Source organism: Leucoraja erinacea, chromosome 1 (genome assembly GCF_028641065.1).
Source record: "Leucoraja erinacea ecotype New England chromosome 1, Leri_hhj_1, whole genome shotgun sequence".
NCBI lineage: Eukaryota > Metazoa > Chordata > Chondrichthyes > Rajiformes > Rajidae > Leucoraja > Leucoraja erinaceus.
In genome coordinates, this window is record NC_073377.1 from 23,946,597 (window position 1) to 24,067,010 (window position 120,414).

At 43.5% G+C, this 120,414-nt stretch overlaps 1 protein-coding gene across 6 annotated transcripts; it reads left to right on the top strand.

Moving 5' to 3' along the window:
• Positions 1 to 19,801: 19,801 nt before the first annotated feature.
• On the top strand, positions 19,802 to 113,305 carry st8sia3 (ST8 alpha-N-acetyl-neuraminide alpha-2,8-sialyltransferase 3). Of its 6 annotated transcripts, XM_055664028.1 has the most exons (6): positions 19,802 to 19,920; positions 20,771 to 20,853; positions 92,707 to 92,937; positions 102,985 to 103,107; positions 103,618 to 104,175; positions 111,718 to 113,305. In XM_055664028.1, exons 2-6 carry the CDS (start codon positions 20,789 to 20,791, stop codon positions 112,001 to 112,003), a joined length of 1,263 nt encoding a protein of 420 aa, XP_055520003.1. In that variant the 5' UTR covers positions 19,802 to 19,920; positions 20,771 to 20,788; the 3' UTR covers positions 112,004 to 113,305. The 6 variants fall into 6 exon arrangements, with proteins under 6 accessions (XP_055520003.1, XP_055520392.1, XP_055520253.1 ...); XM_055664417.1 differs by lacking the exons at positions 19,802 to 19,920; positions 20,771 to 20,853 and adding an exon at positions 20,979 to 21,155; XM_055664278.1 differs by lacking the exons at positions 19,802 to 19,920; positions 20,771 to 20,853 and adding an exon at positions 31,492 to 31,641.
• Positions 113,306 to 120,414: the final 7,109 nt, after the last annotated feature.

Sequence of the window (120,414 nt, forward strand, 5' to 3'; positions counted from 1 at the left end):
TGATCATATTGAATGGCGGTGCAGGCTCGAAGGGCCGAATGGCCTACTCCTGCACCTAATTTCTATTTTTCTATGCTGATAGCCAAATATGTCTTTGGACACACCATTGCCAAATTGTGTTGACCAACTTGTCGCATGATACCGATTTTATGCCGCCCATATGGTTAATGTAGGCCACCACCGTAGTATTATCTATTTGTAACCGTACATGCAAGTGATGCATATCCCTTTAAAACCATAAAAGTCACCCAACATCTCTAGATAATTAATGCCCAGTGTAAGTGGTAACGATGACTCTGGGTTAGTCCATCTACTACTTGTGCTGGATATAGAGTTAGTTGCTCCCCAGCCTTGACCACTGGCATCTGTTTGGATAACTAACGTAGGGTTAGTGGTGATAATAGGGCTGAAACTATGCCAAATGTTTTTTTGCCCACCACTGTAGTTCTGATATTGCTTCAGTGGGTAACTTTATGACATGATCACAATGACCTGTATGTCGTTTTGGTGCCTGTACCTTTGCTCTTTGTAAGTTTTGACAGTGCAAAGGTCCGAATCATTAAATTGTTGCATAATTGTGCCAATTCAACTGTTTTGACTCTCGGCAATGTTACAGTCACATAGACTGAATTAATTGTGAAGCCCAAGCAGTCCATGATTGTGAATGGCTTCAACTTAGATTTATCTGGATGTAAGACAATCCCAGGGTTTCGAATAACTGTTTGGTAGCTAATACAGCTAACATAGTCAATTCCATGGTCTTGCCTATTATTTAAGATATCATCAAGATATGCCATGACAATATGTTTTTGTCTTCTGAATATTGCCAGAGCTGGTTTTAGTATCTTGGTGAATAATCTTGGGCTGATGTGAACCCATTGGGTAATGCTTTAAACTGCCATAGCTGCCCCATCCAGGTAAATTTCAGGTATCTGCGATGATCCTTGTGAATGGTACTAAATAGTAAACATCTTTAAGATCAATGCTTACCATGAAGTATCCTTTGGAAATTAGTTGTTTGGCAGTAACAACCGTTTCCATTTTGAAATGTATATACTTAACAAACATATTTAGTGAAGTTAAGTCAATGATGATGCGACATCCACCATATTTTTTGGGTTTAGTGACAAATATTTGATACGAATTCCAAGGGTTCATGTTTTCCCATGATACCCTTTGTAATTACTCACCAGTTCAGCTTGTCCCTCTCGTTTCTTTAACGGAGAGGGAAAATAGAATGTTGAACTGGTGGCAATTTTTCTAGTATGAATTGTATTTTGTATCCACTAATGCCATTGAGTATACACTGATCACTCGTGATAGACTCCCATGCTTCTTAAAACAGGTGTAATCTCCCCCCTGTTAGTATTAAGCCCCTATTTTCTATATGCTGGTAGGAACCAGACCCACCTACCTCCATGGTTATGGGTATTGTTCTGTTTCCTGCCGGTCCAACGAGTCTTGCACGTCGTCTGACGTGGCGGTGATGTTGGGAGGTGGCACATTTTCCATGGGGTCCGCACTGGGCCCTGGTCTAAAGGAGACTTCCGGGGATAGAATGCGGACCCCGAGCTTTACACCAGTCCCATATGGTGGACGTCGACTGATGGACGCGATGGGGTGCTGCTGCTTAGGAATTATTATTTATTCCATATCCTTCATATGCTTTGTGAGGTTTTTGCCAAAGAGCAGTGGGTCTGGCTCAGTAGCTGGGGTATGCACAACCCCGCAAGTTTAGGATTTTATGGCAGGTCTTATGATTTGTTTACGAAGGTTGTGGTCATCTCCGTATTTGTCCACGGAACGAGTAAACGATGTGATGGCTGACGTCAGGAGCCTGAGGATCCGCTGCAGTTTTCTAAGGCCTTATTGACCACCTCTCCTGTAGGGGCCTGTTGGAGAGGTGGTTAATGCTGGCCGCTGGTTTGGCCTTTAACGGCCTCCTGCACGTGGGGCTGCCACGTAGCGGTCCACCACACCTAGCAGCTCTTCCTGTTCCTGCACCCCTTGCATACTCCCAAGATCTTCAGCCATCGTCCCCTCTTCTTGACCAGCCCAGTCCTGGTCACCAAAGCTACCCTCGGGTAAGGAGGAAGCAATGGGCAGTGCACAAGGCACTGTGGAGGGAGTGCCTGAACTCCCCCTGCGAGAGCGCCCCTCACGAAGCGCGTCTCACTGGAGCTCCTGCTCCAGGAGCTGCTCCAAGCGGCTCAGGCAGCTGTCTCTCCCCCGGGCGGGTGGAGAGACGTCCCCGTCCGACAAGTCGGAAGCCACCGGCCGGACGCCTCTTCCGTGGCTTTACTTCCAGCCCGCTGCTCAGGCGCTAGCGGGCTGGGCTCGGCACGGTGTCGGGAAATAGCGGAGCGCCGGGTAAGCGGTCCTACCGCCTTGTTGCTGCCCCCCCCAGATGGAACGCTCCTCCGTGGAGTCGAGCGGGGGACAGGTTTGTCCAAGAGCCTTTCTTCTCTGCCTGAAAGCAGAAGGCTCCCTGTGAAAGAAAACCCGACCTCAGAGCTTACCTGACGGTCCGTTCTTTCACCTGTAGCGGGAGCGCCTGACTCCCGATGCGCCGCTGTTGCACTGCTGAACGTAATGCCGCGCATGCGTGCTGAGCGGGCTCTTCACGTAGTCACTCACGTGACTCTGAAGTAAAATGTCAACAGCACTTGGGCTTTCATTTTATTTGTATTTGTAGCAAGGATCAAATATTTCTGTAGTGTGCAATCAAGAATTGATAAGGTCCAAAATGATATCTTCCTGATGCCCTGCAAAATTAAGACATTTATATCATGAAAAGAACCAGTTACTGTCAATGCAAATGTCAGGGCCAAAATGATTTGAAGCTGGAACCGGTGTTGGAATGGAAACACAGGAATCTACTCCTGCTGTTTCTCATTATCGTTTAAGGAAGGATACGTCATATTACTTCAGAGGATTTTATGAATTGCAGGGTCCCCTTGTGCATGTTTGTGCTTTATTACTGCTGCAGTCTATCTTAAAAATATTCAGCATCTTGAACCACAAAGGAAAACACTTTACAGATGTATTGTAGAATATAAACCTTGTGTCCTAAATCTTACATCTTGCAAGCATTAAGATGAGAAACAGAATAATGATACAACAGAAAAAGAATCGAGAACCACAAAAAATAATTAATATTTTAACCCAAAACAATGAGAATAAATTGTAAAATGATGTGGATAAATTGGAAATAGAGAACTGTTCAGGGGTTTGATGAAGCAACTGGCAATTAATATGGAAATATCAAATCAACCCTAAAATGAAAAGATGCCAGATGAGGTAATTGAGGCAGGGACTATTGCAACATTTAAGAAACAATTAGACAGGTACATGGATAGGACAGGTTTAGAGGGATATGGACCAAATGCAGGCAGATGGGACTAGTGTAGATGGGACATGTTGGTCAGTGTGGGCAAGTTGGGCCGAAGGGCCTGTTTCCACTCTATATGACTTCATAACTATGACTATAAAATGAAGAGTTTTCTTCAGAGGAAACATTCCAATCATACCTACCACCATATTATTCTAACTGAATAATATGGTGGTAGGTGCATTTTTTAGTTTGATTCCAAAATTCATTCCCTTGTAGTTACTACATGATATGTTTCCCACCAATAACCTGGGATAAATTGCTAGGAATCCCACAAGTGCTGATTACACGAAGCGTCATCTCAATGTAAATGCAGTGGGGACATTAGAAACATGCTTTGCTATTTACTAATTCCTCAGTAATTGCTCAAGAGTGAAATTCACAAGCTTAAAATTCACAGCTCCAGCATCTGCTTTGATAGTCAATGTCATTATGTTGAGAGAGACATATAATGCATTGTGCAGAGCTGATCCCTGTTTCTGAGCTGGGACCCAGCCTCCCAGTGGAAAACATTTCCTGAGACCATGCTGGAAGACACAGCATTGTTGAAGAGCAGGCTAACAGTGAACTTCGATCAGGGAGAGATCTTCCTGCAAAATACCCACTGTACATTCTATATTTTAAATTACTATTCTCTATTTTAATTACTATTCCATGCTAAATTAGTTACTGCAAGGCACTTTACTTGTCTTTATCTGCAGGACGTTATGGAACAAATAAATTACCAAGTGCTCCCACTGCCAACTTTCCACCCAATAGATAAATACAATTATGTAGTGGCAACATATGTCACAGTCTGCCCTCGCCTCATTCTCATCCACTTCACCTCCCAGTACTTTTCCACTGGTCCCTCCTTCTCCTCATCTGCCTGCCCGCCACTCCCCTCTCATCAGCCCAACTCTCCTCACCTGTTGCACTCAGATGCCTCTGATCACCTATTAACCCAGTATATAGACTCTCCTCACCGTTCACAGTGCCAGATTGTTCTCAGCATTCATGCAAGACTCTCCAGTGATTTCCCGACTGCCTGCCCCTGACCATTCCATCCTGTCGTCTTCCCGGATAGCACCTCAGCCTTCTGTCCCCGACCTCCTGGTTTCTGTCTGCCTCTCTCCTGGGCTGTTTGGTGTATCCCTGCAACAGCTCCTCGACTACCTGCCTGGCTTCGACTCTCCTTTCGTCTGTCCCTCGCTGGTTTGTTTGCATCGTGTGTTGGATCTCCTGGTTACCGGACCTTCCGCTACCCTGACTACGTCTCCTGCCTGCCCCTCTTTGGAACCCTCGCTCAATCCTGAGCCTCTGTGTGAGTACGGTGTACCCATTCCTGTGTTACTACTCTGTGTAACAGTATCGTAATATAGTTCATTACCAATTAATCCTGCCTGATTCTGTGCTGCTATTGGGTCCAAGCTATACCCGTTACAGTACAATCTGGCCAACAATGGACTCAGCGCACACAACGTCTCCGTCAAACCGCTTCGAGAGGATTGAGCACACGCTCCTGCAGCACGAAGCTATGCTCACTGCCTCCAACTCCGAGGTTCGACAGGCTGTGTCAAGCCATGAGCAGGCATTGGTTGCACTAGCCACCCAGGTCCAACATCTGACGACCACCCTCGCCCAGGCTACACCCCATACTTCGCCTCCGGCTCCGACAACACCAGCTCCCGGTCCGCCAGGACCATCACCTGAGCCCCGGGTGGGAACCCCGGAGCGCTACGCTGGAGACCCGGAGGGCTGCAACCCATTCATCACGAACTGTTCCATTCTCTTCGCCCTACACCTTCGCCCAGGAAGCGGCGGGAGTGGCGTTTACCATTAATCACCTGACTGGCAGAGCTCGGCTGTGGGGAACGGCTGAATGGGAGCGACGCACGCCGGCTTGCTCCTCTTTCCAGGCCTTCACCGCGGAGCTTCGCAAGGTGTTCGGTGAGGTTTCGATGGGTCCGGACGCTGCGGGAGGTCTGCTGGGGTTGAGCCAGGGGAACCAGAGCGTCGCTGACTTCGCCATCAACTTTCGCACCAGGGCCCGTCAGAGTGATTGGAACACCCCGGCCCAGTGTGACGCTTTCTTGCTGGGCTTGAATGACGATATCAAGGATGAGTTGGTGTCCCACGACCTTCCTTCTTCTCTGGATGGGCTTATCGAGCTAATGAGGGAGTACATCATAGGTTCACCAGGTTAATTCCCAGGATGGTGGGACTGTCATATGCTTAGAGAATGGAGCGGCAGGGCTTGTATACTCTGGAGATTAGAAGGATGAGAGGATATCTTATTGAAACATATAAGATTATTCAGGGTTTGGACATGCAGGAAACATGTTCCTGATGTTGGGGGAGTCCAGAACTAGGGGCCACAGTTTACGACAGTTTTCTCTTTTAAGCACTTTGAATAGACTTGAAATGTTAGCTCAGTTTCTCCTTCTGCAGATGCTGCCTGGCTTGCCAAGTGTTTCAATATATCCTGTTTTTATTTCAGATTCTGAATAGGATTGATAGGATGAAGGATGAGAGGCTGATTCGAGACGCTGTCCCGTCTCCCCATCATAAATAGGGGATGAAGGCTCAGGATGAAGGGTCAGGAATTTAGGGCTGAGATCCATAAACATTTCTTTATGAAGCTTGCAAGGGGAACAAGTGACAAAGTGGAGTTTGGAGCATGGATACAGTCACAATAAGATTGAATGGCAGAGCAGGGCTGAATGACAGAAAATAGGTGCAGTAAAGGCCATTTGGCCCTTCGAGCGTGCACCACCATTCATTGTGGTCATGGCTGGTCATCCACAATCAGAACTCATGCCTGCCTTCTCCCCATATCCCTTGATTCCGCTAGCCCCTAACGCTCTATCTAACTCTCTTTTAAATTCATCCAGTGAATTGGCCTCCACTGCCTTCTGTGGCAGAGAGTTCCACAAATTCACAACTCTCTGGTTGAAATTTTTTTTCTCATCTCAGTTTTAAATGGCCTCCCCTTTATTCTTAGACTGTGGACCCTGGTTCTGGACTCCCCCAACATTGGGAACAATTTTCCTGCATCTAACTTGTCCAGTCCTTTTATTATTTTATACGTTTCTATATATCATCCTTCTAAATTCCAGTGTGTACAAGCCCAGTCTTTCCAATCTTTCCTCATATGACAGTCCCGCCATCCCGGGGATTAACCTCGTGAACCTACGCTGCACTGTCCAAATAGCAAGGATGTGCTTCCTCAAATTAGGAGACCAAAACTGCACACAATACTCCAGATGTGGTCTAACCAGGGCCCTGTACAACTGCAGAAGGACCTCTTTTCTCCATTACACAAATCCTTTTGTAATGAAGGCCAACATGCCATTAGCTTTCTTCACTGCCTGCTATATCTGCATGTTTACTTTCAGTGACTGGTGTACAAGGACACTCTGGTCTCGATGCACTTCCCTTTTTCCTAATCTGACACCATTGAGATAATAATCTGCCTCCTTGTTCTTGCCTCCAAAGTGGATAACCTCACATTTATCTACATTATACTGCATCTGCCCACTCACTCAACCTGTCCAAGTCAGCCTGCCACCTCCTATCATCCTCCTCACAGTTCACACTGACACCCAGCTTTGTGTCATCTGCAAATTTGCTAATGTTACTTTTAATCCCATCATCTGAATCAATAATATTTGTAAATAGTTGCAGCCCCAGCGCCGAGCCTTGCAGCACCACTCACCAATGCCTGCCATTCTGACAGTGACCCGTTTATTCCTACTCTTTGTTTCCTGTCTGCCAACCAATTCTCTATCCATGTCAATACCCTACCCGCAATACCATATGCTCTAATTTTGCCCACTAATCTCCTGTCTGGGGCCTTATCAAAGGCTTTCTGAAAGTCCAGCCACATCACATCCACTGGTTGTACTTCATCCATTTTACTTGTCACATCTTCAAAAAATTCCAGATGAATAGTCAAGTAGGATTTCCCCTTCATAAATCCATGGTGACTTAGACCAATCCTTTTACTGCTATCCAAATGCTCCTTATTATTTATTTAATAATTGACTCCAGCATTTTCCCCACCACCGATGTCAGGCAAACTGGTCTATAATTCCCCGTTTTCTCTCTCGCTCCTTTCTTGAAAAGTGGAATAACATTAGCTACCCTCCAATCTACAGGAACTGATCCTGAATCTATAGAACATCGGAAAATTATCACCAATGCATCCACGATTTCTAGAGCCACCTCCTGAGTACCCTGGGATGCAGACCATCAGGCCCTGGGGATTTATCAGCGTTCAGTCCCATCAGTCTACCCAATACTATTCCTCGCCTAATGCAAATTTCTTTCAGTTCCTCTGTCTTCCTAGATCCTCTGTCCTCTAGTACACCTGGGAGATTGTTTGTGTCTTCCTTAGATCTTGCCCCATTTCCATTTATTATGTTTTTGAAAACATGAAAGTTTTAATCTAAAATTACTTTACTGTCTCAGGTTCCATAAGCTGTATATGGCATTCTAATATTAAAGCTATATGTAGGAAGTCAGACAGAGAGAGAAATGAATGCTTAACAGAGCAATGTCTCCCAATTCCTGTGCAAACAATGTTAAACCAAAGATACTAGAGCCTTCTACGATCTTTGGTTTGAACTGTCACTGCTGCTTTCAGTGCAGTTCTGTACTGATCCACAGTCAGTTCTTGCTGTTGTTGGCCTCTAGTACAGTGGATGCAATCTCTGCAGCCAGCTCTTGGAGATACATATTACACCACAGGTAACACTCCTTCAGTTACATAGGAAAATGGTTTCTTAATGAATTGATGCTGCAATGCTGGGATAAGTTGGGGAAGGAACAAAGTGCTCTCACAGACCTTATAGAATTTATGTGAGGGAGCAAAGAAGACCCAGCAGGGCCACATCTTGAAATGAATCGGAGGAACAACACCTCGTGTTCCACCTGGTTCGACGGAGCCCATGGCCGACGGTGAGCCCGCAGAGAAGCCAAGGTCGGAGCCTCGCGGGTCAGAGCCCGCAGCCGGCCCCTGAGTCGACGGAGACCGCTGCTAGGGCCTGGGTCGGTGCCAGGGAGGGGTCCGGAGAGGACCTGGCAGTCGATGTTGGTGCCGAATGGCGGACGAGGACGGACCATGTGAGGACGCCGCTGCCGGGGGAAGGAACAAAGGAGGACCTGGTGTGGGGGGGACTGCCCTGAGGGGAGGGGAGGAGAGAACAAATGAGAACATTCATTCATCGGAGTCAGTTTTTTTGTAAACCCACACCTGCAGTTCATTTTTGCTGTCAGTTTTCATTGATGGTTTGGGGTTGTAGAGATTTAGCAGCTTCAAATTCCTAGGGAAAGATCTTGGATTACCTGGGCCGAGTACATAGATGTAATTGCAAAGAAGGCATGCCACACCTCTATTTTCTTTAAAGATTGGAGAGATGCTGCATGACTCTAAATACTCTGACAATCTTTTCCAGATGCACTGTAGAAAGTATCTTGGCTGGTGCATCAAGACCTGGTTCCAATATACAGGAACTTAAAATGCTACAGATAATGGCAGATCCAGCCATTGCATCATGGGTACATCCCACCCCACCATCTAACACATCTAGATGGAGCACTTCCTCAAGATGGTGGAATCTATCATTAAGGACCTCTACCATCCAGGCCATGCCCTCTTCTTGTGATGGCCGACAGCAAACACTGTGTGTTCAACTATTTAGTAAGTCCACACTTGAGTGATTTCCCCAAATTTCCTTGAAGAACATGTGAGAACAATAATAAATCAACTTCACACAGACACAAAGTTGGTCAGGTAGCAACTCTGGAGAAAAAGGATGGGTGATGTTTCGGGTCGGGACCCTTCAGATCTGCAGTTCCTTTCTACACATTTGTATGCTTCCTTATTCCGCAGGTAAAGGAATGGCTTCTGACATTGGATCAGACAGGTGATTCTCCAGTGCAATGATGGGAAATTCCAAGAAAACTGATTCCCTCCCCTGGATGCCAATGGCTGAGTGTGGTCACAGATATGGCAATATGTGTAGTTCATTACATCACAGATTTACACTGAGCCCGTGTTAATCCAGGACTACGTTTTTTTTTTTTAAATCTAATGCTAATCATTCCTGTTGGAATTGGAGGCCTTACCTGCGAAATTTAATCTCCATCAAAATATACTGAAAAGCTTAAAATAAAGATATAACGTGCTCAACCAAGTCAGCAGGTCTCTGGAGAACATGGTAGGTTAAATTTTGGGTCGGGAACCTTCAGACATTGGGATGAGAGGAGTGCGGGGTGGGGGGGGAGGGTGTGGAGAGAGAAAGCCTGCTGAGTCATAGGTGGATAGCAAGGTAGAGGGTTTGGATAGATGGGTAGAAAAAGCCAGAGATGAAAAAAACAGTAGGTGTGAGATAAGGCTAGAAAATGTGCAAATGTGAAGCCATTTAAAGGATGTAGGTGGAGGAGCTGGGAGATGGGGGGGACGTGGAAGGGGAGAAATGGATGTTAATACAGGTCGGGTACAGGGAAGAGATGAGAAAAAGTGGGGCAGGGTGAGAAGATGAGGGAGTCTTTTAATTTAATCGACTGCATTTAGTATTCCCGATGTGGCGTCCATTACATCGATGAGACCAAGTTCGCTGGCTCGAAGGGCTGAATGGCCTCCTCCTGCACCTATGTTCTATGATACACTGGGAGACCATTTTGCCAAACACATTTTGCCCAACACGTGACAAGTCCTACAGTAAGATTGTTACACCTAAGGTACGGTGAGAAAGGGAAGGAAACATCCCCTGGTGTTGTACCTCTTGTGAACAGGTTCACCCACTTAGAAGCTGTCGGGAGAGAAGACGTTAATACACTGAGCGGCGGACTGGCTTGCAAAGCAAAAAGTGCTGTTGAGCCAAAACCAAAAAGGAGACTCCATTGTGAGAGGTACAGACAGGGGTTTCTGTAGCAACAGACGGGATTCGAGGATGGTATGCTGCCTCCCTGGTGCCAGGATCCAGGATGTCACGGACAGAGTGCAGAAAATCCTCAGGGGAGAAGGGAGGGGGGTGTCAAATGGGATAAAGGACAGAGTTAAAGTGAAAGGGAGTAAAGGGATAGTTAATGACCCCAGGATTAATGGGAAAGAACGCTCACAAAGGGATTGGAGAGTATGGCCAAGTGTAATAGGGATCGATGTGAAAGGTGAGATGCGTAAGGAATTAAAAATATTGTATATGATTGCGCGAAGTATAAGAAGTAAAGTAGATGAGCTTGAGACTCAGTTAGAGGTTGGTAGATATGACATTGTGGGGATCACTGAGACGTGGCTGCAGGAGGATCGGGCCTGGGAACTTAATATTCAGGGTTATACATCCTATAGAAAGGACAGACAGGTGGTCAGAGGAGGGGGGTTAGCTCTGCTGGTGAGGGATAGAATTCAGTCCCTTGCAAGGGAAGACATAGGGACTGACGAGGTAGAGTCACTGTGGATTGAGTTGAGGAATTGGAAAGGCAAGAAGACACTAATTGGTGTTATCTACAGACCCCAAATAGTAGCCCGGATGTAGGGTGTAAGTTGCAGCAGGAGTTAAATCTGGCATGTAACAAAGGTAATGCCACTGTGGTGATGGGGGATTTCAATATGCAGGTAGACTGGGAAAATCAGGTTGGTTCAGGACCCCAAGAAAGAGAGTTTGTAGAGTGCCTCCGAGATGGATTCTAAGAGCAGCTTGTAATGGAGCCGACCAGAGAAAAGGCAATTCTGGATTTAGTGTTGTCCAATGAACCAAATTTGATAAGAGAACTCGAGGTAAAGGAACCGCTTGGAGGTAGTGGTCATAATATGATTAGTTTTAATCTGCAATTTGAGAAGGAGAAGGTTAAATCGGAAGTGTCAAGGTAGACTGGAAAGGGATTCTAGCAGGAATGACGGTGGAACAGCAGTGGCAGGAATTTCTGGCCATAATCTGGAAGATGCAGGATCATTTCATTCCAAAAAGGAAGAAAGATTCTAAGGAGAGTAGGAGGCAACTGTGGCTAACAAGAGAAGTTAGGGATAGAATAAAACTAAAATAAAAGATGTATAACACAGCAAAGTGTACCCGGAAGACAGAGGATTGGGAAACTTTCATAGGACAACAGAAGGAAACAAAACGGGCAATACGGGCTGAAAAGATGAAGTACGAGGGGAAGCTGGCCAGGAATATAAAGAAGTACAGTAAAAGCTTCTTTAGATATGTTAAGGGAAAAAGAAGAGCAAAGTCAAATGTGGGTCCCTTGAAGGCAGACACGGGTGAAATTATTATGGGGAACAAGGAAATGGCAGAAGAGTTGAACAGGTACTTTGGATCTGCCTTCATTAAGGAAGACACATAGATACATAGACATACATAGAAAATAGGTGCAGGAGTAGGCCATTCGGCCCTTTGAGCCTGCACCGCCATTCAATATGATCATGGCTGATCATCCAACTCGGTATCCCATACCTGCCTCCTCTCCATACCCCCTGATCCCTTTAGCCACAAGGGCCACATCTAACTCCCTCTTAAACATAGCCAATGAACTGGCCTCAACTACCTTCTGTGGCAGAGAATTCCAGAGATTCACCACTCTCTGTGAAAAATGTTTTCTCATCTCAGTCTTAAAGGATTTCCCCCTTATCCTTAAGCTGTGACCCCTTGTCCTGGACTTCCCCAACATCGGGAACAATCTTCCTGCATCTAGCCTGTCCAACCCCTTTAGAATTTTGTACGTTTCTATAAGATCCCCCCTCAATCTCCTAAATTCTAGTGAGTATATGCCGAGTCTATCCAGTCTTTCTTCATATGAAAGTCCTGACATCCCAGGAATCAGTCTGGTGAACTTTCTCTGCACTCCCTCCATGGCGATAATGTCCTTCCTCAGATTTGGAGACCAAAACTGCACGCAATACTCCTGGTGTGGTCTCACCAAGACCCTGTACAACTGCAGTAGAACCTCCCTGCTCCTATACTCAAATCCTTTTGCTATGAAAGCTAACATACCATTCGCTTTCTTCACTGCCTGCTGCACCTGCATGCCTACTTTCAATGACTGGTGTACCATGACACTCAGGACTCGTTGCATCACCCCTTTTCCTAATCGGCCACCATTTAGATAAGTCTGCTTTCCTGTTTTTGCGACCAAAGTGGATAACCTCACATTTATCCACATTATACTGCATCTGCCAAACATTTGCCCACTCACCCAGCCTATCCAAGTCACCTTGCAGTCTCCTAGCATCCTCCTCGCAGCTAACACTGCCCCCCAGCTTAGTGTCATCCGCAAACTTGGAGATGTTGGAGACACAACCAATCTCCCAGAAGTACTGGAGGACAGAGGATCTCAGGGGGTAGAGGAACTGAAAGAAATTTTCATTCGGCGAGAAATAGTATTGGGTAGGCTAATGGGACTGAAGGATGATAAATCCCCAGGGTCTGCATCCCAGGATCCTCAGGGAGGTGGCTCTAGAAATAGTGGACACATTGGTGAACATTTTCTTATGTTCAATAGATTCAGGATCAGTTCCAGTGGATTGGAGGATAGCTAAAGTTATCCCACTTTTCAAGAAAAGAGCGAGAGATAAAACGGGGAAATACAGACCAGTTAGCCTGACTACGGTGGTGGGAAAGATGCTGGAGTCAATTATTAAAGAGGTAATAATGGGGCATTTGGATAGCAGTAAAAGGATTAGTCCAAGTCAGCATATATTTATGAAAGGAAAATCATGCTTGACTAATCTTCTGGAATTTTTTGGATTAAGGGGTGCCAGTGGATGTAGTGTATCTAGACTTTCAGAAAGCCTCTGATAAGGTCCCGCACGGGAGACTGGTAACTAAAATTAGAGCACATGGTATTGGGGTTAGGGTGTTGACGAGGATAGAAAATTGGTTGACAGGCAGGAAGCAAAGAGTAGGAGTGAAGGGGTCCTTTTCATAATGGCAGCCAATGGCGAGTGGAGTGCCGCAAGGCTCAATTTCTTGGTTTCTTGGTCCTCCAAAATATTCCAAATGGAATTTAATGGAATTTAAACTGGAGATGTTGGGGCTGCAACTGTTTACCATATTTATTAATGATTTGGAAGAGGGAATTAGGAGTAACACGAGCAAGTTTGCGGATGATACAAAGCTGGGTGGCAGTGTGAACTGTGAAGAGGTTGTTGGGAGGTTGCAGGGTGAACTGGACAGGTTGAGTGAATGGGCAGATGCGTGGCAGATGCAGTATAATAATATAGATAAATGTGAGGTTATCCACTTGGTGGCAAAAACAAGGGGGCAGATTATTATCTCAAAGGGGTTAGGTTAGGTAAGGGGGTGGTACAGTGAGAACTGGGTGTCCTTGTACACCAGTCACTGAAAGTTGGCGTGCAGGTACAGCAGGCAATGAAGAAAGCTAATGGAATGTTGGCCTTCATAACAAGAGGATTTCAGTATAGGAGTAAAGAGGTTCTTCTACAGTTGTATAGGGCTCCTCTAAGACCACATCTGGAGTATTGTGTACAGTTCTGGTCTCCTAATTTGAGGAAGGACATCCTCGTGATTGAGGCAGTGCAGCGTAGGTTCATGAGATTGATCCCTGGGATGGTGGGACTGTCATATGAGAAAAGATTGAAAAGACTAGGCTTGTATTCACTGGAGTTTAGAAGGATGAGAGGGATTTTTATAGAAACTTATAAAAGTACTGGACAAGCTAGATGCAGGAAAAATGTTCCCAATGTTGGGCGAGTCCAGAACCAGGGGCCACAGTCTTGGAATAAAGGGGAGGCCATTTAAGACTGAGGCGAGAAAAAACCTTTTAACCCAGAGAGTTGCGAATTTGTGGAATTCCCTGCCACGGAGGGCAGTGGAGGCCAAATCACTGGATGGATTTAAGAGAGAGTTAGATAGAGCTCTGGGGGCTAGTGGAGTCAAGGGATATGGGGAGAAGTCAGGCACGGGTTATTGATTGGGGACGATCACCCATGATCACAATGAATGGCGGTGCTGGCTCGAAGGGCCGAATGGCGTCCTCCTGCACCTATTTTCTATGTTTCTATGTTTCACTTGTGCTTAGTCCACCAAGGTCTGCCAAATCCCCCGCTTGCTAACCATTTTAACTCCTCTTGCCATTCCCCTACCGACCTTTCTTTATTTGGGCCTCCACCATTGCCAAAGTGAAATCACGCTAACTGGATGAACAGCACCTCATATTCTGCTTGGGTAGCTTATAACCTAATGATATGAACATTGAAATCTTCAATTTTAAGTAACTATTTTACAAACAAACCCTCCCGCTCCTTTTCCCCCCACTTTTACCCCTCTCTTCTTTGCGTCCCACTCCCCTCCATCTTGCCACCTATATATCTTGGTCTGGCTTCGTAATTCCTACCTCCTCTATCCCTATCCTTATCTCATACGTTTTGAATTTTAATTGCTGGGCTTTTTCCAACTATCTCCCCCCCCCCCCCCTCCCCCAACACACACACCTGTATCCATCTATTATTTGCCAGGCTTTGTCTTGTCATCATATCTCTTCCAGCGGCTACCTGACCAGCTGAGTTACTCCAGCATTTTTAGGGGGGAGTTTTTGTACAACAGCACCTACAGTTCCTTGTGTCTCTATATTGAAAATTAATTGCTTAAATTAAAATATGATAAAGTCAAAACACAAAACCAATAGAAAATCATAAGATCATAAATGATAGGAACAGAATTAGGCCATTCGGCCTGTCTACTCCGCCATTCAATCATGGCTGATCTCCCTCCTAATCCCATTCCCCTGCCTTCTCCCCATAACCTCTGACACCCATACTAATCAAGAATCTCTCTATCTCAGCCTTAAAACTATCCACTGACTTTGCCTCCACAGCCTTCTGTGGCAAAGAATTCCACTGATTCACCATCCTCTGACTAACAAAATTCCTCCTCATCTCCTTCCTATAAGAGGACACAAATAAACCTGAGACGGGCCCTAATTGCTCAACATATTGTTGTCTTCACCCTTGATGTTGCCAAATAGGCCAGGACCCTCCCTGCCCCATACCCCACCTGGAGTAGAGGCATTCCAAAAAGATGCCTGTCTAATTTAGACCAACCAAATGTAAATGTTAATGGACTGGGAAACCCTGATCTCAAATGATTGTATGTTCTTCATATTATATAATTTGTGAATTAAGAATATGAAGAAGAATATCTTGTCATGAATAATGCCCTAATATAAACATAACTTAAATCCTCACAAGGAATGTAGAAGATCATGGCTCATTAGGTTACTTAATTATTTTACAATGAATACATATTTATGATAAGTCTGCTTTCCTGTTTTTGCGACCAAAGTGGATAACCTCACATTTATCCACATTATACTGCATCTGCCAAACATTTGCCCACTCACCCAGCCTATCCAAGTCACCTTGCAGTCTCCTAGCATCCTCCTCGCAGCTAACACTGCCCCCCAGCTTAGTGTCATCCGCAAACTTGGAGATGTTGGAGACACAACCAATCTCCCAGAAGTACTGGAGGACAGAGGATCTCAGGGGGTAGAGGAACTGAAAGAAATTTTCATTCGGCGAGAAATAGTATTGGGTAGGCTAATGGGACTGAAGGATGATAAATCCCCAGGGTCTGCATCCCAGGATCCTCAGGGAGGTGGCTCTAGAAATAGTGGACACATTGGTGAACATTTTCTTATGTTCAATAGATTCAGGATCAGTTCCAGTGGATTGGAGGATAGCTAAAGTTATCCCACTTTTCAAGAAAAGAGCGAGAGATAAAACGGGGAAATACAGACCAGTTAGCCTGACTACGGTGGTGGGAAAGATGCTGGAGTCAATTATTAAAGAGGTAATAATGGGGCATTTGGATAGCAGTAAAAGGATTAGTCCAAGTCAGCATATATTTATGAAAGGAAAATCATGCTTGACTAATCTTCTGGAATTTTTTGGATTAAGGGGTGCCAGTGGATGTAGTGTATCTAGACTTTCAGAAAGCCTCTGATAAGGTCCCGCACGGGAGACTGGTAACTAAAATTAGAGCACATGGTATTGGGGTTAGGGTGTTGACGAGGATAGAAAATTGGTTGACAGGCAGGAAGCAAAGAGTAGGAGTGAAGGGGTCCTTTTCATAATGGCAGCCAATGGCGAGTGGAGTGCCGCAAGGCTCAATTTCTTGGTTTCTTGGTCCTCCAAAATATTCCAAATGGAATTTAATGGAATTTAAACTGGAGATGTTGGGGCTGCAACTGTTTACCATATTTATTAATGATTTGGAAGAGGGAATTAGGAGTAACACGAGCAAGTTTGCGGATGATACAAAGCTGGGTGGCAGTGTGAACTGTGAAGAGGTTGTTGGGAGGTTGCAGGGTGAACTGGACAGGTTGAGTGAATGGGCAGATGCGTGGCAGATGCAGTATAATAATATAAGTATAAGAAGCAAAGTAGATGAGCTCAGTTAGAGGTTGGTAGATATGACATTGTGGGGATTACTGAGACGTGGCTGCAGGAGGATCGGGCCTGGGAACTTAATATTCAGGGTTATACATCCTATAGAAAGGACAGACAGGTGGTCAGAGGAGGGGGGTTAGCTCTGCTGGTGAGGGATAGAATTCAGTCCCTTGCAAGGGAAGACATAGGGACTGACGAGGTAGAGTCACTGTGGATTGAGTTGAGGAATTGTAAAGGCAAGAAGACACTAATTGGTGTTATCTACAGACCCCAAATAGTAGCCCGGATGTAGGGTGTAAGTTGCAGCAGGAGTTAAAACTGGCATGGAACAAAAGTAATGCCACTGTGGTGATGGGGGATTTCAATATGCAGGTAGACTGGGAAAATCAGGTTGGTTCAGGACCTCAAGAAAGAGAGTTTGTAGAGTGCCTCCGAGATGGATTCTAAAAGCAGCTTGTAATGGAGCCGACCAGAGAAAAGGCAATTCTGGATTTAGTGTTGTCCAATGAACCAAATTTGATAAGAGAACTCGAGGTAAAGGAACCGCTTGGAGGTAGTGGTCATAATATGATTAGTTTTAATCTGCAATTTGAGAAGGAGAAGGTTAAATCGGAAGTGTCAAGGTAGACTGGAAAGGGATTCTAGCAGGAATGACGGTGGAACAGCAATGGCAGGAATTTCTGGGCATAATCTGGAAGATGCAGGATCATTTCATTCCAAAAAGGAAGTAAGATTCTAAGGGGAGTAGGAGGCAACTGTGGCTGACAAGAGAAGTTAGGGATAGAATAAAACTAAAAGAAAAGGTGTATAACACAGCAAAGAGTAGCTGGAAGCCAGAGAATTGGGAAACTTTCATAGGACAACAGAAGGAAACAAAACGGGCAATACGGGCTGAAAAGATGAAGTACGAGGGGAAGCTGGCCAGGAATATAAAGAAGTACAGTAAAAGCTTCTTTAGATATGTTAAGGGAAAAAGAAGAGCAAAGTCAAATGTGGGTCCCTTGAAGGCAGACACGGGTGAAATTATTATGGGGAACAAGGAAATGGCAGAAGAGTTGAACAGGTACTTTGGATCTGCCTTCATTAAGGAAGACACATAGATACATAGACATACATAGAAAATAGGTGCAGGAGTAGGCCATTCGGCCCTTTGAGCCTGCACCGCCATTCAATATGATCATGGCTGATCATCCAACTCGGTATCCCATACCTGCCTCCTCTCCATACCCCCTGATCCCTTTAGCCACAAGGGCCACATCTAACTCCCTCTTAAACATAGCCAATGAACTGGCCTCAACTACCCTCTGTGGCAGAGAGTTCCAGAGATTCACCACTCTCTGTGAAAAATGTTTTCTCATCTTGGTCTTAAAGGATTTCCCCCTTATCCTTAAGCTGTGACCCCTTGTCCTGGACTTCCCCAACATCGGGAACAATCTTCCTGCATCTAGCCTGTCCAACCCCTTTAGAATTTTGTACGTTTCTATAAGATCCCCCCTCAATCTCCTAAATTCTAGTGAGTATATGCCGAGTCTATCCAGTCTTTCTTCATATGAAAGTCCTGACATCCCAGGAATCAGTCTGGTGAACTTTCTCTGCACTCCCTCCATGGCGATAATGTCCTTCCTCAGATTTGGAGACCAAAACTGCACGCAATACTCCTGGTGTGGTCTCACCAAGACCCTGTACAACTGCAGTAGAACCTCCCTGCTCCTATACTCAAATCCTTTTGCTATGAAAGCTAACATACCATTCGCTTTCTTCACTGCCTGCTGCACCTGCATGCCTACTTTCAATGACTGGTGTACCATGACACTCAGGACTCGTTGCATCACCCCTATATATCTTGGTCTGGCTTCGTAATTCCTACCTCCTCTATCCCTATCCTTATCTCATACGTTTTGAATTTTAATTGCTGGGCTTTGTCCAACTATCTCCCCCCCCCCCCCCTCCCCCAACACACACACCTGTATCCATCTATTATTTGCCAGGCTTTGTCTTGTCATCATATCTCTTCCAGCGGCTACCTGACCAGCTGAGTTACTCCAGCATTTTTAGGGGGGAGTTTTTGTACAACAGCACCTACAGTTCCTTGTGTCTCTATATTGAAAATCACACAAAACCAATAGAAAATCATAAGATCATAAATGATAGGAACAGAATTAGGCCATTCGGCCCATCTACTCCGCCATTCAATCACGGCTGATCTATCTCTCCCTCCTAATCCCATTCCCCTGCCTTCTCCCCATAACCTCTGACACCCATACTAATCAAGAATCTCTCTATCTCTGCCTTAAAACTATCCACTGACTTTGCCTCCACAGCCTTCTGTGGCAAAGAATTCCACTGATTCACCATCCTCTGACTAAAGAAATTCCTCCTCATCTCCTTCCTATAAGAGGACACAAATAAACCTGAGCCGGCCCTAATTGCTCAACATATTGTTGTCTTCACCCTTGATGTTGCCAAATAGGCCAGGACCCTCCCTGCCCCATACCCCACCTGGAGTAGAGACAGTCCAAAAAGATGCCTGTCTAATTTAGACCAACCAAATGTAAATGTTAATGGACTGGGAAACCCTGATCTCAAATGATTGTATGTTCTTCATATTATATAATTTGTGAATTAAGAATATGAAGAAGAATATCTTGCCATGAATAATGCCCTAATATAAACATAACTTAAATCCTCACAAGGAATGTAGAAGATCATGGCTCATTAGGTTACTTAATTATTTTACAATGAATACATATTTATGATTAATCATATTATTAGAACAATTTACACAATTTCAATATCGACGTGTAAAGTTACGACAGCAGATTATAGGCATTTTGATCAAAATGAAAGGGCAATGTTACAAACATTTTCAACAAATAAAGGGAGTTTACATTTATCACCACAAGGTTCTTGCAAATTTCTACAGAATTATTGCTTCAGAGTAGCAATTTGTTGGCAGTGCAGGCATCCATTTAAATTGCCTCAGCTCTGAGGGAAGTAGGGTCCTTGGGCTGCCAGGAGGCAAGGCAGACATTAGAATAGACAATGTGCTGACAGCAACTGGGTCACAGGGGGCCTTGATTCAAATCCACTCAAACTCTCTCCATCTCAGATTGTGATAACTGATCTCGGTGCTTAATGCGTGAGTAACATTTCACTTCCCGTGTGAAATACTGCCAGGGGAAAAGGGAGGTGTAAATGCAGTAAACAATTCCGGAGGGAATTCATCAGCACCTGACTGACTGTATTATATAAGATCATTTCACTTCTGTTATTTTGCAGAATATTCACCTTTAAGATTATAAACTTTTTTTTGACAGGAAGGTAAATAAACGTCTGAGCGTTAGAAATAGCACCCACACATCACAGGAGGGGCAGAATGGGGATCTAACACATCAGACAACTATTACAGATAATTCATGCCCAGACTCTCAGGTATGCTGATGATTGCACTTGATTCCCAAATTTCAGCATTTTTCTTTAGCTATACTATCTAGTATAGGGTTTACAACAATTTAATTCCCCATGGCTGCTACATTTTTGACTGCAGCAGCTGTTTTATTTATATAATTCTTATTAGTCAAGCTTCATCTAAATAGATCCATTGCCTAGTTTGTCTGTTTTTTGTGTGTGAAGGATGTTCGAGTCGAGAATTTGAGAATTGCTGTGTCATTCAGCAGGCCGGCCCTCACACAGCCTGAGCAGAATTGTTCTCTTTCTGCACTAGTGCAGGCAAATTGGCCAAAAAACACGAGGTGCCAAATTGTTACATTTGAGTGTTTTACGTGATTTGCATTACAATCTTAGTCGATTATGTAAGTACCATTGCTAAATCAGCACTTATCTTCAAATGTTAACCTTTTTTTATTTTATTTTAATTCCACAGATTTAAAATCACTGCACATAGGATTTCTTGCTTAGGTAAATTTTGTTGTTATTTCAATGTTTTATATACTCTCTTTTGACATTACCTTTGATATATCTTGTTACAGGCCGTCCCCGGATTAAGAATGTCCAACCTATGGACATCCCTACATACGATCAAGCCCCATAATATTAAATTAAGAAGTCCAACGTAAGTACATACATTCATTTCTATGAACAGCAGAACTTTTTTCTCTCTCTCCTTTTAGTAATTAATTATTTATTATCAGTCATATTTGCTATTAATACAATTACTAATATATTCATTAATCATTCATTACAATACTGAGGACGTGTGGCTTACCATAGCGAGTGATTATTGTGTAATTTTTGATGTACGGACACCTTTAAAAACAGAAATGATTAGTTACAGGCTTTGACCTGTGCTGCACGTTCACTTTGTGAGATTCCTTTTACCTCGGCAATATTGCTAAAATAAGCTGTTATGTGGTGGTGAGTACATGGAACGAGCTGCCAGTGGAGGTAGTTGAGACAGGTACTGTAACAACATGGTTAGCAAAGGTTTAGAGGATATGGGCCAACCAGTTGGGACGTGTAGATGGGGCATCCTGGTCAGCATGAACAAGTTGTGCCAAAGGACCTGGTTCACTGGTATGACTTATTTAAAAGACATCTGGACGGGTGTAATGATAGGAAATGTTTAGAGGAATCTGGGGCATATGCGGAGCTTTTGGAATTAGTGTAGATGTGGCATCTTGGTCAGCATGGGCAGGTTGAACTGAAGGTCCAGTATCCATGCTATGTGTTTAAGAAGGAACTGCTATGTGTGTCTATGACAAAGAAACACTGTTTTAGTGTTCGTAGTTAAAAGATAAAAACTGGTAAGGAGATTGGGGAGAATTTCCAGATTTGTTTTGTTCAATGTAAATACATTAGGGAACTAATCTGTCTCAAATTACTGGGTGACAGTGAGTGCAATAAGATCACCAAATCCACTGAGTATCATAAAGGTTCTTAAAATAGAACAATACAGCACAAGAACACGCCTTTTGGCCCGCAATGTATGAGCCGAACATGATGCTAAGACCATTATTTATCTACCTGCACAGAACCCATATCCCTACATTTTCAGCATATTCATTTGCCTATCCAAAAACCTTTTAAATGCAACTAATTAACCAGCACATTGATGGTACTCACCACCATCTGTGTAAAAAACAAATTACAATCTCCCTTGATCTTGCTCCTCTCACCTTACAACTATGCCCATTTGGTATTTCATTTTCCATCCTGGAAAATTGATTCTTTTTTGTTTTATTTATTTTATTAGAAGTTAATACAGTACAGTGGAACCTAATTTTAGGTTCCAACTATGTCATACCGTAATCCATTCTATGTACAACCTCTAGTTTTATGTTATGAAAAGGAAGTAAGCAAGACAAGAAAAAGAAAACAATAGAAAGAGGAAAAAGTGGAAAAATAGATGGTAGAGAATAGAAAAACGTGAAGTGTGTATATAAAAAATAAAAAATAAAACGGAAAAGTGGAAAGTAGAAATAGAAGAGAAGGCCCCTTAAAAGAGAATTTTTCAAATCTGTATTCGGAGATGTAGCTCTATCCGCGTCATGAACTGAAATCAGCAATCTTTACGGTACCGCTGCATCACATGATTCCAAAAAGTCGATGAAAGGAGACCAACTCCTTAAGAATTGGTCATATTTATCTATTAGTCCGTCTCATTTCTTCAAGGCATGCTATGTCCATCATATTCCTAATCCACATTTTAACAGTTGGTATGGTTGTATTTTTCCAAAATTTAAGTATCAAAATTGATTCTGACTGTCTCTATGCCTCTCATCCTTATTATATAGTTCTATCAGGTTTCTCCACAATCTTCGGCGTTCCAGATAAAATTATTTGTCAGCCCACCCTCTCCGTGTGGCTAATACCCACTTAATCTAGGCATCATTCTGATAAACCACCTCTGCACCCTTTCCAAAACCTCCACACCCTGTGGCGACCAGAATTGCACACAATACTCCAAATATGACCCAACCAAAGTCCTCTGAAGCTGCGTCATGACTTTCTGACTCTTGCATTCAATGCCTGTCCTATGAATGCAAGCATACCATATTCTTTCTTTTCCATTCTCTCTACTTATGTTGGCACTTTCAGGGAGTTATGGACTTGGACACAGTATCAATCTGTACATCAATGTTGTTCAGGGTCATGCCATTAATTGTATATTTCCGCCATACATTTGACCTCCCAAAGTTCAACACCTCACACTTGCTCAAATTAAACTTCATTTTCTGCCCATTTCTATAGCTGATCTATATTCCACCATATATACTTTGACAACCTTCCTCACATTCCACAACCCCAGCAATTTTAGTGTCATGTACTAACCAACTAATTTATGTTTACATCAAGTCATGTATACATATCACTATCAGCAGTTGTCCCAGAACAGAATCCTGTGGAATTACACTCACCACAGACCTCCAACCTGAATATTGTCCCTCCACCAAAGCCCTCTGTTTTCTATCAGTAAGCCTGTTCTAAATTCAACCAGGTCATTATTAATGTGTAAGAAAGAACTCTAGATGCTGGTTAAATCATAGATAGACACAAAATGTTGGAGTAACTCAGCAGGATAGACAGCATCTCTGGAGAAAAGGTGATGAGTGACGTTTCGGGTCGAGACCCTTCTTCAGACTGATGGCCCCTCCTCCTTCCAAGTTCTCCCACCAGTCTTCCCATCTCCGACTACATTTTATCTCTGTACCGCCCACTCCTCAGACATCAGTCTGAAGAAGGGTCTTGACCCAAAACGTCACCCATTCCTTTTTTCCAGAGATGCCACCTGTCCCGCTGAGTTACTCCAGCATTTTGTGTCTATCAGGTCATTATTAATGCCGCGCATCTTAATTTTCTTGATCAGCCTACCACGGGGGACTTTATCAAATAGTTTCCTAAAATCCATGTCGACAACATCTACTGCCCAACCTTCATCGATCACCTTCATCATCTCCTCAAAGAAATTGATCAAGTTAGTAAGACATGACCTGCTGTGTACAGAGCCAAGCTGATTGTTCTTAATTAACCCATGCTCTTCCAAATGGAAGCAAATCTTATCCCGAAGAATCCTCTCCAGTAGTTTCCCTGCCACTGACGTGAGGCCCCCTAGCCAATAATTCACTGAATTCTCTCTACTTCCCTTCTTAAATAAAGCAACAACATTAGCTACTCTCATTGTGCTCCGGGACCTCACCTGTGCCTAAAGAAGGCGCAAAGATCTTCGTCAAGGCTCCCGCAATCTCCTCTCTTGCCTCGCTTAATAATTTGGGATAAATCCCATCAGGTCCTGAGGGTTTATCCATCTTAAGGCTCTTCTGGAGCACCAACACCTACTCCTTCTTAATCTCAAACTGCCCTTGCATATTAGTGTTCACCACTGATCTTACTGTCCACCATGTCATTCCCCTTGGTGATGACATAGAACAAATAAATAAATAGGTGCAGGAGTAGGTCATTCGGCCCTTTGAGCCAGCACCGCCATTCAATCTCATGGCTAATCATCCAAAATCAGTACCTCGTTCCTGCTTTCTCCTCATATCCTTTGATTCCATTAGCCCTAAGAGCTATATCTAACTCTCTCAAAAACATCTAGTTAATTGACCTCCACTGCCTTCTGTGGCAGAGAATTCCACAGATTCACAACTCTCTGGGTGAAAATGTATTTCCTCCTCTCAATTCTAAATGGCCTACCCCTTATTCATACATTGTGACACCTTGTTCTGGACTCCCCCAACATTGGGAAACATTTTCCTGTATCTAGCCTGTCCAATCCTTTAAGAATTTTATGTGTTTTTATAAAAATCTTTCTCATCCTTCGAAATTCCAGTAAATACAAGCCCAGCCGACCCATTCTTTCATCATATGTCTGTCCCACCATCCCGGGAATTAACCTGGTGAACCTACATTGTACTCCCTCATGAGCAATAATGTCCTTCCTTAAATTAGGAGACCAAAATTGCACACAATACTCCAGGTACGGTGTCACCAGGGCCCTGTACAACTGCAGGAGGACCTTCTTGCTCCTAAACTCAACTCCTCTTGTTATGAAGGCCAACATGCCATTAGCTTTCTTCACTGCCTGCTGTACCTGCATGCTTACTTTCAGTGACTGATGTACAAGCACACCCAGGTCTCGTTGCACATCCCCTTGTCCTCGTCTGACACCATTCAGATAATAATCTGCCTTCCTGTTCTTGCCACCAAAGTGGACAACCTCACATTTATCCATAGTATACTGCCATCTGCCATGCATCTGCCCACTCACCCAACCTATCCAAGTCATCCTGCAGCCTCATAGCATCCTCCTCACAGCTCACACTGCCACCCAGCTTTATGTCATCCTCAAACTTGGAGATGTTGCATTTAATTCCCTCGTCTAAATCGTTAATATGTATTGTAAATAACCGGGATCCCATCACCGAGCCTTATGGCACCCCACTAGTCACTGCCTGCCATTCTGAAAAGAATGAAAAGGTCCCGTTTATTCCTAATTGCTTCCTGTCTGCCAACCAGTTCTCTATCCATGTCAATACCTTCCCCCGAATACCATGCGCTCTAATTTTGTACACTAATCTCTTGTTTGTGACTTTGTCAAAGGCTTTTCCGGTAGGCGGCTCGGCTCTGGCCAGCAGCGGCCTCTGCAGCCTGTCCGCGTTTTTATTATTTTTTGTCTGTTTTTATGTAGTTTTTGTTATTTTATGTTGGGGTGTGTGTGTGTGGGGGGATGGGGGTGGGAGGGGAAACTTTTGAATCTCTCCCTGCACTGGAGACCCGACCTTTTCTCGTCGGGTCTCAGGTGTCGTTGAGGCCGCAACGAGGAGCGGCCTCCAACGGGAAGAAGCCGGGGACTCTGGTGCCGACTCACCGTTGCTGTCGCTGAGCTGGCCGAGACCGGAGCGGGTGGAGCGGTGGAGGAGCGCTGCTCCTGCTGCTGCTGCCGATGCCGCTGCTGAGTCGGAGGCTGCTGCTGCGGGTCTGCGGACGGCGGGAACCGGGAGCCCGCGGCTCCCTGGAGGGAGACCGCTTTTCGGGGCTCCTGCAACGGCGACTTCCCCCGCCCGAGTTGCGGGGTCGAAGAGCTCCTGGAGCGGGGCCTAACACCATTGCCCCGCGTGGCTGGAACGGCCGCGGGACTTTGCGAGCGCACACCGGGCGCTCCAACACCAAGACCCGGTGTGCGACCTCGCACCACCCGGCGTGGCTTCAATGGCCGCGGGACAATCGCCATCGCCAGCCGGGGGCTTTGACTTTGACTCTGACATCGGGGGGGGGGGGGAGAACAGTGGAGAGAGAAGTTTTTTTTGGCCTTCCATCACAGTTATGTGATGGATGTTTATGTTAAATGTAATTATGTTGTGTCTGGGGTCTATTTGTGTGTAATGTATGGCTGCAGAAACGGCATTTCGTTTGGACCTCCAGGGGTCCAAATGACAATTAAATTGACTCTTGACTCGCTTGACTTTTGCAGATATAAATAATTTGTTTAGTTTCCCACCTACATCCCCAGACGCCATGCACAAATTAATTCCTTTATCCTTGAACGTTCCTACCTGTTCCCTGGTTATCCTATTGTTTTAAATATGGGTATAAAAAACATTGGGATTTTCTTTAATTTGATTTGCCAAGCCATTTGATAGCCCCTTTTTGACCATTCTAATTATCTGCATGTGTTATTTCCTCCTTCCTTCATATTCCTCAAAGGCTCTACCTAATTCAACCTCTTAATCTCATGCATTTCCTTTTACTTTTTGACTAAATTTACAACTTCTTTGGAAATGCAAGATTCCCTTACTTTGTCACTCTTATCCCACCTCCTTACTGGAACATGCCTGTTCTGAATATTGATCAACTGGCCTTTAATATATACCCACATATCAGATGTAGTCTTGCCCAACAACAATTACTTCCAGTGTACATTCCGAGCTCCACCTAATTAACAATTGTAGGTTGCCTTACTCTAATTTAGTGCCTTCCCGCAAGGTCCACCAAAAGCACCTGTCCAAAAAAGCTCTTCAGCTGAAACACCAGTCCCTGGCCAGTCTCATTTTCCAACACAAGGTCCAGTATGTTACCTTCTTAGGTTGAACTGTCCACATGCTGTTTCAATAATCCTCTTGGATACACCTCATGAAATTCTGTTCCATCTAACCCATTTGCACTGAGCAAGTCCCAATCAATATTGGGGAAAATCACCCAGTTAGACAGCCCTGTTGCTTTGGCATCTTTTGATAATCTGTCTACATATCTGTTCCTCTATCTCCATTTGTTATTGTGGTACAATCCCATTGGAGTGCTTGCACCTTTCATATTTCCAAGCTGTCTACACCCATACTGCCTCTGTAGATGGACCCTCCATTATATCCTCTCTGAGTGCCACTGTGACTGTCTCCCTGGTCATTAGTGTAATTCCTCCACCTCTTGCCTCCCTCTCGATCGCGTCTGAAACATTGAAACCCTGGAACATTGAGCCGCCATTCATGTCCCTCCCACAACCACGTTTCCACAATGGCCACAACATCTTGGTAGGTAGAATATTAGAGAGTTAGAGGGTTCATTTGTAGGGTTCTACTTGTAATTGTTTTCTGAACTTCACAGAGAAGCATCCACTGCTTGCTAGCCTTCAATTTCCCATGGAGGTAGTTTAAGGGAATGTGTTTCTTTGCAGATAAATGTCACTCTTTCTCCAGGGCAGGCATGGCTCCAATTGAGTTAGCCATTGACTCAATATCTTTCTAGAGGAAATTGGTTATTAAAGATATCAATCAAATCCTGTTATTCTGCATCATATCACTATTTAAATAAGCAGCCTTGACTAATGACCCAACAGGTTTTTCAAATCCTTAGTGAATCTTAGGACAGTTCCCTCCGATTTTGCAAAAATAAATCGCCAATATTCAGTTTTCCAGGCAACGTACTTGATTTTACATAAGGCTTCTATTCCATTTCAACACTCTTTCGGACACAATAGACAATGAACGAAGCATCTGGTGAATTAGAGGATATAAGCCGCTCCTCTGTCTCTTGACAATTCATACCAAACAACTAAATACTTAATAAAATATAACCCATGAGGCAACTATCACAAAGTAAAATAACATTGGCATCATGAGTAGGAAGGAAGTGCAGATGCTGGTTTACACCAAAGATAGACATAAAATGCTGCGACTTGAAACGTCGCCCATTCCTTCTCTCCAGCGATGCGCCCTGTACCACTGAGTTACTCCAGCATTTTGTATCTATTGTTGGCATCATGAGTCTTGTGCTGTCCAAACGGGTCAGGATTTGGCCTAAAGCTCCCGCAAATTATTGTTTGTAGAAAGATACTTTGTTGTACTTTGCGTATTACCGCTGAAACAGCTGTTTATTTTAAGCCAAAGAAGCAGAGAACTGTCCTCAGATGCCAATCAGATCTATTGTGTAGGAAGGAACTACAGATGCAGGTTTAATTCGAAGATAGACACAAAAAGCTGGAGTATATCAGCAAGTCTGGCAGCATCTCTAGAGAGAAGGAATAGATGACATTTCAGATCACTCCAGAGTTAAACGCTCAGTTTCTCCAGCTTTTTGTGCCTATCTCCAATCAATCTATTCCTGTTTTGCAGATTGTATTCTCAACAAAGAAAGAAATCCACAATTTCCCATTGCCAACTCCATATTTGTTTGGCCTCTACATTAAAATATTATTTTAACACTGGAGAATTAAACACTTTTCAATTTTGGATACCTAACAATGCATCTTTTAACCAGCCTTGGTAGAGCTCCGATGCTATATCTAATAACCCTGAAAATAGACATGAGGATTGCAATATGCATCTCATCCACATCCCTTCCATGTAAGGTCAAGCTGCACTCCCACTTGGCACTAATCACACAATTCAATGGTTGGTCACCAAGTGGGAGCCAATATATTGAACACCAATTAGCACCAATTAAAGCTAGCATGTTTGAGGTCATCCTGTAACCCTAAAGGGGAATGCATTGTACAGTAGCTAGCACTAGAGCTGGGGTCGAGGGAAGAGCGTTCACGTCGCGGCCCTGTTTCCACTAATCTTTCCACCTCCAAGCACAAGAAGCGCAAGACAGACACCATTGCATGAAGATGCCGAGAAGTGTGGTCAGCTCTGGCTGCACAACTTCTAATCTTGTGTGTACTCGATAAGAAGAAGAAGCACTAGGTGCGGGCAGACATTTCCCAACCAAAGTTGACTGGGAAAACTCAAAAATGGAGCAGTCAATGAAAGAATGTTTATGGACACTGCACCAAGGAGGAGGAAAAGTGGAAGAATGTCCCACATCTGAGGAGAACCTTGTGATTGCAGAAACATACCAGAAGCAAACGTAGCAGATGAAAGCTGGGGGTTCAATGTCCCCAAAAGTATGTAGTCTCATGAGAGGTTAATAGACATAATTGGTTGCCATCTGGATATCCTGCCAACTAGAGAATGTTACATGCTCCTTGTCCTTATTACCGACCTAAATCAACAAAGCTTTGCACACATCACTTCTACAGAACTTTACCCTGATCTCACTCATGACATCCACATCATCTACTAGTCCCACTTGCCTGCACCTCACCCATATCACTTTTCTATCTGTGTACCTGTCCAAGTGCAGTTCACAAGTCATAATTGAACCCACCTCTGTCACTTCCTCTGGTAGCTCGTTCTGTATAAGCAACCTATACGGCGTTCTGGCGGCGGTGACCTGAGTCCGGGGTTCAGCCGCGGGCCAGCGGCTGTGTTCGCTGGACTGGAGGGCGGCAGCTTCGACCACCCCGGGCCGCGGTGTTTGAGCCGGCCCGTTTGCGGGGTTCGGTGAGCCGCGGGACTGTTTGTACCATCGCCCGGTGGGGTATCACCTCAGCGCAGACGGAGAAGAGGAGGGAAGAGACTGCAGCCCTAAGATTTTTGCCTCCACCACAGTGAGGAGGTGCTTGGAGGACTCACTGTGGTGGATGTTAATTTGTGTTTAATGTTGTTTATTATTGTATTATCGTATGTATGACTGCAGGCACGAAATTTCGTTCAGACCGTAAGGCCTGAATGTCAATAAAGGTAATTCTATTCTATTCTATATCTCTGTCTAAAATATATCTGCCTAAAAATGGTGTTCCTCAGGCCCTTTTTAAATTATCCAATTTCAACAAATATTAAACATGTTTTGTCCCCTTTCCAATGCAATGACATCCTTGCAAGGGCAAAAGCATTGAATATGATGGTATCCACAAAACATTGTTCTCTTTCTCATATTTCAGGTCTCCCTCGATTTGCACACTCATTTGATTTATAAGCAGCAAATGATATAAGCATGCCTCGTTTGCTCTCTCCCTACTCCACGTATCAGATAAATCATGACACAGCTTTATTGAAGTCAAGATGCTGCTTTTATGACTTTGGTTAGGTCACATTTAAAGTATTATGTGCAGCTCTGGTCACCCCATTACAGTAATGATGTGGAGGCTTTGGAAAGCGTGCAGAGGAGGTTAGCCAGGATGTTGCCTGGATCAGAGTGTATTAGCTAAAGGGAGAGTTTGGACAGACTTGAATTGTTTTCTCAGGAACGCCAGAGATTGTGGGGTTACCTGATAGAAATATATAACATTTTGAGAGGCATAAATAAGGGTAGACAGTCAGAATCTTTTTCCCAGGATGGGAAAAATCTACTACTAGAGGACATGGCTTTAAGATGAGAGGGAGATGTGTATGGCGAGTTTCTTTACACAGAGGTGGGAGCCTGGACCCGCTGCAGGGGGTGGTGGTTAAAGCAGATACGATAGGGGCATTTAAAATACTTTTGGATCAGCGTATGGATATGCAGGGTATGGAAGGATATGGGTTATGTGCAAGTAGATAAGTGATGATCTTGGCATCATGTTTGGCATGGACACTGTGGGCCGAAGGGCCTGTTCTTGTGCTGTACTATTTCATGTTTTATGACATTCAGAAGACAGTCATGATAAAAGTAAAAAACAGCCTCTCAGCCACCAGCCCCAGTACTGATCTATTGTGACTTAAGAGGAGCAGGATCGACACAAGTAAGGTACTGAGCACCAGTAACCTGCAGCCAAGATAGAGGGAAAAAGAAGCATAGATGCTGGCTTCCTTGAGAGTGAGGTTGCTCAGCCATTTACAGGTGCATGGAACATAGCACAGGAACAGGCCATTTGGCCCACAACATGTGTGCCAAATATGATGCTGACCAACCCTTATCTGCTTGCACATAATCCATATGGCTACGCAGCACAGTGGCACAGCATTAGAGTTGCTGCCGTACAGTGCCAGAGACCCGGGTTCGTACTTGACAATGAGTTATGTACATTCTCCCCGTGACCATGTGGGTTTTTCCCGGGTGCACCGGTTACCTTCCACACTCCAAAGCCGTAGAGGTTTGCAGGTTAATTGGCAACGGTAAAAATTGTAAATTGTCCCCAGCGTGTAGGAGAGTATTAATGTATGGGGATTGCTGGTTGGCATGGACTCGGTGCACCAAGGGGTCTGTTTCCGCATGATATCTCTAAACTAAAGCTAAACTACATTCCCTGCAGGTCCAAGTGCCTAGCCTATCCAACTGCCACTTTCATATCTGTCTCCGGCACCACCCTGGGCTGCGGTTCCATCCACTCACCACCCTTCCTGTAAAGCCAGCCCCTCATATCTCTTTTAAACTTCCCCCTCTCATCTTAAAGCTATGCCCACCACGCCCGCTCTCTCAGGTCAGATAAACAGCTGCTCCTGAGTGGGCCTAAAACTAAGCGGAAGCTCAGAGGGGACCGTGCCTTTGCTGTGTCGGCACCAACATTATGGAACGATCTGCCTCTCCATATTAAACAGGCCTCTTCACTGTCTGTTTTTAAGTCACTTCTAAAAACCCATCTCTTCTCCGTGGCCTTTTATACACAGTAAGAGGTCGACTTTATTTACTTGATTTAATTTCTTTTTTGATTGCTTTATTGCGTGGTTATTATTTTTACTCATGTTTTACGTCTTTTAATTTATTGTTGTATTTTTGCGCTTTATGTGAGTTGTTATGTTATGTTCTGTTATGTTGTCTGTTTATGATGTCTTATTTATTCCACTGTACAGCACTTTGTTCAACATTGGTTGTCTTAAAGTGCTTAACAAATAAAGTTGGATTGGATTGGATTAGTCTTTGACATTTCCACTTTGGGGGAAAAAACTATCGTCCCTATCTATGCCTCTCATCATTTTATAAACTTCAATCAGGCCTTCCGTCAACCTCTGACGCTCCAGAGAAAACAAGTCTGCCCAACCTCTCCTTGTAGCTAAATGGCTTCTAATCCAGGCAGCATTGTAGTCAAAGGTACACAAAAAAACTGGAGAAACTCAGCGGGTGCAGCAGCATCTATGGAGCGAAGGAAATAGGCAACGTTTCGGGCCAAAACCCTTCTTCAGACTGAACCCGCTGCTGCACCCGCTGAGTTTCTCCAGTTTTTTTGTGCACCTTCGATTTTCCACCATCTGCAGTTCCTTCTTAAACAAGCATTATAGTCAACCTCCTCTGCACTCTTTCCAAAGCCTCCACATCCTTAATGTATTGCAGTGACCATGTACCTGTAATCCTCCAACTGCAGCATAACCAACGCTCGATATCACTGCATCATGACTTCCTGATTGTTTATACTCAATGCCCCAACTAATGGTGACAAGCATACCACATGCCTTCTTTACCACATCAGGTGATACTAATGGTGATGGCAAGAGAAGAATGAAATACTGAATGCAGTAGAAAGACAAACGATGTAGTGGTTGTACTGGATGTTGTGCTGGGATTGGTGCATCCTTCCCAGTATATTTGAAGTGGAGGCACGATACACACAACCACTTTGGTGACTTCAGCATAATGATGACGCATCTGATCATAAATGATGACCCGTTGCAGCACAATGGGTCAGCGAGCCATCATCTGACTTTTGTTGTGAAGATCAGATTGTTTCCATGGGAGCTCTGATTGTTGCTTCAATGCCTGTGGATTGCAGCGTGCAACAGTTTCATTGCAGTCCACCTGTCTGTTAGACTCATAGAGTTATAGAGTGACACTGTGTGGAAACTCGCCCACAACCAGCCAACAATGTCCCAGCTACACTTGTCCCACCTGCCTGCATTTGGTCCATATCCCTCCAAACCAGTCCTATCCATGTACCTGTCTAACTGTTTCTTAAACAATGGGATAGTCCCCGCCTCAACTACCTCCTCTGGCAGATTGTTCCATACACCCACCACCCTTTGAAAGGGTTACTCCTCGGATTCCCATTAAATCTTTTCCCCTTCATCTTGAACCTTTGTTCTCTGGTCCTCGATTCCCCTACTCTGGGCAAAAGACTGTGCATCTACCCGATCTATTCCTCTCATGATTTTGTACACCTCTGTAAGAAAGCCCCTCATCCTCCTGCGCAACATGGAATAGAGACGCAGACTACTCAACATCTCCCTATAGCCCACACCCTCTAGTCCTGGCAACATCCTCGTAAATCTTTTCTGAACCCTTTCAAGCATTACAATACCTTTCCTATAACATGGTGCTCAGAACTGAACACAATATTCAATATGCAGTCTCACCAACGTCTTATACAACTGCAACATGACCTCCCAACTTCTATACTCAATACTTTGACTGATGAAGGCCAAAGTGCCAAAAGCCTTTTAGACCACCTTATCTACCTGCGACTTGACCTTCAAGGAACCATGCACCTGTACTCCTAGATCCCTCTGCTCTACAACACTACCCAGAGGCCTACCATTTACTGTGTTGGTCCTGTCCTTGTTCAATGTCCCAAAATGCAATACCTCTCACTTTTCTGTATTAAATTCCATCAACCATTCCTCTGCCCACCTGGCTAATCGTTCCAGTTCCTGCTGCAATCTTTCACAACCATCTTCACTAACTTTTTGTACCATCAGCAAACTTGCTAACCTTGCCCTGTATGTTCTCATCCAAATCGTTGACGTAGATGACAAACAGTAACGGGCCCAGCACCGAATCCTGAGACACACCACTAGTCGCAATAGACAATAGACAATAGACAATAGGTGCAGGAGTAGGCCATTCAGCCCTTCGAGCCAGCAACGCCATTCAATGTGATCATGGCTGATCATCCACAATCAGTACCCCGTTCCTGCCTTTTCCCCATATCCCCTGACTCCGCTATCTTTAAGAGCCCTATCTAGCTCTCTCACGAAAGCATCCAGAGAACCTGCCTCCACCGCCCTCTGAGGCAGAGAAATCCACACTCACTGCTCTCTGTGAGAAAAAGTGTTTCCTCGTCTCCGTTCTAAATGGCTTACCACTTATTCTTAAACTGTGGCCCCTGGTTCTGGGCTCCCCCAACATCGGGAACATGTTTCCTGCCTCCAGCATGTCCAATCCCTTAACAATCTTATATGTTTCAATAAGAACCCCTCTCATCCTTCTAAACTCCAGAGTGTACAAGCCCATTCTCTCTCAGCATATGACAGTCCTCACACGGTATTGGGGGGTTCAGTATTGATGTGGATAGAGAACTGTCTGGCAGACAGGAAGCAAAGAGTAGGAGTAAACGGGTCCTTTTCACAATGGAAGGCAGTGACTAGTGGGGTACCGCAAGGCTCAGTGTTGGGACCCCAGCTATTTACAATTCAATTCAGATTCAGAAAACTTTATTGTCTGTCGTAACAGAAAATCTTCTTTGACGTGGCTCAACATACAGACAGGACAATGTACTGATAAGCAGTCATACAACACAGATTTCTGCAAGCACACACAGTGTGTATAGATCTTAAAAGCAAATATAAAAATTAAAAACTGTAAAGATAGACAAGATAAAAGTTGTGGATACGTGTAAAGTGACAATGCGTCAGGGTTAATTTGTCCATTGTTCATTTTTTATTTAAGCTGTTTATGGCGATGGGTATGAATGAGTTTTTGTGGATGTTTTTCTTGGATAGGGGAACTTACATTAATGATTTGGGTGAGGGAATTGAATGCAACATCTCCAAGTTTGCGGATGACACAAAGCTGGGGGGCAGTGTTAGCTGTGAGGAGGATGCTAGGAGGCTGCAAGGTGACTTGGATAGACAGGGTGAGTGGGCAAATGCATGGCAGATGCAGTATAATGTGGATAAATGTGAGGTTATCCATTTTGGTGGCAAAAACTGGAAAGTAGACTATTATCTGAATGGTGGCCGATTAGGAAAAGGGGAGATGCAACGAGACCTGGGTGTCATGGTACACCAGTCATTGAAAGTAGGCATGCAGGTGCAACAGGCAGTGAAGAAAGTGAATGGTATGTTAGCATTCATAGCAAAAGGATTTGAGTATAGGAGCAGGGAGGTTCTACTGCAGTTGTACAGGGTCTTGGTGAGATCACACCTGGAGTATTGTGTACAGTTTTGGTCTCCTAATCTGAGAAAATACATTCTTGCCATAGAGGGAGTACGGAGAAGGTTCACCAGACTGATTCCTGGGATGTCAGGACTTTCATGTGAAGAAAGATTGGATAGACTCGGCTTGTACTCGCTAGAATTTAGAAGATTGAGGGGGGATCTTATAGAAACATACAAAATTCTTAAGGGGTTGGACAGGCTAGATGCAGGAAGATTGTTCCCGATATTGGGGAAGTCCAGAACAAGGGGTCACAGTTTAAGGAAAAGGGGGAAATCTTTTAGGACCGAGATGAGAAAAACATTTTTCACACAGAGAGTGGTGAACCTCTGGAATTCTCTGCCACGGAATAATAATAATAATAATAAATTTTATTTATGGGCGCCTTTCAAGAGTCTCAAGGACACCTTACAAAAATTTAGCAGGTAGAGGAAAAACATGTAAGGGGAATTAAATAAATAGTAGAGACATGACTAGTACACAAAGTAAAGACAGAATTCAATACAAAACACAATATGAGGCAATTAATGCACAGATGAAAAGGGAGGGGACGTGGGGCTAAGGATAGGCAGAGGTGAAGAGATGGGTCTTGAGGCGGGACTGGAAGATGGTGAGGGACACGGAATTGCGGATCAGTTGGAGGAGGGAGTTCCAGAGCCTGGGAGCTGCCCTGGAGAAGGCTCTGTCCCCAAAACTGCGGAGGTTGGACTTGTGGATGGAGAGGAGACCGGCTGATGTGGATCTGAGGGACCATGAGGGTTGGTAGGGGGAGAGGAGGTCGGTGAGATATGGGGGGGGCAGATGGTGGAGGGCTTTGTAGGTGAGGATCAGGATTTTGTGGTTGATCCGGTGGGAGATGTGAAGCCAGTGAAGTTGTTTGAGGACTGGAGTGATGTGATGCCAGGATTTGGTGTGGGTGATGAGTCGGGCGGCTGCGTTCTGGACCAGTTGGAGTCGGTTGATGTAGTTGAGGCCAGTTCATTGGCTATATATAATAGGGAGTTAGATGTGGTCCTTGTGGCTAAAGGGATCAGGGGGTATGGAGAGGGCAGGTACAGGATACTGAGTTGGATGATCAGCCATGATCATATTGAATGGCGGTGCAGGCTTGAAGGGCCAAATGGCCTACTCCTGCACCTATTTTCTATGTTTCTATGTCCCGCCATCCCGGGAATTAACCTTGTAAACCTACGCTGCACACCCTCAAAAGCAAGAATGTCCTTCCTCAAATTAGGGGACTAAAACTGCACACAATACTCCAGGTGTGGTCTCACTAGGGCTCTGTACAACTGCAGAAGGACTTCTTTGCTCCTATACTTAACTCCTCTTGTTATAAAGGTCAACATGCCATTGGCTTTCTACACTGCCTGCTGTACCTGCATGCTTACTTTCATAGACTGATGAACAAGGAGGATAACCTCACATTTATCTGCATTAAACTTCATCTGCCATGCATCCGCCCACTCCCCCAACCTGTCTGTCAGCCTGTATTCTCATAGCATCCTCCTCACAGTTCATACTGCCACCCAGTTTTGTGTCATCTGCAAATTTGCTAATGTTACTTTGAATCCCTTCATCCAAACCATTGATGTATATTGTAAATAGCACATATATGGTCCCAGCACCGAGCCTTGCGGTACCCCACTAGTCACTGCCTGCCATTCTGAAAGGGACCCGTTAATCTCCACTGTCTGTTTCCTGTCTGCCAACCAATTTTCTATCCATGTCAGCACCCCACACCCAATACCATGTGTCCTAATTTTGCCCACTAATCTCCTATGTGGGACCTTATCAAATGCTTTCTGGAAGTCCAGGTACACTACATCCAATGGCTCTCCCTTATCCGTTTTTCCTAACATATAATTACAGCACGGAAACAGGCCATCTCGGCCCTACAAGTCCGTACATCTTCAAAAAACGAACCAGAAACCACTTCCACTGGAAGCATGATTTCCCACCGCTTCGTAAATAAAGAGGTTCCCCTCTGACCCCTCCTGTCCCTACTGCTGATGCAAATGTGTGGCTTATTTCAAAAAATTCGTTTATAATTGACCCCTTCGTTAATCCAGAACTCTGACCGATCCTGTTACTGCTATGCAAATGTGTGGCTATTTCATCGTTTATAATTGACTCCAGCATCTTCCCCACCACCAATGTCAGGCTAACTGGTCTATAATTCCCTGTTTTCTCTCTCCCACCTTTCTTAAAAAGTGGGATAACATTAGCTTCCCTCCAATCCACAGGAACTGACCCTGATTCTATAGAACATTGGAAAATTATCACCAATGCATCCACGATTTCTAGAGCCACTCCCTGCCTCATGTGGATTTCCTTCAGTTCCTCCGTCACATCAGATCCTCTGGCCACTACTATATCAGGAAGATTGTTTGTGTCTTCCTTTGTGAAGACGGATCCAAAGTACCTGTTCAACTCATCTGTCATTTCCTTGTTCCCCATAATAAATTCACCATTTTCAGTCTTAAAGGGTCCAACTTTGGTCTTAACTAATTTTTTTCTCTTCACATACCTAAAGAGGCCTCCAGTCCAAGAAGCAATCTTCCAACAACACCCTCTGCTTTCTTCCATGGAGCCAATTTGCTATCCATTCAGCTATCTCTCCTTGGATCCCATGCGATCTAACCTTCCAGAGCAGACTACCATGCAAAACCTTGTTGAATGCCTTGCTGAAGTCCATATACACATCTACAGCTCTGCCTTCATCAACCTTTTTGGTCACGTCTTCAAAAAAATCAGTCAGATTTGTGTGACACAACTTTCCACGTACAAAACCATGCTGACTTTCCCTAATCAGCTCTTGCCCATCCAAATGCCTGTATAACCTATCCGTCAGAGTACTCTCCTGTAACTTACCAACTACAGATGTCAAGCTCACCGGCCTGTGGTTCCTAGCATTTTCCCTTCAGCCCTACTTGAAACGAGGCACAACATTTGCCACCCTCCAGTCTTCCGGCACCTCTCCTGTATTTAAGAACGGCTCGGAAATTTCAACCAGGGCTCCCGCAATTTCCTCTCTAGTTTCCCGCAATGTCCTCGGATATATCTGATCAGGCCCTGGAGATTTGTCTACCTTCAAACACGACAGTACTTTCAGTACTTCTCCAATGGTAACACTGACTGCTCGCAAGACACTTCCAGTGACTGCTCCAATTTCCTCCGTCCTACTGTCTTTCTCCTCGGTAAATACAGAGGAGAAATACTCATTTAGTACCTTGCCCATCTCCCGTGGCTCCACACAGAGGTGACTGTTTTGATTCCTGAGAGGTCCCACTCTCTTTCTTGTTATCCTTTTCCCCCTTATGTATTTATGTTGGTCAAGAATTGATGGGATCAACTGCCACCCAAGTGGAGGGTGATTCTGTGGGACATCAGACTGCTGTCCTCTCTCTTATAGACAAAGTTTGGGATACTTCCACACTGTTAATGCCTTTGCTATACACTTGGTATCATTTTTCTAGGATAGGGCTATGCTGGACAGAGATCAGCTGTAACTGCACCTTAATATCAATTCATCAAAGTTGAAGTACATCAACATGGCTTGAAGAACGTGTTAGCCGCATCAGTTGAAGTGAATATCATAGATGCAATTAAGGGATGCTAGAAGAGTATATGAAGGAGCATGAAACGAAGGATTACATTGTCAGAGTTAGATAAGTATTGATGGAAGGATTCTCAATTGAAGTAAATGGACTGGTACACACAGTATGGCTTTGTGAGCAGATCTCTGCTGAGTTACTCCAGCATTTTGTGCCTATCTTCCTTGTTTTTAATCGTCTAAGTTGTATTAGAAACTAGAATATAAAGAATATCATTGCACCCGAGTAGTATACAAGATTATCGATGCACAGATGGGATTAATAGTCAAGATCTTTTTTCCACGGTAGGAATATCAAAAACAAGACGGCGTAGGATTTAGATAAGAGGAAATAGCTTTAAAGGAGTGTGTTTTTAAATAGAGATAGACACTTAAGTGAGCCTGACATGGAAGGATGTGGTCTTAAGGTGGGCAAATCGGATTAGTGGGCAAGGGTTATGGGGAGAAAGCAGGAGAATGGGGTTGGGAATAAGAGATAGATCAGCCATGATTGAATGGCAGAGTAGACTTGATGGGCCGAATGGCCTAATTCTGCTCCTATCACTTATGACCTTAGTGTAGATGCAAAGTGGACATCAGTCTGAGGAAGGGTCCGAAACATCACCCATTCCTTCTTTCCAGAGATGCTGCCTGTCCCGCTGAGTTACTCCAGCATTTTGTGTCTACAAAGAGGACATGCTGTGTTGAATGATTCTATGACACTGAGTCTAATATCAGGAACCTTTTTACAGCTTCCTCAAAATTGGCTGTACAAAAAATGTTTTTCTTTTTTTTTCCATTCTTTTATCTCTTTTTGATAGTTTCAGTTTTTGATTTCTACACGATGTAGGCACAAAGAATTGCAGATGTTGGAATCTTGCAGAGAGCGCAAAGTGCTGAAGTAAGTTAGTGGGTCAGGCAGCATCTCTGGAGGGTATGGACAGGCTTTGTTGCAAGTCGGAACCCTGCTTCAGATTCCTCATAATGTACTCACTCATAAAATTGCACTCTATTTCCTTTCAATGCAATTTTACTTAAATTCCTGAAATGATTTGTAGAGTTCCACCTTTTCAACATTATGTATTTTAATAACTGTAATCAATATTATTCTCAAACATTGTACTTCATTGATGTTTTCTCCCATCCCTTCACTCTTTGTCTGCACATTCAGTTCTGGTCTTTTACTTTTGTACTGTTTGTTTTGCAGTCTAATGTTTTAAAGTATGCCATTCTGCATTTTAATTTAATTTGTTCTTTCCAACTTGTCTTCCACACTGCCCAGTACAATCCTTTCTCTATGCTGCCTCGAGACTATGAACCAGTTTATTCACTTCAATCAGAATTTAACTCTCTGAGCCTGTTTCTTTGGTATTGGTGATTTCTTTATGTCTTTGCACATTTCCCCCCCCCCCCCCCCCCCCCCCCCCCCCCCCCCCCCCCCCCCCCCCCCCCCCCCCCACAGCCAGCAAACTTTGTCAATGGCTGTGTGCATGGAGAGAACAATCTGTACCAGACCTCGGAACATGGTAAAATGTTACAAAAGTATTGTATCAACTTTATGCCACTCATTGCTGAGAGAAGCAGCAGCTGCCGTCATAAGGAGTGAAGTTAGCAATCCATTGGGGATCATGGAGTTAAAGTGATAGAGCTATACAGCATGGAAACAGACCCTTCAGCTCAATTTGTGCACGCCAACTAAGTTGCATACTGGGCTAGTCCCATTTGCCTGCATGTGACTCATTACCCTCCAAACCCTTCCGATCCATATATCTGTCCATATTTCTTTTGAAAGGTGTAATAGTATCCACTTCAATAGCTCCTCTAGCAGCTCCTCTTTCAAATACGGACCAAATACTGGGGTCTCTAGTAAATCTATTCCCTTCCAACTTAATCCTATGCCCTCTAATTTTAGAATCCACTACCCTGGAATAAAGTGAGAGTTTTTATATGCTTCAAAAATCCATGATTTTATATGCTTCAAAAAGATCACCCCTCCTAAGCTCCAAAGAAAAAAAGCCCCAGTTTCTGCAAATCCCCTAATGAATCTCTTCTGTATTCTTTCCAACTTAATGACAAATTTCCGGTGGCTGTGCGACACACTACTCGAAGTGTGGACACACCAATAACTTGAACACCTACAGCATGATATTCCAACTTTAGCACTCAATACCCGTCCCAATGAAGGCCAGCGTGCCAAATGCATTCTGCACCACCCTGTCCACCTGACTCGCCATTTTCGGGGAACCATGCACCTGTACTCCCAGTATTCTCTTTGTTCTGCAACACTCTTCAGGGCTCTACCATCTACTGTGTAGCTCCAGCCCTGCTTGAAGTTATGAAGTAATACAATACCACCTATCAAGCTTAATGGAATATACAGAATAAGAATGACTCTGGGAGACTTTAGTAATCAAACATTTAATGCCAGTTAAAGGCCATTTATTTTTCCACTTAGTCAACAGAGTTGCTAAATTTCTCAAGATAAACAATTACATGCTTCTTGTAACACAGAAACAAACTCTTTAGCTTTTGTACGGTCCCCATGTAGATTTCCTCCTATTTCATAGATGACATAAGGGTACAGGTAGTTGTCAGAATCTTTGTCCCAGAGTAGATGTCTCCAATAGAAACATAGAAACATAGAAAATAGATGCAGGAGGAGGCCATTCGGCCCTTGGAGTCAGCACCGCCATTCATTGTGATCATGGCTGATCATCCCAATCAATCGTGCCTGCCTTCTCCCCATATTCCTTGATTCCACTAGAGCCCTAGAGCTCTCTTAAATCCATCCAGTGATTTGGCCTCCACTGCCCTCTGTGGCAGGGAATTCCACAAATTCACAACTCTCTGGGTGAAAAAGTTGTTTCTCATCTCATGGCCTCCCCTTTATTCATAGACTGTGGCCCCTTGTTCTGGACTCGCCCGACATTGGGAACATTTTTCCTGCACCTAGCTTGTCCAGTAATTTTATAATGTTATATGTTTCTATAAGATTCCCCCTCATCCTTCTAAACTACAGTGAATACAAACCTAGTATTTTCAATCCTTCCTCATATGATGGTTCCGCCATCCCAGGGATCAATCTCGTGAACCTACGCTGCACTGCCTCAATCACAAAGATGTCCTTCCTCAAATTAGGAGACCAAAACTGTACACAATACCCCAGATGTGGTCTTACCAGAGCCCTATACAACTGCAGAAGAACCTCTTTACTCCTATACTGAAATCCTCTTGTTATAAAGGGCAACATTCCATTAGCTTTCTTCACTGCCTGCTGTACCTGCACGCCAACTTTCAGTGACTGGTGTACAAGGACACCCAGGTCTCGCTGTACCTCCCCCTTACCTAACCTACCCCATTGAGATAATAACCTGCCCCCTTGTTTTTGCCGCCAAAGTGGATAACCTCACATTTATCTACATTATACTGCATCTGTCACGCATCTGCCCACTCATTCAAACTGTCCAGGTCACCCTGCAACCTCCTAACATCCTCTTCACAGTTCACACTGCCACCCAGCTTTGTGTCATCCGCTAACTTGCTAGTGTTGCTCCTAATTCCCTCTTCAAAATCATTAATATATATGGTAAATAGTTGCGGCCCCAACACCGAGCCTTGCGGCACTCCACTCGCCACTGCCTGCCATTCTGAATGGAGTGCCGCAATAGTGGGAGAGTCTAGGATCAGAGGTCATAGCCTCAGAATAAAAAGACGTAGGAAGGAGATGAGGAGGAATTTCTTTAATCAGAGGGTGGTGAATCTGTGGAATTCATTGCCACAGAAGGCTGTGGAGGCTGTCAATTGATATTTTTAAGACAGAGATAGGTAGATTCTTGATTGGTATGGGTGCCAGGGATTTTGGAGAGAAAGCAGGAGAATGGGGAGAGAAGGAGAATATATATTACCCATGATTGAATGGCGGAGTAGACTTGATGGGTCAAATGGCCTAATTCTGCTTCCATCACTTATGTACACTTATGAAACCTCAAAGAAATTGCTAAACACCCATTTTTGCTTCTTCATTCTGGGGTATTGTGTAGATTGATGATGAAAAATGAATTTAATCCATTTAAAAATAAGGCTAATAAGGTAACAAAATGTGGAAAAAGTGAAGGGGTCTGAATACTTTCTGAATGCACTGTAGGGCAATGCTTTAAGATGGGGTTATAAGATATGGGAGCAGAATCAGGCCATTTGGCCCATCATTCAATCATGGCTGATCTATATACCCCATTCTTCTACCTTCTCCCCATAACCTTTGACACCCTGAGAGGGCCACGGTTCAAAGTAAACATGCAAGTGTTTTCACACAGAGTGTGGTGGGTGCCTGGAACACACTACCAGCAGTGGTGGTGGAGGCAGGTATGATAATGGTTTTTATGAGGCTTTTAGATAAGCAAATGGATATTAAGGGAATGGAGGGATATGGATCATGTGCAGGCAGATTAGATTAGTTTAATTTGACATCATGTTCAGTGTAGAATTGTGGTCCAAGCGGCTGTTCCTATGTTGACTGGTTCCCAGTCTATGTTAATCTCACGTCTCCATTAGATCAGCAGCAGCAGTATCATTGTGACTGTAAAATCTTTATTCATTAATATTGCCAACAAAAACACACTATAGTTTTAATAGGTTTTAAAACACAATTTATTTTTAGAGAATCATTATTGCCTTGGAATGGGAAATACTATGATATTTGGCAGCATGGCATGATATAATATCTCCTATCCACTACAAATCAAAAAAACATAGAAACATAGAAATTAGGTGCAGGAGTAGGCCATTCGGCCCTTCGAGCCTGCACCACCATTCAATATGATCATGGCTGATCATCCAACTCAGTATCCTGTACCTGCCTTTTCTCCATACCCCCTAATCCCTTTAGCCACAAGGGCCACATCTAACACCCTCTTAAATATAGCCAATGAACTGGCCTCAACTACCCTATGTGGCAGAGAGTTCCAGAGATTCACCACTCTTTGTGTGAAAAAAGTTTCTTCTCATCTCGGTTTTAAAAGGATTTCCCCTTTATCCTTAAGCTGTGACCCCTTGTCCTGGACTTCCCTAACATCGGGAACAATCTTCCTGCATCTAGCCTGTCCAACCCCTTAAGAATTTTGTAAGTTTCTATAAGATCCCCTCTCAATCTTCTAAATTCTAGAGAGTATAAACCAAGTCTATCCAGTCTTTCTTCATAAGACAGTCCTGACATCCCAGGAATCAGTCTGGTGAACCGTCTCTGTACTCCCTCTATGGCAATAATGTCCTTCATCAGATTTGGAGACCAAAACTGTACGCAATACTCCAGGTGTGGTCTCACCAAGACCCTGTACAACTGCAGTAGAAACCTCTCTGCTCCTATACTCAAATCCTTTTGCAATGAAAGCTAACATACCATTCGCTTTCTTTACTGCCTGCTGCACCTGCATGCCTACCTTCAATGACTGGTGTACCATGACACCCAGGTCTCGCTGCATCTCCCCCTTTCCCAATCGGCCACCATTTAGATAATAGTCTGCTTTCCTGTTTTTGCCACCAAAATGGATAACCTCACATTTATCCACATTATACTGCATCTGCCAAACATTTGCCCACTCACCCAGCCTATCCAAGTCACCCTGCAGTCTCCTAGCATCCTCCTCACAGCTAACACTGCCCCCCAGCTTAGTGTCATCCGCAAACTTGGAGATATTGCCTTCAATTCCCTCATCCAGATCATTAATATATATTGTAAATAGCTGGGGTCCCAGTACTGAGCCTTGGGGTACCCCACTAGTCACTGCCTGCCATTGTGAAAAGGACCCGTTTACTCCTACTCTTTGCTTCCTGTTTGCCCGCCAGTTCTCTATCCACATCAATACTGAACCCCCAATGCCTTGTGCTTTAAGTTTGTATACTAATCTCTTATGTGGGACCTTGTCGAAAGCCTTCTGGAAGTCCAGATACACCACATCCACTGGTTCTCCCCTATCCACGCTACTAGTTACATCCTCGAAAAATTCTATAAGATTCGTCAGACATGATTTACCTTTCGTAAATCCATGCTGACTTTGTCCAATGATTTCACCACTTTCCAAATGTGCTGCTATCCCATCTTTAATAACTGACTCTAGCAGTTTCCCCACTACCGATGTTAGACTAACTGGTCTGTAATTCCCCATTTTCTCTCTCCCTCCCTTCTTAAAAAGTGGGGTTACGTTTGCTACCCGCCAATCTTCAGGAACTACTCCAGAATCTAAAGAGTTTTGAAAGATTATTACTAATGCATCCACTATTTCTGGAGCTACTTCCTTAAGTACTCTGGGATGCAGCCTATCTGGCCCTGGGGATTTATCGGCCTTTAATCCATTCAATTTACCCAACACCACTTCCCGGCTAACCTGGATTTCACTCAATTCCTCCAACTCCTTTGACCCGCGGTCCCCTGCTATTTCCGGCAAATTATTTATGTCTTCCTTAGTGAAGACGGAACCAAAGTAGTTATTCAATTGGTCCGCCATATCCTTGTTCCCCATGATCAACTCACCTGTTTCTGACTGCAAGGGACCTACATTTGTTTTAACTAATCTCTTTCTTTTCACATATCTATAAAACCTTTTGCAGTCAGTTTTTATGTTCCCTGCCAGTTTTCTTTCATAATCCATTTTTCCTTTCCTAATTAAACCCTTTGTCCTCCTCTGCTGGTCTTTGAATTTCTCCCAGTCCTCCGGTATGCTGCTTTTTCTGGCTAATTTGTACGCATCATCCTTCGCTTTGATACTATCCCTGATTTCCCTTGTTATCCATGGATGTACTACCTTCCCTGATTTATTCTTTTGCCAAACTGGGATGAACAATTTTTGTAGTTCATCCATGCAGTCTTTAAATGTCTTCCATTGCATATCCACCGTCAACCCTTTTAGAATTAATTGCCAGTCAATCTTGGCCAATTCACGTCTCATACCCTCAAAGTTACCTTTCTTTAAGTTCAGAACCATTGTTTCTGAATTAACAATGTCACTCTCCATCCTAATGAAGAACTCAACCATATTATGGTCACTCTTGCCCAAGGGGGCACGTACAACAAGATTGCTAACTAACCCTTCCTCATTACTCAATACCCAGTCTAAAATAGCCTGCTCTCTCGTTGGTTCCTCTACATGTTGATTTAGATAACTATCCCGCATACATTCCAAGAAATCCTCTTCCTCAGCACCCCTGCCAATTTGATTCACCCAATCTATATATAGATTGAAGTCACCCATTATAACCGTTTTGCCTTTGTCGCACGCATTTCTAATTTCCTGTTTGATACCATCTCCAACTTCACTACTACTGTTAGGTGGCCTGTACACAACACCCCCCAGCGTTTTCTGCCCCTTAGTGTTTTGCAGCTCTACCCATACCGATTCCACATCCTCCAAACTAATGTCCTTCCTTTCCATTGCATTAATCCCCTCTCTAATCAGTAACGCTACCCCACCTCCTTTTCCTTTCTGTCTATCCCTCCTGAATATTGAATATCACTGGATGTTCAGCTCCCAGCCTTGGTCACCCTGGAGCCATGTCTCCGTGATCCCAACTATATCATAGTCATTAATAGCTATCTGCACATTCAACTCATCCACCTTATTACGAATGCTCCTTGCATTGAGACACAAAGCCTTCATGCTTGTTTTTACAACACTCTTACCCCTTATACAATTATGTTGAAAAGTGGCCCTTTTTGATTTTTGCCCTGGTTTTGTCTGCCTGCCACTTTTACTTTTCACCTTGCTACCTATTTCTTCTACCCTCATTTTACACCCTTCGGTCTCTACGCTCACACATTTAAGAAACCCTTTCCCTTTAACTCCATCCTCCACTGTCCCATTCAACACCCCACCCCCCTTATTCAGTTTGAAGCCACCCGTGTAGCAGTGGCAAACCTGCCTGCCAAGGACATCCTGCCCTGCCTTTGGCATCTTCACTCACCTCAGAACAAAGAACTGGACTCAAGCTCACAAATTAGGAACAGAATAGCAGACATCAAATATCTTCCCTTCTTTTCTGACTTTTTCATGTCAACAACTAATTGTAGGTTCACATAAGGCGCACATTGTTCCAATCACCCTGAACATCTAAAAACTCCACTAATCCTGTTTTTTGCAGGATGCGAAGTGTGAAAACACACACATCCAGATTCAGGGACAGTTTCGTCCCAGCTGTTATCAGGCATCTGAATCATCCTACCACAATCAGAGAGCAATGCTGAACCTCTTTGGTGACCCTCAAACGCTTTGCTGGTTTTACCTTGCACTAAATGTTATTCCCTTATCATGAATCTATACACTGTAAATGGCCCAATTGTAATCATGTATTGTCTCTGCTGACTGAATAGCGCGCAACAAAAGCTTTTCACACGTGACAATAAACTAAACACTGTAACATTGAACATAGTCAGCATGGATTTATGAAAGGTAAATCATGTCTGACGAATCTTATAGAATTTTTCGAGGATGCAAATAGTAGAGTGGATAAGGGAGAACCAGTGGATGTGTTATATCTGGACTTTCAGAAGGCTTTCGACAAGGTCCCACATAAGAGATTAGTATACAAACTTAAAGCACACGGTATTGGGGGTTCAGTATTGATGTGGATAGAGAACTGGCTGGCAGACAGGAAGCAAAGAGTAGGAGTGGGTGAGTGGGCAAATGCAAGGCTCAGTACTGGGACCCCCGCAGTATAATGTGGATAAATGTGAGGTTATCCACATTGGTGGCAAAAACAGGAAAGTAGACTATTATCTGAATGGTGGCCGATTAGGAAAAGGGGAGATTTAACGAGACCTGGGTGTCATGGTACACCAGTCATTGAAAGTAGGCTTGCAGGTGCAGCAGGCAATGAAGAAAGCAAATGGTATGTTAGCATTCATAGCAAAATGATTTGAGTATAGGAGAAGGGTGGTTCTGCTGCAGTTGTACAGGGTCTTGGTGAGACCACACCTGGAGTATTGCGTACAGTTTTGGTCTCCTAATCTGAGGAAGGACATTCCTGCCATAGAGGGAGTACAGAGAAGGTTCACCAGACTGATTCCTGGGATGTCAGGACTTTCATATGAAGAAAGACTGGATAGATTTGACTTGTACTCGCTAGAATGTAGAAGATTGAGGGGGGATCTCATAGAAACTTACAAAATTCTTAAGGGGTTGGACAGGCTAGATGCAGGAAGATTGTTCCCGATGTTGGGGAATTCCAAAACAAGGGGTCACAGTTTAAGGATAAAGGGAAAATCTTTTAGAACCGAGATGAGAAAAACATTTTTCACACAGAGAGTGGTGAATCTCTGGAATTCTCTGCCACAGAATGTAGTTGAGGCCAGTTCATTGGCTATATTTAAGAGGGAGTTAGATGTGGCCCTTGTGGCTAAAGGGATCAGGGGGTATGGAGAGAAGGCAGGTACAGGATACTGAGTTGGATGATCAGCCATGATCATATTGAATGGCGGTGCAGGCTCGAAGGGCCGAATGGCCTACTCCTGCACCTATTTTCTATGTAAACTGAACTCTTTTCCCATACTAGTAGAGTGACATTTCTGGTGCTAATTAGGGCAGTCAGCTTCTTGAGCAAGTCAAAAAGAGAATATTTGGTATTGCTGTAATGGTTTTGAAGGTAGATTTTGTCATTGTAATAATTGTGCAATTTGGCTTTTAAAAACACCATTACACATGGATATTGTGGGTAATATTCCCATCAGAAGGATACAGCAGAGCAATGGAGATATTCTAGTTATCAGAATTGAAGTTAGAGGAAAAGTTAGATGGACCTTTGGATGAAAATTAATCAAACAAAATGTTTGTTATGATTAAGTGTTTGTATAGTGCGTGACTGACTATAATAGTAAGATTAAACGAGTACTTACCAGTACGAAGTTTGATCTGTATTTTATGAGGAGTTACGATGAGGGATTACGTGAAGAACCCACCCAGCGCGCAGGCGCGGCATACTTCCAAGCAGCGGTGTGGAATCACAGATAGACACTAGTTGAAGTAAAGATAGTAAAGACCAACGAGACATCAGCCCGAATTTGATCTATATAATGAGGGTGGGAGCGGAGGGCACGTAATCCCTCATCGTAACTCCTCATAAAATACAGATCAAACTTCGTACTGGTAAGTACTCGTTTAATCTTACTATTTTACTTCGGAGTCACGTGAGTGACTACGTGAAGACTTCAAAGGTCTGTGATTTCAAACCGTGTAACAGTTATATCACTCACTGCCGAAAGATCATCGAGGGAGGAAGTGGTATCTAAAGACCAACAAGTTTGTTTAGTTATAAAAGAAATGTTTATTAACTACAACAAAAATAGCTCCCCTGGGCTTTTAAATCATAACTTTGCGGTTTCTAAAATGCTTTCCGCAAAGACGTCCTGTTCCATCAGCGGTTTCCTGTAGAATTTTTGGAATGTCGATTCCCTTGACCATCCCGCTGCTCTGAGGATGTGGTCTAGGGGAACCTGCATCCTATCCGCCGCTGAGGTGGACGCTGCCCTGGTTGAATGGGATTTAAAAACATCTGTGTTAATCCCTGCCATGTTAAGGACCTGTTTCAACCATCTGGATAAAGTCTGGCTGGTAACCCCGTCCAAAAGGCTTTTTGTGGCTAACCCATAAGGCTTTTTCTCTCCCTCTAAGAGTTTGGGTAGTGTCTAAATAATGATGAAGGTGGGTCACCACACACAGCCTAGGTTCTGGAGGGTATGCCCGGAAGATCAACGGGGAGTTGGATGTACCTGGTCTGCTTTGTTTTACCAACCCCGGCATGGTGAAAGTAATGGTATCTGGGGTGGTCACCATGTGGTTCAGATTTAGCTGATGCAGCGACTGAACCCTCTGAGCTGAGACAAGCGCCATGAGCATAAGGGTCTTATAAGTGGACTGTTCCAGGCTCAGGGATCCCACCGGAGGCCAACCTCGAAGGTGTGTCAGAACTACACTCACATCCCACATATGGGTGTATCTAGGTGTAGGGGGTTTGGTGTTAAAGATCCCCTTAAGGAGTTTGATGACCAGAGGGTGGGATCCCACACTATGCTGTCCTATGGGCATGAGGTATGCGGACAGGGCGCTCCGAGCTGTATTGATGGCACTGTAGCTCATCTTGAGGTCATGGTGCAGGTGGGCCAGGAACTCCAGCACATTCGAGATCGAAGCCGTCTTGTAGGATGTCCCTGCTTCCAGACAGTACTGTTCCCATTTCCTGATGTAGGTCAGGTACTGTTTTTTGGTGGAAACTCGCAGGGATGCCGACATGGTGGTGATTGTTCTCTCTGATAACCCCAATCCCCGGTAAGGTCTGTTCAAAATCTGGAAACCAGGAGGTTCAATTTTTGGTGGCATGGATGGCTAATGCCAGTTACCGGGTGAGTCAATAATTGGGGGTGGTTATGAAGGACCATAGGTGTCTCTACCACCATGTCGTGGAACATTGGGAACCATGGTTGGGTAGGCCAGTCGGGTACGACCAGAATGCCAGAGGCTGAGTCTGCCTGAATTTTCTGGAGTACCCGACTGATGAGGCAGAAGGGAGGGAAAGCATAGAAAAAGAAATTTCCCCAATCCAGCGTGAAGGCATCTACCGCTGCTGCCTCTGGGTCTGGTTCCCAAGCCACATACATGGGTAGTTGGTGATTTAATCTAGACGCAAACAAATCTATATCTGGCGTACTATATTGCTTGACAATTTTAGCAAATAATTTTGGGTCCAACATCCATTCGATGTTGTCATTGAATTTTCGTGACCTGGTGTCCGCCACTAAATTTAGCTTGCCTGGTAAATAGGCAGCTGATAGCCAAATATGTCTCTCGACACACCATTGCCAGATTATAGCAGTTAATTTGTCGCATGATACTGATTTTATGACCTTTAACACCGTCATCCCAGCCAGCTTGATCACCAAACTCAGTGGACTTGGCATCTCCACCTCCCTCTGCAACTGGACATTGGACTTCCTCACTAACAGACCACAGTCTGTTAGGGTCAATAACCTCACCTCCTCCACCATAACACTGAACACCGGAGTGCCACAGGGCTGTGTGCTCAGCCCTCTCCTCTACTCCCTCTTCACCCACGACTGCATCCCAACGCACGGATCCAACGCCATTATTAAGTTTGCTGACGATACCACGGTAGTAGGACTGATCAGCGACAACGATGAGTCAGCCTACAGGGATGAGATCCAGCACCTGACCACCTGGTGTGCCGACAATAACCTCATCCTCAACTCCAAAAAGACGAAGGAGATTATTGTCGACTTCAGGCAGACCAGAGGAGGCAGTCATACCGCCATCCATATCAACGGGACTGAGGTGGAGCGCGTCTCCAGCTATAAATTCCTCGGAGTGCATATCTCGGAGGACTTGTCCTGGTCCCTCAACACCTCCAAGCTGATCAAAAAGGCACAGCAGCGCCTTTACTTCCTTAGGAGGCTCAAGAAAGCCCACCTGTCCCCCCAGATCCTGACCAACTTTTACCGCTGTACCATAGAGAGTATCCTGACCACCTGCTTCACGGTATGGTACAGCAGCTGCACTGCTGCGGACAGGAAAGCACTACAACGGGTGGTGAAAACCGCGCAGCACATCATCGGTGCCCCGCTCCCTGCCATGGATGCCCTCCACCGAAAGCGGTGTCTGAGTCGGGCTGGGAAGATCATCAAAGACCCCTCACACCCCAACCATGGACTGTTTGCCCTCCTCCCATCAGGGAGGCGGTACAGGAGCCTCAGGTCACGTACCAGCAGGATGAGGAAAAGCTTCTATAACAACACAATCACACTGCTGAACTCGGAGTCCCGACGATAGACTTCTCTGGTCCCTCCGTCCCCCTTTGTTTAATCATTCTGTATTTCCTGATTATTCTGTATCTTCTCTCTTTCTATTTTTTTCTTGTTTTTTCTCTTTATGTACAACTACTACGGTCTGACGCAAAACTGCATTTCGTTGTACTGATACTTGTATTTGTGCGATGACATTAAAGTTGAATTGAATTGAATTGAATTGAATTATGCCACCCATGTGCTGGATATAAGATACCGCCGTAGTGTTGTCGATCATAATCCTAACATGCACGTGCCGCATATCAGATGCATATGCTTTTAGCCCATAAAAGGCGGCGAGCATTTCCAAGAAGTTAATGCCCAGTGATTGTAGTAGCGATGCCTCTGAGTTAGTCCATCTGCCACCCGTGCTGTCTATGGAGTTAGTAGCTCCCCAGCCTAAAGCACTGGCATCCGTTGTAATGGTTATGTTAGGATCGGTTACGGCGATAGGACTGTGACTGTGCCAAATATTATCAACCCACCACTGAAGTTCTGATTTGGCTTCAGTGGGTAATTCCATTTTGCGGTCATAATGCCCCCTATTAAGACGTAATGCATGAGTCCTTGCTCTTTGTAAATTTTGATAATGCAAGGGCCCATGTTGGGCAGCCGGGAATGCTGCTACTATAGAGCCAATAACTCTGGCTACATGCCGTATCCTAGGTTGCGGTGTAGCAATTAAATGGTTACAAGCTTCAATGAGTGAAACTTTTTTGTCTCTGGGCAGAGTGACAGTCATATGAATAGTGTCAATAGTGAAGCCTAGGTAATCCATGTTAGTAGTAGGCTCCAATATTGATTTATCTGGGTGAAGGATGAATCCCAAAGTTTCAAGGAGTTGTTTAGCTCTCAATTTTTTTCATGGCCACTTTGAGAATTTTTGTAAATAATCTGGGAGCTGTCGTTAAACCATTGGGCAAGGCTCGGTACTGCCATAGCTGGCCCATCCAGATAAATTTCAGATATTTATAATAATCTTTATGAATGGGTACCAAATAGTAAGCATCTTTGATATCTATGCTTGCCATGTAGTATCCCTTGGAGATCAGTTGTCTGGCAGTGACAAATGTCTCCATTTTGAAATGTTGATACTCAACAGACTGATTAAGTGACGTCAGATCAATAATAATGCGACATCCACCATCTTTTTTGGATTTGAGAAAAATATTTGATACAAATTCTTGCGGCTCGTGTGTGGTCATTTCTATGATGCCTTTAGCCACGAGCCGATCAAGTTCAGCTTGTCCTTCTACCTTCTCAACTGCTGAGGGAAGGAATACCCTTTGGGGCATGTGCTGAACTGGCGGTTCTATGCCTGGTTTGAATTCAATTTTGTATCCACTAATACTGTTGAGTATAAACTTATTGTTAGTAAGGGAGCACCAAACATGCTTGAAGAACCTCAAACGTCCTCCTGTTAATACAACACCCTTTGTCTGTGTATGTTGACAGGAACCAGACCCACCTACCTCCATGTTTATTTGTGGGGCCGTTTTCGGTAGGTTTGGCCCAAGGTTGTCCGTGTTGGTGCTGCGGTGGGGCGGCGCATCTTCCCACGGCTCCGCCCTGGGCCCCGCTCTAAAAAAGAGCTCTGGGGGTAGTGGGAGGCGGTCACCAGGCTTTCACCAGCTCGGTACCTGCTGGTGGCTGCTGAGGCGTGCTGCCAACTGGGTGTCTTCACCCTGCTCGGTCCTGGCCCTGCCCTCATGAGGCCTACTGGTTTGGCCGCCTCTTCCAACTCCTTCAGTTTTTTGGCCAGATCTGCACCAAATAGCAGCGCCTCTCGTTCGGGCGCTGGAGCTTTGCAGAGGCCTGCATATGTTGGGTTGAGGGCAGGCCTGATGTTGTCCCGCCGTAGGCTATTGAGCTCATAGGTGGTGCTGCACATCAGTGCGAGAGCATCCTGCTGGGGTATGGTTAGGTCTTCATTCCCAACGGACCGAGCAAAGGCGGTGATGGCTGCTGAGTGGAGCTTCAGGACTCGCTGCATCTTAACTTCGTGAGCCCTGATCTGCTGCCCCAGCTGGTTCCATATCTGCCCATTGACCGTTTTGACCCTCAGCGCCTCGCAATTCTCTGGCGCTGTGTACGTGTCAAGGGCCTGCTGGACGGCCTTGTCCTGCAGCGGGTTGTTGGACAGCCTGTTTATGCTGGCCGCCATTCTGGGTGGCAATACCATCCCAGTCGTTGGGGGCGCTGCATATCGGCCCACTACACCCAGTAGCTCTTCTTCTAGCACGCCCGGCATGCTGATGGTATCCTCCGCCTGCCCTTGGGATAGGCCAGCCCAGTCCTGGCCTCCCTTACTGCCCTCGAACATAGAGGGTACAGAAGGGTGTGGAGAGGAGGAGGCCAAAGCCCGTCCTCCTGGGAGATGCCTAGCCTGCATCTCCTCATCAATCATGCGCTCTAGGAGCTGCCTCATGCAGCTGATCCGAGCGTCTCCCCTTTTCGGTGGTGGAGAGCGTTCCCGTTCCTCCGATGAATCGGAGGACACCGGCCGGTCGGTCTTATGAGTAGCTTTCCTCCCTGTGCGGGGCGTTGATATCTGCAGCACTGGGGGCGGCTCGGTGTCGGGTGAGCGGGAGCGTTGAAAAGGCTCCTCCGCTGCGAGAGGCTGCCGCCCAGCTATGGACCCGTCCTCGGGTGGAGTTGGGCAGGCAGTCCTCCTGGCTGGTCGCTTTCGAGAGGCCATAATTCTCCCTGGAGCGACTCTGTAACACAAAAAAGGCACTTACCTGAGGTCTTGTCTTTATGCTGCAGCTGGAGAGCCTGGCTCCAGCTGCTGCCGCTGTTGCACTGCTGACGTAATGCCGCGCCTGCGCGCTGGGTGGGTTCTTCACGTAGTCACTCACGTGACTCCGAAGTAAAATTTTCCAGTTCTCTGCCTGTAGGCACAGTGTCGGTGGACAAAAATGTGGCTGTCGTGTCACTGATGTTGACATAAGGGAGAAGGGGATAGCAAACTGTAACCAAAGGCTTATGGGCAGATTGTTCCAAAAATTCTTACAAACGTTATAAATCATGATCAAGTGAGACGCATGTTTATTGATATTGGTATTGATGATCACGAATATCAAGATACATTGAAAAACGTTTTCTAGCATGCTATCTAGACAAATCGTACCATACATTAGTAAATCAGATCGTGCAAAAGAGAAAATAACCAGAGTGCAGAATATCACAGCTACAGAGAAAGTGTAGATAAAAATGTGAAAGGGCGAGAACAAGCCAGGTTGGAAGATTGGGAATTCATCCCTAGCATATGATTGATACATTTAAGAGTCTGTTGACAGCAGGGAAGAAGCTGTTCTTGAATCTGCTGGTAAGTGCTTTCAAGCTTTTGTATCTTCCGCCTGATGGGGGAAGGGAGGGGTAATGACCAGGGTGTGAGTGGTCTTTAGTATCAAGGGTGGTCTGATTCCATTTGTATAGGGAAGTCTTGGCTGACAAACTTAGCTGAACAATTTGAATTGACGGCAAGGAGTGTTGATAAATGTCGAGCACCTGATGAGGTACATATGAATTCTAGCAAGGCATTAGACAAAATCGGACATAACTAAACAGTGGAACTATGCCACTGCATTCAAAGGAACTTGGCAAGTTGGATTAGAAATTAGCTCAGTGGTAGGATGGGAATTTTAATGATGGGAGGATTATATGTACATTTTTGTGCTTTTTAGTGGGTCCCGCTTTAAGAAGCTTACTAATCGTACCAAAATTGATTGTGAGAAATGAATCTCTGTAACTGGAAAGTATTAGCAGAGCGGGTTAGGTGGGCACCAACTTGGAAATAGAATTCAAATAAGAGAAGTGTGAGGTAATATGGATTTGGGATGGGGATATGAATTAATATGGATTTACAATGGAATGCAAAATAAAAAACATGATACCAAGAAGGACATAGAGATGAAGAAAACTGGTAGTGCTTGTCCACAAATCTCAGAAGGTAACTACACATAGAAAAGGTAATTAGGGAGAATTACAGATTCTGACCTAGATTGAACAAGATTGATAACACTAGGGCAGGAAACATGGCAGGACAATATAAAATGTTGGTCGGGCCACAACTAGGATAATATGTACAACTTTAGTTGACATGTTTCAGAAAGGATATGATTGCAGATGTAAAAGATACAATGGAATTTCAATGATTCGATGGTACTTTATTGCCTCAATGACCTGGATGTCAATTGGGCGTGGGCTGAGGAATGGTTAATGGAGTTTAATGCAAGCTGTTGCCCTTTGGAGAATCAAACTAGGGTAGGACCTTCACATTGAATGGCAAGTCTCCGTGGAGTGTTGCAGAGCAGAGGAATTTAGGAGTGCGGGTAAATAAAGTGGCATCACAGGTAGAGAGGGAGGACGAGAGCTTTTTGGCACATTGGCCTTCATTAGCAGGGTATTGAGCACAAAAGTTGGGATGTTATGTTGCAGTTGTATAAGACATTATGTAGTTCAGCCACTTGAGTCCTGACAACATCCTCGTAAATCTTCTCTATACTCTATCCAACTTGATAACATCTTTCCTACACCATGGTGCCCAGAACTGAACACAATGTTCTAAATGCTGCCTCACCAATGTCTTATATAACTGCAACATTACCTCCCAACGTCTATACTGAATACTGATGAAGGCCAATGTACCTAAATTATTTTTGACCAGCTTATCTGCTACCTGTGACGCTACCTTCAAGAAACTATATACCTGCACTCCTGGATCCCTCTGCTCTCCAACATTCCCCAGAGCCCTACCATTCATTGTGTAGGTCCTGCTCATGTTAGACGTCCCAAAATGCAACACCTCACATTTCTCTATTAAATTCCATCAACCATTCCTCAGCCCACCGACCCAACCAATCAAGGTTGAAATTTTTGACAAGCATCTTCATTATCTGCAATACCACCACTTTTGTATCATCTGGAAACTTGCTAATTTTGCCATTATGTTCTCATCCAAATCATTGATATAGATGACAAATAATAACGGGTCCAGCACCGCTCTGAGGCACACAATTAGTCACAGGCCTCCAGGCCGAGAAGCAACCTTCCACATCACCCTCTGCTTCCTTCCATGAAGCCAATTTTCTTTCCTTGTATATCCGATCCCTCAAAATACTCTCTGATAGCTTTCCAACTATGGATGTTAAGCTCACTGGCCTATAGTTCCCAGTGATGATTTTAAATTAGATCATCAAATAGGCGCTGTGGTAAAGTCCAGCTTCTTTCACCTAAGGCAGCTGGCAAAGGTGAAGCCCATTCTTGAGCGGCAGCATTTTGAGATAGTAATCCATGCCTTTATCACATCTAGGCTGGATTACTGTAACACATTCTATTTTGGAGTTGCTCAATCTTCCCTGGCTCGTCTCCAGTTGGTTCAAAATGCTGCTGCTCGTCTTTTAACTGGAACTCGAAAGAGGGAGCACATAACGCCAATTCTGGCCTCCCTCCACTGGCTCCCGGTGTACTTTCGAGTTCATTTTTAAATTATTTTATTTGTTTTCAAATCTTTAAATGGGCTCGCCCCGCCTTACCTCTCTGAGCTGCTTCATCCATACGCTCCTGCCCGGTACCTCAGGTCAGCTGATCAGCTGCTCCTGGAGGTACCGAGGTCTAAGCGGAAGCTCAGAGGGGATAGAGCCTTCTCTGTTCCTGCTCCGGCACTATGGAACACTCTGCCGTTGCACATCAGACAGGCCCCCTCACTGTCCATCTTCAAAACCAGTATTAAAACACATTTATATTCCTTGGCTTTTGACCCTGCTTGAGACTTTGCTCCTGTTTTAGTGCTTTTAATGTTTTTAATTTTATTGTTTTTACTCTCTCTTTTAATGTTTTTATTGTCGTGTAATAATATTTTGTCCATGATTAGTCATGTACAGCACTTTGTTGCAACAGGGGTTGTTTTTAAAGTGCTCTATAAATAAAGTTATTATTATTATCCTTTTCCATGCAGCCCTTCCTGAATAGTTGCTCAAAATTTGCCACCGTCCAGTCTTCCAGCACCACTCCTGCATTTAATGATGACTTGTCATTTCAGCCCGGGCTCCCGCAATTTCCTGTCTAGTTTCCCACAGTGTCCTCGGATATATCTTATCCGGCCCGGGAGATTTGTCTACTTTCATACACATCAGGACCTTCAGCACCTCTTCGATCGCAATATTGCTCTAAAGACACCACCACGTTCCTCAATCCTCCTGTCTTTCTCCTCAGTAAAAACAGGAGAAATACCCATTGAGGACCTTGCCCATCGCAATTGGCTCCACACAGAACAGACCATTTTGATTCCTGAGGAGTCCCACTCTCTTTCCAGTTACCCTTTATCCCTTTGTGTACTGATTACATCTCTTGGGATTATTCTAAATGCTATCTGCCAGAGCTATCTCCTGCCTTTTTTTTGCCCTCCTGATTTCATATAAAATCATCTAAGATCATGAGGAGAATAGATAGGGTAGATGCACAATCATTTACCCCGAGTAGGGGAATCAAGAATCAGAGGACATAGGTTTAAAGTGAAAGGAGAAAGATTTAATAGGAACCTGAGGGGCAATGTTTTCAGAGGATCGTGGGTATATGGATTGAGCTGCCAGAGCAGGTATTTTGTGGCAGATACTATGATAACATTGAAAGGACATTGGTACAGGTACATGGATGGGAATGATTCAGAGGGATATGAGCCAAAAGTAGGCAAATGGGACTAACATAGATGAGCCATCTTGATAAGCACCCATGGACATGTTGGGCCAAAGGACCTGTGCCATGCTGTATGACTCTATGAGATGTTATATTTCATTCAAACGGGAACATTTTTTAAAAGGTTATTTCAGTGGTTAAGCTGCCAGTCCATCCTATCTTTAAGCCAAAAGTCATAAAATACCATCTTTCAGCAGCCTCAAAACATCATCTTCATGCATTATCTATCTATATCTATATATTACCAAAAGTCTGATCTTGACCGCTTTTGGCCCATTGTGCTGCGATTTCCGAGAGAACGCCGCCACCTACGGCCGTCATTTTTGGGCACCTCGCTCAGAGCCCCCCTCCGCCTTTCGGGACCGGAGGATGTTTCCCATCGATGAAAATTCAGAGAGATATTAATGTTTTTTTTTAAATTGTCGTTCTCTCTGCTGCCCCTGCTGGTGGGAGGGGGGAGGGACTATAAAATCTGGAAGTGGTGTGCCTCACTCAGTCTCTGCAAGATGGAGGAAGCCTGAGGGTCATGCCTCTCTGAGCTGTGAATAACACTGAACACATGTTTACTCAACTGTGAGTGCCCTTAATGTGGTTCTAAAATGGTTGCAAAAAGTGTCTCTATTGGTTCTAAAATGGTTGCAAAAAGTGTCTATTGGTTCTAAAAGGCTTGCAAAAAGTGTCTCTATGGTTCTAAAATGCCCCTAAAAGTGTCTCTATTTGTTCTACAATGCTTGCAAAAAGTGTCTATTGGTTTTAAAATGCTTGCAAAAAGTGTCTCTATTGGTTTTAAAATGCTTGCAAAAAGTGTCTCTATTGGTTCTAAAATGCTTGCAAAAAGTGTCTATTGGTTTTGAAATGCTTGCAAAAAGTGTCTCTATTGGTTCTAAAATGCTTGCAAAAAGTGTCTATATTGTTTTGAAATGCTTGCAAAAAGTGTCTCTATTGGTTTTAAAATGCTTGCAAAAAGTGTCTCTATTGGTTCTAAAATGCTTGCAAAAAGTATCTCTATTGGTTCTAACATGCTTGCAAAAAGTGTCTATTGGTTCTAAAGCTTGCAAAAAGTGTCTATTGGTTCTAAAATGCTTGCAAAAAGTGTCTCTATTGGTTCTAAAATGGTTCCATAAAGTGTCTATTGGTTATAAAATTATTGCAGAAATCTTCTTTTGGTTCTAAAAGCTTGCAGAAAGTGTCTCTATTGGTTCTAAAGCTTGCAAAAAGTATCCATTGGTTCTATAAATGCTTGCAAACAGTGTCTATTGGCTGTCGTTGGTGGTGGCATCTGCTTTGAAAGGCTGCCCTACAAAGAAAATGGCTGTTGCTAGTGGTGGTAACTGCTTTTAAAAGGCTGCACTGCAAAAAAAAAAATGGCTGTTGTTGATGGTAACTGCTTTTAAATAGCTGCACTGGGGGGAAAAAGCTGTTGGTGGTGGTAACTGCTTTGAAAGGCTGCATTGCAAAAACAAATGGCTGTTGTTGTTGGTGGTGGTAACTGCTTTGAAAGGCTGCACGACAAAAACAAATGGCTGGTGGTGGTGCTGGTGCTAATTGCTTTCAAATGGCTGCACTGGAAAATAAATGGCTGTTGTTGGTGGTGGTGGTAACTGCTTTGAAAGGCTGCAATGCAAAAAAAAATGGCTGTTGTTGGTGGTGGTAACTGCTTTAAAAGTGTCTATTGGTTCTAAAATGCTTACAAAAAGTGTGTCTATTGGTTCTAAAATGCTTGCAAAAAGTTTCTATTGGTTCTAAAATGCTTGCAAACGTGTCTCTTTTGGTTCTAAAATGCTTGCAAAAAGTGTCTCTATTGGTTCTAAAATGCTTCCATAAAGTGTCTCTATTGGTTCTAAAATGCTTGCAGAAATTGTCTTTTGGTTCTAAAATGCTTGCAGAAAGTGTCTCTATGGTTCTAAAGCTTGCAAAAAGTGTCTATTGGTTCTAAATTGCTGTTGTGGTGGTAACTGCTTTGAAAGGCTGCACTGCAAAAAAATGGCCATTGGTGGTGGTAACTGCTTTTAAATGGCTGCACTGGAAAAAAAATGGCTGTTGTTGGTGGTGGTATCTGCTTTGAAAGGCTGCACTGCAAAAACAAATGGCTGGTGGTGGTAACTGCTTTAAAATGCTGCACTGCAAACAAAATAGCTATTAGTGGTGGTAACTGCTTTGAAAGACTGCACTACAAAAGAAATGGCTGCATTTGAATGTGGTTGTCTTGCACCCTGCATGAAATGGCATGAAACTGCACTAGCATTTGGTGGCCTTGTGCCCTGCTTGAATTGACATGAAACTGCACTTGAATTTGGTGGCCTTGCACCCTGCTTGAAGTGGCATGAAACTGCACTTGAATTTGGTGGCTTTGCACCCTGCTTGAAATGGTAGGAAACTGCATTTGAATTTGGTGGCCTTGCACCCTGCTTGAAGTGGAATTTCAAGGAATGGCCGTGAGTCAACAGTTAGTCCACCAGCTGTTAGTGAGCTGCCAGCACACCAGGCTTGAGTAACTGAGCTGCCACCTCAAGAATCCATTTGGCCCACAATGTCCATACTAACCAATCCCTTCAGCCCACAGTACCCATACTGCATCGGGGGACCAGCCCTCCCGTGTGAACATGGGACCCAACGGGTCCCACTTATTCTAGTACTCTTTGTATTTAATTAGGGTGTATACTGTTATGGACAACCAGCCCTCTTTTTCATCTATTTTCTAACCTTTATTTTCAAACCCATTCGAGCTCTCTTATGATAGAGTGCTATATCGTCATAGTTACCTAGAGATCTGTTTTACCGTGTTTATCATCAATTTTAGATGTATATAAATCGGGCAACCATGGTCATTCTGTACAAGTTGCTCAGGTCTGATAATTCAACCCAGCAATTCTGGGCATGGCTTGCAGTAATGCATGTGCCACACCACATGTACATGATTGTTGTCATTCGCCATGCATATTTCTTTGGAATCATTCTCTTTGAGACTGAGTTACTTTTCTCGAGGAACATTGTTGGAGAACCTCAATTTCACACAGCACCATTTATTGCCGTTGCCCAATAGCACAGTGGCAAAGTGGATGGCACAGTCGCGCATACGGTGGGGCTGCTGCCTCACAGCGCCATAAACCAGGGTTTGGTTGCTGTCTGCGTGGAGTTTGCACATTCTCCCCGTGACTGCGTGCGCTTCCACTGGATTCTCCGGTTTACTCCCACATCCCAAAGACTCGCGGGTTTGTAGGTTAATTGGCCTCGGTAAATTTCCTCAAGTGTATAGGGAGTGGATCCAAAAGTGGGATAACATAGAATTAGTGAGAAATAGTGATCAATGGTCAGCAATGACACGTTGGGCTGAAAGGCCTATTTCCATGCTGTATCTCTGAACATAAAGTAACATTCCAACATCTCCCTACCGTTTCTAGACATCACCTTCTCCATTGCAGGCAACACACTACTGACCGACATCTATTACAAACCCACTGACTCCCATGGCTCTCAGGACTACACTTCTTCCCACCCTGCTTCCTGTAAGGATTCTATCCCCGACTCCCAATTCTATCCCGCATCTCCACCCAGAATGAGGTGTTCCAGACCAGGGCATCGGAGATGTCCTCATTCTTTAGGGAACAGGGGTTCCCCATTTCTATCATAGATGAGGCTCTCAGCAAGGTCTCCTCTATATCCTACAGCTCTGCTCTCACTCCCCATCCCCCTATTCGTAACAAGGACAGACAATAGACAATAGGTGCAGGAGTAGGCCATTCGGCCCTTTGAGCCAGCACCACCATTCAATGTGATCATGGCTGATCATCCCCAATCAGTCCCGTTCCTGCCTTCTCCCCATATCCCCTGACTGCTATTTTTAAGAGCCCCATCTAGCTCTCTCTTGAAAGCATCCAGAGAACCTGACTCTACCACCCTCTGAGGCAGAAAATTCCACAGACTCACAACTATCTGTGAGAAAAAGTGTTTCCTCGTCTCTGTTATAAATGGCTTACTCCTTATTCTTAAACTGTGGCCCCTGGTTCTGGACTCCCCCAACATCGGGAACATGTTTCCTGCCTCTAGTGTGTTCAAACCCTCAACAATCTTATATGTTTCAATGAGATCCTCTCTCATCCTTCTAAACTCCAGAGTGTGCAAGCCCAGCTGCTCCATTCTCTCAGCATATGACAGTCCCGCCATCCTGGGATTTAACCTTGTAAACCTACGCTGCACTCCCTCAATAGCAAGAATGTCCTTCCACAAATTAGGGGACCAGAACTGCACACAATACTCTAGGTGTGGTCTCACCAGGGCTCTGTACGACTGCAGAAGGACCTCTTTGCTCCGATATTCGATTCCTCTTGTTATAAAGGCCAACGTGCCATTCACTTTCTTCACTGCTTGCTGTACCTGCATGCTTACTTTCATAGACTGATGAACAAGGACCCCCAGATCCCGTTGTACTTCCCCTTTTCCCAACTTGATGCCATTTAGATAGTAATCTGCCTTCCTGTTTTTGCTACCAAAGTGGATAACCTCACATTTATCCGCATTAAACTTCATCTGCCATGCATCTGCCCACTCCCCCAACATGTCCAAGTCACCCTGCATTCTCATAGCATCCTCCTCACAGTTCACACTGCCACCCAGCTTTGTATCATCTGCAAATTTGCTAATGTTACTTTGAATCCCTTCATCCAAATCATTGATGTAACTACAAGGCTAAGATCAGAGTTATGAAAAACATGCCCAATGACACTGGGAAAGTGTGGAAGACTGGCTCGTATCTCTTGATATAATTCAGAGTGTCTGTTGTCGGTGCTGATGCCCCATCTAAGGTAGTCCCATTACCTGCGTTTGGCACATATCTCTCCATACCTCTCCTGTCCATGTACCTCTCAGGTTCCTATTTATTAATTCCCCTCTCACCTTACATTTATGCCTCTAGTTCTTGCTTCTCCTATCCTGGGAAAAAGACAGCCCGAAAAAAAACAACCTCCATGGGTCTTGACCCAAATCGCCACCTATTCCTTTTCTTCAGTCCCGCTGAGTTATTCCAGCTTTTTATGTTTATCTCCGGTTTGAACCAGCATCTGCAGTTCCTTCCTACAAATTCCATCACCACCCTCAGCTTCCGACCATGATGCCAATTTGGTGTAGTTTGTAATGTGTAGTTTGCACTCTTTTTCCATCAATCTAATTTAGATTTAGGTTTATTATTGCCACGTACACCGAGATAAAGTGAAAATTATTATTTTGCATACTATCCAAACAGATCAAATACACAATACAGTCGTCAAACTTAAGTGCAATAGATAGAGCAAAGATACAGAACGCAGAATGTACTGTACTTCGCAGCATTGTAGCGCATTGGTATCATAGACAAAGTCCAATATTCACAATAGGGTAGAGATGAATTGAACAGTACCCTAGCTTATAGAAGGACCATTCAAAACTGTTCTTCATATTTTAACATTAACTGATTTGATTTACCTTGTAGCAGCACAATCCATACTCTTGCTGCAACTCCAAATGCAACGTATTCCCAACCTCATATCCTGTTCTTCTTCTTATCGAGTCCACATCACAAGATTAGAAATTGTTCAGCCAGAGCTAAACACATTTCCCGGCATCTGCATGCAATGGCGTCTTGCACTTCTTGTGCTTCTTGTGCATAGTGGTGGAAAGATTGGTGGAAACAGGGCCATGACGTGAACGCTCTTTCCTTGACCCCATATCCTGTTCAAATGGTAGAATGCCTTCAGAAAACATTCCTCATGTTCCTTTTAAAGCATAATGCTGATGTTATAAACTAACATTAAAAACTGTTAAATAAGGGAAGCTAAAAAAACATGACCAAGCCAGATTTTTATTGTATTTCAAATTGTGCCCATCTCCCTCATTACATATACTTAAATGGGTGCAGTAACTTTACGGGGAACAAAACAGTGATTCTTTTCTGATTTAACGGACATGTGCAAGATGCGGGGTTGGACAGGCTAGATGCAGGAAGATTGTTCCCGATGTTGGGGAAGTCCAGAACAAGAGGTCACAGTTTAAGGATAAGAGGGAAGTCTTTTATGACCGAGATGAGAAAATCATCTTTTACACAGAGAGTGGTGAATCTGTGGAATTCTCTGCCACAGAAGGTAGTTGAGGCCAGTTCATTGGCTATATTTAAGAGGGAGTTAGATGTGGCCCTTGTGGCTAAAGGGATGAGGGGGTATGGAGAGAAGGCAGGTATGGGATATTGATTTGGATGATCAGCCATGATCACATTGAATGGCTTGAAGGGCCGAATGATGTACTCCTGCACCTATTTTCTATGTTTCTATGTTTCTAATGAATGTTAGTTCCACAGAAAAGATCAACAGGCATTGTGATCCAAACAGATGTACTGGTCACACCTATCCTTCAATAGCGTTGAACTGACACCATTTGGTTACATTAATAGCTTAACATCAGAATTAACATAAAATTCCATGCAAGCCAGTACCTGAGCAGTAATTAACAAAACAGTAATTCCCGTGAAAGTAATTAATTTGCCTAACGCTGTTCATTTTTAAATTACATTGTTCTTTTCCAGAGTGAAACACAATAATGACAGCTTTTAAGTCATTTTGCAGCTCTCTGGAAATTCAACCAATTAATTTCAGGTGTCAGTCACCCTTGTGCCCTGAAGCAATTTCCATTCCGCGATACCTGAAATGATGTCATTCACACTGCAACATTTCATTTTAGCGGCTGCAGGGAAACTTGGACGGTGAAATGATGGGAGCACCTGTCATGAGGCACTCCTGGGAAAGTGCAAAGTTCCTAGTTTAGCGCCAGACTAGTAAACCTGACAAGTAGATAAATTACTCATCCCTATCCCTTGGGCAGGCTCACTTCGCCATTACTTGCTGATCTTACTCCTGTTTCCACAATCACCCAAGTCCAAATCCTCCCTCATCACAACCAAGCTTCCAATCAGAGTGAACACCTCATTGCCCCGCAACTATCCAATCTTCCAATTTCAATCCTCTCCGCAATGACGCAGACTTTCAACTCTCCTCGGCATAAAGCTCTGTTTTGGTTAATGTTTCTCGATTTAAAACAGTGCTCAATTTAATGTTTTTAAGAAGGAACTGCAGATGCTGGAAAATCGAAGGTACACAAAAATGCTGGAGAAACTCAGCGGGTGCAGCAGCATCTATGGAGCGAAGGAAATAGGCAACGTTTCGGGCTGGGAAATCAGGGATAGTATCAAAACAAAAGGGAAATCAGGGATAGTATCAAAAGAAAAGATGAAGCATACAAATTAGCCAGAAAAAGCAGCCTACCAGAGGACTGGGAGAAATTCAGGGTCCAGCAGAGGAGGACAAAGGGCTTAATTAGGAAAGGTAAAATAGATTATGAAAGAAAACTGGCAGGGAACATAAAAACTGACTGCAAAAGTTTTTATAATAATAATAATAATAATAATAAATAATAAACTTTATTACGGACTCAAGGTCCAGACAAGGGGCAACATTACATTAAATTGTATATCAAATATCATAAATATATATAAAATCATGGTATATCACATAAAAACATCATAATTTATATTTAACAAAAACCCACAATACTTAAGTTAAAAATCCAGATTAAAAAATGATCAATGTCCTACAACAAGACAACGATACCAGTGTCTCCACAACTGGGATTCGTAGTGTGTAGTGCTAACCCTTATGTTTGTCAAGGCCACAATAAGCACATTTTTAGTCATTTATCCTGCAAATGAATTTATACATGTGGTGTCTTAGGATAGCTTCTAAAGTACTGACTCCTGCAGCCACAAACATATTACTGGCACTACACCATCTAGGTTGCCTTAGCAGTGTTCTCATGACATCGTTATATGCCACCTTTAGTCTCTGCATACTTGTCTTTAAATAGTTCGACCACAGGTGCGCAGTGTAGAGAGGTGTGCAGTATACTCTGAATAGCGACATCTTCACCACATCTGCACACGCACCAAATTTACGCAATTATAGATATGTGAAGAGAAAAAAATTAGTTAAAACAAGTGTAGGTCCCTTGCAGTCAGAAACAGGTGAATTGATCATGGAGAACAAAGACATGGCAGACCAATTGAATAACTACTTTGGTTCTGTCTTCACTAAGGAAGACATAAATAATCTGCTGGAAATAGCAGAGGACCAGGGGTCAAATGAGATGGACGAACTGAGTGAAATCCGGTGGGCGGCGCGGCTCTGGCCAGCAGCGGCCTCTGCAGTCTGTCCGCGTTTTATTATTTTCTGTCTGTGTTTTAATGTAGTTTTTATTATATTTTTGTTGGGGTGTGTGTGTGGGGGGGTGGGCGGGGGGGGGGGAAACTTTTTAAATCTCTCCCTGCACTGGAGACCGGAGGTGTCGTTGAGGCCGCAACGAGGAGCGGCCTCCAACAGGAAGAAGCCGGGGACTCAGGTGCCGACTCACCGTCAACGTCGCGGGGCTGGCCGAGTCCGGAGCGGGTGGAGCGGTGGAGGAGCGCTGCTGCTGCTGCTGCTGCGGCCTGACCGGAGAGTCGGAGGCTTCAACTGCAGGTCTGCGGACGGCGGCACCGGGAGCCCGCGGGTCCCTGGAGGGAGACCGCTTTTCAGGGCTCTCGCAACGGCGACTTCCCCCGCCCGAGTTGCGGGGTTGAAGAGCTCCTGGAGCGGGGCCTAACATCACCGCCCCGCGCGGCTGGGAATGGCCGCGGGACACTGCGAGCGCACGCCGGGGGCTCCAACATCAAGACCCGGTGTGCGACCTCGCACCACCCGGCGTGGCTTTAATGGCCGCAGGACAATCGCCATCGCCAGCCGGGGGCTTTGACTTTGACTCTGACATGGGGGGGGGGGGGGGAGTGCAGGGGAGAGATAAGTTTATTTGGCCTTCCATCACAGCGATGTGATGGATGTTTATGTAAATTATGTTGTGTCTTGGGTCTATGTGTTTGTAATGTATGGCTGCAGAAACGGCATTTCGTTTGGACCTCAAGGGGTCCAAATGACAATAAATGTATCTTATCTTATCTTATCTTAAATCCAGGTTAGCCGGGAAGTGGTGTTAGGTAAATTGAATGGATTAAAGGCCGATAAATCCCCATGGCCAGATAGGCTGCATCCCAGGGTACTTAAGGAAGTAGCCGCAGAAATAGTGGATGCATTAGTGATAATTTTTCAAAACTCTTTAGATTCTGGAGTAGTTCCTGAGGATTGGAGGGTAGCTAATGTAACCCCACTTTTTAAAAAGGGAGGCAGAGAGAAAACGGGGAATTACAGACCAGTTAGTCTAACATCGGTAGTGGTGAAACTACTAGTCAGTTATTAACGATAGCATCGCAGCACATTTGGAAAGTGGTGAAATCATTGGGCAAAGTCAGCATGGATTTATGAAAGGTAAATCATGTCTGACGAATCTTATAGAATTTTTCGAGGATGTAACTAGTAGAATGGATAAGGGAGAACCAGTGGATGTGTTATATCTGGACTTTCAGAAGGCTTTCGACAAGGTCCCACATAAGAGATTAGTATACAAACTTAAAGCACACGGTATTGGGGGTTCAGTATTGATGTGGATAGAGAACTGGTGGCAGACAGGAAGCAAAGAGTAGGAGTAAACGGGTCCTTTTCACAATGGCAGGCAGTGACTAGTGGGGTGCCGCAAGGCTCAGTGCTGGGACCCCAGCTATTTACAAGATATATTAATGATTTGGACGAGGGAATTGAATGCAACATCTCCAAGTTTGCGGATGACTGAAGAAGTCTGAAGAAGGGTTTCGGCCCGAAACGTTGCCTATTTCCTTCGCTCCATAGATGCTGCTGCACCCGCTGAGTTTCTCCAGCATTTTTGTGTACCTTAGTGCTCAATATAAACTTTAAGAAAAGCCTTGTAACATTTCTGAGGGGGTCCCACTCTCTCCACTTAATCTTTATCCCTTTATGTACTGATTAAATCTCTTGGGATTATCCTAAATGCTATCTGCCAGAGCTATCTCCTGTCTCTTTATGCCCTCCTGATTTCATATATCATCTAAGATCATGAATAGATAGGGTAGATGCACAGTCAAGTTCAAGTTCAAGTTCACGTTTATTGTCACTTAACTAAGGTACAGTGACATTTGCGTTACCATACAGCCATACTAAGTGAAAAAAACACAGTACACATAAAATAAAATTTAACATAAATATCCACCACAGTGGAATCAACATTCCTCACTGTGATGGAAGGCAATAAAGTCCAGTCATCTTCCTCTTTGTTCACGCATGTCGGGGCCACGTCTTACACAGAGCAGGGGAATCAAGAACCAGAGGACATAAGGTGAAAGGAGAAAGATTTAATAGCAACCTGAAGGGCAACATTTTCAGAGGATCGTGGGTATATGGATCAAGCTGCTAGAGCAGGTATTTTGGGGCAGATACTATAATAACATTTAAAGGACATTGGTACAGGTACATGGATGGGAATGATTCAGAGGGATATGAACCAAAAGTGGGCAACTGGGACTAGCATAGATGAGCCATCTTGATAAGCACCCATGGACATGTTGGGCCAATGTCCATGTTGTATGACTATGAGAGATTATGTTTCATTCCAACTAGAAATGTTTTTAAAAGGTTATTTCAGTGGTTAAGCTGCCAGTCCTTCCTATCTTTGAGCCAAACATCATAAAAACTAAACTAAAATGCCATCTTTCAGCAGCCTCAAAACATCATCTTCATGCATTATACTCTTTGTATTGAATTTGTGTGTATACTGTTATGGACAACCAGCCTCTTGCATCTGTTTTCTAACCTTTCTTTTCACACCATACTTATTACAGAATTTTTATAGTCCTATTTAGCGTCATAGTTATCTTTTTTGACTTCTTGAAGAAAAAGGTGAAATTGTATGTTAACTAAACTGTAGAGCATTCTGTCAAATTCTGTGATAAGATGAAATAAGAAATAGTAGCTGCCATCTAACAGCAGATTTGCAGAATTTGATTCTATTGAAATCTCTTATCAGTTCTTTCTTTCACACACCGTAAAAGAAAGAGATTATAAGACTAAATGTGTATGAAGAAACTGCTGATGGTGGTTTAAACCGAAGATAGATATAAAAAGCTGGAGTAACTCAGCAGGTCAGGTCAGGCACCCTCTTGTCTGAAGAAGGGTCTTGACCCAAAAAGTCACCCATTCCTTCTCTCCAGAGATGCTGCCTGTCCCACTGATTTACTCCAGCATTTTGTGTTTATATTCGGGTCGGGCAGTATCTCTGGAGAAAAGGACTAGGTGACAGTTCAGGTCGAGATCCTTCTTCAGGCTGAGAGTCAAGGGAAAGGGATACGAGAGGTATAGGGTTTGATACAGCAAATGAATGAAAGATATGCAAAAAAGTAACAATGATCGAGGAAATGGCCCAATGTTGGCTGAGGGGTGGTTGATAACGAGGTTTCCAGACAACGAAACTCACGAAGACGACAGTGGAACTAGTACAACAACTAGGGTGGTGGAGGATGGAGTGAGAGGGGATGCAAGGGTTACTTGAAGTTAGAGAAATCAATATTCATGCTGGGGATGTGCACACATTCTCGTTGTCCGAGCACGATGTGAGGAGGGCTCTGGCGCGTGTGAACACGAGGAAAGCTGTAGGCCCAGATGGTATATCTGGGCGAGTACTAAAGTCTTGTGCTACTCGGCTTGCTCCAATGCTCACCACAATATTCACCCTCTCCCTGGCCAAGTCTGTGGTCCCTGCCTACTTCAAAAGATCCATAATTGTACCAGTGCCAAAGAATGCCTCTCCAGCTTGCTTGAATGACTACCGACCAGTGTCCCTCACCTCGGTAGTCATGAAATGCTTCGAGAGGCTGATCAAGAACCACATCTGCGCCTTCCTCCCTCGCAACATGGACCCGCTACAGTTCGCCTACCGTTCCAATAGATCCACGGATGATGCAGTCTCCCAGGTTCTGCACACCGCTCTCTCTCACCTTGACAGCCAGAAGGGGGGCTATGTGAGGATGCTGTTCATTGACTTCAGTTCAGCCTTCAATACGATAGTCCCCACCAGACTTGCTGAAAAGCTGCTGGAACTGGGGCTTAACATCCCCCTGTATGCTTGGGTCCTGAACTTTCTCACCGCCAGACCCCAGGTAGTCAAGATGGGAAGACGGGAACGAACACCCTCACCCTGAACACAGGATCCCCAGGGTTGCGTCCTCAGCCCCCTACTGTACTCCCTGTACACACATGACTGTGTGGCCAGGTTCAGCTCCAACTCCATAATCAAGTTTGCTGATGACACTGTGGTGGTGGGCCTGATCTCCGTCAACAATGAGAAGGCCTACCGGGAGGAGGTGGCTGATCTGGCACTCTGGTGTCAGGACAACAGCCTCCTCTTGAATGTCATAAAAACTAATGAGCTGATTGTGGACTTTATAAGGGCACAACATCCGAGGACGTACATGCCACTGGAGATAAATGGGACTACTGTGGATAAGGTGAGCTGCTTTAAATACCTGGGAGTCCACATCACAGAGGATCTGACATGGACAACACACGCTGCCGCAATGGTGAGTAAGGCAAGGCAGTGCCTTTACCACCTCAGGCAGCTGAGAAAATTCCGAGTCTCTCTGAGGATCCTTCAGTGCTCTACTCAGCGGCTGTGGAAAGCATCTTGTCCGGCAACATCATAATCTGGTTTGGGAACTGCTCTGCCCAGGACAGGAAGGCTCTGCAGAGAGTAGTGCGTTCGGCTGAACGCACTATGGGAACTACACTCGCCCTCCTGCAGGACTAATACACCAGGAGGTGCAGATCCAGGGCCAGCAACATTATGGGGGACCCCTTCCACCCCAGCAACGGTCTGTTCCAGCTGCTACAGTCAGGCAAACGCCTCCACTGTCATGCTGTGAAAACAGAGAGGATGAGACGGAGTTTCTTCCCACAGCCCATCAGGACTGTAAACTCTTAACTCACCAGGGACTAATTTACTGTACCAATTTACTGTTGTGTTGTGTCGTTTTTAAATTGTTGGGGAGTTTTCTAACATGTATATACTGATTCTGTTTTATTCTGTTCTGTAGTTTTAGCACAATCAGCAGGCATTGCCACTTTCATTTCACTGCACATCTTGTATGTGTAGGTGACAAATAAAGTTAACTTGACTTGACTGAGCTGTGAGCTGCCCAAGCAAAATATGAGGTGCTGTTCCTCCAATTTGTCTTTGGCCTCACTCTGACAATGGGGGAGGCCCAGGACAGAAAGAACAGTATGGGAATGGGAAAGGGTTGAAGTGTTTGGCAACCAGGAGGTCACGTAGGCCGAGGTGGACTGAGCGAAGATGTGCAACAAAACGATCGCCCAGTCTACGCTTGGTCTTGTTGATGTATAAGAGTTCACACCTGGAACAATGGATTCTGTCGATGAGGTCAGAGAAGGTGCAAGTGAACCTCTGCCCAACCTGAAAGGACTGTCAGAGTCCCTGGACAGAGTCGAGGGAGGAGGTATAGGGACAGGTGTTGCATCTTCCGTACCTGGGGAGGGGGTGGTTTGGGTGGGAAGGGATGAGTTAACTAGGGAGTTGCAGAGGGGACGTTCTCTGTGGAAAGCGGAAAGGGCTGGAAATGGGAGGATGTGACTAGTGGTGGGATCCCGATGCTACAGCTGATGGGGTGAAGGGTGAAAACTAGGAGGACCCTGTCCCTGTCGCGACTGAGGGGAGGGGGAGCAAGAGCGGAGCTGCTGGGTATTGAGGAGACACATGTTAGGGCCTCATCTATGATAGAAGAGGGCAATCCCCGTTCCGTAAAGATTGAGGACATCCAGGTATGGAACACTACCTTGGGCACCTGTGCGACATTTACGGAGAAATTGGGAGTAGGGGATAGAAGTGTGATCAACTGATTGACCAAATGGTGCCAGCACAACATCCTGTCTCTCAACATCAGAAAAACCAAGGAACTGATTGTGGACTTTGGAAGGGGAAGGATGAGGACCCACAATCCTGTTTATATCAGATGGTGCAGAATGTCAAAAACTTCAAATTCCTGGGCGTGCATATTTCCAAAGATCTTTCCTGGACCCAGCACACTGATGCAATTATAAAGAAGGCACATCAGCGCCTCTATTTCCTGAGAAGATTACGGAGATTCGGTATGTCCCAGAGAATTCCCTCAAACCTCTACAGGTGCACAGTAGAGAGCATACTGACTGGTTGCATCGTGGCCTGGTTCGGCAACTTCAAGTTCAAGTTCAAGTGAGTTTATTGTCATGTGTCCCTGTATAGGACAATGAAATTCTTGCTTTGCTTCAGCACACAGAACATAGTAGGCATTTACTACATACCAGATAAGTGTCCATATACCATAATATAAATATATACACACATGAATAAATAAACTGATAAAGTGCAAATAACAGAAAATGGGTTGTTAATAATCAGAGTTTTGTCAGAGCCAGGTTTAATAGCCTGATGGCTGTGGGGAAGTAGCTATTCCTGAACCTGGTTGTTGCAGTCTTCAGGCTCCTGTACCTTCTACCTGAAGGTAGCAGGGAGATGAGTGTGTGGCCAGGATGTTGTGGGTCTTTGATGATACTACCAGCCTTTTTGAGGCAGCGACTGCGATAAATCCCCTCGATGGAAGGAAGGTCAGAGCCGATGATGGACTGGGCAGTGTTTACTACTTTTTGTAGTCTTTTCCTCTCCATGGCGCTCAAATTGCCGAACCAAGCCACGATGCAACCGGTCAGCATGCTCTCTACTGTGCACCTGTAGAAGTTAGAGAGAGTCCTCCTTGACAAACCGACTCTCCATAATCTTCTCAGGAAGTAGAGGCGCTGATGAGCTTTCTTGATAATTGCATTTGTGTTCTCAGACCAGGAGAGATCTTCAGAGATGTGCACGCCCAGGAATTTGAAGCTCTTGACCCTTTCAACCATCAACCCGTTGATTATAGATGGGGCCGTGGGTCCCCCTCCTACTCCTTCCAAAGTCCACAATCAGTTCCTTGATTTTGCTGGTGTTGAGGGCCAGGTTATTGCGCTGGCACCATATGGACAGTTGCTCGATCTCTCTTCTGTACTCTGACTCATCCCCATCAGTGATACGTCCCACAACAGTGGTGTCGTCAGCGAACTTGATGATGGAGTTCGCACTGTGACTGGCTACGCAGTCATGGGTATAGAATGAGTACAGCAGGGGGCTGAGCACGCAGCCTTGAGGTGCTCCCGTGCTGACTGTTATCGAGGCTGACACATTTCCACCAATACGAACAGACTGTGGTCTGTGAATGAGGAAGTCGAGGATCCAATTGCAGAGGGATGCGCAGAGACCCAGTTCTGCGAGTTTGGTAACCAGCTTGGAGGGGATGATTGTGTTAAATGCCGAGCTGTAATCGATGAATAACAGCCTGACATATGAGTTTTTGTTGTCCAAGTGGTCCAGAGCGGAGTGGAGGGCCAGCGAGATCGCATCCACCGTTGATCTGTTGTGGCGGTAAGCGAACTGCAGTGGGTCCAGGTTTTTGTCGAGGTAGGAGTTGAATTGCTCCATGATCAACCTCTCAAAGCACTTCATCACCACCGGCGATAGTGCCACTGGTCGATAGTCATTGAGGCACGTCACCTTACTTTTCTTGGGCACCGGTATAATTGATGCCCTTTTAAAGCAGGTGGGGACCTCAGACCTCAGAAGTGAGAGGTTGAAAATGTCCGTAAAAACTCCAGCCAGTTGGTCCGCACAGGTTTTTAGAACACGACCGGGTATACCATCAGGTCCAGGTGCGTTTTGGGGGTTCACCCCTCTGAAGGATTTCCTGACGTCGGCCTCTGTGACTGAGACTGAAATGCCATCACAGCGAATGGGGGCTCGGGAAGGCACATCAGTATTCTCCCTGTCAAAGCGTGCGTAAAACGCATTGAGCTCGTCAGGGAGTGATGTTTCACCAACATTCGAGCTGCCTCCTGGTTTCGCCTTGTAGGAGGTGATTGCATTCAGGCCCCGCCACAGCTGCCGAACATCTGTCATCCTCCAGTTTGGAGCAGGTCCCTTTTGGCCTTTTTGATGGCCTTTCCAAGGTCGTATCTGGTCTTCATGTAGGCCACTGTATCATCGGAAGTGAATGCCCTGTGTCTGGCGTATTCGTTCAAGTCCGTTGCCAAGTCCTTGGACATTGCACAGTCTACAGACTCCAAATAGTCCTGGAGTTGTTCCTCTGATACCCCGACCCCCCCCCCCCCCCCCCCGCCCAGTTCATTACTTGCTCTGAACTCCCCACCATCGAAGGGATCTATCGAAGTCGCTGCCTCAAAAAGGCTGGCAGTATCATCAAAGACCCACACCATCCTGGCTACACACTCATCTCACCATTGCCATCGGGAAGAAGGTACAGGAGCCTGAAAACTGTAACGTCCAGGTTCAGGAACAGCTTCTTCCCTACAGCCATCAGGCTATTAAACACAACAACAAATAAGCTCTGAACTACAACAGACTATTATTATTATTGCATTATATTTGTTTATTTATTGAGTATGTGTGTGTGTGTGTGTATATATATATATATACACACACACACACACACTGAACTTTTTTCTCCCGTTATGTACTATGTTTACATATTCTGTTGTGCTGCAGCAAGTAAGAATTCCATTGTCCTATCTGGGACATTTGACATTAAAACACTCTTGACTTGACTCTTGACTAGTGCCTTTGCAAGTGGCAGGTGGGAAGAAGTGTAGTCTAGTTAGTTGTGGGAGTCAGTAGGTTTATAATAGACGTCAGACAGTATTTTATCTCCTGTGATGGAGATGGAAGATCATGGAGGGAGGTGTCGGAGATGGTCCAAGTAAATTTGAATGCCGGATGGAAATTTGTAGTGATGTTAATGAACCCCATGAGTTCTGCATGGGTGCAGGAGGTAACCATGATGCAGTTGTCAATGTAGGGGAGATAGGGGATAGGGGAGTTTGGGGATAGGGCCAGTGTACGTCTGGAACAGGGATTGTTCGACGTACCCTACAAAGAGGCAGGCATAGCTAGGGCCCATGTGAGTGCCCAAAGCTACACTGATTTGGAGGAAGTGGGAGTTGTCAAAGGAGAAGTTGTTGAGAGTGAGGACCTGCTCCGCTCGGTGGAGGAGAGTGTTAGTAGAAAGAAATTGGCTGATTCTATGGTCGAGGAAGAAACAGAGGGCTTTAATGCCTTTGTGGTGGGGGATTGGGGTATAGAGTGTCTGAACGTCCATATTTAAGATAAGGAAAGTGCCTGGAAAACTGATGATTGTCGGTTTCAATCTCCTCTTCAGCTAATGATGCAATGATTGTGACATGGCTTCTTATTCAAATATCACCATAGATCTGATCAGGATACCATTCAATTTAGAACCAAAATTACATTGGGAAGCGAGAGGAGTCAAGAGGAAATGATTAAGAGCAAAGCAGGCTTCCTTGAAAAAAAATTACTTCCCTTGAGAAACCCTGTTTTCAGATAAGCTTAAGGGCCTTGCTTAAATCACTTGAGGTTCATCCTATCTTATTTTAGTTTAGTTTAGTTTAGAAATACAGAGTGGAGATAAGCCCGTTTGCCTGTTGTGTCCACGCCGACCAATAAACACCGGTACATTAGTTCTATCGTACACACGAGGGACAATTTACAGAAGCCAATTAACCAACAAACCTATACGTCTTTGGAATGTGGGAGGAAACTTGAGCACCCGCAGAAAACCCACATGGTCACAGGGAGAACGTACAAACTTGGTACAGACAGCATCCATAGTCAGGATCAAACCCGGGTCTCTGGCGGTGTAAGGTGGCAACTCTACTGCTGCGACACTGTGCTGCCCTATAATATATATTATGTAATATAAACTTCAATAATACAATATAAATTTTGGTAGAACGTATCATCCTCATGGACAGCATATTGTGGAGATACAATTGATCATCCAGAATACAAAAATGATATCTGTATGATCTTTATCCACATGGGTAAATGAAGATTGTTTGCATGTCTCTATATCCATCTCTCAGTCTCTCTCTCTGTCTCTCTGTCTCTCTGTCTCTCTGTCTCTCTGTCTCTCTGTCTCTCTGTCTCTCTGTCTCTCTGTCTCTCTGTCTCTCTCTCTCTGCCTCTCTCTCTATCTCTCTCTCTCTCTCTCTCTCTCTCTCTCTCTCTCTCTCTCTCTCTCCCTCTCTCTCTCTCTCCCACACACTCCATCTCCCATTCTCCTTTCTTTCTTTCTTTCTCTCTCTCTCTCTCTCCCTCTCCCTTTTTTTTCTCTCCAAATGCTTCTGTGCATAAGAATGATAATGAAATCTGAATCCTTTCCGAATAGGATATGTTGATATTCTGGTAAATGTTCTAGTGGACACTGTTAAATCTGTTACACAATTAAAACAGTTGGGAGAATACAAGACTTTCTAAAGATGTGTCTTTGAAATACATTTCCAAAGCAATTGAAGACAATTTTGAACTGAAATAATGCATTTTGCTCTTCTGACTCTAATTTTGCTATCCTGTTATTTGTCTCTTGGTTTAAGATATAGACGAATACAGCTGCAGCTCTGCTGAGAAGCATCATTTAGGAAGAACATGATTGCAGATACATCATGTAGTACTCAGGGTCAATTCTGAGACCTGTACACTTAGAATGGGGGTCTCTGCACTATGTGTAATCTTACTGACTGAAGACATGATTAATATAACATTTATAGTGACATAATTGACAGAGAAATGGCATTTTGTGTAAATTCTATGTTTTTTGGTTAAATAAGTAGAGCAGCATTATTCTCCGAAAACAGTTTCTCTGAGTGACTTCTCTCTTTTGTTTTGGTCAGTACAATAAAAGGGTTGCCATGTAAACTGTCATTTCTCTTCATGAATATAGTGAAAATAAACTTATCTTTCAGGTACAAACTGAACTGATTTGTGTTTGAAACATTTCCTGTTTTTTAATATCATTCCAGCCTTTGTACCCTTTGCTTTTATCTCTCTATGGACAGATTTCACGTTCTTGTAACCAGAAAGTGGGTGGGGTGGGGGGGAAGAAGAAAGTAGCTACACCGGTCCCATCCCACACATCTTCTGTCAAATGGCCAGAGATTCAAACGTGAAGACTGATCTCAAACATGAAGAACAGTGCAGTCTAATCATTCATCATCTCCCAAATGAGGGACAAAAAGTAGCAAGAAAGCCTTCATAGAACAAGCCCACATCAAATTTAATTAGAAAATGACACAATAGTCCTGTAGGCTACAATGAACTGTATGCAATTTTGGATGATACCTTTGGAAAATAACAGCTGAAGCTTTTATACCTTGCTTCCAAAAAGGTTAGATTACAATCTTCCATCATTCTTAAAGTCGTTGCAAGTTTAATCGAAGGACATTAAATAAAATACTTAAAAATAGTAAAAGCTATCTAATTTAAGAAATAAATAAAAATAGTGATGAAAAGAAGAGCCAACAGATGTGTTATTCTGTAAACCATGTCAATAAATACATTGTAGCAGAGGGTATCTAATAGAATCAATGGAATTGCCTGTTTTAGCACAATTCGAACGGACAGGTTAAGTCCTCGCAAAGCAAAACAATATTTTTTCATGCTTAAGCTATCGCCAAAATTAAACTCCTAATTTTAGTTTGTTTTGGGGCCATTTCAGAACCCAGTTAATGAACTGGCTTCCTGCCCACTATTGGGAGTCAGTGATTGATACTGGTCAGTTGATCATGTGATAAAAATTGATCAGAGCTGACTGCAATTTAGAGAGAGCTCTCCAGACATTTGGTTGCTAGGCAACTGTAGCCTTTGGTCAGTAGTGGTCAGTAAAAGCCTTTGTCCCAATGTGTTGAGTCAGGCATTGACCTCTAATCTATGTATGTATAATTTATAATTATTTATAATTTTTAACTTAAATGTTTCCAGCATTAGTCTTTTGACGTCTTTACCAATTTTCCAAAAGAACTGGGTAACCTTTTAAATAAAGAATTTTCAGTTATTTTCAGAAGATAAAACGGATTTAGACCTTTAAAATTGTGTGGGCACTTTCAACCATGATAAAATGAGAAATTATTTTCAAGGCTTTGATGGGATATAAAATTCTCCTTCTTGTTGAAGTACTGGCTGGAAACAGAATTGGCGAATAATTATTGGAAACAAAAATAGGACCTTAGCTGAACAAAATGATTCATAAAGCATAAAGGGATATTTGAGCAATCTGTAATTTCATCAGTGACGGACTTGAAGTCATTATTCTTGAAGAATATACACACTGTAAGCTGCTGCTGGTGAAAAGACAGTCTATGTCTATTGTAAGGCTCCAATATAAACAGAACATTCTCAAAATACACGGCAGATTGGTTAGAATCTGATAAAGAAAATGAGCCACTTGGTAAATATGGATTACACAGGTCATTATGTTAATTCTTTAACAAAAATAATCTGCACACTACCGCCCTTCCCCTCACCCACCGTTTAATCATAACATCTATTTTGCTTTTATTTATCTTCAGGTTACTGTCTGAGGATTTATTTTATACAAATTTTCTTTATTCTTTCTACTCAATGTGATCAGGTTGTGCTATCCAACACATTAAGCTGTTTAAGTTAACATCAACATAACAAACAACTAGTAATTACCATTAATAAATTAGATATGATTTTATGACAGTCCTCTAGTTCCATGGTTACCATTCCTGAAATTAGTTTTATATTCTCGATTAATAATATAATTGAATGACACAGCTGTCACATTCGGATTCAAACTCAGTCCGGACCTCTCATTTTCTAATCCAGTAACATTACCACTTTTCTACTGCTCCAAGCAATATCTAATTATTATTATTATTATTATTATTATACTATATATATATATACATCATGTAAGATCCGACCTAACTTGCCGAATGAACCTTTTGAAATACCGGTTTGCATTTCAGAAAATTGCATTAACAGGTAGCATTAACTTGTATTAATTGTGGTGTTTGCAAAATTCAGTGGTCACATTTGCTTCAAAGTGAAAAGCAATAGGAACTCCATAAACACTTTTATAGGATCACAAAGTCAAAGGGAGAACAGCATGGAACAGCCCCTTCATCCCATTGAGTTTGCACTGATTATCATTCATCCATTTACACTAATCCTACATTAATTCAATTTTCATATATCTTCATACCTGTTTAACACTATTAAATTGTGCCACCAAATCATGTCTTTTGGATGTTTTACATTAATAACTATAGATTTTTTTTGTCAACCCATTAAATATTGCAATCCAGGTAGATCATTAGTTTGGTTTTCGGCATGCTGTAGAAACTGATTGAATTTAAGGTCTGGGATTTAGTCGGTCAACAGAATTGGAGGAGAGAGCAGTCAGAAATAGTGAAAGCCATAACAATTTGGTCACTGCAGTAGAGGTTGACAGTTTCTGGTCATAATTATGCTGTACAACTGGTTATGTGTCATAATAATCAGCATAATGTGCTAATTGAAGCTTGAGTCATCGTGATTATTGTTTAGAAAGAATGGTATATTAATTTGTTAAGGGAGCTTGTTGTCTATCTATTTAGATCACCATTTTTGCTTCAAGTGCAACTCCTACATGAATAGGGTAGAAGACTGAATGACTGATTACTCACAAAACACAAATGTGAGAAGAACCTGTGTCTCCAGTGACACGGCATCTAGTGTGTAATGAACTGAGTTGCATTAGATGAAATGTGCATTCATCTTTTCATCTTATTCCCCAGCCAAAAGTGTTGAGGAACAATAGCAAAAGTATTTGCACATTTTAATGTTCATTATTTTATTCAGAATAATACAACTCTTTTCTATTAGTTTTCTCATCTTTTATGATCTTTAGTTTATTTTACTAAAGGGGACTTTAATAAAAGAAGAGTTTGTCTTATTGTGGAGTAAGCTTAAGGGAAATCAGAATAGTACACAATTAACTAAACTGAAAGGCCCTGATTTGAGTGCTCACAATTCATCTGACAATATTTCTGTTCTGAGAATAAAGCTCACAAGACATGACTGTATAATCAAAGTTTAATACGTTTAAATATAATTTGTTTAAAATATAAATTCCAAAGCTATGACATTGTACACATGCAAGAAATATAATGTTACTAAGGGAGGAAGATTGTACAGGCAGAGAAATTTGTTTCAAAGGAAGAAATGTTCAGAATGGCATCTCTAAATGTGATTCCAATCCTAGTGACGAGGATGGAAATGATTATAGCAGACATTTGCACAGTTCAGTTGAATATAGACTAGATATTACTGTCAGCAGATGATGAGTGTTTTGTCCCTTTTTTAACAATGGATATTTTGTGCAATACATAGAAATGTGCAATGAACGGAATTTATTTATCCTCAGAATTTAAAAAGGCATGAGTGAATAAGGATAAACGTCATCTTCATAGTCAATACAATCTTATGAAGTAATTAAAAAAACATGCTATGCAGTGATATACAGAACAAAAAAATAAGTTATAACTAGATTTTGAATAGAAAAACCATCTTCTATTGGCCACTTCTGTAATTATAAATATGTAGGTTTCTACCACATACCTAACCCCCCCCCATAAAATATTTTTCTGATTTTTTTTCCTGGTTCCATGCTAAGCCTACACACCACAAGTACACAAGAACACAGGGGGAAAGGACACAGGGGGAAAGGCCACATGGTTTCTCAGAGCCAGCTCCTCATTCAATAAAATAATGATATGATGATGGTCGTGAACTGGCATAGTTTAACACTATTTAGGAATTTCCATTCTTTGCAGCCGGACAGCATCATTTTCAACAATGATATCACAAAGGTACAAAAGTACTTTAAAAAGAGATCTAAAGGGAAAGATTTTTTTTGCAGAAAAAGTTTAAGTTGATGTCCAGAACTTGCTGCCTGAGGAACTGATGAAATCAGTTATGATCACTACATTTAAGAGTTGTTTAGAGAGTCACTTGAATTGGCAGGACGTAGAAGGATATGGTCTCAGGTCTCTGGCGCTGTAAGACTGCAACTCTACCGCTCAACCACTGTGTCACCCTAGATCAGTCTCCCCCTTCTGCTGGAGAAATTGGGCCCCCATCTATGATGTCTGGTACGGTGTAAGGTGTTGCTGGAATATCTGGTAAATTCAGTCATTTACGGCACCACTCTTCTCTGCGATATATAAATATATTGTGACAATCTCATCATCCCATCATCTGGGTGCAGAGGACCAACACCGTAATAGTCAAAACACCCCCAGAACATCTTCTCTTCTGGATATGTGACAAACTGGTCAATGTGCCATTTTCTAATCAGGTTTCCGACTGATCTCCGAACATGTTGGCTAGGCCCTAAACCAGGAAATGGCTTTTGTCACTGAATAACACCTTTCTCCAGTCCTCACATGGTCCAATCTTTATATATTAAGGCCCATTGATATTGTTTCTTTTTCTTCGCAGCAATCAGACGTTTTTTTTTCACAGGTCTTCTGACTAGACAAGCAACTTCAATGGGACTTCGCATGGTGCTTGAGCTTATTGAGACTACTACTTACTCCAAATCTCTCTTGAGGGCATCGCTTCTCTTTCTTGGATCCTTCTTACTTCCCCAAATCAACAAGACCTCATCTCTTGGAGTTATCTTCCTTTTGTTGTCGCACCTGCCCATCCTCGTGGGTGTAAGGGTTCAGGACCATTGCATTGACAATCCTGGATACAGAAGCTTCGCTCATCCCTCTTCGTGAATTAGGTTCATCTATTTCTGTAGGATTCCTTCATTCCCCCTGTTCTGATTTGTTGCAGTACAACAATTATTTTTCATCACTATGCTACACTGGGATGGTGCAATATTGCATAATTCCTTCAACTTACGGCTAATTTCACAGAAATTGCTGGTAATAAATACCCAGGGAATGAAAAATGACCAGAAGAACTTTACCGGAGAGATTTATAGGGTTTCAGGAAAATATATGAACAAATGGTGGACATAGAAACTCGTCACAAGAAGAAATCACAAAATCTGCCCGTGATCCAATTAATTTCCACAAGGCAATAGTAGGTCTGAAATTGCAAGGAGCTATGGGAAGGTAAAGGTTGGAATTAGTCAATCTTAGAGGAAGGACAGGCATGGAGAGGTAAAGGAATATGGTGAAGCTGAAGGGCTGAAGTGTATTTATATCAATGCAAGGAGTATTGCGGAGAAAGCAGATGAACTTAGAGCCTGGATTTGGTGCTTGGGACTATGATGTTGTGGCCATCGTGTTGCAAGTGGGACACGACTGGCACCTCAATGTTCCTTGCGCTGTTTCAGAATAAGTGATTCTGTTCCATTCTGTTTGTAGTTTGTTTGGTTGTTTGTTTGTTTGTTTGTCTTTTTGCACAAAGTCCGCGAGCATTGCCACTATTCATTTCACTGCACATCTCGTATGTGTATGTGACGAATAAACTTGACTTGACTTGACGTGATAGAGACAGAAGGAAAAGAGATGGGGGATTCATGCTATTCAAGGAGATTGTCACGGCAACACTCAGAGAGGACATACTGGAGGGCTCGTCCACTAATGCAATATGGGTGAGAGCTTAAAAATTAAGAAAGGTGGAAATAGTCAAATAGGATTGTACTGTAGGCCTGCCAATAGCCAGCAAGAGACAGAGGAACAGATATGTACACAGATTACCAATAGATGCCAAAGCAACAGAATTGACTTGAACTCCGCCTCCCAATCCCACAGTGACCTCTCTGTCCTGGACCTCCTCTATTGTCAGAGTGAGACACGGTTCAAATTGGACGAACATCACCTCATATTCTGCTTGGTCAGCATACACCCCAGCGGCATGAACATTGACTTGTTTGACTTAAAGTAACGCTTGCTTTCCCTCTCCCTCCATCCCCCCCCCCCCCCCCCCCCCCCCCCCCCCCCCCCCCCCCCCCCTGGCCAGTCTTAATGTGTCTGACCTCATTTTAGCTCTGGCTGCTTTGTTGTTACCTTCTCCCAGCTAACAATGATCTATTCTACATTTTCCTTGGTCTCCATTCCCTTTGTCCTGTTTTCACACCTTACACTTCCTTATCTATGTATCTCCCTCTCCCCTGACAGCAGTCTGAAGAAGAGTCTTGACTCAAAACGTCATCCATTCCATCTCTCCAAAGATTCCACCTGGCCAGCTGAGTTACTCTAGCATTTTTTTTAATCTATCTTCGATTTAAACCAGCATCTACAGTTCCTTCCCACACAGGATTGTGTTAGTGGTGATTTTAAGTTCCACAATATTGACTGAGACTTGCTCTGTGTCAAATGCTTTGTCAGGGCCAAATTTGAGATGTGTATCCAAGAGGGTTTCTTGAAGCAGTATGCCGATTGTCCAAGCCAAGAAGGGAATATACTGGGATTTGTGTGGGCCAGTTACTCGATACCAATTTCTTGGTTGTAAAATCACTTTGCTCAATCCATGCAGTCCTGCGATACACTTTCATTGGGTTGACATCATATCTTTGGGAACAGCTGATGCTATTTCCAGCATGCTTTTTGGCACTTTTATTTTAAGCGGAGTTGATCCGTTAGATTAAACTTACGTAGAAACATAGAAAATAGGTGCAGGAGTAGGCCATTCGGCCCTTCGAGCCTGCACCGCCATTCAATATGATCATGGCTGATCATCCAACTCAGTATCCTGTACCTGCCTTCTCTCCATACCCCCTGATCCCTTTAGCCACAAGGGCCACATCTAACTCCCTCTTAAATATAGCCAATGAACTGGCCTCAACTACCTTCTGTGGCAGAGAATTCCAGAGATTCATCACTCTCTGTGTGAAAAATGTTTTCCTCATCTCGGTCCTAAAAGATTTCCCCCTTACCCTTAAACTGTGACCCCTTGTTCTGGACTTCCCCAACATCGGGAACAATCTTCCTGCATCTAGCCTGTCCACCCTTAAGAATTGTGTAAGTTTCTATAAGATTCCGCCTCAATCTTCTAAATTCTAGCGAGTACAAGCCGAGTCTATCCAGTCTTTCTTCATATGAAAGTCATGACATCCCAGGAATCAGTCTGGTGAACCTTCTCTGTACTCCCTCTATGGCAAGAATGTCTTTCCTCAGATTAATGGTAGAATGAGATTAATAAAAGTTACAACTTTTAAAGTGAGAAGACTGGGCCCCATATCTGTGGAAGGATGTGCTGGGGTTCGAGAGGATCCAGAGGAGATTTACGAGAATGATCCCAAGGAGGATTAGGTTAACATATGAGGAGCATTTGATGACTTTGGGCCTGTACTCATTGAAGTTTAGAAGGATGAAGGGGAAATCTCGTTGAGACCTACTAGAAAATGAAAGGCCTAGATGGAGTGGACGTGGAAAGGAATTTTCCAGTAATGGGAGAGTCGAGAGCCAGAGGGCACAATCTCGGAATAAAAGGACATACCTGTAGAAAGGGGATGAGGAGACATTTAGTTAGCCTGAGGATGGCAAATCTATGTAATTCATTGTCACAAATGGCTCTGGAGGCCAAGTCATTTGATATTTTTATAACGAAGATTGATAGGTTCTTGATTAGTCAAGTCATTAGTAAGGCTGTCAAAGGTTGCGGGGAGAAGGCAGGAGAATGGGGTTGAGAGGAAAAAAAGGAATGATGGAGAAGACTCAATGGGCCAAATAGTCTAATTCTGCTTCTATATCTTATGGTCTTATGATATGTACATGGATGTGAACGGCCTCGAGAGATATGGGCCAGCTGCAGGCCTTTGAGACTAGCTCGTTTAAGCAAGCACATGATTCATGATTCTATGACAAATACTGGTGGTTCAATTTTTAACTGTTAGATCTGATGGGGAACTACCCTAATCAGCATAACAAAGTCGAGATAGACACAAAATGCTAGAGTAACTCAGCTGGTCAGACAATATCTCTGGAGAAAAGAAATAGGTATGAGAAAAGGAATGAGAACAGAATATGTTCTTTATCTTTTCATACCTCTAGATTACCATTTTTCCCAAGGAAAGAGAAACTTGGTCTAGCGACTCTCTCCTCTAACCTAAGTATATACAGTACACAAGAGAAGGACATTTAAAAGTTGTTTGTCGGAATTCATTAAGGGAGCTTCTTCATATAGACAGGGTGTCCATAAGTAATGTGTTTGTAATGCAGGGACAGCGTGTTCTAGAAAGCTTTTCTAGAATTAGTGGATAAATCACCTTATTCAGATTGAATGTGGTGGTTTCTCGGTTGCTGAGGTCAGTAAGAGAGTGATTTCCACATGCCCAAGCCATAATCTTCCAAATATCTATAGATCCAGGGTTACACAGAAAAGCTGGAGAAACTCTTCTGGAAAATTGCAAATGTTACAAAAATGTTCAAAATCTATACATCCAGGGTTGATGTTGTCTGGAAAATTGCAAATGTTACAAACATTTTCAAAATAGGGATGCAAGAATAAACGTAATAGTTATAGCCCGGTCAGTTTCAACCTTAGTGATGCAGAACATTCTAGAAACAATATTAAGTGACAGAGCTATGAGTTTCTGGGAATATTGTTAATTGAATAGAGAATTGAGTGGTGAATCTGTGGAATTCTCTGCCACAGAAGGTAGTTGAGGCCAGTCCATTGACTATATTTAAGAGGGAGTTAGATGTGGCCCTTGTGGCTAAAGGGATCAGGGGGTATGGAGAGAAGGCAGGTATGGGATACTGAGTTGGATGATCAGCCATGATCATATTGAATGGCGGTGCAGGCTCGAGGGGGCCGAATGGCCTACTCCTGCACCTATTTTCTATGTTCTAACTCCAGCATGGATTTGTCCAAAATATATAATGTCCAATTATTTTGATAGAGCTTTTTGATTCAGCAAAAGAGAAGTCAAGAAGGAAAATGTGGTCGATTTAATAACTAAAGTGTTTGCTAATGTCTGAGACAAAGGCTTGTCAACAAGAATGAAGACTATGAAATAAAAGAGCCAGTGGCAGCATGGCTAAAATAATAGTTGATAAGGAGGCTCGTTGATAAATGATGGGAGGCTAGAGAAAGTAATGGCAGAGCGGTAATATGACGGGGTGCCGCAGCAGTTGGTGCTGCTGTCTCAGAGTTCGAAGGATCGCAGGTTCAATCCCAATCTTGGATCCTGCCTGTGTGAGGTTTCTCCACTTGACAGCATAGGTTTCCATCAGGTAACCTGGTTCCCTCCTATATCCCATGGATGTGCTGTAACATTCCTCAGCAGATTTAAGTGGCAAATCAAGTACAAGTGAGATAGAAAAAGTCCCAAAGTTGCAGGGAAGAAAGGAAGTAAGTGAATCTGATGGAACTACTTTACTGGACCCAATAGGCTCTCTCTTTCTTCTGTGTCATAACTCAAGCAAGGCTGTTTTTGGGACTGGAGGAAGTGCACAGTAGAGTTCCGCAGGGATCACTACTACACCACTGATTCTTATTTATTTTTAAATTATTTTTATTGATGATATTGTTTTTTTTTTTTTAAATATTAGTTTTAAAATATATATTAACAATAAGAACAGGTGTAATGGGCACAATTTCCACATTTTCAAATGACATAAAACTTGAAGTGACTGCCATGATAGTAACAGGCTTCAAGGACATTAAAACATGATGCTGGATGGATGACAGATGAATCAATGAGAAATGGGAAGTGTTGCATTTTGTTCACAAAACATCAACATAAACCATTGGGCACAATGTTAAATGGGATGAGTGTTCAGTGAAATCTTGGAGAATCTGAGCACAGTTCATTGAATGTGGCAGACAATGTTCAATAAACACACAGGGTTCAGGACTTTATATAAAAAAAGACATGGAATTAGTGTCACAATTACTCTATAAAACACTGAACCAGCCAAAAGACTATCATATCCAATTCTGGCATTGCATTTTAGAAGAGTTGTAAAAGCTTTTATGGAGGTTGAATAAGAGATTTACTGAGTTAATTCCAGGGACATTCTTCCAGTTTCAGGGGGAGGTGCCTGGGGTGGGTGGAGAAAAATGCCTGAACCAGGGAGTCACAGAAAGAATGGTTCCTGCAGAAGGCAAACATTTGCGGAGAGAAGAAGACATGGCTGGTGGTGAGGTGACTTTGTAGCTGCTGGAAATGTGAACAATGATGTGCTGGTTGCGTAGCTGGGTGGGATGAAGGGCGAGGACTAAGAGATCTCTGTTTCTTATGGGGAGATGTGGGGGAAGAACAGGGGAGGGGCGGTTGGGCGCTCCTTCAACCACAGTGGGGGGGAAACAGTTACAGTGGTTTACAGAAGCCGTTACAGTGGTTCCCTTTGCCGATGCTGCCTGACCCACTGGGTTCCTCCAGCAGCTTGATTTTTGCTCCAGATTCCAGCATCTGCAGTCTCCGGTGTCCCCAGGCATTAGGACTAGTTGTTTCACTCCTCTTACAAAGAGATGGCATGAACTGGTTTGCAGCCACAGTCCCCCTCTACTCTGTAGCCATTTGGATCTTGTGAAAATAAATACCTGAGAATGTAGAACTGTTGCTTCAATCAATATAAATACTGATATTCAGTCTGAAAATGTATGTGATAATTCTGAATTCAGTGATGAAGGGAAATATAAATGAGAATTTGGAGCCCAATTCAGAATATTTTCAAAATGATCTTCATGCCTTATATTCATTGTCCAAATTTTAAAGCTGTGCTTTTCTTATTATTTTGATAGCTAGCTGTCTCCATGTACCATATGTAAAAGAGGTTCAGTTTAGAGAGAGATACATCATGGAATCAGGCACTTTGACTCATCGAGTCCACACTACATTACTTATTCTCACTAGTTCTATGTTATCCCACTTTCTCATCCACCTTGTACACATTAGAGGCAATTTACAGACGCCAATTAACCTACAAACCCGCACATCTTTGGGGTATGGGAGGAAACCGGAGTACATGGAGAAAACCCAGGTGGTCACAAGGAGAACATTCAAACTCCACACAGATGGCACACTAGCTCAGGGATTGAACCTGGGTCTCTGGCGCTGTGCGGCAGTGTGCCACCCACCTTCGACACTGTAGCGCCCGCCACACAAGGTATTCAGATTTCTACTAGTGAGGGATGGCACAGCGAGCAGAGCCGCTGTCTCACGGCTATAGTAGTCCAGGTTCAAGTCTGACCTCAGGTGTTGTCTGATTGGATTTCCCCCTATGACTGTATGATTTTCTCCCTGGTATTCCACTTTCTTCCCACATCCCAGAGACATGTAGATTGCTAGATCGGGTGACCACTGTAAAGTGTGTATGTGAGGGGTAGAATCAAGGAGGAATTGATGGCAATCTGGGGGGAATAAAAATGGGATTAGTACTTGATAATCAATGTGCCCAGTGGACCAAGGGGTCTGTTTCTGAATTCTGGAACTTTATGACATTTGGGATTATATCGTTTTTAAAAGACAAAAAGTGCTGGAGTAACTCAGTGGGTCAGGCAATATCATTGGAGGATATGAGTAGGTGATATTTTGTGTCGGTACCCTTCTAAAGGCTGATTGTCGGGGGGTGAAAATACTGGAAGAGAGGACATAGTGTGGCAGCATGGGAAGGGTAGAGCCAGGTGAGGGCAGCTTTTGAAGAGCAGATGGTTGTTCACCTATTACCTGCCACACTTTGTCCTACCGCTCCCTCGCATCTATTTTTATTTCCCTCCTCTTCCACCCCCCACCCCACCAATCTGTCTGAAGAAGGGTCCAAAGCCAAATTGTCACCTATCTGTGTTTTCCAGGGATGCTGCCATGACCCACTGATTCCTCCAGCGTGTTGTGTCTTTTTGTTGTAAACCAGCATCTGTAGTTCCTTGTTCTACATTTGGTATTACATATAATTTACTTGTTGGACGGAGAGGCTGACAAAACTAATGTTACGCAATGGGCCTCAGGCTAGACTATATTTTCCAATGTTTAGGTTTAGATGTATTATCGTCATGTGTACAGACGTACACTGAAAAGCTTTGTTTTGCATGCTATCTGATCAAATCAGATAATACTGTACATATATGATGTCATTATATTCAAGTGCAATAGGTAGAGAAAAGGGGAAGATACAGAATGTAGAATAGAGTTAAAGGTAGAAAAGAGATGGGTGATTGTATCGGCTGATTATAGCTCCTCTGTTTGGAACCAGCACGCGAAGAGTCGCCAAGTTCCCAGTTACTGATTGCAGTCGGTGGAACTGCTCATGGTGGCCAAAAGACTGAGGTTGGGCATCTGGCTAGAGAGACTCTTGAAGGATTTTAAGGCCTGAGGAGGTCATAAATGTAAAGAAGAGAGGGAGGGAGAAGAGGCCACTAACAAACCTGAATACATTTTAAGACTGAGATGTTGCCATACTGGGAACCAATGGAAATTAGTAAATACAGAACAATGGGTGACTAGGATTTGTTGCATGATGGAGTCATAGTGTCATACAACAGAGATACAGGCCCTTCGGCCCAACTTGCCCAAACTAGTCTCACCTGCCCACATTTGGCACATATCCCTCTAAACCGTTCCGATTCATGTGCCTATTGAAATGTCTTTTAAATGTTGTTGTTGTATCAGCCTCAACTACCTCCCCGAGCAACTTATTCCATATGCCCACTTATTCCATGTACCCTGTTTAGAATTTGGCTACTTATAAATCTTTCCCCTCTCCCGTTAAACCTACTGTATGTTGTCTGGTTCTTGCTTCCTCTACCCTGGGTAAAAGTCTCTATGTGTCCACCCTATCCCCCCCCCCTCATGATCTTATGCCATCTATAAGATCACCCCTCATCCTCCTGTGCTCCAAGGAATAAAGTCTTAGCCAGCCCAACGTCTCCCTAGAGCACAGGCCCTCAAGTCCTGGTAACATCCATGTAAATCTTCTCTGACCTGTTTCAAGCTTAACATCTTTCCCCTATTAGAGTGGCCAAAACTGAACACAATAATCCAAAGGTACACAAAAATGCTGGAGAAACTCAGCGGGTGCAGCAGCATCTGTGGAGCGAAGGAAATAGGCGATGTTTCGGGCCGAAACCCTTCTTCAGACTGATGGGGGGTGGGGGGGAGAAGGAAGGAAAAAGGGAGGGGGAGGAGCCCGAGGGCGGGGGGATGGGAGGAGACAGCTCGAGGGTTAAGGAAGGGGAGGAGACAGCAAGGGCTAGCAAAATTGGGAGAATTCAATGTTCATGCCATCCGGACACAAGCAACCCAGGCGGAATATGAGGTGCTGTTCCTCCAATTACCAGTGTTGCTTACTCTGGCGATGGAGGAGACCCAGGACAGAGAGGTCGGATTGGGAATGGGAGGGGGAGTTGAAGTGCTGAGCCACCGGGAGTTCAGGTAGGTTATTGCGGACTGAGCGGAGGTGTTCGGCGAAACGATCGCCCAACCTCCGCTTAGTCTCCCCGATGTAAATCAGCTGACATCTAGAGCAGCGGATGCAGTAGATGAGGTTGGAGGAGATACAGGTGAACCTTTGTCGCACCTGGAACAACTGCTTGGGTCCTAAGCGGAGGTTGGGCGATCATTTCGCCGAACACCTCCGCTCAGTCTGCAATAACCTACCTGAACTCCCGGTGGCTCTGCACTTCAACTCCCCCTCCCATTCCCAATCCGACCTCTCTGTCCTGGGTCTCCTCCATTGCCAGAGTGAGCAACACCGGAAATTGGAGGAACCTCATATTCCGCCTGGGTTGCTTGCGTCCGGTTGGCATGAACATTGAATTCTCCCAATTTTGCTAGCCCTTGCTGTCTCCTCCCCTTCCTTAACCCTCGAGCTGTCTCTTCCCATCCCCCCGCCCTCGGGCTCCTCCTCCTCCCTTTTTCCTTCCTTCTCCCCCCCCACCCCCCATCAGTCTGAAGAAGGGTTTCGGCCCGAAACGTCGCCTATTTCCTTCACTCCATAGATGCTGCTGCACCCGCTGAGTTTCTCCAGCATTTTTCTGTACCTTCGATCTCCCAGCATCTGCAGTTCCTTCTTGAACACAATAATCCAAACGTGGCCTCGCCAATATCTTGTACAAATGTAATATAACATTCCAATTCCCACAATAGTGATGAAGGCCAATGTGTGAAAGCCTTCTTGACCATGCTACCTACCTTCAATGCCATTTTCAAGGAACTACAGTATGTACCTGCATTCTAAGATTCCTCTGCTCTGACACTCTCCAAAGCTCTGCCATTCACTGTGAAAGTCCTGTCCTGCTTTGACTTCTGAAAATGTAACACCTCACACTTATCTGCGTTAATCTCCATTAACCATTCATTGGCCCATTTGCCCAATTGATCAAGATCCAGCTGTAATTATTGATTTTTGCTATCTATACCACCTATTTTAGTGTAATCTGCAAACTTAATAATCATACCTTGTACATTCTCAATTAAATCGTTGATATAAACCACAAACAGCACTGATCCCTAAGGCACACGACTTGCCACAGGCTTCCAGTCCGAAAAACAACCCCTCACCATCACCCTCTACTTCTTTCCATTAAGCCAATTTTTTATCGTCCACTAACTCTCCCTGGATCCCATGTGATCCAACCTACCAAGCGGAACCTTATCAAATGCCTTGTTGAATTCCATATAGACAACCTCTATGGCTTTTCCCTCATCATTCTTTTTGGTTATTTAAAAAAAAACTCTATCATATTCACGAGACACAATCACCCAGGCACAAAACCATGCTGACTATCCCTAATCAGCCCCTGCCTATACATGCAGGGGGGCTTCATTTTATGGAAATGTAGTAGAGTTATGATCTTGGTTTTGAAAAATGGGAAGCATGGATGAAAGATGCAGGTCTAGTCATGGCAATAACAGATGGGTTTACATTATTTCTGTTGAATCAGAATGTGTTCTTTGTGCCATTCGTTAATATGCCTCATTACCTCATACATACCTACTTCAAATTACATCTGACATCTATCTGCCAATTACCCTAACTTTGATCTTCTTGAAAATGTTCACAGGGTTCGTTTGTGTTCACCCATCGGAAATGATCTACCCCTTTACTTTCTTATCCGCATGCAGGACCATGTTCTCCAGAGATGCTGCCTGACCCGTTGAGTTATTCCAGCACTTGTGTCATCTTTTTTTGTAAACCAATATCTGCAGTTCCTTGTTTCTACCGATTGTCTTATTGTTTTTTTTTTAAATATATATTTTTTTAGTTGAAATATTGCCGAATCGTTCAAATAATAAAAAAGCAGAATATTTGTCTTGTTTTACAGTACGCGGTCAGGCACTTGCTTAGAGTGCATTAATAAAAGCCTTAAGGCTTGTCGGGGAAGTAGAGGAAAACTATTCCAGTCACATTTAGCTTGCAGCCGGGGCATAGATGGAAGCAGCGTTGGTGCAGTGTGTATGTGGAGTGTTGGGGTATTATAAAGCAACGCAACGTATCACCAACGCAACCACCTACTACTTCTGCATTGCAGAATTTCGACTCCGTCCATTTTTTTATTTCACATATATAAACCAGAACAATAGACTGTTAATATAATCGACTTACTTTTCTTTCTTCCCCACCCCCCCCCCCCCCTCTCTTGTTAAGATATGCGAACAGATATGGGTCTGCTGTCGTTTTACTGTTGAGCTGTTGCACTATGAGGATTTGCAGAATGGTTCGTATGGCGAGTGTGCTGGGCTTGGTGATGTTAAGTGTCGCTCTGCTAATTCTATCATTGATCAGCTATGTCTCAATCAAAAAGGACAACCTCTTCGCCACCCCGAGATATCTGGGCTCGGCCGGCCCTAAAATGTACATGCTACACAGTGGATTTCGGTGAGTAAAACAAAACGCCCTGAACAAAAAAATGTGTATATGATGCAGCCCTCATGCCCACCTTGTTTTGCAATCGATTGGCCATTGATTAACCTTTAACCCCCTCCCCACAACACAATGTGTGTGCATGGTTTATTTTTTTTAGAAAGCGGCGATCATATTGTTGGAAGGGAACTGGCAGGCCTGTTAGCAGCGCAGGCACGATGCTTCTGATATGCGTTATGATCCTGACATCTTCAATCCCTTTCCCCACCCAATCAGACAATACTATTGAGTCGGCATATTTCCCATCCATTCCCCGCCCCCGCGTCCAATGCTGTCAATTCCCATGCTGGGGAGGTGGGGGAGGGGGTGATGCCTGATTTTTTGGGGGGATAAACGAGTTGTAGCCTTCGGATGTGCACCCTGGCAGCAGCTCTCCGCACCGCGGTGCTTGCAGCTCCCTCCCTGGCCGCGCTGCCGAAGCCGCATTCGCGCACCGCAGGGGTCACTGCATTGTTGACCCACTTCCCACGGCATCTTCCTGGCGAAGGTCCTTCAACTGAAGTGGGTTGGAGGTGGGGATAGGCGCTTTTGTTTACGTGGTCGTGTGAGTGCATATATAAACAACAGGGCAATTAACCGGGTTCCATTGTGGCATTAGATGTGGCTTCTGGCTACATCTGGGGAATGAACAATGTTCCGTGCTAAAGCTGCAGTATTGCTATACTCTAGTGGTGCAAAACCGGCTTGAAGTTGGTAAGAAATTGAAATACAAGAACATGTAGAAATGAGAATCTCAATAACGAAGGTGCTAGTCTCTCAAAACAAAAAAATGCACTGATACCCTCTTCCAGGCCCGATCCTAGAGTGTAATTTTTTTTCTTTGTTAAGGACATTGCAGATTTTTAAAAAGTGCCACAATTTTGCATTCGCTTGTTTTTGCAAATGCCAGTACATACCAAAGAAAAATCATGTTTTCTGCGTAATAATTTGTAGGAAATTGTTGAAACAAAAATAGTACAGTGCAGTTTCTCAGATTCTTTTAACATTTGTCTTTAGCACTATTCATTTAGCACCTTTAGTGAAATATTCCATGTGGTTCACAGGAGAATTATCAGCCAAAGAAGAGATATGTCTGAAGAAGGGTTTTGGCCCAAAACGTTGCCTATCTCCTTCGCTCCATAAATGCTGCTGCACCCGCTGAGTTCCTCCAACACTTTTGTGTACCCAAGAGATATTAGAAGATTTGTTTAAAAAAAATTAGGAGAGTCTAGTGTTTAATTGCCATATATACCAAAAACTATGAAATCTTTACTTGCAGCAATATAACAGGTCGGTTAACACAGTCCTTGATAAATAACATCATAAACAAATAAAGTTCAATAAATTAAGAAAAACAATATTAGTGCAAAAAATGTCTCAAAGTCCCCAAGTGCAACCAAGACAGTTCGTAGTTCATAGTTTAGTTAGTGTTTATAGTGTTCAAGAGCCAAAGCATGGCCAGAAATGTAAAGAGCTTTAGAGATATTTACAGAGGAGATTGATCTTTCTTTTAGAGACATAAAATGTTGGAGTAACTCAGAGGTTGCGGCAGCATCTCTGGAGAAAAGAAATAGGTGTCGTTTCGGGTCGAGGCATTTGATCTTTTGAAAGATTGGGGAATTGAGGGCTATGCAAAACTGACATGGAAGAGGACAGGGCCTTTTTTTTAGGCCCAAGGCAGGCTTGAGGTGCCAAGGGACCTACTCTCTTTTTCTCTTATGTTCTTAACCATATAACCATATAACAATTACAGCACGGAAACAGGCCATCTCGGCCCTACATTGCCATAAACTTCCATTCCTTTCCCATCCATATACCTATCCAATTTATTTTTAAATGATAAAATCGAACCTGCCTCCACCACTTCCACTGGAAGCTCATTCCACACAGCTACCACTCTCTGAGTAAAGAAGTTCCCCCTCATGTTACCCCTAAACTTCTGTCCCTTAATTCTCAAGTCATGTCCTCTTGTTTGAATCTTCCCTACTCTCAATGGGAAAAGCTTAACCACGTCAACTCTGTCTATCCTTCTCATCATTTTAAAGACCTCTATCAAGTCCCCCCTTAACCTTCTGCGCTCCAAAGAATAAAGACCTAACTTGTTCAACCTTTCTCTGTAACTTACTTACTGAAACCCAGGCAACATTCTAGTAAATCTCCTCTGTACTCTCTCTATTTTGTTGACATCCTTCCTATAATTGGGCGACCAAAATTGTACACCATACTCCAGAATTGGCCTCACCAATGCCTTGTACAATTTTAACATTACATCCCAACTTCTATACTCAATGCTCTGTGTGAAGAATTTGTTGAGCCTGAACCTAGACAATAGAAAGCACAATTATCTATGATGAAGAAAAGGCATCAGGTCCAGTCAAAGAGTCAGAATTGTGGCAACACACTCTTACTGTCTTCCCAGCGAGAGAAAGAAATTTAATCTGCAGATAAATATTTTAACAGCTTCAAAAAATCAGTTAGATCAAAAGCAAAGTACTAGAAATTTTAAGTAAGAAAATAAACGTTTGGAATACTCAATGGGTAAAGCAGCATGTTTGGAGAGATCAAACAAAGTTAACTCTCAAGTTGATGACCTTCAGCAAAATTGCTACTCTGATGAATCAGAATGAGGCAGAATCATTAACAATATCATCCAGCACAGATGCTGATGAACCTGCTGATTAGTCCAACTTGTGCTGGTTATTTTTCTGAATAAAAACAATTAAAAAAAACTAACAACCTATTACAGAATAAATGATTTCCTATTGGTCAATGATCCAGCACATAATATTACATTTATTTTTATTGGGCTGGCTAAATTTACATTACATGAACACTATTCATCTCAATGGCCCATAAGAAACATTGCCTTGCATTTTTAATTTAGTTTAGTTCAGTTTAGTTTAGAGATACCGCGCTGACAAAGGCCCTTCGGTCCACTTAGTCCACATTACCACTACCTTACGCACACAAGGGACAATTTTACACATACCAAGCCAATCAACCTCCAAACCTGTGTGTCTTTGGAGTGTGGGAGGAAATTAAAGATCTCGGAGAAAAACACACACAGGTCACGGGGAGAATGTACAAATTCTGTACAGACAAGCTCCCGTAGTCAGGATCGAACCCGGGTCTCGACCCGAAACGTCGCCTATTCCTTCGCTCCATAGATGCTGCCTCACCCGCTGAGTTTCTCCAGCTTTTTTGTCTACCTTTGATTTTTCCAGCATCTGCAGTTCTTCTTAAGCATTTACTAGCCGGTCTCTATCTGCAAGGCAACAACAAAGAATGAAGACCAGAAAAGTTAAAATGTCAAACAATTAATGTAGCTTGCACAGTTTCAGAATTAGAGTAAAGAACGTGTTTAAAATGAGCAAAGTATCTTACAGTAAAGGTACTTATCAACTTATCATTTATCTCCTCCCATTTCCTCCAAATACAAGGCGTAGCTATGGGCACGCGCATGGGCCCTAGCTATGCCTGCCTCTTTGTAGGGTCTGTCGAACAATCCTTGTTCGAGGCGTACCATGGCCTATCCCCAAACTCTACCTCCGCTACATCGACGGCTGCATTGGTGCCACCTCCTGCACCCGCACACAACTCCCTGACTTCATCCATTTCACCACTAACTTCCATCCGGCACTCAAATACACCTGGACTATTTCCGACATTTCCCTACCGTTTCTAGACCTCACTATCTCCATCGCAGGTGATAGACTACTGACCAACATCTACTATAAACCCACTGACTCCCATAGCTATCTGGGCTACACGTCTTCCCGCCCTGCTTCCTGTAAGGACTCCATCCCCTACTCCCACTTCCTCCATCTATGCCGCATCTGCACCCAGGATGAGGTGTTCCACACTAGGGCATCGGAGATGTCCTCATTCTTCAGGGAATGGGGGTTCCCCTCTTCTACTATAGACGAGGCTCTCACCAGGGTCTCTTCTATACCCCACAACTCTGCTCTCACTCCCCATCCCCCACTCATAACAAGGGTAGAGTCCCCCTTGACCCCACCTTCCACCCTGCCAGCCGTCACATACAACAAATAATCCTCCGACATTTTCGCCACCTCCAACGGGATCCCACCACTGGCCACATCTTCCATCTCCTCCACTGTCTGCTTTCCGCAGAGACCGCTCCCTCCATCACTCCCTGGTCAATTTGTCCCTTCCCACCCAAACCACCCCCTCTCCTGGTACTTTCCCTTGCAACCGCAGGAAATGCTACACTTGTCGCTTTACCTCCACCCTTGACTCCATCAAGGACCCAAGCAGTCTTTCCAGGTGCGGCAGAAGTTCACCTGCATCTCCTCCAACCTCATCTATTGCATCCGCTGTTCTAGATGTCAGCTGATCTATATCGGAAAAACCAAGCGTAGGCTTGGCGATCGCTTCACCGAACACCTCCGCTCGGTCCGCATTAACCAACTTGATCTCCCGGTGGCTCAGCACTTCAACTCCCCCTCCCATTCCAAATCCGACCTTTCTGTCCTGGGCCTCCTCCATGGCCAGAGTGAGCACCACCGGAAATTGGAGGAGCAGCACCTCATATTTCGCTTGGGCAAATTTACACCACAGCGGTATGAACATTGACTTCTCTAATTTCAGGTAGTCCCTGCTTTCCCCTCCCCTTCCCAGTGCTCCCTCATCCCACTGTCTCTGCTTCTTCCTTTCTTTTTCCCGCCCACCTCCCCACCCTCACATCAGTCTGAAGGAGGGTCTCGGCCCAAAACGTTGCCTATTTCCTTCGCTCCATAGATGCTGCCTCACCCGCTGAGTTTCTCCAGCATTTTTGTCTACCTTACTGTAAAGGTAAATAAGAAACAGATAATCTATATCGAGATACAGAACTGACATAGGGGACAGAGGGTTTTGAGTGTTATTCTAGCAGCTCCACGTCTGCGACCAGTGGAGTTCTGCAGGGATCTGTGCTGCATCCTGTGTTGTTTGTGATATTTATAATTGAGTTGGATTTAAAGGTAGATTGTTGGTAAATTTGCAAATTACACCAAAATTAGTGGAGTTGCAGGCAGAACGAAAAGCTGCCAAATTATGCAGCGGGATATAGATCAGCTGCAGAAACAGACAGAGAAATGGCAGATGGGAAAGCAAGTGTCAGGTGTTGCTCTTTGGGAAGTCAAATGTAAGGGAAAATAAAGTATATAGTTAATAACAAGACCTTTAATAGCATTCATGTACAGACAGATCTCGGGGTCCAAGACAGTACCTCCACGAAAGTGCCAACATAAATAGATGGAGTGGTAAATAAAGCATATGGTATGCTTGCCTTCTTCAGCCTGGGCATTAAGTAAAAGGGTTAGGAAGTTATTTCAACTTTGGTCAGGCCATATTTGGAGTATTGTGTACAGTTCTGGTTATCCAATTAAAGGGAGGATGTGGAAGTTTTGGAGAAAGCGCAGAAGAGGTTTACCTGGATGTTGCCTGAATTAGAGGAGAGTTTGGACAAACTTGTATTGTTTTCTCTGGAGCGTCAGAGGCTGAGAGGACACCTGATAGAGGTATATAAAATTATCAGTGGCCTAGACAGGATAGACGGTCAGAACCTTTTTCCCAGGGTGGAAATGTCAAGGACTAGAGGGCATAGGTTTAAGGTGAGAGGGGGAAAGTATAAAGAAGATATATGGGGTATTTTTTTTTACACAGAGAGTAGTGGAAACTTGGAACGTGCTGCCTGGGGTGATGGTGGAAGCAGATATGATGGTGGCATTTAAGACACTTTTAGAGAAGCACGTGGAAATGCAGGGAGTGGAGGGATAACATGCAGTTGGAGGAGATTAGCTTAATTAACAATCATGATCAGCATGGAGACTGAGGGCGAAGCACCTTTTCCTCTGCTGTACTGTTCTACATTCCATATGTTGGCCTTATTGGGGGGTAAATGAAATAGGTACTGAATCATCAAGATACAAGATACATTTATTTGTCACATGTACCAATTGGTACAGTGAAACTTCAGGCACAAAATTGTAGGCGGCAGGACTCTCGTCAGCAGCGGCCTCTGCAGCCCGTCTGCGTTTTTATTATTTTTTGTCTATGTTTCTGTGTAGTTTTTGTTATTTTTTTGTTGGGGTGTGTGTGTGGGGGGGGGGGGTGGGAGGGAGGGGGTAACTTTTAATCTCTCCCTGCACGGGAGACCCAACCTTTTCTTTGTCGGGTCTCCGTTGTCGTTGGGGCTGCAACGAGGAGCGGCTTCCAACAGGAAGACCGGGGGCTCTGGTGCCGACGACTCACCTCACCGTCGCGGAGCTGGCCGAGTCCAGAGCGGGTGGAGCGGTGGTGGAGCGCTGCTGCTGCTGCGGCCCGACCTCCGGAGATTCGGAGGCTGCAACTGCGGGTCTGGCGGACGGCGGCACCGGGAGCCCGCGGGTCCCTGGAGGGAGACCGCTTTTCAGGGCTCCCGCAACGGTGACTTCTCCCGCCCGAGTTGCGGGGTTGAAGAGCTCCTGGAGCGGGGCCTTACAGCACCGCCCCGCATGGCTTGGAATGGCCGCGGGACTCTGCGAGCGCACGCCGGGGGTTCTAACATCAAGAACCCGGTGTGCGACCTCGCACCACCCGGCGTGGCTTTAATGGCCGCGGGACCATCGCGATCGCCAGCCGGGGGTTTTGACTTTGACTCTGACATCGGTGGGGGGGAGTGCAGTGGAGAGATAAGTTTTTTGGCCTTCCATCACAGCAATGTGATGGATGTTTATGTAAATTATGTTGTGTCTCGGGTCTATTTGTTTGTAATGTATGGCTGCAGAACCATCATTTCGTTTGGACCTCAAGGGGTCCAAATGACAAATAAATTGAATCTAATCTAATCTAATCAAATAATTTTATCATTTGGCCTTTGCGAATGCTATTCACTCCCCAGTCTGTGCCAAATGAAGCACTGCATTTGTCTGTGTTAAAGACTATCGTGTCTATGCTCTTTATTATTGTATGGCTGTATGGCGACCACACATTTCATTGTACCAATTGGTACATGTGACAAATAAATGTATCTTGTATCCTGTATCAAATAAAACTAAAATACTTGAATAGCCAGAGCAGTACTCAGAGATGGATTAAAAGCTGGGTAAGAATGGAGCAGAAAATATAGAAAACATAGAAACATAGAAAAATAGGTGCTGGAGTAGGCCATTCGGCCCTTTGAGCCAGCACCTCCATTCAATATGATCATGGCTGATCATCTATAATCAGTACCCCGTTCCTGCTTTTTCCCAAAATCCCATGATTCCTTTAGCCCGAAGAGCTAAATGTAACTCTCTCTTGAAAACATCCAGTGAATTGGACTCCACTGCCTTCTGTGGCAGAGAATTCCACAGATTCACAACTCTCTGGATGAAAAAGTTTTTCCTCATCTCAGTCCTAAATGGCCTATTGCTTATTCTTAAACTGTGACCCTTGGTTCTGGACTCCCCCAACATCAGGAACATTTTTCCTGCACCTAGCCTGTCCAATTCTATAAGAATGTTATATGTTATAATTTCCACTCCCTGCCTCTCTAAAAGTGTCTTAAATGCCACTATCATATCTGCTTTCACTATTGTCCCAGGCAGCACGTTCCAACTACCCATAACTCTCTGTGTAAAAAAAACTTGCCCCACATATCTTCTTTACACATAATATGTTACATTTTTATATGGTTCTATGATATAGAAACATAGAAAATAGGTGCAGGAGTAGGCCATTCGGCCCTTCGAGCCTGCACCGCCATTCAATATGATCATGGCTGATCATCCAACTCAGTATCCCGTACCTGCCTTCGCTCCATAACCCCTGATTCCCTTAGCCACAAGGGCCACATCTAACTCCCTCTTAAATATAGCCAATGAACTGGCCTCAACTACCCTCTGTGGCAGAGAGTTCCAGAGATTCACCACTCTCTGTGTGAAAAAAGTTCTTCTCATCTCGGTTTTTAAAGGATTTCCCCCTTATCCTTAAGCTGTGACCCCTTGTCCTGGACTTCCCTAACATCGGGAACAATCTTCCTGCATCTAGCCTGTCCAACCCCTTAAGAATTTTGTAAGTTTCTATAAGATCCCCTCTCAATCTCCTAAATTCTAGAGAGTATAAACCAAGTCTATCCAGTCTTTCTTCATAAGACAGTCCTGCCATCCCAGGAATCAGTCTGGTGAACCGTCTCTGCACTCCCTCTATGGCAATAATGTCCTTCCTCAGATTTGGAGACCAAAACTGTATGCAATACTCCAATATCCTCTCATCCTTCTAAATTCCAGTAAATACAAGCCCAGTCAACCCATCCTTTCATCATATGCCAGTCCCGCCATCCCGGGAATTAACCTGGTGAACATACGTTGATATCATATCCTTGAGATCTCTATTATCAGGCTATCGGAAGTTCTGGGGGAAAAGGATAAGGATCAATTATTGAAAAATGCAGAAAATAAACTTACAAAAATGAATACAATTCTGGAAAATGTCATCAGAACTTTGAGGACAAGAGATGGCAACTCAGCGGGTCAGGCAGCTTCTCTGGAGAAATTGGATGGATAATGTTTCGGATTGGAACCCTTCTTCAGACTGAGGGGTATTCTAAAGCTACTGGAGATAGACTGGTGCGCACATTTAGATGAAGAGATTTTTAAAGGCTTGTAAATTGGAGTGGATGCAAAGAAAATCAACATTTGTAAGGAGTGTAAAGATTGATCATGTACTAAGGAAAATACCTCAGGGGAAAATTGTAGAAATGCATATTCCAGTAAAAATCGAAAGGCAGCTTCACTGTCTAAAGAATAGATGCGTCAGATAATTTAAAAATAAATTGGATAGGCATATGGATGAGAAGGGAATGGAGGGTTATGGTATGAGTGCAGGCAGGTGGGACTAAGGGGGAAAAAAAGTTGTTCGGCACGGACTTGTAGGGCCGAGATGGCCTGTTTCCGTGCTGTAATTGTTATATGGTTATAATGTTAACTGGAATATTTCTAGGTAACTGACATAGCACTGCAAGGGAACGTAAATTAAAATGACCACATTTAACAAATTTTGTAAATATCTGATGAGCAAAAAATGCTTTAATCTGGAGAAGTGGATAAAACAAAAAAGATGAAGGACTTTCAGTGGATAGTCAGTGCAAGTGAATTTGAGTACCAGGGACATAGGTTTCAGTTAACTAAACACCGTTCTTCATCCTTGGCTTCATTTTTCATGTTGCTGGTTCTAATGCTTAGTTGTGAAAGAGAGGAATCCCCATGATTGCATAACAATAAATTAGAAAATGAGTACATTCCTCCAGGAATAGGTTTGACCGGAAAAGAGAGGAAATTTACACTTCATATGTCTCAGGGAAAAGACAAAAGTCTTGGATAGAGTGGAGTGGAGTGGAGAGGACGATTCCACTAGTGGGAGAGGCTAGGACTAGAGATATAGCCTCAGAATTAAAGGACGTTCTCTTAGGAAGGAGAGGAGGAGGAATTTCTTTAGTCAGAGGGTGGTGAATCTGTGGAATTCTTTGCCACAGATGGCTGTGCAGGCCAAGTCAGTGGATACATTTAAGGCAGAGATAGATAGATTCTTGATTAGTACAGGTGTCAGTGGTTATGGGGAGAAGGCAGGAGAATGGGGTTAGGAGCGAGATATAGATCAGCCATGATTGAATGGCGGTGTGAACTTGATGGGCTGAATGGCCTAATTCTACTCCTACCTATTATGATCTTATGAAAAGTGGAAGTTTCTGACAGAACCAACTGCTAAAATATAAATAACTTTCTCAGATGGGGTGTTTAAGAAGGAACTGCAGATGCAGGAAAATCGAAGGTAGACAAAAACTGGAGAAACTCAGCGGATGAGGCAGCATCTATGCTGGTGCTGCCTCACCCACTGAGTTTTATCAGATGGGGTAATCTTTTTTAGATATCAAAGAAAATGCCATTATAGTGATATCGTGAGATGGGGAAATGAATTCCCATTCTTGAGGATTTTGTTGCAGATACAGCCTTGGCACATGTAGTCGTCAATGCAAATTAAACTTTGGTCATTTTTCTTCAGGTCACAGTTTGCTCTGAAGTTTTTGGATCCTGCCTTTTTGCCAGTTGAAAATGGCCATAGTAACAATATCCGCAGCAAACTTGCAAAATGGACTTTCAACACGACTTCCTTTCTACAGCAAAGGTACATAATTTGTGCAAAGTTTACATTTCTGAGGGCGACTAAACTAAAAGAGCCAGACTTATTTCCCTTTATTCGTATTTTAAGACTGTTCAATGTTACTTTATTCCAAGCGTCTAAAATTGGTCCTTATCACCCCCTCGTCACCCAATATCTCCCATGAAAGGGGAGCTTTCAAATAAAATCGGAGATCTGACAATTTTACAACGTTATACACAAATTATAACTATAAGAGAATGAAGGACAAAATCGACTGAATCCTAACAGGTTATGATATGGTTGTGTAAGTTAGGAACCCAATTTCAAAGCTATAACATTGTAATTAAGATGTATTTGCTTGTTAAATATGCTTTTAGATTGGATTGCCTCTCTGCATGGATTGGATTGCCTCTTAACACATCAGAACATTATGCTTTCACTAAAAATTTTTTTTATTAGAATTTAGCCATTTATATTGTTTTTGAAGTCCACGGCCACAAACTAATTTGTTCCCTGTATTTTTGTTTGTTTTAGGAAAGACATCAGTCGCTATGTCGATGTTTTAAAAAATTTTACATTGATTAAGAAAAACGTACGAGTTGGGCAGTTGATGCACTATGACTATTCCAATCACAAGTACGTTTTTTCTGTAAGTAATAATTTCCGATCACTACTTCCCGAGGCCCCCCCTATATTAAAGATGCACTACAACACTTGTGCAGTTGTTGGGAACAGTGGCATCCTGACAGGCAGCGGTTGCGGAGCTGACATCGACAAGTTCGATTTTGTGTTCCGTTGCAACTTCGCACCAACCGAAACCTTCGAGAGTGATGTTGGAAGCAAAACAAATGTCACCACCTTTAACCCGAGCATCCTGGAAAAGTACTACAACAATCTATTAACAATTCAAGATCGAAACAAGTTTTTTCTAAATCTTAAAAAGCTGGATGGAGCCATTCTTTGGATCCCAGCATTTTTCTTTCACACGTCTGCTCCCATAACAAGAACGTTGGTAGATTTCTTTATGGAACATAGAGCGCAACTGAAGGTCAAGTTGGCCTGGCCTGGGAACATAATGCAACATATCAATAAGTGAGTAATATTTAAAGAACTTCACCATACTCGATGTGCGCATATTTATGATTACAATGTGTATTATATTTATATTTTGATTAATAGACGTCCTTGTTTTCTATTAAATTTCTGTAGCCTAGAGTAGTACAGGAACATATCTTCCTTCTCTCCAGAGACGCTGCCTGTCCCGCTGAGTTCTCCAGCATTTTGTGTCTACCTTCGATTTAAACCAGCATCTGCAGTTCTTTCCTACAAAGGAACATATCTTACGGCCTACAATGTCCATACCGATCATCACCTCAAAATAAACTAATCTCAAAGATAAACACAAAAAGCTGGAGTAACTCAGCGGGACAGACAGAATCCTTGGAGAGAAGGAATGGGTGATGTTTCGGGTCAAGACCCTTCTTTGGTCTGATTAGGGATAAGGGAAACGAGAGATATAGACGGTGATGTAGAGAGATAAAGAACAATGAATGAAAGATATCCAAAAACGTGGCTATCTGAATAGAGATAAATTAATATTCATACCATGCATGAGCTGCCCAAACAAAATATGAGTTGTTGTTCCTCCAATTTGCATTTGGCCTTACTCTGCCAATGGAGCAGACCTAGGACAGAAAGGTCTGTGTAGGAATGGGAAGGGGAATGAAAGTGTCCAGCAACTAGGAGATCAGACAGATGGCCTGTCCCTACAAACAGCTTGGCCTGTTTCCTTTATCATCATTACTTTTTTGCATATCTTTTATTCATTGTTCTTTATCTCTCCACATCAGAATCTATATCTCTCATTTCTCTTATCCTTAACCAGTCTGAAGAAGAGTCTCAACCTGAAACGTCACCCATTCCTTCTCTCCAGAGGTACTGCCTGTCTTGCTGAGTTACTCCCCAGCTTTTTGTGTCTATCTTTGGTTTAAACCAGCATTAGCAGTTACTTCTTACTCACTTGCCTGCACGGTACCCATATCCCTTCATTCCCATCATATATATGCGCCTATCAAAAAGCCTCTTAAAGACCACTATCGTATCCGCCATCTCAGGCTGCGCATACCAGGAACCCGCGTGTTAAAAGAAATTGCCCCCACTTAATTAATTTGATTATTTAGTTACCTTTGCAAAAATATAGTGCAACCCCTTTCTCCAACATGCCTCGACCGAATAATGTCCGAAGAAGGGTCTCAACCCGAAACGTCACCCATTCCTTCTCTCCAGAGATGCTGCCTGTCCCGCTGAGTGACTCCAGCACTTTGTGTCTATATGAACATGTTATCATTGCATCCCTTTTCACACTTCACTTATGACCCCTACGTTAAAAATTATAACATCATCACCACCATTGGAAATAACCAATTCCAAACAAAAATCATGGAAGTACATCTGAAAATGGAAATCTTTCACTTGCTCCCCTGTGGCACATGAACTCAAGTGTACGCTGCCACTACTCTATTGGTTGGTGTTGCCTGCCCAGAATATTGTCCCCTCGTGTCTGAGTTCAGCTGCCACTATCCTGGGATATTTGATCGCCCACGGCGGCAATCTTCACAGCCAATTGTTTCCTACTCATTCCAGACATCTTGGGATGGACAATCAGCCACTGAGGTTGAACAGATGTTCTCCAGGGTGGTGCGAGGAAAAACACAAAGCAGCGACCTGCGTTCCCTTTAGGAAATGAGAGCTACTGTGAAAAGACGGGACTGCTTTCTTTGCCTTTTTGCATTCATCGATTTATCACCATTTTAAAGAACAAGTTACTGTTCCCCACTTTGGTTGGAAGGTGTGAAAGGGTCTCAACCCGAAACATCACCCATTCCTTCTCTCCAGAGATGCTGCTTGTCCCGCTGCTTCAGCTTTTTGTGTCTATCTTCAGTTAAATTAAAGATGCTTACCACCATCTCTAAATATAGAAATCTGCAACCTTTGGGTATTCATTAATACTCGCTGAAAATTAGCTGAATTATTTATAATAATTGAATTTATGGTATGTTCATTTTTTTATGCAACCATTACCCATGAGACACGAGTATCGTTTAATTATTTAGCAACTTATAATATATGGAATAAACTATTCCCAATGCAAATTTAATCGATTTATCCTTTGCTGACAAACATCGACTGATGATCAAATTTTCTCATGCAACATGGTCATCCGTGACTTACTCCTCAAGTGTTGAAATGGAATCAGCCCAATATCCCAACCAACGCTGTCCTGCCAACCTCTCGGTTATCCAAGCCAGCCTAATGCGGAGGATCTAAAAACAAAGCAAAAACTGCAGATGTGGGAATTCTGCAATAAATAACATATAATGCTGGAAGCACTCAGCAAGTCAAACACAATCTGTGGAGAGAAAAACGGAATTCCCGTATAGTCGATGACCTTCATCAGAACATGGAGCTGATCTCTTTGTCCCTGGTGACAAAGAACCACAGAACCCAGTTTCCAAACAATCCGACTGGAAATCCCAAATGCATCCCCAGCTCCGAAGTTCTCACTGCTGCTTTCCACTCCGTTCCAAACCATAGTCCGTCGCATCTACCCCACTGTGCACATGGCTTATGCAGACAGAGACAATTGTACACTTATAATTAGCAGAAGATCAGAATTCCAACCTGTCTCAGAACCACCATGACAGGCCATGGGAAAATGCAAAAGTGATATTTATTAAGAATAGAATAATCTGAAGAAAAGCATAGAAACATAGAAAATAGATGCAGGGGGCTATTCGGCCCCTTCGGGACAGCACCACCATTCATTGTGATCACGGCTGATCATCCACAATCATCAAACAAGAGGACATGACTTCAGAATTAAGGGACAGAAGTTTAGGGGTAATATGAGGGGGAACTTCTTTACGCAGAGAGTGGTAGCGGTGTGGAATGAGCTCCCAGTGGAAGTGGTGGAGGTAGGTTCATTGGTATCATTTAAAAATAAATTGGATAGGCATATGGATGAGAAGGGAATGGAGGGTTATGGTATGAGTGCAGGCAGGTGGGACTAAGGGGAAAAAAATTTGTTCGGCACGGACTTGTAGCGCCGAGATGGCCTGTTTCCGTGCTGTAATTGTTATATGGTTTATATGGTTAATCAGAAACCCGTGCCTGCCTTCTCCCCATACCCCTTGATTCCGCTAGCCCCAAGAGCTCTAACTAACTCTCTTTTAAATTCATACAGTGAATTGGTCACCACTGCCTTCTGTGGCAGAGAACTCCACAAATTCACAACTCTCCAGGTGAAAAAGTTTTTTCTCAACCATTTCTTTTAAATGGCCTCTTAGACTGTGGCCCCTGGTTCTGGACTCCCCCAACATTGGTAACATTTTTCCTGTAGCTAGCTTGTCCAGTCCTTTTATAATTTTATATGTTTCTGTAAGAATCCCTCTCATCCTTCTAAATTCCAGTTAAAACAAGCCCAGTCTTTCCAATCTTTCCTCATATGACAGACCGCCATCCCGGGGATTAACCTCTTGAACCTACGCTGCACTGCTTCAATAGCAAGGATGTCCTTCCTCAAATTAGGAGACCAAAACTGAACACAATACACCTGATGTGGTCTCACCAGGGCCCTGTACAACTGCAGAAGGACCTCTCTACTCCTATGATCAAATCCTCTCGTTATGGCCAACATGCCATTTGCTTTCTTCACTACCTGCTGTACCTGCATGTTTATTTTCAATGACTGGTGTACAAGGACACCCAGGTCTTGTTGCACTTCCCTTTTTCCTAATCTGACACCATTGAGATAATAATCTGCCTCCTTGTTCTTGCCGCCAAAGTGGATAATGTCACATTTATCTACATTATACTGCATCTGCCATGCATCTGCCCACTCACCCAACCTGTCCAAGTCACCCAGCTTGCATCCTCTTTGCAGTACACCCTGCCACCCAGCATTGTGTCACCTTCAAATTTGCTTGTGTCACTTTTAATTCCACCATCTAAATCATTAATATATATTGTAAATAGTTGCGGCCCCAGCACCGAGCCTTGCGGCACTCCACTCACCACTGCCTGTCATTCTGACAGGGACCAATTTATTCCTACACTTTGTTTCCTGTCTGCCAACCAATTGCCTATCCATGTCAATACCCTACCCCCAATACCATGTGCTCTAATTTTGCCAACTAATCTCCTGTGTGGAACCTTATCAAAGCCTTTCTGAAAGTCTAGATACATTACATCCACTGGCTCTCCTTCATCCATTTTACTTGTCACACAATCAAAAAATTCCAGAAGATTAGTCAAGTAGGATGTCCCCTTCATAAATACATGCTGACATGGACCAATCCTTTTACTGCTATCCCAATGCGCCGTTATTACTTCTTTAATTATTGACTCCAGCATCTTTCCCACCGATATCAGGCTAACTGGTCTAAAATTTCCCGTTTTCTTTCTCGCTCCTTTCTTGAAAAGTGGGATAACATTAGCTACCCTCCAATCCCCAGGAACTGATCCTGAATCTATAGAACATTGGAAAATGATCATCAATGCGTCCATGATTTCTAGAGCCACTTCCTTGAGTACCCTGGGATTGCAGACCATCAGGCCCTGGGGATTTATCAGCCTTCAGTCCCGTCAGTCTACCCAATACTATCTCTCGGCTAATGCAAATTTCTTTCATTTCCTCTGTCTCCCTAGATCCTCTGTCCTCCAGTACATCTGGCAGATTGTTGGTGCCTTCCTTAGTGAAGACAGAACCAAAGTACCTGTTCAACTCTTCTGCCATTTCCTTGTTCCCCATAATAATTTCACTTGTTTCTGCCTTCAAGGGACCCACATTTGACTTTGCTACTCTTTTTCTCTTAACCTATCTAAAGAAGCTTTACTATCTTTCTTTATATTCTTGGCCAGCTTACCTTCGTACATCATCTTTTCATCCCGTATTGCCCTTTTTGTTACCTTCAGATGTCCTTTGAAAGTTTCCCAATCATCTAGCTTCCCACGACTCTTTGCTATGTTATACACTTTTTCAAGAGTTCAGGAGAGTTTATTGTCATGTGTCCCTGATAGGACAATGAAACTCTTGCTTTGCTTTAGCACACCAGAGCATAGTAGGCATGTTTTATACTGTCCCTAACTTCCCTTGTCAGCCGCGATTGCCTCCTACTCCCCTTAGAATCTGTCTTCCGCTTTGGAATGAAATGATCCTGCAGCTTCTGGATTATTCCTATAAATTCCTGCCATTGCTGTTTCACCGTCATTCCTTCCAGGATCCTTTTCCAGTCGTCCTTGGCCAGCTCCTTTCTCATGCCTTCATAGTTCCCTTTGTTCAACTGCAACACTGACGCTTCTGATTTAACCTTCTCCCTCTCAAATTGCAGATTAAAACTTATATATTATGGTCACTACCTCCTAGCGCTTTCTTTACCTTGAGTTCCCTTATTAAATCTGGTTCCTTAGACACCAGTAAATCCACTTTTCTCTGGTAGGCTCCAGTACAAGCTGCTTTAAGAATCCATGTCTAAGTTGGGATGTAATGTTAAAATTGTACAAGGCATTGGTGAGGCCAATTCTGGAGTATGGTGTACAATTTTGGTCGCCTAATTATAGGAAGGATGTCAACAAAATAGAGAGAGTACAGAGGAGATTTACTAGAATGTTGCCTGGGTTTCAGCAACTAAGTTACATAGAAAGGTTGAACAAGTTAGGTCTTTATTCTTTGGAGCGCCGAAGGTTAAGGGGGGACCTGATAGAGGTCTTTAAAATGATGAGAGGGATAGACAGAGTTGACGTGGATACGCTTTTCCCACTGAGAGTAGGGAAGATTCAAACAAGAGGACATGACTTGAGAATTAAGGGACAGAAGTTTAGGGGTGACATGAGGGGGAACTTCTTTACTCAGAGAGTGGTAGTTGTGTGGAATGAGCTTCCAGTGAAGGTGGTGGAGGAAGGTTCGATTTTATCATTTAAAAAAAAATTGGATAGTTATATGGACGGGAAAGGAATGGAGGGTTATGGTCTGAGTGCAGGTAGATGAGACTAGGGGAGAATACGTGTTTGGCATGGACTAGAAGGGTCGAGATGGCCTGTTTCCGTGCTGTAATTGTTATATGGTTACATGGTTATATCTCGGAGGCACTCAACAAACTCCCTTTCTTGGGGTCCTGATTTTCCCAGTTACCTGCATATTGAAATCTCCCATGACCACCGTGGCATTATCTTTGTTACATGCCAGTTTTAACTCCTGCTGCAACTTGCTCCCTATATCCAGGCTACTGTTTGGGGGCCTGTAGATAACTCCCATTTGTGTCTTCTTACCTTTACAATTCCTCAATTCTATCCACAGCGACTACATCATCAGTCCCTATGTCACCCCTTGCAAGGGACTGAATTTCATCCCTCATCAACAGTTACCCCACCTCCTCTGCCTACCTGCCTGTATTTTCTATAGGACATATAACCCTGAATATTCAGTTCCCAGTCCCGATCCTCCTGCCATTCATGTCTCTGTAATCCCACTATGTCATATCTATCAATCTCTAACTGAGCCTCAAACTCATCCACTTGACTTCTTATACTTTGTGCATTCATATATAATAATCCATTACTCACCTCACCTTTTACATCGATTCCTATTTCACTTAGTCATACTCTCCTATCCCTTCATGAGCTTTCTGTCCCGTTAATTCTGGTGTCTTTCTTAACTTTTCCTATCCTCTCTATCCCTTGAACTCCATCCATCCTTGAATTACCAGTTTGTCTTCCCCCACCTCCCCCCGCTATTCAGTTTAAACCCACCCGTGTAGCAGTGGCAAACCTGCCTGCCAGAATGCTGGTCCCCCGCCTGTTAAGGTGCAACCCGTCCCTTTCGTACAATTCACCCTTACCCCAAAAACAGATCCCAGTGGTCTACGAATCTAAATCCCTGCTCCCTGCACCAGACCCCCCCAGCCACACATTCAGATTCCCTATCTCCCTGTTCCTGCCCTTACCAGCACGAGGAACTGGAAGCAAACCGGAGATAATCACCCTGGAGGTCCTTCTTCTGAGCTCTCAAGTCACGCTGCAGTATCTCTTTCCTCTCTTTTTAGATGGGGCCATGCAGAAATTATCGGGTTTAGAGGCACGTAAAAGACATACCCCAGGCATGTGGGAGAATGGCCCGAGTATGCCTCTTGTATATACCGACTATTTGCTATATAAAATCCCCATGTAAGAAAAATAGAAGAGTGAGGAGGAGATCACGCAAAGAATTTAAGTAGCGGACAACGAAACACCAAGAGAAAGTGCTGAAATACGTACTGAAAAAAGAGTGTAAGACAAATGAAAGGCAATATTTGATAGAAATATAGAAGTGTGACATTTACATGGCGGGGGCTATATTCTTCGTGACAAAAAAATCGTGATATCGATGATTTTTTTATTAAAAATAGTCATTAACGACTGGAGTGAAGGAATGGGTGACATTTCCGATCAAGACCCTAAACATCACACATTCCTTCTCTCCAGAGATGCTGCCTGTCCCGCTGAGTTACTCCAGCATTTTGTGTCGATCTTCAGTGTAAACCAACATCTGCAGTTTCATTCCTGCACAGTTATTAACGTTTCTGTTTTACTGTTGAACAGATATTGGAAAACCAAACACCTGGCTCCAAAGCGTTTAAGCACGGGCATCCTGGTATACACATTGGCTTCTGCTATTTGCGAAGAGATCCATTTGTACGGATTCTGGCCTTTTGCATGGGATCCCAACACAGGACAAGAACTGCCATATCACTACTATGACAAGAAGGGAACAAAATTCACGACCAAGTGGCAAGAGTCCCATCAACTTCCACAAGAATTCAAGCTGCTGTTCAAGCTGCACACCGAGGGCTTGACAAAACTGACCCTTTCACGCTGTGCCTCTTAATGTGATGTTTTCCAAGTATGTTTTTCCCATTCTTGTTCAGTTTATGTTTCAAATGCATTATGTACCCAATGCGTAAGCTCTCTCGTGACGACGCTATGTGGAACACATCTCAAATTATTCCCAACACTGGGGGCCTAACGTGTTCATGAAATTTCGTGCACTGTGGTAGCAAGCATATGTTTTAGATTTCAAAGTAGCCAGAATCGCTTAGACGTACATTTTGAGGTTTTCCTTTACATACACAAGTGAATGTAATGAACAACGAGGAGCTAGCTGTTTATACAAGGTTATGTTCCCGTAGCCGTAGTATCGTGAACATTGACGGGAGAAAATGAGCTGGTACTTGTATCAAAGCCTGACAATCCTTTCCACGGCAACGTTGACTTAAGAATTAGTTAAGCCTAACATGTTAGCTGAAGAACGCATTCAAATTAATAAACAATAAAATTCAGCTTTGTCATAGATGTTAACGCGAATGAATTTTAGTGCTGAAACGAATCTGATTGTCTTTAAAAAACAGTGCAAATATTAAAATGAGTGATTCCGCTCGGCCCCACCTGTCAGAGGCCAAACAACAAAACAGTCTGCACGTTTAGTATTGTCTGCACGAGGTTTACTACAATTAACTTAATTGTAATCCCCCTTTCTTTCGAAGTTTTAGACCTTTTTTTAGGTCTTGACATCGACTCCGTGTACTGACTGATTTAAAAAGCCGAGCAGCCTGTAAAGTGAAATGTAACCTCTTATATATAAAATAACTGGAGGCAAAAGAGCATGCACACATTGTATTACCCTCCTCGGCAAATCTTTGAACAAAATACAGTGGGAAGTGACGCTGAGAATGGAAGGATGTGGTCATGAACCCTAGAAGTGTTAGACAATTACAAGATAATAGATTATTTAAGCATTTCCATCAATAAAATATAATAACTTTCAACTCTTATTTATATCGAATATCGTTGTTAAAGTGGACATGCTTGTCTTTTGTACGTATGTCACGCACTTTTTAATCATCAAATGGATGGTAAATGTACTACTTTTGTACCGACATTTTAAAAAAAGTTTCATTTTTTTCACAGCTTAAAAAGAGATCATATAAGTTTTGAAGTTACATTAAATACTTTAGCTGGTTTACCAACTTTAAGGATGCTATATGCCTCTGTCGTCGTTTTGATGCAGACGTTTCAAGAAGGATCCTGTGGCCTGTTGTATTGGGAAATTGAATAATTTTGTTGACTCAAGTTTCAATATACTTCCTCATGCTTGTGAATGTTCATCTATATTAAATTACTGGTTAAGTTACATGAGAATTTTGTTTTACTGACTTGTGGGGTTGCTGGTAAATGCATAGGGGTTTTTAAAACAATGTTTCGCATTCTCATTGGTCATAACATATTAAGAATGCTCCGCTTGAACAATGACCAGACCAGTTCAATTACAGAAAGAAAACGTCGAATATCCAACGAATATAACGATAGGTTATTTTTGCGTTACGTAATCGATCTGTCTCCGAAATAAAAAAACAATAAATGTGCTTGGCAGAAAGCCTGCCTTTCTGCAACGCGATGTTTATGGTAAGTTGAAGAGTTGATGGCGGATGCACATTGTAAACTGTTTCATTCAGCTTTACCTCGCCTTGTGGTTCCTCAAGATCCAGAAAGAGGGATGTAATTATATTGAAGATAAAACTTTATTTTAAATTCGTATCTGTCTGCTGGCCTTCAAATTGTTTTCATTTCTAGTCGTGGCTTAATTCCACGACTTGGGTAAGAGGGCCGAAAATACTTACAAATCTATAGGCAAGTGCGCCTGTTGAGATGAATATAACAGTGTGCTTTAGTAGTCGTGTAGAAGGGGCAGAGAATGCTGGAGGAACTCATCGGTTCAGGCAGCATCTGTGGAGGGAATGGATAGACGAAGCCCTGTAGAAGGATCTGGTTATGGATCTAGATCTGGTGACAGAGGTTATGGGTGGATGTAGGAGAATGGGGTTAGGAAGGAGAGATAGACCAATGTCGGAGTAGACTTGAGAGGCCGAATGGCCTGATACTCCTATCTCGTTTGATCTTATGGTTCTTCATTTTTAATAGTGTAAATAGAATAGAAAATAGAAAATCAGTCTGAAGAAGGGTCTCGACCCGAAACCCAGAGAGTTGTGAATCTGTGGAATTCCCTGCCACAGGAGTCAGTGGAGGCCAATTCACTGATGTTTTCAAGAGAGAGTTAGATATAGTTCTTCGGGCAAACGGAATCAACGGATATGGGGAGAAAGCGGGAACGGGGTACTGATATAGGATGATCAGCAGTGATCATATTGAATGGCGGTGCTGGCTCGAGTGGTTGAATGGCATCCTGCGACTATTTTCTATGAAACGTCACAAATTCGTCTATCACGAGAAGCCGCCTGTCCTGCTGAGATGTAAACCTGCATCTGCAGTTCTTTCCTATACATAGAAAAGCAGAAGACTTCTCAAAGAATGCAATGATCTGGAAGTGGGGCTCGAGAACAACCTACCTATCCTGTGCTGCAGCCACGTGTAAAAAAAATTGGAATTGGTAATTTAATTGGCGTTATTAAATATGATTAAAGGATATATTAAAATGTGCAAGTATTAAGGACAAGCGACACTCAACTGACCGAATGCGTAACTTTCTTGCCCAATGAAGAATATAATTAAATTGAGCATGCTTACAATGAAGATTTACAAAACGTTCTCGCTGAGGGGAATGACCAGACTACACGCCCACGTTACCTCGAATTTAGAAGGATGAAAGCTGAAACTAAATTCTTTAAGGAGTGGTGGGATGAGAGTGCAGACACTGAACGGATCTCGCCCTAGTTAACTAATGAGAGATCGACACAAAATACTGGAGGAACAGTGGGTCAGGCAGCATCTCGAGAGAAAAGGATGGGTGACGTTTCGGGTCGAGACCCTTCTTCAGACTCCAGCATTTTGTGTTGATCTTCGGTGTAAACCAGCACCAGCAGTTCCTTCCCAACAACCAATGGACACGATCTCAGAATTAAAATTCAGCCATTTTGGACTGAGATAAGAAGTTTCTGAACTGAAATCGTTCTCAACTTGAGTAATTTGCCGCTCCTTACAACATATCAGATATGCGACTTGGAGTTTAAACGTTGCCATTACGTAGGACATATAACAGTACAGAGAGTAACGGGTCCTTCGGCCCACAATGTCCGTGTCTAACATGATGACAATTTAAACGGGTCTCATTTGCCTGTGATCTTTATCTCTCCAATCCCTGCATAAACATGTGTCATTTTAAAAGGCTGTTAAACGCTCCTTCCGTATCTGCTTCCACCGCCATTGCCTGATAGCAGTTCCAGATACTCATCACTTGTGCAAAAATAATGCGCGGCAGATCTCTTTTAAATGTTACCTCTTTTACCTTAAAGCTGTAGCCTATAGTGTTTGACATTTCCACCTTGGGAAAAAAAGTTCTGTCGATCCTGTCTATGCCATTACATACTGTTATCTATGAAAAAAAGTTATCCCGTTTTGTGAGAAAAGAATTTCAGATGCGAGGGAAATAGGAGAATGCTCACACTTGCTTTCGCTTTTCAATTCAATTTTACATCACGGATCAAACCGCGTTTAAAAAAAATTGTAAATCCATATCATTAAAATCCTGATCACCCGCACCTGCTTTGCCGAACTTCAGAACTGCCTTCCTTGCATAAACATACAAAATCAAATTTGCCAAATCCGAGACTTTCACATCTTTCCTTCCTACGTTCTTAAAAATGTGTCATACATTTCGAAATAAATTATTTTTCACGAAACAATGAAACGTGGCCCATTGCATAATCAATACAAATGCAGTACCCCAGCGCCAACAATATCCGACCACATTAATAGCTGGAACAATTCGCTTTAACCAAAGTACCAATAATTAATACACCCGGACCGTTTATTAATTGAACTCAGTACCGGAATGTTTATAGAAAATAGGCGCAGGAGGAGGCCATTTGGCCCTTCGAACCAGCACCGCCATTCATTGTGATCATGGCTTATCAGCCACAATCAGTAAACCGTGCCTGCCTTCTCCCCATATCCCTTGATTCCGTTCGCCTCTAGTCTAGCCCCTGTCTAACTCCCAGTGATTTGGCCTCCACTGCCTTCTGTGGCAAAGAATTTCACAAATTCACAACTCTCTGGGTGAAAAAGCTGTTTCTCATCTCAGTTTTAAATGGCCTCCCCTTTATTATAAGACTGTGGCCCCTGGTTCTGGACTCCCCCAACATTGGAAACATTTTTCCTGCATCTAACTTGTCCAGTCCTTTTATAATGTTATATGTTTCTATAAGATCTCCTCTCATCCTTCTGAATTTCAGTGAATACAAGCCCAGTCGTTCCAATCTTTCCTCATATGACAGCCCCGCCATCCCGGGGATTAACCTCGTGAGCCTACGCTGCACTGCCTCAATAGGAAGGATGTCTTTCCTCAAATTAGGAGGCCAAACCTGCACACAATATTCCAGATGTGGTCTCACCAGTGCCCTGTACAACTGCAGAAGGACCTCTTTACTCCTGTACTCAAATCCTCTCGTTATGAGGGCCAACATGCCATCAGCTTTCTACACTGCCTGCTGTACCTGCATGTTTACTTTCAGTGACTGGTGTACAAGGACACCCAGGTCTCGTTGCACTTCCCTTTTTCCTAATCTGGCACCATTGAGATAATTATCTGCCTCCTTGATCTTGCCGTCAAAGTGGCTAACACATGTATCTACATTATATTGCATCTGCCATGCATCTGTCCACTCACTCAACCTGTCCAAGTCACCCTGCAACCTCCTAGCATCCTCTGCGCAGTTCACACTGCCACCCAGCTTTGTGTAATCAGCAAATTTGCTAATGTTACTTTTAATTCCATCATCTAAATCATTAATGTATATTGTAAATAGTTGCGGGCCCAGCACCAAGCATTGCGGCACTCCACTCGCCACTGCCTGCCATTCTGACAGTTTTATAAATGTCTGCAAGGTCTGTGCATATATATGCCAGCGTTTTGTAAATACTGGGTTCTTCTCCGTGTTATCATTTATGTGAATATTATAATACAGGTGATTATTTTATTTTTAAACCAGTAGAAGATATAGACTGGTATATGGTAGAAAATATCTCCTGTCCAAACTAGCCGTCGCAATAAGACAGGATTTAGCAAACCATTTAGCGATGAAACAAGTTAATAACTGTTTGATTACTTGCAATATTTCATTAGCACTAATATAAAGTACGCGAGTATGGTTTTCGCATTACATTCGCATCCGTGGAGGAAAAGTGGTGAAAGAACGTTTCACCGTATATAACAAACTGTTTCGAGTATACTTTCAGAGGGAGTTGAGTAGATGATCTTCAAAACTCCTTTTGTGCGTATAAAGTATTCGGACTCAGCAGAATACGGTTTTAGTTCCAATCGCGTTCATCGCCCGTTTGAGCGCACGGACTAACACTAGCACAGGTTAAACAGAGGAAAAGTACACAAAGTGCTGGAATAACTCAGCGGGCCGGGCAGTATCTCTGTAGGACAAGAACCAAAGTGACGTTTCTGGCCAGGAACAAGGTCACCCATGGTCTCCAGTGATGAAGAAATGTCTCGATCGGAATGTCTCCATGTTTTCCAGAGATGTTGCCTGACTCGTTTAGTTACTCCAGCTCTTTGTGTCTCTTTTTGTAAACCAGCATCTGCAGTTCCTTGTTTCCACATTCGCCAGAGATGCTGCCTGACCCGCTGAGTTACTCCAACATATTGTGTCTTTTTGTAAACCAGTACCTGCAGTTACTTGTGTCTACGTACGTTAAACCTAGAGCCCATTGGCAGGCATCGGTAAGTGGGTGAATGGCGGGTCTAACATTTCTTATCGACATCAGTTGCTAAGTAGGGAAGGCAAAGTCAGCTGAGAAATAGATCATAAATAGAGGTACAATATTAGCATTCAAGTTCAGCATCGAGACGCGAGTGAGTAACTTGTTCAGTTTTGACCTTTAACCATCTAACACAGATACAAACTTCTACAGGTGCTGGAATATCGAACAGAAAGTAAGGTGCCGGAGAAACTCGACGGGTCTGCCAGCATCCGTGGAGGGAATAGACAGGCAACGTCTCGGACCGCTAATTCTTCACTAATCACTCTTCTTCTTCGCTGTAATCAACTAACTAAAGATTGCATTCGTCTTTCTTTAGCATGGATGGCAATTATATATCCACCAAATTCTGAGGCCATTAATGCATATTAAATATGTTCCTAAATATCATTATCATGTCTAAATAAAATGTTTAATCCTAAACTACAACTACCTTCTCCTCGAACAACTTCCAGCCGCATCTGGGACACAAAAGGCGACTTTCAAGTTGTGAAAAAAATAACCGTTACTTATATTTGAAACTTAAATCGCTTTTAGTTACATGACCCTGTTAAAGGGAAAAGGATGATTAGAGGCATGTCGGTTATTGCATATTTACAATCTACATTAATTTCTCTATATTTCATCCAGCGAATATGTAAATAAACGTTAGAACAATGCTCATTTAGAATTATGTCCGGTAATTTCACTTGACAATTCGCAGTTCAGAGTGACGGTAAAATAAAGATCCCAGGCATGTTTCGAAAGCGTTTAACTCAAATTCAGTAGACAATTATTTTGTGTAAAGTAAAACAAATCGTTCTTAACAAAATTTGTTATTTATACTGAAAGTTCACCGATTGAGGTTTGAAGGTGCACGACTCGGGCAATGATCTGCTTTGTGTACTTAATGATACCGCAATCTATAGATAAACATGGATGTGTATCTTTCCCATACTCACAGAGGAACATAATTAAATGTAAAATGGATTCCTTTCCCCCCCGCAAGTCATTTTTTAATAAATGATTTGGAGGAGAAACACTCACTAGACGTTTGATCAAACAGTAAAAGAAAAACCTAGGTTAAATTAGCATGTTTAGTCCAGCAATTTTTGATATGTTTAATTATTTTAATTAAACTGTTTATTCCTCTTACGTCCGCATTGTAAATGCAAAATTAGACTTTAATGATCTATCACCAGTATAATACATAAACTATACACTGGAACAGAAATTTCGTTACGTACGTTTGGGTGGATTACTTTCATAATTAAGTAAGTTGATTTCCTCAGGGTCGTGCAAAATAATATTAATATATACTTGTAAGAATAGTATTTTGACATAAATATCATGTAAATATGTTGACCCGTTTGATAAATGTAATCGATAAATGGCCCGTGCGTTAATATTGTATTCATAGTTACCATCAAATAGAGTTCAATATAAAACTGGATTATTTCGCGGCAGTGAATTCTAACGTCGTGGCATAATGTTCAGTGCGATAACCAAGGAGTTGGATTTACCACATGAAAGTTTTCTTATTTGGCAATGTAGCATTACTGTTCTGAAATAAGCGATCTGAAGACTAATATACTGTGGTCAAGCTCCAACCAAAAACGAAACTGGTCCATGTTGGCCCATTCACATTTTTTTTCCGGTACATCACTTTCAAACATAACCTAAAACTAGATGAGGGGGAAAAAAAGAAAACAAAACAAAACAAATAAATCGTTATTGGGTAATTTTCCGAGGACGATGAAACATTAAACATCACAACAGTCAACGCGAATATCTAACGATACCGACGAAGGGACAACGCGAGGGCAGACCTGAGCTAACCCTCAAAATCTTCTCTTTGGAATCTTGCAAATTGGCTGAGTTTGGATTGGTCAAACTATTTATCTTAGGCTGTATTTATTTAAACAATTGAACAATTTGAAACAATGTCTAGTAAATCAAGCGCTGATTACCAAGACCGGTTTCCTCTACAGAAGTTGATCAAACGTTTTTTTTTCAAAATTTAGGTCGGTTTTAGATGTACCAATTTTCAATGGACGATAGGGTTAAGTGTGGTTGTAAAAAAAACGTTCATTTAAAATAAAAATCCGCCGATGTCAGGCAATAGAAGAACTGCAATTACTTTTGGAAATTCCAATTGTTCTGCTCATTGATCAATAAGCGAAAACACTTATGATTAAGATAAGTACTTCTTCAGACGTTAACCAATCCAACGAAATCCAGTCGGTAAAATGATTAAAAATGAAAATGAATGAAAGCATCTGAATCGTGCCGTTTCATAACTTTATAATTTTTTACTTCCTCTTATTGCCCTTTTCCAAGCATTTATTTTGTTATTTAAATATCATTTGCGATATCTTAAATTATACAAATAACTGTCCCAATACTCGTTACTGGGTCTTCGCAAAACGTCTGTAAACAATCTCTTGGTGCGTTTAATTACAATGTTAATGATTAGATAATTGTATTAACACGGGGCATTTAAAAGCTCGGCAGTATCGTTGCTCTGTCATTCTTCCTACC

Bases quoted from the DNA above. Each gene is read 5' to 3' on its own strand.
- st8sia3 (XM_055664028.1), top strand. From the start codon at position 20,789: ATGTCCAACCTATGGACATCCCTACATACGATCAAGCCCCATAATATT. The intron at 20,854-92,706 runs GTAAGTACATAC...TCTCTTGTTAAG, and splicing joins ATTAAATTAAGAAGTCCAAC to ATATGCGAACAGATATGGGT. The intron at 92,938-102,984 runs GTGAGTAAAACA...ATTTTTCTTCAG, and splicing joins ATGCTACACAGTGGATTTCG to GTCACAGTTTGCTCTGAAGT.